This window comes from Poecilia mexicana, unplaced genomic scaffold (genome assembly GCF_051168715.1).
Source record: "Poecilia mexicana isolate PSO_F unplaced genomic scaffold, ASM5116871v1 scaffold_6, whole genome shotgun sequence".
NCBI classification, from domain to species: Eukaryota; Metazoa; Chordata; class Actinopteri; order Cyprinodontiformes; family Poeciliidae; genus Poecilia; species Poecilia mexicana.
Window position 1 is genome coordinate 33,152,261 of NW_028263375.1, and position 144,179 is coordinate 33,296,439.

At 39.3% G+C, this 144,179-nt stretch overlaps 5 protein-coding genes, 1 long non-coding RNA gene and 2 pseudogenes across 9 annotated transcripts; 3 read left to right on the forward strand and 5 right to left on the reverse strand.

Moving 5' to 3' along the window:
• The first annotated feature begins 6,993 nt into the window (after nt 1–6,993).
• On the forward strand, nt 6,994–9,199 carry LOC148159529 (uncharacterized; annotated as a pseudogene).
• A 3,625-nt stretch (nt 9,200–12,824) lies between these two features.
• LOC106931877 (uncharacterized) lies at nt 12,825–15,444 on the reverse strand (annotated as a pseudogene).
• A 12,217-nt stretch (nt 15,445–27,661) lies between these two features.
• On the forward strand, nt 27,662–60,411 carry pard6a (par-6 family cell polarity regulator alpha). 3 transcript variants are annotated; one of them, XM_088006636.1, is made up of 7 exons: nt 27,667–27,895; nt 27,962–28,120; nt 36,511–36,733; nt 45,930–46,219; nt 49,128–49,253; nt 57,403–57,602; nt 58,363–60,411. In XM_088006636.1, the coding sequence occupies exons 2-7, from the start codon at nt 27,998–28,000 to the stop codon at nt 58,658–58,660; spliced, it is 1,260 nt and encodes a 419-aa protein (XP_087862762.1). In that variant the 5' UTR covers nt 27,667–27,895; nt 27,962–27,997; the 3' UTR covers nt 58,661–60,411. The 3 variants fall into 3 exon arrangements, with proteins under 3 accessions (XP_087862763.1, XP_087862762.1, XP_087862761.1); XM_088006637.1 differs by having other exon boundaries at nt 27,662–28,120; nt 58,366–60,411; XM_088006635.1 differs by having other exon boundaries at nt 27,667–28,120.
• Nucleotides 60,412–62,876: 2,465 nt separating this feature from the next.
• On the reverse strand, nt 62,877–82,774 carry LOC148159530 (uncharacterized). The gene is made up of 6 exons (XM_088006759.1): nt 82,688–82,774; nt 79,879–80,010; nt 70,306–70,380; nt 70,176–70,224; nt 69,228–69,305; nt 62,877–62,968 (listed from the first exon to the last, which is right to left on the reverse strand). The coding sequence occupies exons 1-6, from the start codon at nt 82,772–82,774 to the stop codon at nt 62,877–62,879; spliced, it is 513 nt and encodes a 170-aa protein (XP_087862885.1).
• A 7,399-nt stretch (nt 82,775–90,173) lies between these two features.
• On the reverse strand, nt 90,174–109,975 carry tesmin (testis expressed metallothionein like protein). The gene is made up of 12 exons (XM_088006791.1): nt 109,740–109,975; nt 108,565–108,657; nt 108,254–108,335; nt 108,063–108,146; nt 107,308–107,431; nt 106,429–106,457; nt 106,232–106,317; nt 104,836–104,907; nt 101,658–101,760; nt 100,873–101,001; nt 91,237–91,340; nt 90,174–90,453 (listed from the first exon to the last, which is right to left on the reverse strand). Exons 1-12 carry the CDS (start codon nt 109,973–109,975, stop codon nt 90,270–90,272), a joined length of 1,326 nt encoding a protein of 441 aa, XP_087862917.1. The 3' UTR covers nt 90,174–90,269.
• Nucleotides 109,976–110,717: 742 nt separating this feature from the next.
• LOC106909871 (uncharacterized) lies at nt 110,718–127,445 on the forward strand. Its single transcript, XM_088006760.1, is given in 7 exon segments — nt 110,718–110,871; nt 113,334–113,387; nt 122,019–122,206; nt 123,222–123,383; nt 123,561–123,671; nt 125,594–125,670; nt 125,672–127,445. Coding segments are annotated over 7 exon segments (780 nt in total). The 3' UTR covers nt 125,706–127,445.
• On the reverse strand, nt 117,191–119,082 carry LOC148159531 (uncharacterized). Its single transcript, XR_015763155.1, has 2 exons — nt 118,636–119,082; nt 117,191–117,574 (listed from the first exon to the last, which is right to left on the reverse strand). It is a non-coding gene; the product is annotated as an uncharacterized LOC148159531 (long non-coding RNA).
• Nucleotides 127,446–127,639: 194 nt separating the features above from the next.
• gal (galanin/GMAP prepropeptide) lies at nt 127,640–133,699 on the reverse strand. Of its 2 annotated transcripts, none has more exons than XM_014976363.2 (6): nt 133,586–133,699; nt 133,425–133,505; nt 131,794–131,848; nt 128,328–128,414; nt 128,097–128,168; nt 127,640–127,861 (listed from the first exon to the last, which is right to left on the reverse strand). In XM_014976363.2, the coding sequence occupies exons 2-6, from the start codon at nt 133,503–133,505 to the stop codon at nt 127,800–127,802; spliced, it is 357 nt and encodes a 118-aa protein (XP_014831849.1). In that variant the 5' UTR covers nt 133,586–133,699; the 3' UTR covers nt 127,640–127,799. The 2 variants fall into 2 exon arrangements, with proteins under 2 accessions (XP_014831849.1, XP_014831848.1); XM_014976362.2 differs by having other exon boundaries at nt 131,794–131,851; nt 133,586–133,698.
• Between the last annotated feature and the right edge of the window lie 10,480 nt (nt 133,700–144,179).

The following is a 144,179-nucleotide window of genomic DNA, read 5'->3' on the forward strand; positions in this document are numbered from 1 at the left end:
GTGGGTTTGCTTCAGCAGCTTGAAGCTATGCTTAAACACATTGTGGGCCATCTGTTAAAAAGCTGAAATTTAATAACAGGAGCCCTGAAGACACATTATCGACAGCGCTCTGGAAAATTCAGGGAATATTGTCTGAACAAGAAAAGATTAAGGGTTTGGGGACGGCAAAAACAAAGTACCATGATGAATTCAATTCTTTTGTCAGTGACTGTTGAAACAGGATAGTTGAAACTAAGAACTCCTTGACAGATGATGAAGGTCAAAGGGCCGAAGGTTCCAGAGTGAAAGTAGCTCAGTGCTATTCATGTTACCTTACTGATATTATGATAGTGATCCAAAGAAGGTGGTCCTATGAGACGGGAGTTTTTCTAACAGTCTCATGTAATGTACCCTGACTTTAAAGCAGTGTTTCTCAACCTTTTTTGTGCCAGCGCCCCCCCTTAGCCCTTATCCAAGTCCCTCACCGCCCCCCACCAAAGAATTTGCAGGCTACTTTGCACTGACCATTATTTTATCATTAATATTACTATCACTATTGTAGATGTTTTGATTTTTATGCTTGTTTCTGTATTTATCAAAGATAATTTCCCATAGAACAGAAATAGAAATTATTTTCACAGGTGTTTACAAAAAAAAAACCTACAAAAAAAAAACCTACCGATTTTAACATTCAAGTTAAAATCGGTAGGTCTAACAGCAGCCAATCAGAGTGGAAAAAATATTCTTATTTTGTGCCATTTTCTAGTTGTTAAATCTTGCACAAATGATCAGATAAAAGATTAACATGCCAGTTTAAACTTTGAACTATTTGCAAACCGACTGAGCTCTGCAACATTAAAACATGGATAGAACTGTAACTACATTAATCATAGCTCTTCTTCTCCTCAGTGTTTTTGTGAGTTTCTGGTGGTGCAGCTCTGTGCTGCCTTCAGGAGAATGGGACATCAGAGTATCATCTATAAAACTTCACCACATGGCATTTATTGTGCAAACCAGAGCTTTCAGTGGAAAAACAAAAGTTCCTTTTAATGCCATACAAATATGAGACAGAAACATGGATTATAGTATTACTGGACAGAAATTACAAAGAACAAATCTGGTTCTTAATCAAGTCCTAATGAGTCAAATTGAAAGTGTCATGGAGTCATCAGCCTCATGACATTAATACTGACATGGAAAATAATATTGAAGAAATAAATATATCAAATCTAATTAAAAAAGTGATAAGTTATTTACTGTTATGGTCTGTAAGATATATTTATTCTCAGTATCAGATATGGTGTCAACAAACCCATGACACTTCAACAATATTATTTTACCTTTTATCTGGAAATAGTGTCTGTTTATTCTTGCCATACAGTCCTCTGTATTAATTATTGCTCGAAAGGTCTTGCCATACCAGTTTATTCCTCTGTATTTGCTTTAGTTTTTTCTTAGTTTATTCTTGCATTTTGTTCTTCATTTATTTCCATTTTCATCTGATTAGTATTATCCTCTCTTGGTTTATTGCTATGTCCACTTTAGTTTCTTTCCTGTTGCTAGATTTATTTGATCGTTTATTGACCATCGTTAATCTTCACTCATCACCTGCTGCGCCTCCTAATCGTCATGTTTCACATCATGTGTTGATTTTTCACTGTTCACCGTCGGATTCTCTGTTTTTATGCCATAATTCACATCTAGTTCGTCGCTCCGTTTTATGTCCCGCTTCTCCTGTTTCAGAGTTTTGCGCAATGTGTGCGTCTTTTTTTTTAAGCCCTTAAGGTGCAGGGCGGTCGGGAAGCGTATCGATGGGGAAAAGGCAGACTGACATAAACCTTTTAAACAACGGAAACAATTTCTGCATTCTGATTATTGAAATTTAAAAGTGCCGTGTTGTTCTACCCCCGTTTCATACCGGACCACTTACAGCACCGTTGTTAACGCTATAAAATGAACGCTCTCTATCGTGGTATCACTATGGAGGGATTTCTTTATTTGAATGGGTTCATTTTTCAGAGGGATACACAGCGAGGGTATCGTGATTTTAGCTACCAGTAGCAGGAGAACGGAGCTGCGCCAAGAAGCTAACAGAAGCTAACAAACACTGAATAGAAGAAGAGCTGCCATCGATACAGTTGCAGCCAAGCATGGTTTAATGTTACACAATACAGTTTTACCAAGTTGCTCAAAGTCTAAACTGGCGTTGTGCATTTAAGGTGTAAAGTTTACCTTCGACCAAACGCCCCCCAAAGGCATCCCAGCGCCCCCCTTTTGTAAAAATGTCCGCCAGCGCCCCCTGCCGTCCTCTGAACGCTCCCTGGGGGGCGGTACCGCCCACGTTGAGAACAGTTTGTTTAGACAAAATGATACACTTGGTGTGTATTCCAAGCATCATTTCACAATGCAAAGACAAACATTATTTTTGGGAAGTAATGACTTTGATTTTTGGCTGAATCAGAAATCAATGATGTTTGAAAAACGTATTCTCAATTTACTTATTGATCTTTCACTAATAGATCAGTTAATAATTTTGGAAAAGAAAGACATGATGTGGAGATGAGACAAAGCTTTTGCAGAACATTGGGAAGAACAGTTGCTGTTAGCCACTCAGCCAGCAGCTGCAGGAATGTCGACTTGGCTTTGGGTAAATGGGCAGTAGAGTCAGTTCAGTGATGGTATTAGTGACTATCAAACAAAGTCGCTGAGCGGCTGAGTAGGGGAGTGGTTGTTGACGCGCAAGCTAATCAAAACGTAAATCCAAGCTGCAGTTGCAATGATTTTATCATCAATATCCAAAGGCAAACAGTGTTCAAAAGCAGCATAAAAACGGATCCGTAGAATTAAACAGTGATCAAAGACAAAACATAGCGGTCAGCAAAAAGTAGACCTCCCCCATCACCCACTCACTGAAGTCACCAGGTGAGCAACAGGTGATCTACAATCCCTAATAACACCACGTGATCTCACATTACCCCTATCCACAACAGATGGGATCAAAGGCAGTCTAATTATCTACATTCTGCTGAAATTCAATTCAAAACTTAAATTGACAGAAAATATACATTTCAGAGGAGTTTAAATTCACATGACTAATACAGGAGTCTGTAAATCCCCTGGAAGGCTGAGCACCTTCCAGCTTTATGTGTCCTACAGGGTACCTTCACTTCTCTTCCTGGGCTGGTTTCTGGCACAGATTTTATCCTTTCAAACTCTTATATTTTCTGCATCTTGCAGTTAAAACAAGAGCAACATCAACCAGACCTGGAAAAGATTTCTGAAATTTTATCTACACCTTATGATTAGAACATTTTAACCTGCTCTTTTTAGTCTCTGTGACGTCAGAATCTGAATGATAAAGTAAAACTTGTATGGTGTGCTGCTGACCCCTAGTGATTGCCTTCAAACCACAGATGAAGATGGTTTTACAGCAATAAATCAGATGTAAATGAGTAAACTAATACATGCTATCTGTTAGATTCAGGCCATTTCACCTGCCCTAGCCTGTGCCTATTTGGTCTGGGGGGATACACTCACCCACCCACCACCACAAATCAAATACAGACACACACACACACCAACACATATAAGCCAAATGGATGAAAGTCATACAACAATGGAATAAAAAAATAAAAAAAAAAAAATATATATATATATATATATATATATATATATATATATATATATATATATATATATATATATATATATATATCAGTATGTTTTATGATCCATTATCTTTTTCTGGCTCAGTGTTTGGTGTTTTCTGTGTTCTGAAGCCCCCAGACTGTCATGTCATAACCTTCAGTGACACTCCTCTCAAAGAGTTCTACCAATTTCTACTTGTGTCAGTGTACTTCAACAAAGAGCATAAGATGGCCTCCCACTGCATGTGAGGGTTCACTCATTCTGTCTGGTTCCATTTTGAGGGGTGGTAAATAAAAGACATGACTCCTCAACACAAATCAAATGAGGTTCATGAGGCATACATTTTTGACATTGAGTGACACTCACCAGCTCTCACATTACACATATGCAAATCTATGAGTAGTTCCTCGTAGATTTGCATTCCTTATAGATTTGCGTATGTGTAATGTGAGCACAAAGGAGAGATGAGCAGAGAGATAATGAATAGCAGCTGTTTCCAGCAGCATGTTGGCCTTCTCTGTCAATAAGTGATGACCCCGCTGGCTGGCACTTAGCCATTCTGGAGTCACTTAATACTGAGGTTACTGACCCTGCGATTGCATAATGTCTGCTTGCATAATGTGCTTGAATTACAAACTGGGATGTTGGTGGATCTTCTTGCTTTTCTTCCACATCTTTTTGAAAGAGTATTGACCAAGACCTGCAGTGAAAGGAGAAACACTCAGAGGTTGGAGTTTATTACCTGATCTGGCCTGTGAGCTACGTTATTGATTATTGAAGGATAATCAATAGGATTAGGACAGTGTCCTGGACAGTGTCATCTCTCTCTCTCAAACACACACTAATATACATTTATTGGTAAGCAGGTTTTCCAACAAAGTATCTTTTAACCTCCATTCATAAATTATCTGAATTTTTGATGTACAAATTAACAGGATGCTTGTAATGAAAGTGCTATGTGTGCGTGTGTGTGCCTGCACGTGTGTGCGTGCGTGCATGTGTGCGTGTGTGTGCCTGCGTCTGTGTGTGCGTGTGCGTGTGTGTGTGTTCTGGCAGATAAATTTTCATAAAAGTCACAAAAGAGAAATATTTTGGACCATGGTAAAACACCACTCATTGTGGAGACACGGATGACCTGAGTCTCTGTTATATTGGTTGCTTAGCTTGTTTTTTTATAATAACAGAGAGTAGTGAGCACTACAGATGATCTACCTTAGTGGGACTACAACCAGAAAGTGTTTGTCATGGGTTAGCTCATATTTCAGTATGAGAAAAATTTACAACAATAACACAGAGGTTTTTAAAAAAACAAGTTGTGTTTAGAGTTGTCAGTTTAATGTGACATTCATGTAAAGTCATTCAGTTTCTTCTATTTTTATTACACCAATTAATTTCTTTTTTGTTTATCTCAATCACCTGAGCGTTTGAACTCTGTTAGCCCAGAGTTCAAACACTCTTTTATTTGAATTTTAACCTATCTTTAAATTACACTTGCATTTATTAAGGAGTTTTCTTTTGTAGAAAAAATATATAACTGAACTGTGAAATAAAGCAAAGTGTAGTTTATTTTGGCTTGCATGTGAAAACAAAAAGTTCACACTACAATGTTATATCCCGAAAGTAGGGCATTTAAGTAGAATTACAGAGCTGTAATATCCTTATAAAAACAATCTACTGAAAGAAAAGCAAAAGGCAGTGAACATATCAGTGTCTCAATAACGTGCCATGTGCCTTAGCACTGATTACTAATTCTCACTCTTTCTAAGTGAGAACTAAGGGCTTCCCTCAGGAAGCATGATTCATGACAAAATTAAAGTCAGATTTTCAGGGACTGAGAAAATTGTAGACAAAAAGTATCCACCAGAAACCATCTTTTGTTTTGCCTTAAACCCGTTCACTTACTGTTTTTTTCCAGCAGATGTCACAGGAACACAATACATCACATATTGAAGTGTCAGAAAAAAGGTGGTTTTACAGTAAGGTCAGATTCATACCATTTTCCAACTCAAAAAGAACTGAAAATGTTTGGATTTTTACACCATTTATATTTTAAGATAAAAGTGCAACTTTTCTTCTCTTGCTTGAACTTAAACAGATAAGAAAGTATATCTTTCTTGTTATGCTTGGCAAATGTGACAAGAATAAAATATTGCATCTGAGGAGGAAAAAATTCTTGCCATTTCACAAGGACTTCTTTGAAAATAGTTTGGAAATGGCAGGTCAGGACCACACCTATGAATGCATGTGCTTGGTTGGGTTCTAATGAAGCCTCAAACAGCCAAACCATGTAGAACAAATGCTTTCTGCTATTCTTTTGTCTTCATAAAAGCATTTTAAAAAGCCCTCAGTAGCATTTATAGCTGCTTCGCTCTAACACTGGGATGGCCTGAAGTTCATATGTAAATTCATCTTACTGAGAGTAATTAAAGGAAACAGACACATTTCCCCTCACTTTTGTAAGGATGCAGGACAGAAGTCAAAACGGTTTGATACAGCTAAGGTCAGAAGTATTCACAGCTTGTTGACATTCAACAAGCTACAGAGAAAGCTTCATGTTTCTTCAACCTTGTTTCAGACCTCCAGATATATGAGATTCAAAGTAAAAAGGGGAGAAGATGCATGTGTGTGCGTGTGTGTGTTTGCATATCTCATCTACTCCTACAAAATGTGTAATCAAACCAAAATTGTTATTTAAACAGTTTTTTTTCTTTTTTCATAAAATTGTTACTTTTAGCATTTGTGGCTTTACTGTTTCAATCACTGGAATTGCAGTCATTCCTAAAATCACACAATGTTCAAAGCAATAAGGCACAAAGATAAAGGTATAAAAAATAATTTCCATTTAATTTTTTCCAAAAAATAATTTAAAGAATTCCATCCTAAAGCAAATATCTCAAATTGTACTAAAAAGAAACCAAAGGAAAATCTCAGCTAAAGCAAATCTAATTAATATAAACAAAAAACGGATCTCCAACAATGAACACACCGGGGAACTTTACACAAAGGCTAGCTTACAAGGCAAATGTTACAAGGGGAGCAGAGAGCAGGGAAGGGCAAATCCTGAATAGGGAACTGATTCAAGTCAGCAAATGAAAAGTACAACACAAATGTTAAAATAAAACACAAAACGGTTTCCAATCCACAGAATTTAGAAATCCCAATAACTCATAAAAAGTCCCGTCCTCCAGCCATTTCTTTCAGGCTCAGCAAAAAATAAAGACAGTTAATGATCTACAAACAGTTGAGCTGATTATCAAATATGTACAGCCATATTAGCAAACATCAGAAACAAATGAAATCATAAATAAATGTGCTGTTGTGACAGAAAACGTATTACAGTTATAGAATAAATCCTAGCTCTAAGAAATGACTGGAGGAACCTCGACAGTTCTCATTCAGGTTCAAATTGTACATCTAGATTCTAGAAAGAATATTTTGACCTCTTGCAGGGGAAAGATGTCTTTCTGCTTCCATTTTTATCTCTGACAATTAAAATATCTCTGGTTGGGTGTCTGTAATTTTTGAATCTCTTAAGAAAATTAAGGTGTGGGTGTGGATGTGGATGTGCGCATGTGTGTGTCACAGTTATTTGTGACACTGTGTGGTCAGGTCTAAGGCCTTGGCAGTCTGATAATCAGACACGATTGTCAGCATTCCAGACTGCATTGTTTTGACTGCATGGAATGTTGAAGCTGATGTTGCTCCGTTTTCATTGCAAACACAAAACCTGGTTAAGTTTTAATAACTATTTAGTCATGTCTTGATCCTCTACTCATTTTTTTTAAATGATTAAGAAAAAAAAATCATGTGACACAGAAGACGCAGAAGGGTTTGTGAAGTCAACAAGTGGAATATTAACCAAGTCCTTCCAACTTTCAAAAAAGTCTTAAAAATTATATTTGATTTTAGAGAGTATCTTTTGAATAGACATAGACAGACTTTATTGTCATTCAATTGAAATTTCACTCATAGACTCCAATAATAATGAAATAAAAAAGTAGTAATGTACTGAAGGTCTTCATTACTTGGCTGTACAACACTTACAATGTGTGTTAAATGATTAAAGAAATGGATACAAACAGATTGAAGTATTTTATTGATTGTGTGTTTTTATGCAGTGGCATCTCAGCTGGAACTGATGGTTTCCTGTTAAAATACAACAAACACAGGGATAATATAAGTATTGTGATTGTTTGAAATGCACTGAAATGTTTGAAGGCTTTGTGTGGGTGTGGCTTATCTCTGTGTCTTCCTCTGCAGGGTGTTCAGGCTAAAAGATTCCCCAGGGGCCTGATCACCTTTTAAAGGTTCCAGAAGAGACCAAAGCAGATGGAAGAGGGGGAGCAATAGAGCTATGCACTTTATAAATTTAATGTTGGATTTATATTTTTATCGATAGAGATTTGTTTTTAGAGATGCTTAAAATGAATAGCATTTAGTAATGTATGTTATTCTGAAGATTTGGTTACTTTGTCAAAGTTTGTTTGTGTGTATGTATTTTGCTTTAGCCTGTTTCTTGGTGGGTTTGTTAACTGGAACAGCCAGGGACTATAAAAGGCTGCATGTTGGCCACATTGGTTGTTGTTGCTGCTGAGACCCTAGCCTGTTGTGAGCAGGGTTGTTTGTCTGTTAAATGTTGGTGAATAAACACCCAGTGGGATTGCACTGTTTCTATGCCTCAAGTCTCTACTTCCTCCAACTTCTAAGGGCCATTCTAACAAGCGGTGTCAGAAGCTGGGGCCGGAGTCACAAGGTGGAGTTGAGGATGACAAAAGACAGAGAAAAGAGGAAACAAGACCAACAGGTGGATCCTGATGATGGAGCAAAGTCATCTGCTGATCAGGTGGGCGTGGCACCCAGCAACCCTGACAAGATTGAGGAGCTTGCAGATTTGGTGAAATCCCTCATTCAGTCTCAATCAGTGAGAGACCAACAGCTTGCAAATGAAGCTTCCCATCAAGAGCATAGATGGAAGAGTATGCAGCACCTGTTTCACCAAATACAGCAGCAAGTGAATGATCTGACACAAGACTCTGGAGGTGACCAGCTACAGCCTGGAGCAGCACAGCCTCAAGATGACATGGATGATCCAGGAGAAGGGCCAAGTCAACCGTCTTGGTGTGTTGGGTCTCATAGGGATTTCAGCAAGCACAGAGAACCTAAGCTACATCCTCTACTGCCTAATGATGACATTGAACATTTTTTGACCACTTTCGAAAGAATGGCCCAAGTCTGTCGATGGCCAAAAGAGGAATGGGCAATCCAGCTAATTCCCCTACTGACAGGCAAAGCATGAAGTGCTTATGTCTTGATGGATCTTGCAGACTCAGACGACTATGAAAGAGTGAAGGTGGCCATATTGCTAGAGTATGAAATTACAGCTGAAACCTATCGTTGAGGTTTCCGTTCCTTGGACATTCTTCCAGGAGAGACTCCACAAGAGCTGTGTGTGCGCCTGAAAGAAGTGTTTTTCAAGTGGGTTAAACCGGACAAAGCAACAGTAAAAGAAATTTCAGAGACAATGATTCTGGAACAGTTCCTGAGAATGGTTAACTCTGAACTAGAGGTGTGACTTCGTGAGCATGACTCAAAGACAGCAGAGAAAGCAACACAACTGGCTGAGGTCTTCACGGCAGCTAGACGAGGAACAAAGCACAGTACTTTTGGCCGAGACGCCAACTTTGCCCACAAAAGTAAGTCCAATGGGGATGAACAGTGTGGTGGTCAATTAGAGAACAGGACATTTTCTAGTGGTAGGCAACTTTCCTCTAGTAAGTACAAACCTGATTCTGTTAAGAACCCCCCTTTTCGTTCTGTCAAGCGTGATATAAGATGCTATTTATGTAATGGACTGGGCCACACTCAGTACCCCCTTATTCAGGGGGGTGGCTGGGGGTGCTTGAGCACCTGCCATTTTTGCTCCTTGCCCCCAAGTGCCCTTTTGATCAAATTTTTAATTTTTTTTTTGTATTATTTCCTAAGCCCTATTCTGACACATAACATGTACTAAAATTATTTGTAGTTTTTTTTTTTGTTGGGGTTTTTTGTACAACATACTAAGCCCTCTGGTCACCTTGTTACCTTTGACCTTTTGGCATGACGCAGTTGTCTCGTGCAGTGAGATAAGGCGGCTAACTGGAGCTCAACATAGCGAACGTTCCAGATTACAGATCAGTTTTTGAATAAAAAAAAAACGTCTTTGGTGAATAAAGTGGAGTAGACTTGCTTCTTGTCAGATGACGGAAAACGTTGAAGTATCGTTTCTGCTTCAGCACGGAGTAGCGGTTTAAACAGAGAGGTAATGAAATACAACAGACACTGACAGGCCTCTGCGTCTGCCTTTCTCTGAAGAACTACTGAGGGGAGGAGACAGCCAAGTGAGGAAAAACTGTTCTTATCTATCGATTCAGTATTTTTATCATACAGAGGTTAGGCTGTTGTTGTTGTGTTATTAGCTAGCTGCTAGCTAACGACTTTGCTAGCAAAGCTAGATAACTAAAAAGCTTCTTCCCTGTATTGTTAATATCAGTCATTCTTCAGTGTCGCTTATGCAATAGGGGCACATCGCCCGTCCAAAACTGATCATCTCCATAATGGATAAATGTCAGATCTTCTAATTTCCTTTGCTGCATAATGTACATTGCATTTATTCTGGCGTTAGGTAAATGTATCTTGAGGGAGAATAGCACTTAAATAAAAGTCCAACAAGGATATTCATTTAGAATTAAAAATAACTCACCCTGAATTACCATGATAGAGATAATGTATATAAAAGTGTGTCATTAATGAAGGGGAAAAAACTCAATCCAGACTTTAAGTACGTTTAGGGTCTGATTCACAGAGTATTAGGCTAAATCTTTCCCCAATTATTCAATGAAAAAAAAAAGTGACCTCAGTTAAGTAAAATAAAATTGTTAATAAAACCTTTGGAATTGTAATGATTTATTTTTTTAAAAACAAAACGTCTTGTTTAAAAAACTTTTTTTTATTATTGAATAACTCATTTTTGTCTCATGAACTTAAAAAGTTATTTGCCAAACATAAACTTTTATTTGCACACATCAGAAATCTTTTCTTGTGATTTTGGACCCTGCCCACGACGTCATGTGAGAATCACAAGCAAAACTTTGAGTCACAAACCAAAACTTGGAATAGCAAGAAAATATTTATGACATGTGCAAATAAGTTTGTTTTGCAAATAATTTTTTCACTTCATGAGACAAAAATGTGTGATTTTAATAAAAAAAAGTTTTTTTTAAGCAAAACTCAGTAGGCTTTTCTCATGGTGACATGCATTAACAATTCACATTTTGCTTTTTTTTCTTCTTTCTGCAGTTCCACATTAAAGTTTGATGCAGCTCTGCTTTCCTGAATGGACCATCTTCATCTCCACTGCAGTAGGAAACAGGCAGCTCTTTTTTATAGATTACAGTACACTAAAAGGTTGCATTGTGCCCTTGTTTATATTTTTAATAGTGTAATTCTGTAAAGACAATATGTCTGGTGGTCTAGCTCTGATTTACATATCTTGCTAAACTGCGGGTTTGAATATTGCAATACTTTCCTATAACAAAATAGACCTGCAGAAAGAAATTACTAAATAAAATATCTTCCATATGCATAGTTATATGTTCTGTATAGAGATTTTTCTTAGCTTTGATTGCAAAATGACAAAAGTTTGTAATTTATCATTGTTTTATTAAACTCTAAAAACTGTGTGGCTTTAATATTTTGTCCTAAAATGCGGTTAGATGTGCCCTTTTTTTTTTGAGCACCTGCCCCTTTAGTGGTCTCTGCACGGCCCTGCCCTTACTAATCAGTCTAAGCCATCCCTGTTTTGCATCGTCCCCAGACCCACTACATATGCTCGCACTGCACCAGTTCTGATTAATGGGCAGCGTGAAACAGCCTTGCTGAGATACAGGAGGATTTCAGACTGTGGTTTTGTCTTCCTTAATACCTAGAGAAAAGTGGTCTGAGGAGAAATGTCACATAATCTGCATACATGGGGATAAGCATGAATATCCAATGGCTGACGTATATCTGACTGTGGTAGGGCACACATTTTTTATGTCAGTAGCTCTTGCATCAAAGCTGCCTTATGCTGTTTTTCTGGGTAATGATGTCCCCATAATTGCAGATCTCATTCAGCAAACAGAACTACATCCTCCCAAAGTACTGATGCCCACACACCCAGAAAACTTTCACCCCCAGAAAGTGACTGATACTCTTTTAGCCCAAACCATAGAGTTTCCATGTAAAGTAGCAGCTGCAGGGCACAACATGGTCACCACAAGGGCTCAAAGTGCACAAAACGCCTTGAGAGAGTTGCCATTTTTTGAGGAAGTATGGGTCCCATTGGACCAGTTAAGTCTTATAAAACTAAAGCTGAGAAAAGGAGGGACAAGATAAGAGGTTCAGCCAGGCAAACAGCCAATACTTTTAAACCATTCCAGCTTCTAGATGTTAATCTTCCAGCTAATGTGGGTGAGCTTCAGAGACAGGATCCAACTTTAAAATGTTGGTTTGATAAAGTCATAGGGGTGGACAAAAGCACACAGGGCACTGCAGGGTTTCTTGATGAAGCTACTTATGTAGTGAAAAGGGGAATTTTGTATCAGTGTAAAGGGGATGTGGAGCCCTTAGCATTACCACAACAGTTCAGAGAGAGAGGGTAATGGATCTGGGACACACAGTTCCATGGGCTGGACATATGGGATTTCAGAAAATGCTGTGTATGATTGCCAGAAGATTTGTGTGGCCAGGAATGCATACTCAAATATCAGTCTTCTGTAAGTCCTGTGTTAAATGTCAATTCACTTCAGGAAAGAAAATTTCTCAGGCCCATCTTCAGCCCCTACCAATTATTGGTACTCCTTTTGAGAGAATAGGGATGGATGTAGTGGGTCCCTTAGAGAGAAGCTCAGCAGGCAACAAGTACATTCTACCATACCATACCAACTTTATTTATAAAGCACTTTAAAACAACCACAGCTGATACAAAGTGCTGCACATTAAAACACAACATAACAATTTAAATAAATAAATAAAAAACTCTTACAGTTTAAAAACATACAATTTCAAACTCGATCCCGCTGGAGTTGTAAGCCAAGTAAAATAGATGGGTTTTAAGACGAGCTTTAAAAGTGCACAGTGAAGGGGCCTCTCTAATGTGCAAAGGCAAGTCACTCCATAACTTAGGACCCATGACAGAGAAAGCCCTGTCCCCTCTGAGCTTTCTTCTTGGTCTCGGCACCTCCAAGAGCAGCTAATCTGCGGACCTGAGAGACCGATAAGGTATGTAGGGGTGAAGAAGCTCAGAGAGGTAAGCCGGGGCAAGATTATGTAGTGATTTAAAATCAATCATAAGAATTTTAAAATTAATCCTAAAATATACAGGCAGCCAGTGAAGTGAGGCCAGGACAGGGGTCACGTGTTCCCTCTTTCGAGTTCCTGTCAACAGTTGTACAGCAGCATCTGAACCAGCTGCAAAAGTGAGACCAGCGACTGACTGACTCCCAGATAAAGTGAGTTACAGTAATCCAGTCGAGTCGAAATAAAAGCGTGGATCACTGTTTCAAAATGCTGCCTGGAAAGAAAAGATTTCACTGATGCCAATCGCCTTAAATGATAAAAACTGGATTTAACCACGGCTCTGATTTGGCTGTCCAATTTGAAATCACTGTCCACCTTAAAACCAAGGTCTGTAATAACAGGTTTAAAATATACCTCCAAGGGTCCCAGGTCAACAGAGGAGGACTCACAGGAGCCTCTGGGTCCAAACACCATCACCTGTTTTCTTTTCATTAAAATTTAAAAAGTTCAAGGCCAACCAAGCTTTTATATCACCTAGACATGCCAGGAGTTGTTTGATAGAATGTACACCCTTCTGCTTCAGAGGCAAATAAATCTGGCAATCGTCAGCATAACGATGAAATTAAATCCCATGTTTCCTGAGGATAGAACCCAGAGGCAGTAAATAAAGAAAGAAAAGCAGTGGGCCCAGAATATGGCATTGAAGCAGCAGATGATTCAGAGTCTCTAATATTCACTGGAAATGTTCTGTCCTCCAGGTAAGACCTGAACCATTTAAGAACATTGCCACCAATACCTACAATATGCTGTAATCGCGATATTAAAATGTCGTGGTCTACTGTATCAAAGGCAGCAGTTAGGTCAAGTAAAATCAGAACAACATAATTACCAGAATCACATGCAAGAAGGATGTCATTAAAAACTCTTATTAAAGCAGATTCTGTGCTATGAAGAGTTTTAAAACCTGACTGAAAAACCTCCAGAATGCCATTCTCATCTAAAAACTGTTTCAGCTGACAGTACACAATTTTTTCTAAAACCTTAGAAAGAAAAGGCAGCTTCGAAATAGGCCGATAATTAGCCAGAACAGTTTGATCAAGGCCAGGTTTTTTAAGCAGTGGCTGCACTACTGCATGTTTAAAACTAGCAGGGACCACACCTGAGGACAGACTGCTATTTATAATTGCAAGAACATTTTATCTATGCTAGATAAAATATCTTTAAAAAGCTGTGGAGGGACGTGATCACGGGGGGAACCTGATGGTTTAATATGGCCAACCGCGTCCTCTAAAAGTGAGACAGTCACAGGCTCAAACTGAGTGAAAGCAGCAGAGCAAGGGACCGAAACAGAGGGGTCAGGAGCTGTAATACGAGCCCTGGTACTACCAACCTTTTTAATAAAAAAAACACAGAAAATTATCACACATTTCAGGAGAAGCTTCCAAACAGGCATTCTGTGGAATATTAAGCACAGAGTCAGTGGTGTTAAATAAAACACGTGGGTTATGGCTGTTTGAGAAAATGATATTTGCCAAATATTCCCTTTTTGCCTCTTTAACTGTGCTCTGGTAGAGACGCCAACAGTATTTTAAAATTTGAAAAGTAACCTGCAATTTATCCTTTTTCCACCTGCGTTCAACACGGCGACATTCCTTCCTGACAGCACGAGTTCTGTCATTAAACCAGTGTTTCTCAATTCCAGTCCTCATGCCCCCCTGCCCTGCATGTTTTAGATGTTTCCCTTCTGCCACACACCTGGATTCAATATTTTGGTGATTAACAGGCCTCTGCAGTACTTGAAGGTCATGCAATCATTTGAATCAGCTGTTCTGGAGTAGAGGCACATCTAAAACATGCAGAGCAGGGGGGCGTGAGGACTGGAATCGAGAAGCACTGCATTAAACCAAGGCTCAGGTTTAATCTTTGGCTGCCTGGTTTTTAATGGAGCAACCGAGTCCAGGATGGTTTGGGAGGAAGAATAGAACCAGGACCAGAGCTCTTCTGTATCAGAGTAGAGGAAGTCAGATGATCCACAGAGCTGAAGAAAAGCAGTAGAGAACTGAGTGGCAGTGGAAGCATTAATAATCTGACAGCGCCGAACAGCAGCACGAGTTTTAACTGCAGTAGGTGTCAAACTGACACTGAATAAAACAGGCAGGTGATCCAAGAACACAGAGCCACAGCTTTCCAGGTTAGTCACAGGCAGACCTCAGGAAATAACCAGGTCCAGTGTGTGTCTGTGCTCATGTGTAGGGCCGGATGCGGCCTGTACCAGGTTAAAGGAGTCCAGAAGGCTTAAAAAGTCCTTTACCAGAGGTTTATCAGGACAACACACGTGTATATTGAAGTCTCCAACAATAAGAACATGTTCATAGTTAGTTATAATCCCAGATAAAAAGTCAGAGAAGTCGCTTATAAAATCCTTATTATATTTGGGGGGCCGGTAAACGACAGCACAGAAAACTGGGTTTACGTGTCTCATCTCATTCTAGTTGTATGCGATTATGCAACTTGATATCCTGAAGCGTTTCCCCTGAGGTGTGTGAAAGCCAGAAATGTTGCCAACTGTCTGATACAACTGTTCTCCAGAGTAGGGATACCGAAAGAGGTTTTGACTGACTGTGGAACAAACTTCATGTCTAAGCTGTTACAAGTCTACCAGTTGCTAGGAGTGAAGGGAATTAAGACCACCCCCTATCATCCTCAAATGGACGGGCTTGTTGAGAGATACAACCAGACTCTAAAGAACATGCTATGCAAGTTTGTTTCCACTACAGTCATGGCCAAAAGTTTTGAGAATGACACAAATATTATATTTTCACATGATCTGCTGCCTTCTGGTTTTCATGTGTGTATGTCAGATGTCACATACAGAAATACAATTGCAATCATATTATGAATAACAAAAGCTTTTATTGACAGAATGAGTTAATGCAGCAAGTCAATATTTGTAGTGTTGACCCCTCTTCTTCAGGACCTCTGCAATTCTCCCTGGCATGCTCTCAATCAACTTCTGGACCAAATCTTGACTGATAGCAGTCCATTCTTGCACAATCAATGCTTGCATTTTGTCAGAATTCCTAGGTTTTTGTTTGTCCACCCGTCTCTTGATGATTGACCACAAGTTTTCAATGGGATTAAGACCTGGGGAATTTCCAGGCCATGGACCCAAAATCTCTGTTTTGTTCCCTGAGCCAGTTAGTTATCACCTTTGCTTTATGGGAAGGTGCTCCATCATGCTGGAAAAGGCATTGTTCATCACCAACCTGCTCTTGGACGGTTGGGAGAAGTTGCTCAAGGAGGACATTCTGGTTCCATTCTTTATTCATGGTTGTGTTTTTAGGCAAGACTGTGAGGGAGCCAACTCCCTTGGCTGAGAAGCAACCCCACACATGAATGGTTTCAGGATGCTTTACAGTTGGCGTGAGACAAGACTGGTGGTAGCACTCACCTCGTCTTCTCTGAACAAGTTGTTTTCCAGATGTCCCAAACAATCGGAAAGGGGATTCATCAGAGGAAATGACTTTACCCCAGTCCTTAGCAGTCCACTCCCTGTACTTTTTGCAGACTATCAGTCTGTCCCTGATGTTTTTCCTGGAGAGAAGTGGCTTCTTTGCTGCCCTCCTTGAGACCAGGCCTTGCTCCAAGAGTCTCCGCCTCACAGTGCGTGCAGATGCACTCACACCTGCCTGCTGCCATTCCTGAGCAAGCTCTGCACTGCTGGTAGCCGGATCCCGCAGCTGAAACACTTTTAAGAGACGGTCCTGGCGCTTGCTGGTCTTTCTTGGGCGCCATGGAGACTTTTTGGCAACAATGGAACCTCTCTCCTTGAAGTTCTTGATGATGCGATAGATGGTTGACTGAGGTGCAATCTTTCTAGCTGCGATACTCTTCCCTGTTAGGCCATTTTTGTGCAGTGCAATGATGACTGCACGTTTCTTTAGAGATAACCATGGTTCACAGAAGAGAAACAATGATGCCAAGCACCAGCCTCTTTTTAAAGGCTGGTGAATGACAGTGGTGTCATTCTTACTTAATCATGACAGATTGATCCCCAGCCCTGTCCTCATCAACACCCACACCTGTGTTAATGGAGCAATCACTGAAACGATGTTAGCTGGTCCTTTTAAGGCAGGGCTGCAATGAAGTTGAAATGTGTTTTGGGGGATAAAGTTCATTTTCTAGGCAAATATTGACTTTGCAATTAATTGCTGTTAAAGCTGATCACTCTTTATAACATTCTGGAGTATATGCAAATTGCCATTATAAAAACTGAGGCAGTAGATTTTGTAAATATTAACATTTGAATCATTCTCAAAACTTTTGGCCATGACTATACAGGAGCAGATTGGGACCAGTGGTTGCCTTATTTACTGTTTGCCTACAGAGAGGTCCCACCGGCTTCAACTGGATTTTTGCCATTTGAACTGCTCTATGGATGCCAAGTGAGAGGACCATTAGACCTCCTGAAAGACTACTGGGAACATCCTGAATCAGCGGAGGAAAACATTGTGGCTTATGTGGTCAAGATGCGACAGAGGTTGGAGGAGATGACAGCTCTGGCACAGGAGAGCATGAATACAGCACAACAGAACCAGAAAAGATGGTATGACCAGAAATCTATAGAGAGGGTCCTGAAACCAGGCCAGCAGGTCCTATTACTGTTACCAACCTCGGATAACAAGCTGCTTACCAAGTGGCATGGTCCATATGAAGTGACTCGGCAAGTGGGTAAGGTTACATATGAACTGCTTATGCCTGATGGAGTGAAAAAACATCAGACATTTCATGTGAGTTTGCTGAAAGAATTCCAGGTGTGTGCAGCAGCTCTTGATTTGTGATGTTCAAGATGAGGAGGTGAAGGTGAAGTTTCTGCCCTCCAACGAAACGCAGATTGGTGTGGTTGATCTGTCTAATCTGTTAGCAGCCCAGCAGGAGGAGGTTGCATCTCTACTGGATTCTGAACTCTTTTCAGAGGCTCCAGGTTTCACAGACCTGCTGCAACATGACATCTGTCTCAAGAAGGATGCGCCAGCTCGGCAGAAGAGCTATAGGATTCCTGAGCAGTTGGTGCCAGAGCTCAAGAAAGAGATCAACTTTATGTTGGAACTTGGCATCATTTTTTTTTTTATTCCTTTATTTAACCAGGTAAACCCCATTGAGATCTAGGTCTCATTTTCAAGGGGGATCTATAGGGCTGCAACCAGTGAATGGTGCAGCCCTGTGGTTCTTGTACCCAAAAAAGATGGTTCACTGAGATTTTGTATTGACTTTCGTTATCTGAATTCTCTCAGTTTGATCCATATCCTATGCCCAGAATAGATGACCCTGTTGGAAAGAGTGGGAGGAGCAAGGTACATTATTACACTGGACTTAAGTAAAAGATATTGGCAGGTGGCACTAGCACCGGAGGCCCACAAGCTGACTGCATTCAGGACACCATTTGGTATGTATCATTTCAAAGTGATGCCATTTGGTCTACAGGGAGCGCCTGCCACTTTTCAAAGACTTATGGACCATGTTTTGAGAAATGTGTCAGGCTTTTCAGCAGCCTACTTGGATGATGTGGTTGTGTTCAGTCAAACCTGGAAGGACCACATGTTCCATTTACAACAAGTGTTGGGATGCATCAGAGCAGCAGTACTGACCATCAACCCCCAGAAATGTGCCATTGCCCAGAGAGAGGTGGCCTATCTAGGCTACATCATTGGTTTTGGCAAGATTAGACCACAGGTGGGGAAAGTGGATGCTGTTCGTACTTTCCCTGTACCCACAACAAAGAAGAAGGTGAGGAGCTTCTTGGGCCTGGTCGGATGGTACAGGAAGTTTATTCCTCAGTTTGCAGAATGCTCAGTTGCATTAAACAACCTGACAAAGGGTAAGTCCCCAAATAAGATCCAATGGACTGAGGAATTCAGCAAAGCTTTTGAAGATCTTAAAAATGCTATCTGCATTGACTCTGTTTTGCACACCCCTAATTTTGAGAAGTCCTTTACACTGCAAACGGATGCTTTGGGAGTGGGTCTTGGGGCTGTTTTGTTGCAGGAAGTGGATGGAGAGATGAAGCCGGTGGTGTTTCTGAGCCGTAAGCTTCTGGACAGAGAAACCAGATATTCAACAGTGGAAAAAGAATGTCTAGCAATGAAGTGGGCCATTGAATCATTGAGATACTTCCTGCTGGGACGGCATTTCTTTCTGGAGACAGATCACCGGGCCCTCCAGTGGCTGCATCAGATGAAAGATGCAAATGCATGGATTGCTGGATGGTACGTCACTCTGCAACCATATAACTTCTCTGTCCATTACAAGGCTGGAAGAACCAACACTGCAGCTGACTGTTTGTCCAGGATTCCTGAAAGTTAAGGTACTGTGAGCTTATGGAAAGGGGAGAGGAAATGTAATGAAGGTTTTCATTACTTGGCTGTACAACACTTAAAATGTGTGTTAAGTGATAAAAGAAATGCATACCCAGATAGCACACAACGTTAAATCAACGTTGAATTATAGATAGAATCGTTGATTTTTGGTTGAAGTCTACAAATGACGGTGGATCAATCATCAAACAACCATTCAATCAAACCGTTGAAACTGTGTCATTGAATCAACGTTGTTTTGTGGTTGAAATCTGATGACTGAAATGCCGAGGTTTAATTTATGGTTGAAGTCGACAAATGACGGTGGATCAACCATCAAACAATCATCCACCTCTAGCCAATTAACTAACGTTGAAACTGTGTCAATGAATCAGTGTTGTTTGTGGTTGAAATCTAATGAATGAAATGCTGAGGTCTGATCAACGTCTGATCAATCAGAGCTCTGGGTGAGAGCATTTAATTACTGAGCGGGGGTTATCATATTTTTAATAACACTGTAGAGGATAGTGAGTGGTGATTCCTTTCTGTACATTTTTTTACTTGTTAATAAAAATTCTTACTGACTGTCTGTGATATATTGACACAAAAACATCTACAACTTACTACAAGGAGTAGAGCGGTCCACCCCCACCATTTACATGAGTGGGATATCCCAAACACAGCCACTTCGCTGTTGGCTTGTTTGCAAAAGATGTTAATTAAATGTTGAATTATGATCACAAAGGTTGACTTTATGGTTAAGATCAACGACAAAAAAAAGTAAGAAAAATGTACAGAAATGAATCGTCACCCACTATCCTTTACAGTGGTTAATTTAAAATGTGATAACCTCCACTCACTACTAAAATGCTCTGACCCAGAGCACTGATGAGGAGAGGGGAAGGGGTGCGGCAAAACAGCATACATTCATTCAACATTGATCAGACATCAGCATTTCAATCTGGAAAGACTCAGACGAAGAAAAAGGAACAATTAAAAGATTTAATGACAGCAATGAATAACAGTTCTTTGGCGCTCGGGCCCCGGCAGCTGATCTGAGCTGAGATTTGATGTGAACTCGATGAACATCCCGATAACCGATTAGGGATGCTCTCCCCCGGGGCCCGACACTGGTAGTGGAGGTCTGGAAAGGGTGCCATCCTGGAAAGCCGAAGGATGTGGGTGGAGAAGGGGAGGTGGTGGGTTGAACGCAGCTGGGAAGCGGCCGACGACTTGGGTTTGGATCCTTTTATGCTGAGCTTGATTGATGATTGGACACGCCAGGTGAGGTCCAGCGCTGAGGTCGGAGATGAGCATGACGCCGATGAATGAACGGAGGGGATGGAGTCTTCCAGGTTGAATTTTCGTTATTAGCTTCATTTCAATCTGGAAAGACTCAGACGAAGAAAAAGGTACAATTAAAAGATTTAATGACAGCAATGAATAACAGTTCTTTGGTGCTCGGGCCCCGGCAGCTGATCTGAGCTGAGATTTGATGTGAACTCGAACATCCCGATAACCGATTAGGGATGCTCTCCCCCCAAAAAGGGGCTGAGGCCGGGGCCGAGGCCCAAAGAAAAGGGGGACCTAAAACTTGTGAGCTGGCTTGAGGGTGCGGAGAGAAACATCACAGTACTGGTAGTCGCCAAACGAGTGCAGAAGTCTAGAAGGTGAGAAGCTGGTAGGAGGAATCAAATTTGATTGCTAGAGGGGTTTTCATAATATCATGAAGCCCATTCGAAGAATGAAGGCATGCTAAGAGAAAGGCTGAAAAATACCAGGCAAAAGAGTGAAGGATAGTTGAAGGTGCAGAGCCAGGCAGGAGATGGGATCAGTTTCGGGGGGGACACAATCGCCTGGAGACAGGCTGGAGGATATATATATATATATATATAGGATAATAACGGTTCTTAGGAAATGAATGACAGTTCTTTGGCGCTCGAGCCCCGGCGGAAGATTTGAACTGTGATCTTGGGTGAACGCCCCCGACTCTGATTAGGGATGCTCTCCCCCACAAAAGGGGCTGAGGCCCTAAGGTGAGAGGAGGGAAAGGGCAACTGATCCACCTGTACATACTGCTGTAAACACCGTCCTATCTGAGCTCTTCACAAGAAACATGCAAAGGTAATAAAACGAAATAACACAGAGACATGAAGCAACACGGTCCTATTTCAGAAGGACGGAGAAGGACGGAGAATCACGAAGCTGTGGAGAAGATGAGACGTGCTGGCTGAGAAGCTGTGGCAAGCAGATGAACGGATTGAACGCAGCTGGGAAGCGGCCGACGACTTGGGTGTGGATCCTTTTATGCTGAGCTTGATTGATGATTGGACACGCCAGGTGAGGTCCAGCGCTGAGGTCGGAGATGAGCATGACGCCGATGGACGAACGGAGGGGATGGAGTCTTCCAGGTTGAATTTTCGCTATTAGCTTCATTTCATTCATTAGGTTTCGACCACAAAACAACATTGATTCAATGACACAGTTTCAACATTGGTTACTTGGCTAGAGCTGGATGATTGTTTGATGGTTGATCTACCATCATTTGTCGACCCCAACCAAAAATCAACCATTCTGACTATAATTCAACGTTGATTTACCATTGTGCGCAATCTGGGCAGTTTGTTGCATCCCTCATCACCTCCTCATCTCCTCCTAGTCTCTCCCAAACCTCCCCCCCACCCAGCCGCTCCTCCCAACCTTCCCCTCTTTACCCCCTCTCATCCCTTCTTCCCTCCCCCTCCTTGAGCTCTGGGTCAGAACATTTTATTACTAGGTGGGGGTTAATCATGTTTCAAATTAAGCACTACATGTTGAGAACAGTGGGTTGTGATTCCTTTCTCTACATTTTCTTACTTGTATGTAAATATTATTACTGACTGTGCATAATGTGTTGACACAAAAACATCTACAAGTCTCTACTACGAGTTGTACAGTCCACCCCCCCTCCCCCGTTTTTACACTAATGGTTTGTCCCAACCAAACAGCCACTTTGCTGCTGGCTTGTTTGCAACCAGCTTCTGAATTGAATTCTCCTCTGAGCAGTTTTATGGTAAATTTTTCAATATTAATTTGATCTTAAATGTGTTTATTGAAAAAGAAGGGCATTATTTTGTGCCCATAGTAATCCTGGTTATTTTGGGGCAAAACAGATATTTTTAATAATTGAGGTCATGTCCCCTGTTGTATTATTTTCATCCTACTCACCACTCTCCACATGTTGCCAGTCAGAGGTGTTACATACTCCAAACCAGACAGAGATGCTGCAGGTCTGTTTGTTCTCTATTGTCCCTTTGTAGAAAGTGGTGAGGATGGAAAGAGGGAGGTTTGCTCTTATCCAAAATAAAGAGTGTAAGATGTTGCTGAGCTTTCTTCACCAGACCAGAGGTTTGGAGGGACCAGGTCAAAGTGTCAGTGATCTGTATCCCCAGCAATTTAATGTTCCTGACCTGTTCCACTGCAGCATCATTGATGAGGAGGGGTGTGTGATTTGGCTGATTTTTCCTGAAGTCAACAATTTCTTTTGTTGGCATTCAGGATTAGATGGTTTGCATCACACCAGTCCACCAGATGTTTCACCTCCTCTCTGTAGGCTAGAACATTGTTGTCCCTGATGAGACCCACCACTGTCGTATCGTCCACATACTTAATGATGTGATTCGTACTGAACCTGGCTTGACACTAAAGGGTCATCAGAGTGAAGAGCAGTGGGCTCAGTACACAGCCCTGGAGGGAGTCAGTGCTGAGGAAGATGAATGACCCTTGACGTATTTTCACCAACCCTTACAGATTGAGGTCTGTCTGTGAAAATGCAGCAGTTTGACAGACACTGTTTAAAAAAAAAAAACAGACATGCGATGTGAGTATGGATGTAAGTGTAAAAACTCATTCTGAAGCATTTAGCATGGTATACTCTGTGTTCAGAGAATTGTGGAGGCAGTCCTGTCATTCTTCCTAATATTTCCTAATCTTCAGCTTCAACAGGAGCAGCTTTAATGTATCTGGATTTTTTATGCAGACTGTATAAGGATTCATTCTGCTGGGATAATTTCTTCCTAGAATTTAAAAAGTCTGTTTTTGACTGGCCAGATTAAACCTCTTAGCTAAGCTGTGTGGTTTAATGTGTTTATATAATAGAGGCAGGATTGTAACTATTAACTATCTGTAAATAAATTCCCTTAATTAAAAATTCAAATAATCCCTTTAAGTTGGTTTTTACAGGCTTTTGTTCCCTCTTGTGCTTCTAAATACAAATAGGTAAAGTGCAACAGAAAGCCGACCGGATTCAGGTAAAGTTGTGTCAGAGATAAAAACCAGTCCTTCCACAGCTCCACACCCACTCAGATGGGTATGACCTGCCCAGTAGCTGGGACATACCACACATAGTAGATCCACATCGGATGAACCTGATGTCACACACCTCACAGAAAAGGACATGTGGCTTAAAAACTACATTCCTTTTTAATCTTTCAGTCATTTGAACACTTTTTGATGAACGTTCTTCAGCAATTTATGTCATGAAATTTAAAGGAAATTAAAGGGTAAATGACAACAAGACAGAATTATTGGCTCAAAATCATAAGGTTTGTACTAAGCTGGTTTTGACCATGATACCATTTCCTCTTTCAGTTAGTGGAGTTACAAATATTACACTAGCCCCACCCACACCTCCATCATTCAGATGATACTCCTCTGCCCTGTTTCTGCTATGTGACCATTTTGAAAACAGCACTTAGATCACAAGAACCATTTTCAAGTTCTTATTTTTGAGAGACTTGGTTCCCTATATGTATTTTGTTTTAGAGGAACTATGGTTGGCTTTTAAATTCCTGCTTTTGTTGGGTTCCTTAGTTCCTACACAGTTGTTTTCAACTTTCAAATAGAATCCAGCAATTGCAAATGTTGAATGGTCAAGTAGAGGAATATTTGCTCTCTACATAAAACACTGGAAGTCAGTGAGAACTGGCAGAGGAGTGAGTAGATAAGTAATGGACTGGATTTACATAACACTTTTCTAGCTAAACTTGTGATCCAAAGTGCTTTACACGAGAGCCATATTTTTTATTTCACACTCACAAACACAGGGCCACATTGACATTTCTGAGCAGCTGGAATCAAACCCACAACTTTTTGGACTACAAGATGACTACTATTCCTAGGAAGTTCCAGTCACCCCTTGCTCACTCTTAGCTTACCGTGTGATTTTTTTTTTTTTTTTACAATGCAAGGAAGATACTCTCTAAACAAGTCAGAAATTAAAATCTAGACTGGACAGCTGTAATAGCCTATGTTAGGTTTTAAAAAAGGAGCACCACTAACAGATTTCAATTTCTACTTATTGTAAAAAAAAAAAAAAAGAACCAAAAAGAAAAACACTTGGGAAGATGAGTGGGCTGACCATTTATTAAATGGACTAAATAGCAGAATATGTTGTACAGGATCTAAACTTTATCATTTATTAAATAAAGCACACTTCAGATAAAGTCCTGAATTTCTGTTTTTTTATTCAATTATTATTAATCATAAGAACTGAAGATAAGATCAGAAAACAAAACAGGATGGTTTACACAGATGGAAGTGAATTTATTGTGCAGGCCATTACCAGCTGACTTGAGGATAAAAGTGTTAAAGTGGGCTACAACAAAGTAGATGGACTGCAAATGATTGATCGCCCAGGATAGTTTATGGCGAAAACTGAAAATATACATATTCTGAAGCATAATCCTATTAAATTCTTCTGAGAAATGTTTTAGAAAATCTTCAGCAGCAAAATGAAATAGTTAACAAAATGTCTTTTAAATATTTATTATTCAGTTCAATTCGGTTTATTGACATTGAACCATTTCACAACAAATGCCATCTTGAGGCATTTACAAAAAATAAGTTCCTGTTGATCCCAGTTATCAAACAGTACAGTACAATTAGTTACTCAAAGTAGCTTTAAAAGTGTCTATCTAAGTAAACCCATCAGATTGCATTGAGTCATTGACTTGCAGAACTCTGTAACATACGTTTTGGTAAAGCATTTATTAAATAAATGAAAGGTATTTAATGTATCACAAACTACAACTAAGCAGTTGTAATTTATGATACACTGTTCAGTTTTTCTGCTTTGAATGAAGTAAAACCTGTGTCTTAAGCCTGTTGAGCTCCTTTCAAGGTACACACGAGCCCTGGTGCTGACTGGTACTGAGATGATTAGGACCAAGAGCCTGGAGGACAAAGCAAACTGAGTAAAAAGAGAAAAAGAGGGGGGAAAACAGCTTACACACACACACACACACACACACACACACACACACGCACGCACACACACACACACACACACACACACACACACACACACACACACACACACACACACTTCGTGATGTGGTATGCAACCATTTGTGGTAACAACTGTGAACCAGTTGTTACTCCTGTCTTCGTGACAATTAAGTTAATATTTCTTAAGTAACAAAAACTAAAATGTAACTCAGCTTTATTTTGTTGAAAGCTATAGAAATATACAATAAAATCAGATTGCAAATACATGAAAACTAACCATAAAAAGAAATATTCCATCTGTTTAACAGTGGACCATGATTCTTAAGTTTTGTGGGGGATTTTGTTTGTGTAAAATTCCATTAAACTGCTCTGTTACTCAGTTTTCTATGCTAACACCTGGTTGGATCCCCTTTTGGATTCAGAACCACCTTAATTCTTAAATGCATAGAACCAACAAGGTGTTGGAAACATTCCTTAGAGATTTTGGTCCATGTTGACATGACTGTGTCACAAAGTTGGTGCAGATTTTTCAGCTGCACATACATAATGCTACTTTACTGTGCCACCATGTTCCCAAAATTCGTCCAGGGTAAAAAAAAAAACAACCCAAAAAAACAAGTGTGATTGTAGATAATATGAAATGTATTGGTTGTTGACATTGTTTGTCTTTTTATAAACTGCCATACTATTAATACTTGCAAACTAAATATATAGTTGTCTGTTTGGAGTCAGGAATTAGAGGATTTGATTGTTCTGTTGGATTGAACAGTCACACCTGTTCAATCCAGTTTTGACTGTTCAAATCTGTCAGATATTAGCTGCCAAGTTTTTACTGTCCTGCTCAAGAAGCCACTGTTACATTATTATATATTTGTGATGTTTATTATTCTTTTTGAAGTAGCCATTAGAAGATAGGTACACTAAAATCATAAAGACAAGGGCATGGTCAGCAGCAGAAAATATCTCCACAATTATCACACCACCACCAGCCATGCTTTTATGCTCTTCATGCCAAATTCTGATCTTATCTGAATGTTGCAGGTGAAAGCAACTCATTATGTCAGAGAGGACTGCTATAGTCCAATTTTGGAGCCTCTTGGACAGACAGGTCCTTGTTGTTGTTCATAGCTGACAGTTTTTCTGCTGTGACCCATCTGATTTAAGGCAAATGGAGTAAACTCAGTTATACTGACCACACAAAGCAACTTTACACTAGAGCTAGGGTCATAGAACCTAATCATACAGCGACATTGTTAAACAACTTGGGTTAAGTTGTGGCAGGAAATTGGAATCAAACCAACAAATTTCCAATGCAAACTGACTTCCCAATGTGCTCAGAGGTGTTATTCTGCATCCTTCTGTTGTTTCAGCAACTGTTGCCTTCTATCATCTCGAGCCAGTCTGCCCATTCTTCTCTGATCTCTGACATCAACAAGGCATTCTTATCCACAGAACTGTCCCTCCCTGGATATTGTCACTGCATGTTTTCTGTTTTTCCAATCATGCGCTGAAAAACCATTGTAACATCACTCAAATTCTCTTTCCCCTTCTTCCTCCTTATGGCTCAATAAAATGTTTTTTTTTTTTAAAGGTTGAACTTTTCTTCTAAATCTGTATTATTTTGTCTTGTTGCTAGGATTGGCCCAAACAGTTTTGCTCTCAGACATGGCCCTTGTGAAACAGGGTGGAAACTCAGGTTTTTCAGGTATGTTCAGCAACAGGCTCCAGCTGGTTTTAATTCTTGTCATACCTGAGGTGAATGAGCAAACGTCACTGGATAACAAAGAGTGACAACTGTGCAGCTGAACTATCGATCTGACATACTTGTAACTTCACCTTGTATTCACTATGATAGTGGGGTAGAGGGGCTTGTGGGTGGTGGTGGGGTGGCGTGTTTTAGTAATCTGGAAGCCAAGAAATTTAGGCTAAGATTAGTTATGACGTGTGCAGAAATGCAGTCAGTACTGCAGCTGACAGGAGTGGATATCAGTGGGACAGTAGGGCTGGCTGGTGTTGCGTTATTACCCTGATGCCATGTCCCGCCCCCTTTTGCTGCGTCCTTCTGTCTGGCCCTGGGTGGGGGTTGGGGGTGTGGGGCAACTGGCACCTCACGTCCCATACCGGATCTGCTAGACTCCACCTGTCAGGATGGCTGCTCTCTTTCTTTTTTACATGCGCATGCACGTGCGCATGAACGAGTGTGTATGTATGTTGTGGGGGAATAACACTGGCGCGTGCTGACTCAGGACGAAATGCGACGCAGCAGCTAATCGCGACTGATTTGTGCTTCTGATTTTAACCTAGACTAACAGGAACACGGAACACTGCCTCAGGTGAAAGGACTGCTTTTTTCACGGAGTCAACTCTATGCTTAGCATTCTGCTTTCTTCTATTCGCAGTCACACAGGAGGAAACACATACCCCAGCCCTAGTGGATGTTTTTATCTGCAGTGCTTCAGCCGAGCGTAGAACCGAGGAGCAGAATGTCAAGACAGTCACAGCAGCAGCACCGGACCCCCATAAGACACATTGATAACACGGTGGAGGTCAAGAGCAAAGTGAGTGTTGTGTTTCATCGTTTATATTTTACTGTAATGAAATAAGAGGATAGAAGGTGCCGTTCGTGTTGTGGCTCGGGCAGCGACTGAACCCTGTGCTGTAGCTCAGGTGAGATTCGTGATGTCTCCCTGGAGCGTGGGGGTGAAACTGGCTGATTTTTGTTACACGGGGCGGCAGAAATTTTCGGACATTGCAGTTTCCCGAGGTAAACATGTCAAATGTCACGACAGAGTAGTAAATAGATGGCGCATTCAGGCACCAGGCCGACCGGGTAGCCTGTCTTTTTAAAGCTGCATTTACCTCATTGTCGCCGCTTGAAGCACACAATTGTTACTGTCACTCCAGTTTCCCGCTGATCCTCAAAGTATAAACCTGACCTAAAACAACACAATAGTTCTTTGCTCCTTTGAAACTAGCAAATTGCTGAAATGTACCGGAACCTTCACCTCAACTGTAATAGGGTGGGTTGAGATAGGAAATATTTCTGGTTTTTAGTTAAGTTTTCGCTTCTTCTGACTCTAATTAAAGGTGTAGCAATTACTCAGATTATTACTGAACATACAGTCTCACTGTGTGTCACAAAAGCAAACTAAACTATTCCTGTTTTAGGTCTCAAAATTAACCACATAACAGAACAACTATATTTATCCTGATAATTATGATATAATTCCTTTAATTCTGGAGTTTACATAGTCTATGATTATTAGGGCTGTTGTAAACGAATATTTTAGTAATCGAGTAATCTATCGATTATTCTTACGATTAATCGAGTAATCGGATAAAAAAAATTATAAAATGAAATATTGGTAAATCTGGCATAATACTGGTGTTACTATCAGATATCACTATCAGTCCAATTTTTCATATTTGAGCATCCCTAACAGTTGCTTTTTTGTAGTTTAGAAAACTAACCTGTAACAATAATAGCTCACTTTCTAAGTTAACCAGAAGAAAAGTTATAGAAAAATCTGAAATTATATTGAATTTAATAACAAAGAGGCAGGCTCATAAATATGCTTATAAAAAATGTCTACAATCCAGCTTTTAGTTTATGTATTCATCTTCAGTGAGTTTAATAGATTAATTAAACTCACCTTGCCACCTAACCTGTCACGCTTTGGGTTTGAAAATACGGGAAATGCCGCCTGGAGTGGGAGGAGAGGGCGAATGAAGAACGTAAGATGGGGTGGAGGGGAGGAAATAGACCAGCGGACTGACGAACCGTTAGACCGGGGGACGAACACGGGGGGAAGCAATACGGGATATTTACGACACCTTCACTGGTCACACTCAGAAACTCATCTACCAGCCATGTACGATGCGCTCCGCCACCCGTTTCTTCAGACCGGGATATGAAATTTATTGTGCGGTTCGTCGGTAAAGCTACATTTACACGGTAAGCATCAGCTACTCAGCCGCCCGCCCTGTTCAGGCTATCCGCTCACCTCAGCGCTCTTCCCGCCGTTCGCTTTCAACCAGCAGCCCCGGAGGAGAAATGCTGCCGTACTCCAGGCATTCCCCCAGTCATTTTAAGGATGCTTATTGGTTCCCCAAAAACGATAAAAAGTCGGGCATTATCATCAATCAATAAAATCCCTACGGGCCAATCTTGAAGATTGGACTTTATGCCGCTGAGACTTAGCTTTTGTCAACAACTCAGAGGCGGAAGTGAGAGCTCCGCGCAACGCAAATGAAGTCCCGGCCGGAACACGGTGCGCTAACTAATAAAACATAAATTAACGAAGCTTCGAGGCAGGTAAATTTTCCTCGAGGAATTTTAGTAATCGAAGTACTCGAATCATTCGAGGAATCGTTTCAGCCCTAATGATTATTACTGTTTAAATTAATTTCAGTAAGCCGAGATGAGGACATGACATGACCTTGTATGTTTTTCTTGTAGCTTAATTAACAACATATCAACAGGCACCAGATTGGTCTGAATGAAAATGCACCATATTTACCTGAAGCTGTGTGATTTCAGTCTGAACAGTACCTGAGTTAACTGTGAACTCTAGGTGTTAGATTTGGACATCTTTTGGAAAGTAGCACTGTCCTCCAGAAGATTTAGGATAAGGGCGACTCATTCAATGATAACATTCAAACAACCCTAACAAATGTGCTTTCTTGTTTTCGTAATAACAATTTAACAATGTTTATTAGATAAATCAAAAATAGTATTTGTGACATTTTAAGAGCCAGAGCTCACTGATAACATAAGTGTTAAAAAGGCTTTGATTTAACTAGTTTCATAAGGCACTCTTTGCTCTGGTCCAGACACTGACTTGTCTCTGCTTGTTTTACTTAAGTACTTGGTTGAAAAAATATATTGAAAATATAGATTTTATGTTTTGTTATTTTGGCTGAAATCATATGCCATGGGTTTGGCCCAGCATCCTTGGACAGAAAAACAGGTTAAAGTGACTAAGGTCTGATATTAACCAAATACGGTAGTAGGCTGAGTAACCCTCCTCCCTTTTCATCCTGTGGAAGAAGCAGAGCAAAGCTGAGGAGGTTGTTGTAAAATGGTGATCTGTGAGGAACAACAAGGCTCTCTGCAGTCTGTTCTCAAATGCAACTAAATGGATGAAATTGGTCCAATCTTTAGGCAAAACTCTTAACCTCAGGTCCTTACAGATGCTGTTCTGTTTCTCAAGCAGAAATGTTAACACAATTTTTGTCTTTCTCAGTCTACGTATAGCTACTCTGATATCTAAGATTTTGTTTTGTTTTTTCTTGAGCAGGTAATATATGGGTCTATCTCTAAAACATAATGCTCATTTTGCCCACTTTTAGTTCCATGGATATGCTGTAGTAAAGTAATACACCTGCTGTTTACCAGCTGTTTATCATTATAATCACTAAGTTTGCCAAACACCAAATACAGACTGAGGGAAATTCACTTTTGATATCATCAAAGCATCAGCAGTAGCTATCATTTAACTTGGACCAGCTCGTAGTTTTATTTCTGAATCTAGTAATGATGTGAAAACCATATAGAGTAACTGCTAAATATTGAACTGTCTTGGACATTAGAATACAAGCATTTCAGATTTTTTTCAACTGTAAAATAAAATCAGGTTATGTTTATATACTTTTAGTCACAAAATAATTCAACCTCTTGAATGAAATCTTGTTTCAGTTCAAGCACAGTAGATGTTAGAATCAATTAAATATATCTTCTGTTGTCCTCTCAGTTATTTACTTGGAGGATGGATGGAAAGATCTGCAGCCTCAATCTGCTTCCATCCATAACAAAAATAAATATGGCAGCACAAAACTTCTCAGTGTAACCTGATAGATTTAAGTGCTGGAGCTTCAGACTTGAGTTAATATCATTCCATTCTCAAAGGTCATTAAACTTTAAATTCTAATGAACATTTAACACTGGAACTGGAAGACATTTTTAATATCCAGAATAAATAAAACAACTAATGAATTTTGAAATCTTTGTAAACAAAGTTGCTTTTCAAAATAAGGGCTAGTCGAGACCAAAGTACCAAACTGAAGACTTTTATCATCCAGTTTTTTGTAGAAAGAGAGAAAAAAAGAGAAACGATAAATCATGCTGATGGAAATGATTGAGTTTGTTTTAATTTATCATCCAATTAATTAATTTAGTGATTATCATGACAGGCCTATGTGTGAACATTAGACTAAATCCTTAAATATGTCGAGAAGTCAACATAAATGAAGTACCTGTCAGTTTGTTCTGGTGAATAAGGTCTAGCAGCAGACGATGTTCCTGCAGGAGCAGGTCTATCTTCAATACTGTTGAAGCAACAAAATATGGTTTCAGTGATAGTGACCAACATCCATAACTGCCATAATTTCCTGAAGATGCTTGCTGACTTCGGTGACACTAAAAATCCACCCTTAGCTGTGAAGAGCTAAAGTAGCATAGCTGACATAAACATTAGCTCCCGCTAACAGAAACTGAGGAGGCCAGAGTATCAAAATACCAGACATTTAAAATGTAATCTGAAATCATTTATAATTACTAGAGATGTGCCGATCAGGTTTTTTCCTGCCAATACCGATACCGATCACCCATGAGGGCCGATCACCGATACCGATCACCGATACCGATCACATAATTATTATTTATTTTTTATCATAAACCCTAACGGTTACATTATGTGGAAAAAGGAACCATGAATTCACCTTAATTTAGACAAAAACTTGTTTTTAATAACTTTTTTCAAGAAGAAAACTAAACAAAACAGGCATTGTGCAAATTGTACTGCTATTGATAATACTACCTTTAACAGACTGATAACATATAAAGGCTCTGAAGAGGCTAAATAATGCAAAGAGCCTAAATAAAACCTCTCAACATTGCCAAGAAGTTCAAGTATAAAACTTAACATTCAAAGGCAAAAACAGGATCCATTACAATAAACAATCCAGAGTTACTGAATCAAAACTTCCTGTTAGCATGGCGGCTAGCTGATTACTGCTAGCTCTGATTGGCTGTTTCTGACTGAGCGGAGTAATTATGCTGAACAGGGAGGAGATCAATTATTTTTTCAGAGATTATCTGTCTCATGTTAGGGCAGCGAAAGTTTTAATATGTATGTAAAATTTATTTTTTTTAAGTTAGATGTTGCAGCTTTAAACAGAGGTTCGGTGTGAGAGTCGCTACCAGGTGGAGCAGAAGCGAAGCTCCGTCTGTGAAATATTACTACCTGTAGCGTAGCAGCGGTTCAACAGTGAGAGCAGAACCAGCGTCTTACACCGCAGCTCGATGACTTAAATAATTTTGCGGGTTATTTGTTTAGCTTTCTGACCGTCATGCTAATCCGGGTGAGTGTTTGTAGCTGTGCGCTGCTTTACCTGCTATCTGATCGCTCCGTATGTCTTTTTACTGCAGTGAGCCTCGATGTAGCCAAACTCCGTCAAGTATGGCATTGTTTTTATGCCATATTAGATTCGTCTTGTTGATGCATTTTGACGTGCTTCACCCCCGACCTCGAGGTAATTTCCCGCCGCAACACGCAAACTTCCCTATTCACTCAGTGCGTTATAGTTCCACATCGCTTAGGATTTGTTGCTGCGCGTTTGCGCATTGTGAAGGAAAAAGGAGACCAGCTGCACAGGCAGGCTGGAAATGAGAAGCAGGTGATCGGTATCGGCAACAAGAGCCAATGATCGCCGATCACCGATCATGCACTTTTTCACGGAAATCGGCCCGATTATGATCGGTGACCGATCGATCGGGGCACACCTCTAATAATTACTCCATGTCTCATTATAATTGGATAGCAAAGCCTGCAGGTTTAGCTTCTACTTACTTCAGAGGACAGACCACCGGGATGCTTCATCTCGCTTCTGGGTTTGCCTGGCTATTTTTCCGGCAAGTGAACCATTTTATTTTTAAGGTTTACAAATCCAGTATTACACACGCACAGATATTTTTACACACACATAAATCTTTACACAGGCACAAATCTTTTTACATATGCACAAATCTTTTTACACACGGAGAAATCTTTTTACACACAGAAATATTTTTACACACGCACAGATATTTTGAGACTATTTTCACTCCATAGAAGGGTTTTGCAGGGTTTCCCGCAGAAAACTTGCTAAGCCCGGCGGAGGGGGCATCGAGGCGGTCCACAGGCGATCTATCGTGTTTTTGTATTAAAAGATGTTAAGTTGACAGAAAATATTAAAGTATTACTGTGTAATTATATGTTACAGGAAAACATATCCAGTGAAATGCCATTTAAACCTGCAACTAGTCTAAAAACAACAAATTTGCACTTCTGTTTAATCCAAATTAAGTCAGCAGCTCCGTCAGGCCCACAAGAGCTTCAGGGGCCCCATAAACGCTAATATTTTAAAACAGACCACAGATACATAAATGTAACACTTGTTTATTGAGATTATCAATGCTGTTAAACTTGATTCAATTTCAGCATACATACATTAAAAGATTTTAAGTTGTTTAACATTTAATGCAAGATTTTAAGGAGCTGGTAAGATTACTTTGTAAAACTTCGAAGAACAATATTCATAGTTAGATTGTTTTGTTACCATAGCAACAATCTGATGCTGTGAGTTTAATCTTTGAATTTACAAATACAAATTAGTAAACTGCGATTATAACTTATTGCTTTTTAGGCTGGCCAATTAAACTACTCCCTTCTCCCATATTTCACTAACTCTAACACAGAAGCTGTTAGAGGTGCTGATGATTTTAGCAGCTAGATGGCCCCTAAGTTAAAGTCTGCGCAAGGCCTCATGCAGCCTTGGACCGGCCCTGCACAATGAGTGGATTTGCCAGGTGGCAAATCCACCTGGCATCAGAGATGTGCAACAAACGGGAGATTTGGCTTTAGTAGTTGTTCCATTTCGTGTCTGTTGAGTTTTTAATCATCACAGAAACTATTCTGGTTGGTCGACCGTGCCCGACGGTCACGAGTTTCTCAGATCTCCGTGCGGGCGCGCGCATTAACTCTAAGTAGACAACGCATTTGATATGGTTTGATGCATCGTGTAACCGGAAAAATAATACTAAAAATAATAATAAAACAATATAAAATCAGCATGATGCGTGACTCCGAGGAGAGCCCGAAAGCTTCTCACCGGGCTGAACTGCATGATGAGGTTAGCGCTGCTTATCCACAAACAACCGGCCAACCGGGACGACAGACATAAACTTTACAGGAAAGACAGACAGAGCCACACGCTGGGCAGCGCATAGAGATGTAAACGCCGCATATAATTGTTTGTTCACAAAGATAAATCATTCTCACCGCTCCACAACGCGCACCTCTGAATTCGCTACAAGTTATTCCTGCGGTTCACATTGAGGTGCGCAACCAGAGCTAACGCGGCGGGCTTTAAACTCTTCCCTAGAGTTCTCCAAAGGATCATAATTCCTCACAGTAAGTTGATGTAAATATCCATACAGGTCAGCCTGTGTCCAGTTTGAGTGAAAGGAGGCGCGCTGAGGTAAAGCAGCGGCAACGCGCGAGGCAAAGCACAGAGGCACCAGCTGTGTGATTAGTTCGCGCGCTGTCGGCTTTAAATGCATAAACTATAAACCTATCTATTATTAACCTATCCTTAAGGATATATCTGCTCTGCTAGTGAAATGCTCAGAGCAACAGAGACGCTTGCAGCCTGGCTTTTTAAAAAAAAAAAAATTTTTTCCCCTTGAAACGTAAACAAGCAACGCTTAGCCTGGCAGCGAGGCTAGTAAAGCATGGCGTGCCGCCAGGCTTATAATACACTGGGGGAAACCCTGGGTTTTGTTTAGAAATGTGTAGATAAACTCCAGAACAAAAGCCAAAAATCTGGTGTAGATGCTGCTGAAGCTGGTAAGATGGAGTCATTATCCACATTGAAACATGTTGGTACCAACTTGAGCTAAATGGCCGTCAAGTGAGGAATAAGTCTTTAATTGAAAATGTAAAGACAGATTGCAGTTTGCAAAGGCACACAGGGACAAAGATCTTCATTTTTGGGCACATTTTTGAGTTTGAACTGAAGTAACTTAAAGACAGCAAAATCAATGTTGTAATGTGGCCATCACAAAACCCTGATATTAATCCTATGGAGAGTTTGTGGGAGATCTGAAAAGGTGTGTGTGATTGAGGCTGAGTTGACCTGCTAATCTGACTGAGCTACACTTGTTCTGTGAGGAGGAATGGACCAGAACTCCAACAAACTATCATGAGAAGCTTGTGAAAATAAATCCAAAATCTGTCATACATTTTAGAAGACAATTATCCCTTCATGACCAAATGTTTATAAACTTCTGAATGAAACAAAAGTCATAAAAAATGTTCTAGCAAAAATATTCAGACATTTAGCAAATATAAATAATTTTGATAATTTTAGCTATTCTAAAGAGCAGAAGTTTGGTCTGATTTAACTTCTGATGGTGAGAAAAATTTTTTTATTTTTCTTTGGTGTATGTAAACATTTGGTTTCAACTGTACTTAGGTTATTCATCCATGACAAAGGGGTCCAGGGTTTGACTCCCAATCAGGTTTTCCCCCTTTTTCTTCCTGCCCCTCTTTTTAGTGTGAAAAAAAATATCAATAGTAATAATTACAATGAGACTGTTTCAGTGAGTTGTATTAATTCAGTCTAATTAGTCATATTAACCTGTGACAGACTGGCGACCTGTACAGGGTGTACCCTGCCTCTTGCCCAGAACGTTAGCTGGAGATAGGTGCCAGCAACCCTCCTGACCCCACTAGGGACAAGGGTGTATAGAAAATGGATGGATGGATAGTCATATTAACTGTAAGAAGTTAGGGTACATTGCTAAGATATAAACTATGGGGTTTGAAGCTTAAACTAAAATAGAGGTGTATAGTTCGTGAACAGTTTGTAAGAATTATTTCTGATGGTTACTTTTTGACATGTGCAGTTTGAGGCAGAGTACCGTCGCTTTGGTCTGAAGAGGAATGGATTTGGTGGCTTCCAAGAGTTCTACCACCTCCTCCAAAACATCCATCACATCCACGGTGTGGAGGTGCTGCTGGAATATGCTGACATCCATGGAGATCTCCTCCCAATCAACAATGATGAAAACTTCCACAAAGCTGTTTCTTCAGCCAATCCAGTGCTGCGGATTATTATAACAAAGAAAGGTAAGAGTCATAAAGGTGAGATGATTTAGGGTAAATATTTTACTCTCATTTATCTCAGCTGCATTTGGATTCAGTTTTTAAAAGCACTGCAGTGTTTCATTTAACTTCATTTTGCTGCTGTGCCCCTGCCTCTGTCATAATTCATGATGTAATGATGTTAATCTGCTGCTCAGCAGATGGTATTGTTTCAAATTACACTCAGCTGCCAGCTTAATCAGATTTACTCTGAGGTCTGGTAGAGGAAGGATTAAAGGGAAAGTAAAATGGAGGGTCAAGACAAAAAGAACAAGTGAAAACGAAATACACATTTGGCAAACTTTGCTTCAGGATTACCCAGTAAAACATGAGGAAGTGAGTCAGATCTCAGAGTGATCACTCTAGAACTTTCCCTTATTCCACTCCTCATTTAGAAGGTCAGTTTCAAATCAAATTTACTGACCTCATCACTTTATCTTTCAAACTACCGTATTTTCCGGACTATAAGGCGCACCTAAAAGCCTTAAATTTTCTCAAAAATCAGCAGTGCACCTTATAATCTGGTGCGCCTTATGTGTGGACTGAATTCCAAAATCTGTCCCTGACACAGAGACGTAAAGTGTACAGTACGTACGCTGGCAGTGATAAACCAATCAGAGGACATTACGTAATACGTAAAGTACGTACGCCAGCAGCAATAAACCAGTCAGAGAATTGTTGTCCGAGTTCTGCAGCATACGCCTCTGGTAAAAACCAGATAGGTTTTTCCACACATCACCGTCCCTGTTCATCTGCGACTCCATGTGCGCCCATCTCACTGCTACTGTGAAAAAGGAAGTGAACAAACTAATTCAGAGTTTGCTGTCATTCCGGGAGGATTAACAAAAGAACTCCAACCGCTGGACATTGGTGTAAACAGGGCGTTCAAAAAGAAGTTACAAGCGGCGTGGGAGCGATGGATAACAGACAGCGAACACACGTTTACTAAGATGGAGAGGCAGCGCCGGGTGAGTTACGCCACCATGTGTGAATGGATGGTGGATGCCTGGGCTAATGTATCTGCCTTAACGGTTGTCCAAGCTTTCGCGAAAGCCGGCATCATTGCTGAACAGCCACCTGGCAACAAGACTGACTCCGACAATGATGAGAGGGAACCTGGCATGTTTGATGGCAAAATTGCCAAGCTGTTCAATTCAGATACAGAAGAGGAGAACTTTGATGGATTTGTGGAAGAAGAATAAAAAATAACGTGAGTGTATTGTTACATAGTCAAATAAAGTTCAACTAAACTTACTGTTTTGTTTCTGTCACCTTTTTTTTTTTTTGTTGACCGTATGTTTTAGCATGCGTCTCATAATCTGGTTCACCTTATGTATGGGTTAAATGCAGAAATGGACACCATAATTGAGAGTGCGCCTTATAATCCATTGCGCCTTATAGTGTGGAAAATACGGTAACTAAAATCCTTGCTTCACACCAAATCATGGGTGGACCAAAATTTCTTCATCTTAATAAACAAAAACCTCAAGTAATTAAAAAAACTCAAGTAATTTTATTTGGACAGAAGAATTGTCATGCTAGTCCTGAAACAATTCTTGGTACATTATCTCCATTTCCTGTCACTGACTGCCATTTGAAGATGGATAAATAATGAGTCATGTCATTAGATTGAGTTTTATTTATTTACTTCTTTTAGCTAAGATTAAGTCCTGCATCTATTTTAAAATGTTGAGAAATTGTTCGGCTGCACAGTGGCACAGTTGGTAGAGCTGTTGCCTTGCTCTGGGTTCGATTCCCGGCCCCGGTCTTTCTGCATGGAGTTTGCATGTTCTCCCTGTGCATACGTGGGTTTTCTCCTGGTACTCCGGTTTCCTCCCACAGTCCACAAACATGACTGTTGGGTTAATTGGTCTGTCTAAATTGAGCTGTGTGTGTGTGTGGTTGTTTGTCCTGTCTGTCTCTGTGTTGACCTGCGACAGACTGGCGACCTGTCCAGGGTGAACCCCGCCTCTCGCCCGGAATGTTAGCTGGAGATAGGCACCAGCAACCCTCCCGACCCAACAAGGGACAAGGGTGTAAAGAAAATGGATGGAGAAATTGTTCATACTTTTATTACAACCCTTTTTTATTACAACTGTAGCGCTATATATAAGGGTTTAGATAACAATAATTTTCACCGTCTTCAGATTCTTCTAAATGCAGCAGTGAGACTTCTAACCGGGGCTAGGAAACAAGAGCACATATCATCAGTGTTGGCTTCTGAAAGAAGAACATAACATACCAAGGCTGAAAAGAGTTGTAGAAACAGCATTCTAGCATTCTAACAGCTCTGCTAGTAGGTCATAACACCACTGATCTGATTTTATGACATGCTGTGGGGGAAACATTTCATATTTCAGGTTAATGCCTTTTACATATTAAGCTCTTTCACTCAATAAATACAATCCTGTAACAGCTGATTACACACTGACATCTGAACCTTCTACAAATGTACAGTACAGACCAAAAGTTTGGACACACCTTTTCATTCAAAGAGTTTTCTTCATTTTCATGACTATGAAAATTGTAGATTCACACTGAAGGCATCAAAACTATGAATTAACACATGTGGAATTATATACTTAACAAAAATGTGTAAAACAACTGAAAATACGCCTTACATTCTAGGTTCTTCAAAGTAGCCACCTTTTACTTTGATTACTGCTTCGCACACTCTTGGCATTCTCTTGATGAGCTTCAAGAGGTAGTCACCTGAAATGGTCTTCCAACAGTCTTGAAGCACTTGTTGGGCCTTTTGCCTTCACTCTGCGGTCCAGCTCACCCCAAACCATCTCGATTGGGTTCAGGTCCGGTGACTGTGGAGGCCAGGTCATCTGGCGCAGCACCCCATCACTCTCCTTCTTGGTCAAATAGCCCTTACACAGCCTGGAGGTGTGTTTGGGGTCATTGTACTGTTGAAAAATAAATGACGGTCCAACTAAACGCAAACCGGATGGACTGCAAGATGCTGTGGTGGCCATGCTGGATCAGTATGCCTTCAATTTTGAATAAATCCCCAACAGTGTCACCAGCAAAGCATCCCCACACCATCACACCTCCTCCTCCATGCTTCACGTTGGGAACCAGGCATGTAGAGTTCATCCGTTCACCTTTTCTGCATCGCACAAAGACACGGTGGTTGGAACCAAAGGTCACAAATTTGGACTCATCAGACCAAAGCACAGATTTCCACTGGTCTAATGTCCATTCCTTGTGTTCTTTAGCCCAAACAAGTCTCTTCTGCTTGTTGCCTGTTCTTAGCAGTGGTTTCCTAGCAGCTATTCTACCATGAAGGCCTGATTCACATAGTCTCCTCTTAACAGTTGTTGCAGAAATGTGTCTGCTGCTAGAACTCTGTGTGGCATTGACCTGGTCTCTAACCTGAACAGCTGTTAACCTACAATTTCTGAGGCTGGTGACTCGGATAGACTTATCCTCCGCAGCAGAGGTGACTCCTGGTCTTCCTTTCCTGGGGTGGTCCTCATGTGAGCCAGTTTCTTTGTAGCGCTTGATGGTTTTTGCGACTGCACTTGGGGACACTTTCAAAGTTTTCCCAATTTTTCGGACTGACTGACCTTCATTTCTTAAAGTAATGATGGCCACTCGTTTTTCTTTACTTAGCTGCTTTTGTCTTGCCATAATACAAATTCTAACACTATTCAGTAGGACTAACAGCTGTGTGTCCACCTGACTTCTGCACAACACAACTGATGGTCCCGACCCCATTTATAAGGCAAGAAATCCCATGTATTAACCTGACAGGGCACACCTGTGAAGTGAAAGCCATTTCAGGTGACTACCTCTTGAAACTCATCAAGAGAATGCAGTGTGTGCAAAGCAGTAATCACAGCAAAAGGTTGCTACTTTGAAGAAACTAGAATATAAGGCATATTTTCAGTTGTTTTACACTTTTTTGTTTAGTACATTTTTCCACGTGTTAATTCATGTGTTAATGCCTTCAGTGTGAATCTACGATGTCAATAGTCATGGAAATAAAGGAAACTCATTGAATGAGTAGGTGTGTCCAAACTTTTTGTTTGTGCTGTATGAAAGAGCTAAAAGTAAAACTGATGGCATGACTTACTGTCTGACTAATTTGGCTAATGATTATATGACCGCTGTCGGGCCTCTATTGGGCATGGAAATGTCATTATAGGTTATCTTTGCCTTTGGAAAAAGAAATAGAGTCTGTATTTGAAAAATTAAAATTCCTGTCTGAGGAATGCAGCATGTCAAATATTTTTCTCCAGTAGTGGAGCTGTCTAATATTTCACTGATAGTTTTCAGTGATTTCATGAATCACTGAAGTATCTTCAGTGTGAAGATACTTCACACTGAAGTATCTTCAGTGTGAAGATACTTTCACACTGAAGTATCTTCAGTGTGAAAACGCACTGAAGATACTTTTAAAGAAAAACCTACAAGTTTAGGTGATGTGTTTGTGTTTTAAGCATATCTGAGTCACTTTTCTTATGGTGGCTACAGCTTTTGCTCCTGTCTGTGCATCCTTATCCATAGAAGCTAGAACAGGTTATCTGTTATTAACATCTAAATCAGTGTTTCTCAAACCTGGTCCTCACCGCCCCACTGTCTTGCATGCTTTAGGTATTTCCCTTCTGCCACACACCTGAATTGTATGTCTGGGTGATTAACAGGCTTCTGCAGCACTTGATGGTCATGCAGTCATTTGAATCTGTCAGGATCGTGTTTCTGTGTATTTATTTTTAGAGTTTTTTGTCTTCAGTTTGCTCCCTGTGAGTCTCTGTCTCTGCGTCTTCCCCGTTGATTGTTCCCAGGTGTTTAACGTTCCCTTGATTACCCCTGTGTGTATTTAGTCCCACCTGTTGTCTGTGTTCTTTGTCGGGTCCTTGTCTTTGTTTGTCTATTGTGTCTACGTAGGTCACACGCTGTCTTGCTCTCTGGTCGTACTGAAAAGTCCTGGATTGTGTTTTGCTCGCATGTTTGTTCCGTTAATCTGTTGCTACCGGCATTTTAGCTGTGCGCTAGTCTGTCTGCCGTGCTGCCTGTACCTGGACTACTCTGAGCGTTATCTTAATTAAAACCATCTCATTCATCTACATCCTGGGTCCACCTGCGTCTTCCTCACCACCACCAACTACACCAACTATGACAGAATCAGCTGTTCTGGAATAGAGGCACATCTAAAACATGCAGAGCAGGGGGACGGTGAGGACCAGGGTTGAGAAACACTGATCTAAATCTATTTGAGCTGATTCAGGACAGTTCCAGGGGGCAATAATAAAGACCTGAAGTGGTGGTCTTCATGTATCATTTTGAGTGTGAATCTTATATAGTCTCTGTTATTTTAACTGGCATATGGTCATAGAGAAAACGCACTGAATGATGGTGTGGATTATTTTTTCTTTCTAAATTGCTCTTGATAGTTGTGTGATCTAGTGACAACATATGTAGGGTTTACCCTCCCTATAAACTCCCCAGGACCCTGCCAGGATTAAGTGGATGAATGGGTTGATAGATGGAAATGGGTAAACAATAATAACATTGTCAGGAATGTTATAGAACATAGATCACATCTGGTATTAACTTTGGAGATTTATTGGAGGGCAGCAATCATGTGCTTCTGACTGGGCTACACAGCCGCCTGCTCAGTAAGACTTTCACATTTTGTGTTGCAGGTCCATTGTTCAGAGAAATATAAATATCTAAATGTCAATAATATAATATAGATATCTTCTATCTATATATTAGTAATATAGATATTTCTCTGAAAACTGGAATTGCAACACAGCACATTTGACAACTATTGCTTTCTGAGGAAGTATTACTATTCTGATATTCTTGCCCTTCTGTGCTAGATTTGTGACTAAGATATGTGAGAACAGAAAGGTTTCTGGTTTTGTTAAGTGCCAGAGGCCACAGTTGCCTGTCACAGATTAGCATGTACAACTGTACATGCCATTCATCACTATCGCTAAATCTCAAGGGTGAAATTTAGCGTTAGCTTAGCCAGAGTTAGTCCTTGTTACCTTTCTAGAATAAAGATAGAAATGAACAGCTAGGTGCTATTTATCAAATGATCTTCACTAACTGACCGTCAACAACACTCTAAAAAGAAATTAGTTGAACCAATTTAATTGAATTGCTTCAATTGGTAACAAGCAATTCAATGAAGTTTATCCAACTTAATTTATTAAGTTTAACCAATTCAATATATTATAATCATCCAACTCAATTTGTTAATTTTCTTTTTTAACAAATTTATTAGGTATGTTTAAGATGACAAATCTAAGTCGGTCTTACTCAAATCATTTAGTTTACTTCAAATAAAGAAGTAAATTAATAAAGGATATCTTTTTTCAAAGGGTTTTTGGCTGAGGCAGCCTTTATTTGAGCGTAGTTATTCAGGAAAGTGGTCATTGACAGAGAGGAAGATCTGCAGCTAAGGTCATCAAGTTGGGCATCAAACCTTCGAAGGCTGTTTGGACTTGCACATAAGGAGGACTTACACATAAGTCCTCCTTATGTGGATTGTGCTCTACCCTTGCGTCACCACAGCACCCTGGTTGGTACAGAATCTGTCCCTGGTAAGCTTGAGTCATGGTGTCAGACATAGGATACAAATATGGTATTGAACGTAATTCTTTCAAGTAAAGTCAAAGTAAAAAGATCCTTTAAAGAAAAGAGTTGTAACTTTTAAATTAGAGTGTATTTAGAGGACACTGTAAAAATAGTATTAGGCTGTAAACTAAGAAGTTATAAAATATTTAGTTTGGAACTACTTAAAGGTTTGAGTTATCTTTTTGTAGAATTAAGTCAAAGAGATTTTAAATGTTTATAGGAACAAAAATGATATGAGTAAGAGTGACTTAAATTTGTCATGTTAAACCCCCTTATGAATTAAGTTATAAAAACTTAGCAAATCGAGATGGAAGGACTTAATGAATTGAGTTGGATAATTATAATAAATTGAGTTGGTCAGACATAGGATACGAAACTGGCATTGAACTCAATTGTTTTAATAAAGTCAAAGTGAAAAGTTCCTTTAGGTTAAAGATTTGCAAGTTTTGAGTTAATTGAACACACAAAAATAAGTTGTCGTAGCAAAAGCAAAAGAATTAAGTGAAATTAATGTAAATAAGTCTATAAGAAGAATTGCAGCCCAAATACACTTTTTAGAGTGAAGTATAACCACTTCTGAAGAACCTGCTGGTCTCCTGAGCAGACAGGTGTCACAAAACAATTCAAATTACAAAATACTTTAGCAAGGATGATAGAGAAACTCTTTAAAACAATTTGATGACCAATAAGAAAAAAGTATTTTCTTATTGGTAAAGTAAGTCAAATTATCTATTTTCACCTGATCTATGGAAATAGATCAGGGGAGACTGAAGTTCCAACTGTCAGGATAATTGTAAAACAAACAAGATTCTCAGACTCTTCAAGCCTCAATTATCATTTTAATTGTTACACTACTTCACTGTATAATTGTTACAGTACAGTTTAGAAAAAAAAAACCCTGATGAAAGTGTGGTTTGTAAGAAGAGTTGCCAAAGAATGGATCTTCTTCAAAAAAAAAAAACAGATATGATTACATCTCAGATAACCAAGTGATTCAACACAGATGAGAGCTGTGCCATTTTGGAGAAATCTAAACACGGTATAGAAGTAATGTCTCAAAGCAGCTGCCAAACACAGAGGTGGAGGTGTAGTGATTTAGGGTTGGTTCTACAGCCTCTGGCTAGTGATGCCTTGCAGTTCACTGTCATCTGGGGTGTATGCGCACATACTCTGTAGCAGAATGTGAGATCAACTGCGTGACAGATGGTCTCACATGGAACTGGGTCATAAACAGGACAATGATTCCAAACAGCAGCAAATCTGCAACAGAATGGCTGAAAAACCTGATTGAAATGTTGTGTTGGGGCCTTAAGAAAACAGTACAGAAACGAAGACCTGCTCAGCTTAACAGATTAAAACAGCATTGTTCAGAAAAGTGGGCCAAGATTCCTCTAATGACAACACATTAGAGGAATATATACAGAATATATATTTTCTGTGTAGGACTGATAAACCTATACAGAAAAAACAACACTTAGAGCTTCTGAAGTTTGTACAAGTTGTTTTATCATGGGGTGTTTTTTTTCTATGACTGCAGCGAGTACATCGTTTTTTTCTCCATTACTGTACATGAAGACTTAATTTGAGAATGACATAATTTGGGGTTAGCACTATCTTTCTCTGTAAACTGATGATTCAGAACACCATTCTTTAACTGTGGTTAGTGAAGTCACAGACCATTACTTTCAAACCAGCTGATATTATATTGGAATACTAAAAAGATATGATACTCAAATTCTGCAGTTATTTTTGTTTCAATTAAAGTGTTGATTTCTTACAAAACCTCAAAACAGAAACTAACAACAAACAGATATGTCCATTCACACTAAAAAGAAGACAAAGAATAATCTGGTTCCACTGAACAAATACAAACAGATTATAGACTGATTAAATCTGTCTGTGTTTAATCTCTGCCAAAGCTTAATTTTTCCATTCCATGGATTCAGATGTGTCCAGATCTAAAGCTTTATTAAAATACCCCGCAAGTCATTGCCTTTACACATTGTTTTTTTTATTGCTGGTTCTGTAGTAATGAAAATGTGTGTTAGCTTGACCTAATTGTGAGGAATTGAAAGAGATTTTTTTTGGAACATCAAACTTCACATCTTTGATGTGTGCTTTGTGTGCTGGTTCTGAATAGGGCCTGTGTGTTGGGATCAAGGTTGTGAAATTTCAAAAGGTTCTGTTGCAGCAGGACAGGGTAGGTTTTTTTTTTTTGACATCAAAGTTCCAGTTTATTGATTTGTTATCATATCTAAGTATCAACCTGAACTCAGCTTTTTTAAAATGTGGCTTCTCACAGTTTGTGATTCAACAAGGTTTTTCCAGTAGTGACAGGTTGAATATGATAGCTTCCTCTCTTTAATAAATTAAGCAATTAGAAAATTATTTATTTTTTTATTTGCTCAGATAATTTTGGTCCTAACCCAATGTTTGCTTGATGATCTTATGCATTCCAGTGGGACAAAAGACAAATCAGATGAAAGCTGTAAAGGAGCAAATATATTTTCAAGGCCCTTTTAAAACATGTAGTTGTCATCTAATCCCAGCTCTCCCCTTTCTTCTTCATGTTTTCATACAGAGGGTGACTCCATTGTTTACACCACCAACTCTCTCCAGAGACGCCGGAAAGGACTGGGCTTAACAGGCCTGCGCCCAGCTGGCTCCAGCTCCATCCACTCAAAGAACAAATCGGGCCTCATGATTGGCCCACCACAGGACTTCAGACAGATCTCATCCATTATTGACGTGGACATTTTACCTGAGTCATATAGGCGAGTTCGACTGCACAAGTACGGCTCCAAAAAGCCTCTGGGATTCTACATCCGGGACGGGGTGAGCGTGCGGGTGACACCGCAGGGTGTAGAGAAGGTGAGGTTCAATTTTCTTTGAGCATAATGACTGAGCATCCTGTTGAAATGAGTCCAGTTCAGGAGTAATGGCTGTACTTTGTGTTTGTTCTGGTTTTTACTGCCTAAATACTAACAGCAAGGATGACGTTAGTATTTTACCAATGGAATTTTTCCTAAACTGATAATTATTTTCTTTGTTTAAAAGTGGGAGTTCCTTATAATAATTGAATATGAGACTAAAGAGAGTGTCAGAATATTTGTAGCTTGTTTTTTATTTCCTCACAGACGTTAACCCACAACAGACTGGAAACATTTGTAGGATGCATGCAGTGGGGTTCTGTACATTAGTGTTGATTTATCAAACTGACATTCAGCAAAACAGTTTTTAAAAAAATCTCCACTTTGAAAAGAAAAAGCTTTTTTTTCTCATTAGAAACCAATGCGCAGGAAACAGTCTGCTCACTGACCAGAGTTACTACTTAAACAACACAAGACAATAACACTGTATTCCTCAGGATTGTAATGGTCACTTATTGATGTGTATGACTGTGGTTCAAAGGGAAGAGTAGTTGTCCTTCTGTCACATTTTGATGTTCCTTTGGGCAAGGCACGCAAGCAAATCTAAGCAAATCTACTGATCATAGATGTTTGTATATATTAATGAGACTGGGTGAATGTGACTCCAGTGAAAAGTGCCTTAAGAAGTCAGAAGGAGAAGAAAAGATCCACATCCAAAAGTCCACATTTAATGAGTTACAAACTGACAGAAGTGCATTACCAGTTGTCACTACTCAATGTTTTTATCAGGTTTGAGGCTTCAGAAAGAGTAATTCTAGAGAAAACTCCTTAAACATTGATTCTGTATGTACAGGTGCTGGTCATAAAATTAGAATATTGTGATAAAGTTCATTATTTTCCATAATGTCATGATAAAAATTAAATTGTCATATATTTTAGATTCATTGCACACCAACTGAAATATTTCAGGTCTTTTATTGTTTTAATTTTGATGATTTTGGCAAACAGCTCTTGAAAACCCAAAATCCCTGTCTCAAAAAATTAGAATATTATGAAAAGGTTCTCTGAACGAGCAATAAAAATAATCATCTGAATCAACAAAGTAACTCTAAACACCTGAAAAAGATTCCTGAGGCCTTTAAAAACTCCCAGCCTGGTTCATTACTCAAAACCACAATCATGGGTCAGATTGCTGACCTGACTGCTGTCCAGAAGGCCATCACTGACATCCTCAAGCAAGAGGGTGAGAAACGGAAAGAAATTTCTGAACGAATCGGCTGTTTGCAGAGTGTTATATCAAGGCACCTCAGTGGGAAGTCAGTAGGAAGGAAAAAGTGTGGCAGAAAACGCTGCACAACGAGAAGAGGTGACCGGACCCTGAGGAAGATTGTGGAGAAGGGCCGATTCCAGACCTTGGGGGACCTACGGAAGCAGTGGACTGAGTCTGGAGTAGAAACATCCAGAGCCACTGTGCACAGGCGTGTGCAGGAAATGGGCTACAGGTGCCGCATTCCCCAGGTCAAAGGTCAAGCCACTTTTGAACCAGAAACAGCGGCAGAAGCGCCTGACCTGGGCTACAGAGAAGCAGTACTTTGGACCACTGTTGTTCAGTGGTCCAAAGTACTTTTTTCGGATGAAAGCAAACTTTGCATGTCATTCGGAAATCAAAGTGCCAGACTCTGGAGGAAGACTGGGGAGAAGGAAATGCCAAAATGCCAGAAGTCCAGTGTCAAGTACCCACAGTCAGTGATGGTCTGGGTGCCATGTCAGCTGCTGGTGTTGGTCCACTGGGTTTTATCAAGGGCAGGATCAATGCAGCAGCTATCAGGAGATGTTGGAGCACTTCATGCTTCCATCTGCTGAAAAGTTTTATGGAGATGAAAATTTAATTTGGTCTGGAATCGGCCCTTCTCCACAATCTTCCTCAGGGTCCGGTCACCTCTTCTTGTTGTGTAGCGTTTTCTGCCACACTTTTTCCTTCCTACTGACTTCCCACTGAGGTGCCTTGATATAACACTCTGCAAACAGCCGATTCGTTCAGAAATTTCTTTCCGTTTCTCACCCTCTTGCTTGAGGATGTCAGTGATGGCCTTCTGGACAGCAGTCAGGTCAGCAGTCTGACCCATGATTGCGGTTTTGAGTAATGAACCAGGCTGGGAGTTTTTAAAGGCCTCAGGAATCTTTTTCAGGTGTTTAGAGTTACTTTGTTGATTCAGATAATTATTTTTATTGCTCGTTCAGAGAACCTTTTCATAATATTCTAATTTTTTGAGACAGGGATTTTGGGTTTTCATGAGCTGTTTGCCAAAATCATCAAAATTAAAACAATAAAAGACCTGAAATATTTCAGTTGGTGTGCAATGAATCTAAAATATATGACAATTTAATTTTTATCATGACATTATGGAAAATAATGAACTTTATCACAATATTCTAATTTTATGACCAGCACCTGTAAAGGCTCATCAGCATATGCACATTTATCACAAGGATATCAGGGATATTCACATCTTTTATAATTTGTGTCTTTTTTTACAGGCTCTGGGCAGTTTTTGCTGAACACAAAACACATATGAAGGGCATTGTGAGCTCAATGAAGAGAGCACTCACTACTGTACTCAGGCCATAAATAAAAACATCTCTTCTGTAATGGAAGAAAATGGTTAAAAAAAGACTTATGCTCTTTACGGCATCTAATATTGCATATCAAATTTTATGGTGTCACTGTTGGTTGCAATAACACTGCCCACCTATGGAAGCAAAGATATGTTGAGCATAAGATTGTTTTTTAAAATCAACCAAAACTGGCAGTTTCATACAGCAGATATTTTGTTGTTGATGATGTATTAAAAACTTAGGACATATCTTATCTGTTCTGTTTGTTGACACTTTTTTCTGTCTTCTTGTAGGTTCCAGGGGTCTTCATATCTCGCTTGGTGCGGGGTGGGCTCGCAGAGAGCACAGGACTACTGGCTGTTAATGATGAAATCCTCGAAGTCAATGGCATTGATTTAGCGGGAAAATCTTTAGATCAGGTAAGCTCAGTGAAAATTAAAGTTTTAAAACTCATACTTAAAAACAATTGCATGAGATGCTAACATGTTCCCAAAAAGACTGAGTGTATGAGATGTGAATAAAAAGGTGTATGGTTTAAATGTTCTACACTCTATTTCTATTTTATTGTAGAAAAGTAGAAAATGTGCAAATATAATATTGACAGCATAGCTCAGTGTAAAGGTGCCCCACAGAGTTCAGGCAGAGCAACATAATAAGAACTACCTTCCTGTTTCTGGGTTTAGGAGTTTATTGAAGAAAAAAGTCAGTAGTTTTTGTTCAGTTTTGGTTGAACAAAAACTACAGACTGTCTTGGAAAATGCAACATGAGAATTTAAAACACATGTAAAGGTCCTCTTTTTGTTTTGCGTAGTAAGATAATGTTGATCCACCATAATTTTATGACCACTTTAAGTGAGTTCTTACTTTGTTGAAAATGAAAAACTGTAGTGTAGAAAACCTGCATCCTGGTATTAACACAGATGTTGCTTAGACAGTTGCCACCAATTAGTCTGCTGGACTGATGTGAGCCGAGCCAAATCCACAGAGACAATCAGACTGCTCAAATGTTTTCAGAAAATTCTTTTTCAAAAATTCAGTGCAGATGAAAACAAGTTAACTTTACCTCAGTTCATCTCCTCATAGAACATAGAGTGGCAAAGTGAGCTAAATAAAGTCCATAATTTTTGTGTAAAATCTCTCTTCTTGAAAAGCATCAAAAATAGTTTGTAGCATAATATGCATAAACTACTGACCTCTAAAATCCATTTTTGTATTATAGAGAACATAGCAAAATGTTTTCACATTTTTTAAACTGCAGCTTTTAAGAACTATTGCTATAACTTAATGCTGTTAACCAGCCCATGCTTGATCTGGTAAGAACCAGACCTTGTTTTACGCTATTTGTTTCATCCAGAGGGTCTGGGCTCTCAGCTGCTGAGAAATGATTGATGGGTGGGCCATCACCCAATCGCTAACATTTGCGATTGGGGTTAGTGATAGGGTTAACCCCAGGGATGAAAGTAGGCAGGTACAGTAGGGCAGTGGTCCCTACTGTACCACGGTCTTGACCGCGGACGGGTCAAGACTTAGCAATTTTGCTGCGGGGGGAGCGGGGGGATGTTTTAACTTTCAGATAAGGCTTCTGCATGTTGGTGTTCCCGCTAAAACCTGAATATGCCCAATTTGGGTTGTCTTGACCCTTTTCTCGCAGCCTGTGGGGTTTACCCTGACTGGGGACGAGAATGCAACCTGTTGAATGTGACAGGTAGCCAATCAGAAAGCACGGTGACTTAAGAACAGAGGGGAATATCGGAGATGATATGTGGAAATGTTTATTATTATATGTAAAGGTCATTATTATATATGTTTATGTTTATTGAGTTAAAAATGTTAACTATGAAAAACATAGCTCACCTCCAAATCATAGTGCAGCAAATAGAGCAGCTGCTCCCATCGTCTTTTATCCACCACCTTTTCTTTTTGTTACGTGTTTTATCTCTTAAAATGAGTCCACAGACTATCACTATTGCTTCTACATCGTCATCTGTGTTTGGTTATTCTAAATTCCCGTATACTATGTTGGGGGTTTTACTGGAATATCCTCTGGAATTGGGATGTTCGTGTGTGGTGTGTTGCTCTTGCCTTGGACACACAAACCGATCAAACCTGTTGTACTTTTATCAGCTTTGTGATCACAGAGGTTTAGAGAATCGGCCAACAATTCTTAAATCTTGCCGTCTAAACCAGACTTAAGACTCACAAGCTCTACTCATCTCCTCTCGACCACTGCCCAAACGCTCTCTGACTCTGGTCAGTATGGGAACGTTTACATATCCCTTCAAAATAAGATACAGATGCGACACACAGGGTTTTCCCCAGTGTATTATAAGCCTGGCGGCACGCCATGCTTTACTAGCCTCGCTGCCAGGCTAAGCGTTGCTTGTTTACGTTTCAAGGAAAAAAAGAAAATCGCCTTTAAAAAAAAAAAAAAAAAGACAGTCTGCAAGCGTCTCTGTTGCTCTGAGCATTTCACTAGCAGAGCAGATATATCCTTAAGGATAGGTTAATAATAGATAGGTTTATAGTTTTGCATTTAAAGCCGACAGCGCGCGAACTAATCACACAGCTGGTGCCTCTGTGCTTTGCCTCGCGCGTTGCCGCTGCTTTACCTCAGCGCGCCTCCTTTCACTCAAACTGGACACAGGCTGACCTGTATGGATATTTACATTAACTTACTGTGAGGAATTATGATCCTTTGGAGAACTCTAGGGAAGAGTTTAAAGCCCGCCGCGTTAGCTCTGGTTGCGCACCTCAATGTGAACCGCAGGAATAACTTGTAGCGAATTCAGAGGTGCGCGTTGTGGAGCGGTGAGAATGATTTATCTTTGTGAACAAACAATTATATGCGGCGTTTACATCTCTACGCGCTGCCCAGCGTGTGGCTCTGTGTCTGTCTTCCCTGTAAAGTTTATGTCTGTCGTCCCGGTTGGCCGGAGCGTTTGTGGATAAGCAGCGCTAACCTCATCATGCAGTTCAGCCCGGTGAGGAGCTTTCGGGCTCTCCTCGGAGTCACGCATCATGCTGATTTTATATTGTTTTATTATTATTTTTAGTATTATTTTTCCGGTTACACGATGCATCAAACCATATCAAATGCGTTGTCTACTTAGAGTTAATGCGCGCGCCCGCACGGAGATCTGAGAAACTCGTGACCGTCGGGCACAGTCGAGTCCCATAAACTCGACCAACCAGAATAGTTTCTGTGATGATTAAAAACTCAACAGACATGAAATGGAACAACTACTAAAGCCAAATCTCCCGTTTGTTGCACATCTCTGATGCCAGGTGGATTTGCCACCTGGCAAATCCACTCATTGTGCAGGGCCGGTCCAAGGCTGCATGAGGCCTTGCGCAGACTTTAACTTAGGGGCCATCTAGCTGCTAAAATCATCAGCACCTCTAACAGCTTCTGTGTTAGAGTTAGTGAAATATGGGAGAAGGGAGTAGTTTAATTGGCCAGCCTAAAAAGCAATAAGTTATAATCGCAGTTTACTAATTTGTATTTGTAAATTCAAAGATTAAACTCACAGCATCAGATTGTTGCTATGGTAACAAAACAATCTAACTATGAATATTGTTCTTCGAAGTTTTACAAAGTAATCTTACCAGCTCCTTAAAATCTTGCATTAAATGTTAAACAACTTAAAATCTTTTAATGTATGTATGCTGAAATTGAATCAAGTTTAACAGCATTGATAATCTCAATAAACAAGTGTTACATTTATGTATCTGTGGTCTGTTTTAAAATATTAGCGTTTATGGGGCCCCTGAAGCTCTTGTGGGCCTGACGGAGCTGCTGACTTAATTTGGATTAAACAGAAGTGCAAATTTGTTGTTTTTAGACTAGTTGCAGGTTTAAATGGCATTTCACTGGAGATGTTTTCCTGTAACATATAATTACACAGTAATACTTTAATATTTTCTGTCAACTTAACATCTTTTAATACAAAAACATGATAGATCGCCTGTGGACCGCCTCGATGCCCCCTCCGCCGGGCTTAGCAAGTTTTCTGGGGGAAACCCTGGACACAAATACGAACATTTTACTTTCTTGAAAATTTTAACTCACGATAATGACTAACGGGAGCCCTGAGCTTGTTTCTCTGGAACGAGATGGTCCCATCTGGTAGTGATGAGAGACAATGACATCCGAAGTGTTGCTTATATCCACTTAGTGCTTGGTCTCTACGTGGCGAAGCAGTTTGAAGCTTCATTGCCTCATTAGCAGCCGGTCGCCGCATGTTACACGGAGCGGCTTGTAATGTGGGACTCACCTACCGGTCAGGGATAAATCCATTCTCCTGTCTCCTCTCTGGGCCTTTTCCCCTTTGCAAAGAAACTTTCCAAAGACATCTGATCTGTTTCTTACTCATTTTGCTGCTTGTGGGCTCAGTGGTGGTGCGCAAGTAACCGAGAGAATCCGGTTAAAGGATTTTCAAAATAATAGATCCTCCAGACTTAAATAATACATAAAACGTGAATATTTAATTATTTGTTTCGCGGCCCGGTAACAATTGGTCCGCGGACCGATACTGGTCCGTGGACCGGGGGTTGGGGATGACTGCAGTAGGGTACTGCGTACCCCTAAAGGATTTAGCGGGGGTACGCAGTACCTGCAAGAGAGGGGAGAGGCTGTCTGCTGTAAAAAATCAACTGGTTCACTGTGCAGCCGTGACTGATTAGTTTTTCAAGAACAATCTAAAACACGACTTAATCAGTTAATAAATAACTTTTTTCCCATTTCATATTGTTTCTGAACTGTTCGTGCTTTGCTAGAGCAGCGGTGCAATACATGGATTGCGGAAGGTTTTGAGTTGATCTCAGCATTTGGTGACAAACTGAACGCCGCCAGGAAGCTGAGACCAGCACGTCCTCCTCTGACTTATCAAAACGTTCGTAACTTTATTAAAGAAGAACAACAACAGCAGCAACAACAAAAAATCAACAAAACGTGTTCAAATTGACACAACAAAAATAATAATCTCAGTGATTATTGTTTCAACAAGGTGTTGCGCAATTCTGTGCGTTTCGCTTCCATTACCTAAATAACTAGCAGAGCAGGAGTTTAAAATGAACTAATCAACCACCGCTGTGTTCAGGGAGCACTTATTAATAATCGCAAAATAAATATCAAGCCTTAAAACCTAATATTATAACAGACTGAAGTGATGTTTTTAAAGTAATCTCTGCTCTTCTTGTGGAGCGCAGGTGGTTGCCATGGCAACGGGTGTGCTTAAATGACAGAAAGACGCAGAATAAAAAGGTGCGAGTGGTTTTGAGTTCATCACCTGTACAGGTTGTTTTACCTTTGTTTACCTTTGCTGTGGCGCTTTACAGCCGCTGTAGTTTCTGAACGTTCAATAAACGACAAACTTGGACTAATTATCTCGTTCATCTGTGAGTATTAAGTCATTCACAACAAGCATCAAATACGGTAAATATGTTTCATTAAGTATTTAACAAACAAATTAAATTTATTGTCTAATATTTAAAAATATATAGTTTGGGCATCTTGCTTTGAGCTCAGAGTCTGAGAGGCTTTTCCTCTATCAAATTTTTTGCCTCTTATTTAGTGGAAATGTTGATGTTGATGAGACTTTATCCAAAATTATAACCTTTTTCAACCTTTATAGCTCCACTGTTGAAAATGAGGCTCTAACATTCACAAATAACATTGAAATAAAATCCAGTCCAACATCTGGTTTGAGGTGATTCCTCTGGAACCTGTTGGAGGAAAAATATACCAACTTCAGAAGATGAGCTTTAACCTAACAGAGCTCTGTGGTTCCTCCTATCAGTATGAGAGTCAGGGTGAGGAGGCGCCATGTTAGGAAGATGAAGCTGCAGGATCTTCAGAACAAACAGGTCATGATGCTGGGCTGCTGATTATCCCTCTGTCTGGACACAGGATCAATATAACCAGTTTAAAAGGTAAAATGAATGGTTATATGCCAGACATGGAAAACTGGGATGCACTCCATGCCATGATGTTCAGAATTTAGGTCTCATGGCATCTCAAGGTGTCAACATTGCAGCCAGTGGGCTGAAGGAAATACAGCTCTATTTTGTAGCAATGCAACAGCTACACAGCTTTTATCACTTCGCAGAAAAGTTAATCATCACAGAAACTCCAAAGCACACAAAGAAGCAATTTTATATATATATATATATATATATATATATATATATATATATAAATTCCCTTCTCACCCACCGCGGGTGGTCTCTTTCATCCTCTGAGCTCGGGTCCTCTACCAGAGGCCTGAGAGCTTGAGGGTTCTCCTCCAGTATCTTGGCTGTGCCTAGAACTGCACATTTCTGGACTGAGATGTCTGATGTTGTTCCTGGATCTGTCTTAGCCACTGCTCCAGTTTGGGGGTGACTGCCCCGAGGGCCCCGATGACCACAGGCACCAATGTGGTCTTCACCTTCCAGGCCTTCTCCAGTTCCTCTCTGAGGCCCTGGTATTTCTCCAGTTTCTCGTGCTCCTTTTTCCTGATGTTGTGGTCACTTGGTATTGCTACATCCACCACAACGGCTTTCCTCTGTTCTTTATCCACCACCACAATGTCCGGTTTGTTCGCCATTACCGTCTTGTCTGTCTGGATCTGGAAGTCCCACAGGATCTTAGCTCAGTCATTCTCCACCACCTTTGGGGGTGTTCCCCACTTTGATCTCAGGGCTTCCAGTCCATATTCTGCACAGACGTTTCTGTACACTATACCTGCCACTTGGTTATGTCGTTCCATGTACGCTTTCCCTGCCAGCATCTTGCACGCTGCTGTTATGTGCTGAACTATCTCAGGGGCCTCCTTGCACAACCTACACCTTGGGTCTTGTCTGGTGTGGTAGATCTGAGCCTCTATTGCTCTGGTCTACCTGTGCAGCCAGGATGAGTGCCTCTGTGCTGTCCTTGAGTCCAGCTTTCTCCAGCCATTGGTAGGATTTCCTGATATCAGCCACTTCAGTTATTTGTCGGTGGTACATCCCATGTAGGGGCTTGTCCTCCCATGATGGTACGTCCAGCACCTCATCCTCTGTTCCCCATTGTCTGAGACATTCGCTGAGCACATCGTCCGTTGAGGCTTTGTCCTTGATGTATTTATGGATCTTGGATAAAAACCAACACCATATTTTATATATATATATATATATATATATATATATATATATATATATATATATATATATATATATATATAAACACCAGAGCAATAGAGGCTCAGATCTACCACACCAGACAAGACCCAAGGTGTAGGTTGTGCAAGGAGGCCTCTGAGACAGTCCAGCACATAACAGCAGGGTGCAAGATGCTGGCAGGGAAAGCGTACATGGAACAACATAACCAAGTGGCGGGCATAGTGTACAGAAACATCTGTGCAGAATATGGACTGAAAGCCCCGAGATCAAAGTGGGGAACACCCCCAAAGGTGGTGGAGAATGACCGAGCTAAGATCCTGTCGGACTTCCAGATCCAAACAGACAAGATGGTAATGGCGAACCAACCGGACATTGTGGTGGTGGATAAAGAACAGAGGAAAGCCGTTGTGGTGGATGTAGCAATACCAAGTGACCACAACATCAGGAAAAAGGAGCACGAGAAACTGGAGAAATACCAGGGCCTCAGAGAGGAACTGGAGAAGGCCTGGAAGGTGAAGACCACAGTGGTGCCTGTGGTCATCGGGCCCTCGGGCAGTCACCCCCAAACTGGAGCAGTGGCTAAAACAGATCCCAGGAACAACATCAGACATCTCAGTCCAGAAATGTGCAGTTCTAGGCACAGCCAAGATACTGGAGGAGAACCCTCAAGCTCACAGGCCTCTGGTAGAGGACCCAAGCTCAGAGGATGAAAGAGAGAGACCACCCACGGTGGGTGAGAAGGGAATTTTATATATATATATATATATATATATATATATATATATATATATATATATATATATATACATACATATATATTTATACTTTTGTCATAGTACCCCCCAAAATTTAAAACTACTTTCACCCCTATTCCCAAATCAATACTATGAAGCTTACAGGATATTACATGCGCTGTAAACCACCATTGTCCACTGTGAAGAGAGAAGCACCGAGCTGAATAAGGCAGCTGTTAATGTTAATTGGAAGCGTGACCAATACGGACTGAACGGCTTCCTTCACTTCCTCCTCTTCCATCACTAAAACTACAGACAGACTACAGTTCTGAAACAGCGCACAAAATCAGCATCATCGTTCACAACTTCTCCTTCTGTTCACTGATTGGCAAACAGAAGGAGAATTGGAAGGAATCCAGCCGAAGGAGAGAAAGCCCAGACTTTTAGCATAGTTGTACAGGAAGGTAATAGCCAGGCTAGCTCATGCCTAGTATGAGATGGTTTGTGTACAAGTCCTTGGGTAGAAGACAGACAGGGGAACAGATTGGCATCTAAACTGATTCAGTTCAGTTAGTTTAGAAGAGCTTGTTTTGGTGTTGCTTGTCAGTAAACACAAAGGAAATTCTTAGTCTTCACAGATCCTTTCACTGTTGTAGTGTATTTGTACTTTTTGAGCAGCTTTCTGTCATTTCAGGTCACAGACATGATGGTAGCTAACAGTCACAACTTGATTGTGACTGTGAAACCAGCTAACCAGAGAAACAATGTTGCACCTCGTGGGAGTAAAAACTCGATGGGTCACTCTGGTTCTGTGGGCTCGGGTGGATCCATAGGCTCTGCACTGTCACATGACTCCCCAAGTCCTGCCTCTCAGAGCAACCCTATCACTGCAAGGTAGGACTTCACCACCATCTATACATCTGAGATTAGATACTTAACTATACTGTTTGTTTACTGGAGCCATTAAGTAAGTCTTCCAGCTGCATCCACACTAAGGCCACACAATATACAGTAGATATATTGTTACAAGTGTGTGCGCAGGACTAGTTGGAGTGCAATAATTGTTGACTAACATATTCTAAATGTCATGAACTTTTCATGTTTCATGCTAATTTAATATTTAAACAGTTCAATAGTCTCGGTCGATACTTACATGTGAAGCCAATGTTATCCACCACTCTTTTCTATTGTAGCAAAGGTCTAAAAATCAATCTCTGTCCTCTGTGGCTCTGAAGTGAGGTTTGACTGACAGACAGGCCCACCAGGTCATGTCTGCATGTATTTTGTTAATAATAATCACCTAATTTTTGCCAACTTGGCTACTTTCTTGCTATATTTAGCAACATTTCAGACAAAAAAAAAATTGGTATCAACCAAACTCTGAATCAACAAGTCAGGCTTTTTAAAGATCGGTGATCAGCGATCGGCCAAAAACTGCAATCAGTGCAGAGGGTGCTAGATTTTTCTTTATGAAGTAGAGTTTTTCCCAATATTTTTATATCATAACATCGAACACTCTTACCATGTAGAAAGAAATGTGTAAAATAATAAAGTGAAACATTTGAGGAAACGAAAGATGAGATTTAATTTTTTTCTTCTTTTTAATTACATATTGTTTCTCAGTATTTTCCCACGTTGTGTGTTCTTACCACAGCAGCAGCATCGCCGAGGGAGACAGTTACGAGGAAGATGATGACGGTGATGTCATTCTGGAGAATGACTGCCTGTCGCCCAATAAATACTTCCCAATCACTAACAGCAGCACTCTGAACAGGGACTCTCCCCATAAAGGGCAACACAGCACGATCCCACAGAGTGTGTCCATGCCAAACAGTCTCGGCGCCTCGCTGAGCCACAGCTCCACCATGATGTCCCATCACAACGGCGGCTCCGCACACTCAGTCAGCAGCCAGGAGAGCATGAAAGAAGATGGCAACGTAATAACACTGTGACGCATGTAACCATGGCAACAACTTCTGACTGTGGAACAATTAAGACATGATTTTGTAAACTTGACATCTGATAAGCAGATCATTTACACTGTTACTTTTAAAGGTTCTCCTTTTCGACCACAGACATTGTTGAGAACAGCGCCAGCGTTCTGGACTCTCCATCGCTTTCCAGAGAGCAGAACTAGAATGACGGGTTACATGGAGCTGGGCTTCTATAGGAAGCTTCATTATCAGGTTCTGTAAGCAGAGAGTAATTATGTATTCTTTTATTATAGTGAAGTAATTATGGAAATTATTTTATTGATATTTTGAACTGCTGACTATGAGTGAGAACAGAAGAACTGCCAACAATAAACCAGTTTAGCACCTACTATGCGATCTCTAAGGGAGTCGGTGACCTTTGTAACACTCTGTTTTCACCATTTTTATGGTAATAACTTAATAACTTAGTTCTGGACAAATCAGAGTCATTTTCATAGTTATATAACTCAATGCTTTCAATGTTGTCTTGACATTTTATGTTTTGTTTTCATTTTTGATGCCTAAATTTTATGGATTCTACAGCACACATGACAGAAGTGCCCAGTTCTGCTGTATTAATGTTTGACCAGAAGCTTGTCATTCTCAATGCTCAAATACATCTGTTACTGACCCAGTGACTTGATTGATCAGCTGAGATTTTTTTAAAAGTGGGTTTCTTTGTAGAGGTTATGAGTAGTCAGTATCTAACTTGCATTTGTTAACTCGTTAAACAGCCTCCATCTGGACAACCAGAAGGTTCAGTGGTGAAAATGAGAGTGGTTTAAAGTATGGCTGTCATTACTCAGTGAATGTGTTTATAATGGTATTTATTCAAACAGCTTTGTCATTTTAATCATTATTTTACCTCCAAATGCCATGCTTAATATGCGTTAGGTAACATATCCAGTTTGACAAAAATAAATTAAATGAAGTCATTATTTATGAAAACTATTTAAAAAAAAGTGGCCAGAAATAATGCCCAGTGGTTTGAATGCCAAATAAGAGGAGAAAGTTAGGCCTATATTCAGTCATAAGTGCAACTCTTAATGTTCACACATTCTAAAGGAAATGTGTGAACATTAAACAGGGAAACAGACAGACTGGAACCAAGTTTGGCTGACATACACAGACTGAACACACACACATACACGCACACACACATGTGCACACACACACACTGCAGACTTGGTACACCAAGCCTGCAGTGTGTAATATGAAAAAAATAGTTGTGTTGCCCTCCCTCCTGACATCAAGATCACTGAAAACTCATCTGTTCAGACCAGCATTGATTGATCAACATGTCACATCATTATGCATTCCAGAGTGCTGCTCAGGAAGACCTAGCACCAGCCAAGCACTGGAAGTGGTTTGATTGAAAAGACCTTTGAGAGTTACCAACTGCAAGTAAGATATTGACAGCTCAACATAAGAAAAAACTATTCTGAACATCTAAATATTAACTATAAGTGATGGTTAGTAGAAGGAAGCAGATGTAACACAGTACATTAAGACACTGCTCTCACCATGTCATGTTCAATAGACAGGTTTTTTTTGTTTTGTGAAAACTGTCCCAAAATATTTGATTGTTTGACTTACAACTCAAAATGCACAGCGGCTGTGAGCTTTGCTTGTCTGAGCCTTGAGTGATGCCAGTCTTGCCAAAACTACAACTAGTGTGTTTGCTGCTTTACTAATTTTCATACATCAAAAAATAAAAATTTCAAATTCAATTCAGAATACAACACAGAGTGATTATACATAGGTGGTATATTTCAAGCTTTTGTTTTTGTTGGTTATTATGGGTTACAGTAAAATGGTATAGTTAAAAAAGCTGGTTGTTCAAAGGTTGCTCAGTCAAAAAGTTAGATGAAAGAGAAAAGTACATCCATTATGTGGCTTAAACCAAGCACCCAGTATGCTGCACCATGCTGTGTGGTTTATGATGAGCCTTCTGTCGCTTCAATTACATCTTGAAGAAATAAATTCTTTGAGAAATAAATAACACACAAAACACTGAACTCGCTATAAATAGCACCATTGAGGCCAAAATTATTCTGGTTAGGGTTCCTAGCCCTAACTACATTGTGTGTACAATTATTTGAAAAGTGAGTATGCTAACCACATTCTAATTTCTAGTAGGTCAGCCGTTACTTATATGTGAAAAACAACCTTATCCACTGTCCAGTTCTGCTCTGCTGTGATAAAGACCCACCAGGTCATATCTCTGTGTGCGTGGCTAGTAATAGTCACCCCACTGTTGCCAACATTTTATAATTTTTTTTTTTCTTCTTCTTTCTGTGTCTTTGTAGATGTTGGCAACAGTATGAGCCACAAAATTAGCAGACTGGGATTTTTAGAGATGGGTGATCAGAAAACTGCAATTGTTGCACACCAACCTTTAGGTATATTTTATGACTCCAATCTGGATAAACTTGAATCTTTATGGACTTAGGCACAGCAGGTGATGTGTGTAATGAAAAAGAGTGATCTAGGTATGACAGCTCCTGCTATTAAAGTGAGGATAATTACTAGGCAGCTACCTGTATTACATTTATTCAACATGGGATAAAAATTAGATTTAACTGACTGAAAAAAGTAAAAAAAAAAATACTAAAAGTCTCTCAGAAGGATGCAACACTCCAACTTTCTGAGATATTGAGATACTGTTTTGCTGCAGTCAACAGGGTCGCAGGAAATGTTGAGAAAAAAAAAAAGCAAGCAACGTAACCTCTGGGATGTAAGAACCAAGAAGCTACCAGGAACCCGTTATCTTCTAGTTCTGTTATAGTTCATAACTGCAACCTACCAGGACTGTCTAGAAGTACCTGATGTATAGAGCTGAGAGGCATGGCCGAGGTTAGGAAGGATGAGACCAGAGACCCACTGGACTGAGCCAAGAGACACCTGCTGACAGATCCTTCAGAGGTTTTCTGGACTGATGAACTGAGTGACTCTGGGTGGACCAGGTGGATGGTCCTGTGGTGGATCAGTAAGAGGCACAGAGCTCCACCTTGAGTCTGATGCCAGCAAGGTGGAGGTGAGTATACTAGTATACTAGTAGGGCTGGTGTTACGAATGATAAGCTGGTTGGACCTTTTAAGGTTGAAGATGGATTTATAATCCACTGAACTCCTTCTGGACTTTAGAAGACAGGAAGATGTCTGCATCTTTCAAAAATTATTTTATGCTCCATCACTTGCATCCAAATACCCCTCTGTGTAGTAAAGGCATTAAAGATGAAAAACCTATGGCATGGCCCTTCTTACTTCTTACATATAAAAATAAAAAAGTGAGAATGGGAAAATGTATGTTTGGTAACACTTTATTTGAAGGGGGTTGAATAAGACTGACATGACACTGTCATAAACACCTGTCATGAACATGAATAAGTCTTCATGAATATTTATGACTTTTGTCATAAAGCGTCATTCGGTAAATTATGACACTCTTAATACAAAGTTGACATTATTTAAAATGTCTTTGTTATGACAACTTGACATTAATCAAGAAATCATTACTGATATAATTTTTATATAAAAGTATTGCTGATTGCACTTTAAAAATGAGGTAACTTTATGTTATTAAAGGTAAAGTTTAAACAGTAATGATTTCCAGGGTAATGTCAAGTTGTCATAACAAAGACATTTTGAATAATGTCAACTTTGTATTATAAGTGTCATAATTTACCGAATGACGCTTTATGACAACAGTCATAAATATTCATGAAGGCTTATTCATGTTCATGACAGCTGTTATGTCATGTTTATGACAGTGTCATGTCAGTCTTATTCAACCCCCTTCAAATAAAGTGTTACCGTATGTTTTTCATATATTTGCAAACTAATTCTGCAACAAATAATTCAATAGTAATTTTGTTAATAATTGTTATATATAATAATTATTCATTCATAGCCAAACCAAACAGATTGTTTCAAGATTGTTTCACCACAGCAGACAATAAAGCAGATGGAAAAAGAAATATCAATACCATTCTCTAATTTTAATTAACAGGGTTTTTCATTTTACAACAAGATAAAATTAAATCTGATACATGAAAAACAACAAGAATCACACAACCGGTTACTGACAAACCCAAAGCTTTCATTTAAGAAGGCTGATGAAGAACCTCTTTATTATAAGGTTTAGTGCTGGGATGTAAAGTTGGTGATATTCACTGAGAAGTAGGCAGAGTGACTCATCTCTCCTGGAGATTCTGGATGAAAATTTTCTCCAAAATCAGAATTTTTGGGTTTTCTTTCAGTTCCAATGACTGGAGCATCTGGATACCTGCAAAATACAACACACATCTGATATGGACAATGTTCTAGTATAGCTGTGACTAGAAACATAGCTTAAAAGGATATGACACTCAAGTTTACCTGAGACGTTTAATGTGTTGTCATCCTGGATAAGATTTTTAAAAAGTTTGATGCCTTTCATACACTTTTACAAAACCAAAGAACAGAATAAAAACCAAACCAGCTAACCTATGGTTTAAATAACCCCCCAAAACACTACAGGCACTCTTTAATGCTGCAACTATCAAATGATGGAAGCAGGGGTCTAATGAGTGCATTTCTAAAAACAGTTCATAAAAGCAGTAAAATAGCCTGGATTACCTGCAAAATCCAGGTTCTTTCTCAAAATCTATCAAAAGTAAAAATCTGTCAGTGAACATGTCTCAGAATGACAAGTCATTGTTTCACTGTGATCAAATTGATTAGTCATGTCATATAACAGTGTGCTTTGGAGGGATGTTCTGTTGTAAACCATGGCTAATGTTTTGATGACAGGTACTGGAGATAGTGGGAGAGCAATAGTAAGAGACTCGACAAGATTTACATTAATGCTGTTACTGTGAATTGTTGACAGACCATGTCATTGTGATACAGAAAAGAAATAAAAGCACCGCAGAGCACAAAGAAAAAAAGGTATCTTCCCAATTTTTCCCAGTTTACCCCATGTATTCCCCATGTCTCCTTTCTGGTTCTTTCTCTGTTGATTATGGTTTTTGTTCTCCTCTGGCTCTCTGTGGTTTTTGTAAGTTTGTATTTTCATCATTTTCATTAAAATCTTCTAATTCACTTGATGCCTCAGCCTCCCTGCATGTGGATCCACTACAACCCTCACACATCATGACAAAATGAAAACATAGAAAATGTGGTCTTTAAGAAAAACAACAGATGCTGTGCAGTCTTCATTTACTTTCCATCTCCGTGCTGAGAAAAATGTCTCAACAGGGTTCAGGAATGAGAAGTAGGGTGAGAGGAACTTCATCTGCATCTTGTTGTGGGTCACAAACTCTTGTCTGATGATGTAGGAGTGATGAAAACTGACATTATGTCTTCATCTTCACTCCTCTTCCTCTTCTTCTCTCTGGCTGTTGACCCCGTCCTGATCCTTGTCCTTCCACTGTCAGAAATGTAACATATTGTTGTGCTCTGGCTATATGCACTATGTATGTGCCAGTTGATGGGAAGCACATTTGAGTTATTTCATAAAATTGGATGATCATTGGTTGATACGGTGGCCGACAGGTGCACAGCAACAGAGAAAACATGCAAACAAAAAAGAACACACGTGCACAAATGAAATGCAGCAAACAAAAAAGAGATGCAAACAAAAAAGAATACAACCACAAATGAAATGCAGCAAACAAAAACAGAGACGCAAACAAATGAAATGCAGCAAACAAAAGAAAAGATGCAAACAAAAAGTCTGAAAACGGAAGTGCTCCAGACCACTAGAGGGAGTCAAACAAAAAAAAAACAGCTGTGTCCAAATTTAGGGTCTGCATCCTTTAAAAGCAGCAATGGCGGCAAAATTATTTTTGCTGTTTTACACATAGACATAATATAAGCATTATATAATAAAAGAATTAATACCTAAATAAATAAAATATTAAAGTATTAAAATATTTACTCCTAAATAAAATAATTTATACCTTATATTATGTCTATGGTATTACACTTAAAATTACACAAAATTATTTTTTACAATGTTTTTAGGCGAGAATGTAGATGTATAGATCTCAAATATCTGTTCGGTTCATCAATAAATCACTTAATTACAATATTGCTCCGACGTTTTCGGAGATCTGCTCCCGCTGCATTAACAGCCAGTTCCCCTCGCCAGCTGTCAGCTGGCCGGGCGCTCCAGGTTCGGCACACCGAGAGAAGAACCCATGTCTCCCGGCAAATCGTTTTAAAAGCTCCCGCTAGTTTTCCCCTATGAGTGGAGGTGAAACGCAGATATTAAGCCAGGTAATAGCTGTACAATTTTTTGGTTCACTAAAGTATTTAATTTATTCCTGAGCAAATGGGTTTGACTGATTAAAGCTAAGCCTTGATGCTTTTCATTTGTTTGCATCTCTTTTTTTGTTTGCTGCATTTCATTTGTGCTCGTGTCTTTTTTTGTTTGCATGTTTTCTCTATGAGGGGCCGTTTAGGACAAAATTTACGTTCTGTCTCTCACACACTACCAAAAAGTCCCGCATACTCCAAAAAAGTTGCCTCGCATACTCAAAAAAATTACGTTTTGTCTCTCACACACTACCAAAAAGTCTCGCATACTCCAAAAAAGTAGCCTCGCATACTCAAAAAAATTACGTTTTGTCTCTCACACACTACCAGAAACTCTCGCACACTCCAAAAAAATAGCCACGCACACTAAAAAAATACTAAAATGTCACACACACACAAACGTTAACTTTCTCGCACACATACACTACTAACAGCTCGCACATTCACAAACGTTAACTGTCTCGCTCACATACACTGCTACCAGCTCGCACACACACACACACACACACAGACGTTTATCTCTCACATACACAAGACTAAAGTTGAACACACACACACAGTACTAAGACTCGTTTTTTGAATGTGTGAGAGCGAAACTCTTTTTGAATGTGTGAGAGCGAGACTTTTTTGAATGTGTGAGAGTTGTCACGGAAGAGGCGGGGCATAATTTTTGGATCAAACTGCGCATGCGTAGATCCTAAACCTTAAGTTTCGATTGTTGACTCACTGTATGTTCTATTACTTAGTATATTTGTGCTATATATATTTTAAATATATATAGAACGTTTAATTTTCTTGTAGATTAAATGTGCTATAGAAATAAATGAATTTGATTGATTGATTAAAAATAGCAAAATTGCTGTAGTACAATCTGTCCACTGGGTGCCAGCATTACAGGAATTATTAAGAGGTCTTGTGAGAAATTCTGTTCCCCCGTGAAAATCTGTTCCCCCTGTGACGGGAGCGCGCATTGCAGCCAGAGACGTGGATCCGGTGAATCTGACCATTTTCACGGCGCTTCTGATCGATTTCTCGGTAAAAACTACTCATATGATCATATCAATGTGTAACTTTCAGTTTAATCGGCAGCTATCAAAATAAAAATACATACATAAATAAACGAGGTCCGGTGTGGAGGTCTTTTTTCGCTGTTTTGTGTTATTTTGAAAGCGAAGAAAATCGATCTTTTTTCAGCTTTTGTCTCGTAAGCCTGACAAATAAAAGTCAGTCAACAAACACAGGTTCCCAACACATAGTGTGCATTTATAATTTTTCATTTCTGATGAAGGAGGAAGGAGATTAATATACCTGCAAGATCTTTTATTTTGTTTTCAAAATATTTGCATTATGTTTGACATTTGTCCTTAACATAGTTTAATATAAGGTAGCTATTGAAAGATAGTTTCAATATATTTATATATATTTAAAAACACAAATATACTAAGTAATACAACATACAGTGAGTCAAAAATGGAAAATTATAGTTTAGGATCTACGCATGCGCAGTTTGATCCAAAAATTATGCCCCGCCTCTTCCGTGACAACTCTCACACATTCAAAAAAAGTCTCGCTCTCACACATTCAAAAAACGAGTCTTAGTACTGTAAGATAAACGTCTGTGTGTGTGCGAGCTGTTAGTAGTGTATGTGAGCGAGAAAGTTAACGTTTGTGAATGTGCGAGCTGTTAGTGTATGTGTGCGAGACAGTGAACGTTTGTGAATGTGCGAGCTGTTAGTAGTGTAGTGTGCGAGAAAGTTAAGTTTGTGTGTATGTGCGCGAGCTGGTAGTGTATGTGAGCGAGCTGGTACTGGTGTATGTGAGCGAGAAAGTTAACGTTTGTGTGTATGTGCGCGAGCTGGTAGTGTATGTGAGCGAGCTGGTACTGGTGTATGTGTGCGAGACAGTTAACGTTTGTGAATGTGCGAGCTGGTAGTGTATGTGTGCGAGACAGTTAACGTTTGTGAATGTGCGAGCTGTTAGTAGTGTATGTGAGCGAGACAGTTAACGTTTGTGAATGTGCGAGCTGTTAGTAGTGTATGTGTGCGAGACAGTGAACGTTTGTGAATGTGCGAGCTGTTAGTAGTGTAGTGTGCGAGAAAGTTAACGTTTGTGTGTATGTGCGCGAGCTGGTAGTGTATGTGAGCGAGCTGGTAGCAGTGTATGTGTGCGAGAAAGTTAACGTTTGTGAATGTGCGAGCTGTTAGTAGTGTATGTGAGCGAGAAAGTTAACGTTTGTGTGTATGTGCGCGAGCTGGTAGTGTATGTGAGCGAGCTGGTACTGGTGTATGTGTGCGAGACAGTTAACGTTTGTGAATGTGCGAGCTGGTAGTGTATGTGTGCGAGACAGTTAACGTTTGTGAATGTGCGAGCTGTTAGTAGTGTATGTGAGCGAGACAGTTAACGTTTGTGAATGTGCGAGCTGTTAGTAGTGTATGTGTGCGAGACAGTGAACGTTTGTGAATGTGCGAGCTGTTAGTAGTGTAGTGTGCGAGAAAGTTAACGTTTGTGTGTATGTGCGCGAGCTGGTAGTGTATGTGAGCGAGCTGGTAGCAGTGTATGTGTGCGAGAAAGTTAACGTTTGTGAATGTGCGAGCTGTTAGTAGTGTATGTGAGCGAGAAAGTTAACGTTTGTGTGTATGTGCGCGAGCTGGTAGTGTATGTGAGCGAGCTGGTAGTGGTGTATGTGAGCGAGAAAGTTAACGTTTGTGTGTGCGTGGCTATTTTTTTGGAGTATGCGAGAGTTTTTGGTAGTGTGTGAGAGACAAAACGTAATTTTTTTGAGTGTGCGAGAGTTTTTGGTAGTGTGTGAGAGACGAAACGTAATTTTTTTGAGTGTGCGTGGCTACTTTTTTGGAGTATGCGAGAGTTTTTGGTAGTGTGTGAGAGACAAAACGTAATTTTTTTGAGTGTGCGAGAGTTTTTGGTAGTGTGTGAGAGACAAAACGTAAATTTTGTCCTAAACGGCCCCTCATATTTCTCTGTTGCTGTGCATTTACACCTGTCGGCCACCGTAGGTTGATCTAATGCTTCACACATTTACCTTCGTTAGAGAAATTCAGGATTCATCTGGGAGAAAGTTACCAGTTCAGAACAGATTCAGAGTCTAGAAATTCATAGAATCACAACTTATTCAAGCATTTTGCATGTTAAGACTTAAAAATTTAATTTATGTTTAGATGTTGTGGAGGTTGAGACTATTCAACAAAGACCTGTATAATATTTTGATCAGCATGATAATGGCAATTGAAAAAGCAGGAAAGAGCAGAGAAGACAGCTTCCTCCTGATGAAGAAGACGCTTTTCTTCTTCATTACTTTGAGAATTTGCAACTTGCTCAAAGGAACAGGGAACTGCTTTTTGATGTGCAGAATGAGACAATGATTTGAAACAGTAACATCATTTGGTCTGTTGGAATTAATAAACATATAACACTTCAGTATTACTTCAGTTTATCTTCAAATAATTTTTCAATCTGAAATGAATTGGATACTAAATATAATAATCTACAACATTTATTAATAAACATAATCATGTGGTGTCTGAATCTATACAGTTATACAATTCAAACTATTCCTTTTAGTTTGTATTGATACTGATGATTATTAGTCAATTATTAGACATAGATTACTTTAGGCTGGACATAGTTATTGTCTGAATCAAATGGAACATTCCATAACCTGGAGCAGAGAAATATTTAAATTATGGTAGTTTGAACAACTTTAAAGAAGTTTCCTAGCGTACAAATAGTCAGAATGAAGACAAAGGAGAATCTCCTAATCTTTGGACTGCATGATCATATTTGCATTATTTGTTTTCTGACTGTCTGGAGGGGAAGAGTAGTTTCTCTTGGTCTCTCCTGTTAGTTTTTGCCTTAGATTGTTGTTGGCTTGCTGTAGTTGTTTTAATATTCTATGTTCTTGAATACAATATGACTGTATTTTAAAAAAAAAAAACAATCTTCTCACTGTAAAACTTGCTACAAGTAAGCTTAGATTAGATCTGCCCGCAGCTTGGATCATTTTAAATTGCTTCTGAAAACTCATTTTTATTCTTTGAAGTAGTGTTTTGATACTCTGTTTTTATCAATTTGTGTTATTGTATTCTTGTACAGCACTTTGGTGCAGTTTATACATACTTTTAAAGTGCTATATAAGTACATTTGACATTGACATTGACTAATAACTATGAGCTGTCTATTCATAATACAAGAAGTAACCAAATGAGGCAGTGGAGGTGTTACTGTACCTTGGAGCAGTCCACCGAAACCCTGAAGCCTCTGCTTCAACACACTGGTTCTGTCCTCCAAAGCAAACCTTTTCCCATCTAAGAACGAAAATAATATATATTACATTAGATTTAGCAGACTTTCTCTTATAATAGATGTTAAAACAGACAAGAAATTGTCAAGCAAGTTCCTTTTTAATGCTGTTTCATGCTTACTCAGTCTGAGGAATTGCTGCTGAGACATTAACTAAATGCAATCAAATGGGGCTTCCAGTGACAACTTTAGAAACTGAGAATATAAACTGAATTTGCACTATATGCTAGCTACGATCAAATAGGAATGTTTGTACTTCGGATGAATGGATTGAGTTAATTATATACATCTTTGAAAAAACTAGATATTTGTCTTGTGAAGTGCCTTTTGGTGATAAGAAGTTGCCTTAAAATTTGCTACATTACTAAATGGACCTAAATTGACCTTCAGGAACCAATGCTCCAGTAAGTTCACACAAGAACACAGCAATGATCCAAAGGGCGAAGTACCAAATGAAAGATACCTTTCTCTAGTTAGAAAATGCCTAACTAGTATGTAGTTTGCTCTGCATAAAAAGCAGTAATGGTAATATGAATGAGGGTATTTAATTTGAAGTCCCTTTTACATGGATTTAGGACCAGAGAGGCTAAAAGTTGTGCAGCCAAAGAGGTGAGTGAAGATCAGCAGAGAAACAGAATGTTTTGAAGACACAGCAGCATGTCTGAGCAGAACTTGATGGTGGTCACATGGTTGGTATGTGTGATGCTGGATGGTGGCATGGGAGACAGAACATGAAGATGTTATGCTGTCCTAAACGTTTAACATTAAACATTCAAAACACATTTGTTCTGTGTTGTTAGGACAACCATACTTAATTTAACATAATTATGCCTGTGGTATTAGTGTGTAAGGAATGTTAGTTTATCTGCACTCACACTTGCCCTTCAAGTACATCATGGACTGAGGACCCCAGTGAATACTGAGCTGAAACGATAATATTTTACTGGTAAGAGAGGATGGTGTTACAGAAACCTGCCAGTAGGTGTCAAAGCTGGAGAGTTTTACCTTCTGAGCATGGTAGGACTCTACAATCAGACAGATCAGCAAGCTGCATGTCCAGATAACTGTGGCTTTTGTCTTCTGAAACAAGAGTAAGCAAAAGCAAAAAAGCTAGTTTGGATAGTACATGTGCCAATTCAATCTTTTCAATAAAAGATTTAATTGTTTCAGATATAAAGTAAATGAGGAGGTCCTTGATTCCTCTTGCAAGACTCTACACTCAACTTGTCTGCTGGTGGTGGTGCCATCCACTGGCCACGTGGTGCCAGTGCATAGCAGGCTCTCTTCTGTCACTCTGCCCCAGGGCAGCTGTGGCTACAATGCAGTAACTCAAAACATTGGCATGTGAATGTGTGTTTGAATGGGTGAATGGAGTGTGAAGCACTTTGTGACCTGTTTAAGTACAGCCCATTTACCATTTTACCATTCTTCTCACACCATATCTCTGTCCTCACCGTATCTATAATCCTCCTTGGTCTTTGATTTGAACTGTACAAAAATTCCCAGGAAACATCACCACAAACTGCCACCAAACTGGGTAGGGTTTAGTTTTGTGGTATTTTATATTGTACAATTCCATATCATAACAAAATGTTTCTGTTTGGCAGATCTGATCAGAAACACTGTTATATTAAACATTATGACAAAAAACCTTTTTTGTTGCAAAATCAGTCTCATGAAGTTCTACTCAGTTGTATCTAGCATGAGTTTGTCTGGTGAAATTAAAACTGGACATGGCCACTCCACTTTTCTATTGTGTGGCAACAGTTTTGGTACCTAGCATGAAATTAAAGGGATTAGTTATAATAATAGACCTTATTTGAGAAATATTAATTTTACATGTAAAACCAATACAGTGATAATACTGTAGGCTATGTGGTTTTTATACATTTAAATAAAATGTAGTCACACAGACGTCAATGTTATTAAAGTTGCAATGCATTATGGCTAAATTACGTATGGTTGGTCTGATTGCACTGCCTCCATCCAGTTAATGAGGTAAGCCTTTTTAATTTGACGTCATTCATGTCTGACATGATCTACGATCAGTGCCATTGAGACTAGGTTATTTGCTAGATTATGGGTCTGGAACCTGGAAGTTCTTGAATGGGTTGTTTCATTCTTTTGTTACTTTATTTTATGTTATTTTATTTAAGTCTAAGTCTAAACTATACCTCCATTAAAAAAAACACTGACCCCACTCTGATCCCTCTGGTAAATTTGGTTTAAAAGCACTGCAAGAAATATATATTGTGAATAGCTCTGTAGAGCAGTGGTCCCCAAACTACGGCCCGCAGGCCGGATCTGGCCCGCCTCCACATTTGGTCCGGCCCCCTGAACAATACCAGAAAGCATTTAGATTTTTTTTTCATATACATATAAGCCACTACTTTTTTCCTAAACTTTGAACCATTTGGCTTATAGTCCGGTACGGCTTATATGTGGATTTTTCTTCAACCACCAGGGGGCTCTTTAGCAGGAAGTGAATCATTGGAAGTCAAAATTGGAAATAAAAGAAGAAATTGCCCATTGAAACGGAATTAGGTTTTAATAGGAAATTGAAATTTGAAAATGTTGTTGATCAGTTAAAAGAAGATTTTTCGTTTTTTTAAATAATACTGGGATTATTATGAGAATTTGAGGCATAAATATTAGGATCCAATAGATGGCAGTAGTGCAACAATAATGGATGCAAGCTGCCATTGAAATCTAAATAATAATAATAAGAAGAAGTAGAAGTGGAAGAAGGCGCCCATTTTCATTTAGCACATGCTAGTAGCAGACACGAAGGATCAGCACTTTTACTGTTACAGTTACCGTTTGGAAACTACCGTAATCAGTTCAGTTAAATCTAAACTTGGCAACTTTTTCTTTTTCAACCGTAATAAATGTGATATTTATTTGACCTGTTGTGACTCAAATGTTGGGTGTCCGCCCCCCTCTGCTGCTGCTGCATCTTTGTGGAAAACCTGGAGCGGAAGCGATATCTGCGGCTTATAGTCCGGTAAAATACGGTATTTATTTTATAAATTGTGTTATTTCCTGGATTTTTTTCTGTGAAGAACCCAGAGAGGGTTATTTGATTGTGCTTTCTGGAAGACAATACATTTTTACATTTAGGCACTCCTGCAATCGTCACACTTTTTCTGTTACAAACTGACTCCGGCCCCCCACCAGAGAAGGGAAAAGTTATGTGGCCCTCATAGGAAAAAGTTTGGGGACCCCTGCTGTAGAGGAACAAGAATTCATCACAAGAGTATAAAAACAGGGAATTAACAGATGATGCACCAAATTCACTTGGTTCTGAAAAGAAAGCACTATGAAGATCTTGCTAAATAAGTGACTCGGTACAGAAGAAAATTACAATACAAATATAAACTTTGTATGTAAAATATGTCCAGATGACTGATGGGTGGAATTCGAGGTAATCTCCCAAACATTTCATTGTTCTATTTAATTCGACCACATAACATCTTTCACTTTTTCTACTGAAAAATTTGAATTGGCATATTACCACAATCAAAGTGCAAAAATGTTTATATTAAAAACATGCTTCTGCATGTTTTTAAAATGAGGAAAAAATGGTAATTGTAAAAACATATAATGGATTCTTTGGGGAGAAAACATTTGATGGATTTTTGAAACTTTTATTCTGCTTTTGTATTCACAAATAAATGTCTCCTTCATGATGGTCTTATTAGCCTAAGAATCCATATTGATTTGAGGATCTGTAAAATACAGTTAGTTATCACCACCTAGTCAATAAACAGTTTCTAGTTGGTGCACTAATTATCATAGCCTTTCACCATTTCACACACTTGCATTGATGATATTAGAGTAGCACACCAACGATACAGTCCATAAATATTTTTTCTTATCATACCACTGATATGACTTTCATCCTTGTCAAAGCACAGCAAATTGTAGACATTTTAGTTTTCATTTTTTAAAAGTGTTTTAAAAGTATGAGAGTTTAAATAAATAAAAAAAATTTCAACAAATCTATAGTCAAATTACAAAAAAATACTTTATTTTTTAATTAATATTGAAGAATGAAGATTACTTTATTTATAAGAGAGTACAAAGTCAACCTTAACACAGTTTCTTTGATTACATTGTTTTACATACTCTGAAATAAAGTCACCTGCAGACACTTAAAATATTCAGATTTAGATATTTTTACTTTTAGAAAAAGCTTTGCAATAAAGAAACACTAAACAGCACTCACCATATCTGCTGTAGCGAGAACAAGTGGCCAAGTCACAGCATGTGTTTGTGGATCAGAGCAATGTTCCAGGCCGCTTATAACCTCCATAAGGAGCGCTGGAAGCAGGAACGGATTCGATCTTGCTCCCCATGGGACCTGGCAGGACTCCTGTTTACTCAAAGGTAAAAAAGCAGCACAAAAACAAGCTGACGTCATGGCAATAATCTGCACATCGATAGTCTTCCTCTGTTTGAGTTCTGCAAGTGTAAGTGATATCGTCCTATGAAGATAATAGGTTTTTAGTTAGCACTCTTTTTATTATTGTTTGTGTTCATATTTACATAACTATTTGATCCCACAGACTTCAGTCACTTTTAAATTATATTTTACATTGGTTTATCAAGGTGAGTCAGAACCATTAAGAGCCAGTTCTCATTTTAGAGGACCAGGTCAGACACAAAATTTTACTGTTGTCATAGCAACATTTACATGGGAAATTGAAATTGGCTTAGCTTTGAAATTTTTCAAAGATACAACAGTTTTACACAAAGAAATATTTTTCCCTTGAATGTGGGGTACCCCAAGGTTCAATACTAGGACCCCTCCTATTTAATATTTATATGCTCCCACTGGTTCAGATCATAACAGGAAATAAGATCAGCTACCATAACTACACAGCGCTACATTACGATGTCACCAGGTGACTCTGAACCCATCCAATCACTGAACAGATGCTTAGAACAGATAAATGTGTGGTTGTGCCAAAACTTTCTCAGCTGAACAGAAACAAAACTGAAGTTATTATCTTTGGACCTAAAGAGGAGCGATCTAGAATCAATGCACAGCTTCAGTTATAACTAAAACCAGCGATCAGCCCGAAACCTGGGAGTAGTGATGGACTCTGACCTGAACCTTCAGAGCCACATTAAGATAGTCACAAAGTCGGCCTTCTACCATCTGAAGAACATCTCCAGGATTAGAGGACTGATGTCTCAACGAGATCTAGAGAAACTCATCCATGTGTTTATCTTTACTCGCATTGATTACTGCAACAGTATCTTCACAGGTCTGACTAACAAAATCAAACAGCTGCAGCTGATCCAGAACTCTGCTGCTCGCGTTCTCACTAAAACCAGGAAGATAGAGCACATAACACTAGTTTTAAAGCCCCTACACTGGTTCCCTGTAGCTCAGAGAATAGACTTTAAAATACTGTTGTTTGTTTATAAATCACTGAACGGTTTAGCACCACAATACATTAAAGATATGCTGTTGTTCTACCAACCGTCTAGACCCCTCAGATCTTCTGGTTCTGGTTCTGCTCTGCATGCCCAGAACCAGAAGCAAACAAGGAGAGGCAGCATTCAGCTTCTATGCATCATATATTTGGAACAAACTTCCAGAAAACTGCAAAACAGCTGAAACACTGAGTGCCTTCAAATCTCGACTAAAAACTCATCTGTTTAGAGCTGTATTTGACGTTGTCATGTTCTGGTTTAGCTTTCTGACCCACATGCAAGAATTCTGTGCAGAGAACAGATATCAGTAAAATATATTTATTACAATGAACAGACAATAATCAAGACTCCTGAACTCCTGGTTCAGGAGTCTTCAGGGGATCGGCAACCAGGGGACTGGACTGGAAGGGAATAGGTTGATGGTGAGTTCAAAGTCAGTGGGAAAATTCCAACTTACTGTCTGGACTGAAAAGTTCTTACTTGGGTGGATCTCAATCTGAATGGTGGAGAGATCTGAAGGTTCCTGAATTGAGGTCTTGATGGAGGGAGTTGCTGTGGGCCAACTGAAGGAGCTGTTGAAGTGGATGGTGTCATATGTTGGGTTTTTTGTGTGGATTTTTCTGTGTTCTCCGTTTAGTTTGAGTTGATTTCGAGATTTCTAGTGTCTACTTTTGAGCATTACCAGTTTTTCTTTTGTCCACTAATTAGTAATTTGATTCACCTGTTTGGTTAGCCATTTAGGTTTGACGCGCCCCAGGTTTGTTGCGGCAGTTCCTGGTCTGAGTATCCTCGACGCTCTGTGTGAGTTTGTACGGTGAGATCTGACCTGTATATCTTAACTGTGGTGAAAAGTAAAAGTCTAACTATGACAAGACGAAGAAGGCCTCGTGGTTCCTGTCGACACCCAACAACATCATTCCTGACAGATGGTGTGGGAGAGCGGACAGGTAAGTTCTTCTTTTCACCAAGGATCCCAGGCAAGGGAATCAGTCAACATCGAGTTCCAGAGGAGTGTGAGAAGGCAATGAGGATGTAAGTGAAGCTTGGGCAACCGGTGGATAACTTCAGCCAGCGTCACAAGGAGAGGGTTCAGAGAGAAAACGCCAGGAGCTTGAGAGCTTTGTGTGGATGGATCCAAATACGTCACGAGGAAGCTCCTAAAAAGGTACAGAACAATTGCTAAGGGTTCACAAGAAAACGGGTTGTCACAAGGAAAACACTGGTGGCCTGCAGTACCATTACTGGTTAACAATCTGGTGTTGAAGTCTTCTTTAGGTTTTAACGGCAGCTTGCATCCATTAATGTTGCACTACTATGCCTCAAGTTCCCTTAAAGATCCCAGTATGTTTTTAAGAACGAAAATCTTCTTTTTCCCCTCAATACTATTTAACAGATCGATCACATTCTCAAATTACCTAATTCCGTTTTAAATACCCTTCTTTGATTTGCATATTTTCTACAACTAATAAAAACATGTTCCATCGTTTCTACAGTATCACACCAACTACATAAACCAGTAAGATGTTTCCCCATCTTAAAAAGAGTTCCATTTAAAAAACTGCCCGATTTTTATTAGGCCTGAGCAGCTAAGTGCTGCGAAGGCCTATTGTTTTTGTAGTGTTTATTAGGCCCGAGCAGCTAAGCGCTGCGAGAGCCTATTGTTTTCGTGCTGTAGCCTATTGTTTTCGTGCTGTTTATTATTACGATTCTGCCACCCTTTTTAGGGGGCTTTTTGGGGGCTTTATCATATTCAAAAACTCACCAAACTTGGCGGGGGCATAGAGCCCGGTGAAAAATTACGTATTTTATGGTCGCTGCAAAAATCGCAAAAGAAACGGCTCAAGGGCGCCACCTAGCAGCTTTCAAAAGACCCTTTCCTATTCCCTTGCTTCATCGTAGAGACTTGAAATTTGGCACACTTGTAGAGCTCCCCAAGACACTCAGAATTTACAATTAATGTCATAGTGCAAGTATCACTTCCGATTTTGACCCGATTTTGGACGTTTACAGGGTTCGCATTTTTTCGAACTTGTCCTAGGGATTTCGATCGATCGGCTTCAAACTCGGTCAGATCGTTCATAAGGCATGGCCGATCCAAAGTTATCAAAGGTTTGCGTTTTCGACCTTCCTGAAGGGGGGTTACCTGGGGTCAAAGTTCATGGATTCGCCATGAAACACAAAACGGTTATAACTTTTACAAAAAAACTCACAGCGGCACCAAACTTTCAGTGATTGATCATCATCGGGTCCCCTACAATACCCAATGGTCAAATGATGACATCACTTAGGCCACGCCCCCTGAGAACAGGAAGTGTCATGTTTTACTGTGAACGGTCGCTATATGACCCCTTTGACCTAATCAACATTAAACTATGTCCAGAGACAGAAGACATGTGGGTGTGTATTGGATTCCAACCCCATCTGGCTGGGATGTAGCAGGTGGGCGTGGCAGCGTGGCAAAGTGACCTTTAAGAACGTGCCCATACTTTTGGCTCTGAATTCAACAATTTTGGGTGCAGCTGCACCAAACTCACTAGGATGGATCTTTGTCCAACCCCGAACAGGAATCCAGTGCAATATTTGGTGGGCGTGGCCTAATGTCTCAACAGCGCCCTCTAGCGTGTTTTAAATGATCAGCCCCAAGCCATGCTTTATCTCAGAATTATGAAACTTGGTACACATCTGTATCTTGTCAGGATGTACAAAAAAGTCTCTTGGAGCCATGGTCCAAACCCAATAGGAAGTCGGCCATTTTGGATCAAAGCAGCAATTTCCTCTATTTCATAGATGTCACATCTGATTTAACTAGTCCCACACCTTTTGAGATACAGACTTCAAACTCACTCAGCAGAGACTTGAGACATTAAAGTTGAAAAGTTATCAACAGAATTCTCGTAGATCAAAGCATGTGGGCGTGGCTAAGTGTTAAACTTTGGCTTTGTGAAATGACACTTCTCACCAAACATGATCAGCCCCAAGCCATGCTTTAACCTAGAGTTATGAAACTTGGTACACATGTGTAACTCATCAGGATGTACAAAAAAGTCTCTTGGAGCCATGGTCCAAACCCAACAGGAAGTCGGCCATTTTGGATGAAAGCCGCAATTTCCTCTATTTCATAGATGTCACATCTGATTTAACTAGTCCCACACCTTTTGAGATACAGACTTCAAACTCACTCAGCAGAGACTTGAGACATTAAAGTTGAAAGGTTATCAACAGAATTCTCGTAGATCAAAGCATGTGGGCGTGGCTAAGCGTCAAACTTTGGCTTTGTGAAATGACACTTCTCACCAAAAACATTATCAGCCCCAAGCCATGCTTTAACCTAGAGTTATGAAACTTGGTACACATGTGTAACTCATCAGGATGTACAAAAAAGTCTCTTAGAGCCATGGTCCAAACCCAACAGGAAGTCGGCCATTTTGGATCAAAGCCGTAATTTCCTCTATTTCATAGACGTCACATCTTATTTATCTCCTCCCACACCTTTTGAGATACAGACTTCAAACTCACTCAGCAGACACTTGAGACATTAAAGTTGAAAAGTTATAAAAAGAATTCTCGTACATCAAAGCATGTGGCCATGGCTAAGCATCAAACTTTGGCTTTGTGCCATGAAACATTAGAATGCAATTGTCGTATGGTGGGGGTGTTGGTGGTGAGGAGATGACGCAGGTAGACCCAGGATGTAGATGAATAAGATGAATTTAATGATGAGGATGATGCTCAGACAGTCCAAGACAGGCAGCACGGCAGAGAAACTAGCGCACAGCTAAATGCCGGTAGCAACTGATACAAGACTGACTAAACGAGCAGATGCCGACACAGGACTTAACAGTACGACTGTGCCGGCAGACGAACTAACAGACAGAACAAACTAAGCCCGAACTGACTGACACGTATGTTAGACATAGACAAGGACCCGACGAGGAACACAGACAACAGGTGGGTATAAATACACACGGGGTAATTAAGGGAATGAGACACACCTGGGGAGCAATCAACGGGGAGGACAGGACAAAGACTCACAGGGAAACAGGACTGAACACAGAAAACTCAAAAATAAACACACAAAAACACGGAACATGACAGTACCCCCCCCTCAAGGGCGGATACCAGACGCCCACAAAAACAGTTCAACAAAAAACAACCCAACTGGGTGGGCGGAGGGGCGATGGAAGGAGGGCCAGAGTCCAGAACAAAAAAAAACAACCCATCAGGGTGGGCGGAGACCCAGGAGGCAGACCCCTCGAAAGAGGTCCGGCGGGCGTCGCCGGCGCAGGAAGCGGAGTCCCGGAGACGGGTCCGGCGGGCGTCGCCGGCGCAGGAAGCGGACCCTCGGAGGCTCTGGAGGGCCGGGAGCAGACTCTGGAAACTCGGGGGGAGCAGACTCTGGAAACTCGGGGGGAGCAGACTCTGGAAACTCGGGGGGAGCAGACTCTGGAAACTCGGGGGGAGCAGACTCTGGAAACTCGGGGGGAGCAGACTCTGGAAACTCGGGGGGAGCAGACTCTGGAAACTCGGGGGGAGCAGACTCTGGAAACTCGGGGGGAGCAGACTCTGGAAACTCGGGCGGAGCAGACTCTGGAAACTCGGGCGGAGCAGACTCTGGAAACTCGGGCGGAGCAGACTCTGGAAACTCGGGCGGAGCAGACTCTGGAAACTCGGGCGGAGCAGACTCTGGAAACTCGGGCGGAGCAGACTCTGGAAACTCGGGCGGAGCAGACTCTGGAAACTCGGGCGGAGCAGACTCTGGAAACTCGGGGGAAGGCTGCGCTCCGGCAGCAGGCTCGGGGAGCTCTGGCTCGGGGGAAGGCTGCGCTCCGGCAGCAGGCTCGGGGAGCTCTGGCTCGGGGGAAGGCTGCGCTCCGGCAGCAGGCTCGGGGAGCTCTGGCTCGGGGGAAGGCTGCGCTCCGGCAGCAGGCTCGGGGAGCTCTGGCTCAGGGAAAAACTGCGCTCCGGCAGCGGGCTCGGGGAGCTCGGGCTCGTCCGCAAACTCGGGGGGCGGAGCCACAAGGAACTCGGGAAGCTCGGGGTGCTCCAGGAGCGGGGAAGACCGACGCCGCCTCGGCGCGGGGACCGGAGGCGGGGGCCGCCTCGGCGCGGGGACCGGAGGCGGAGGCGACCGACGCCGCCTCGGCGCGGGGACCGGAGGCGGGGGAGACCGACGCCCAGGGGCCGGGATCTCCGGCGGCGCAGGGCGGTGGTGACGTCGGAGCCCAGGGGCCGGGACCTCAGGCGGCGCAGGGCGGACGGAGGCGGCTGGAGACGGGCGGACGGAGGCGGCTGGAGACGGGCGGACGGAGGCGGCTGGAGACGGGCGGACGGAGGTGGCTGGAGACGGGCGGACGGAGGTGGCTGGAGCGGACTCTGGAAACTCGGGGGACTTTGGAAGCTGCTCCAGGTAAATCTCATAAAGTCCCAATACTAAATCAAACAAAGTGGGATGACCTTTGTATTGGTTGAGGAGGTTGAGATAGTCCGCATCCTTATAATCACTCCAGTTCTCTGGGCCCATGATGTTCTGCGATCCTCACCGGTTGTGGTCGGGTCCTTCTGTCGTATGGTGGGGGTGTTGGTGGTGAGGAGATGACGCAGGTAGACCCAGGATGTAGATGAATAAGATGAATTTAATGATGAGGATGATGCTCAGACAGTCCAAGACAGGCAGCACGGCAGAGAAACTAGCGCACAGCTAAATGCCGGTAGCAACTGATACAAGACTGACTAAACGAGCAGATGCCGACACAGGACTTAACAGTACGACTGTGCCGGCAGACGAACTAACAGACAGAACAAACTAAGCCCGAACTGACTGACACGTATGTTAGACATAGACAAGGACCCGACGAGGAACACAGACAACAGGTGGGTATAAATACACACGGGGTAATTAAGGGAATGAGACACACCTGGGGAGCAATCAACGGGGAGGACAGGACAAAGACTCACAGGGAAACAGGACTGAACACAGAAAACTCAAAAATAAACACACAAAAACACGGAACATGACAGCAATAACTTCTCCAGGACAGGTCAGAGCTGAATCAGACTTTCCATGTCTCATTATAGACAAGCCTTTATCACATTCTCATGGTCAATTGATGACATCACCTAAACCACGCCCCCCTCCAAAAGGAAGTCACCTGTTTTTCTCTGCTGGATGTCTTACTTTTACTCTGATTCAAATGGATTAAATCCTGTGCCAACTGATATAAAATTACATTACAACCCCTGGCAAAAAGTATGGAATCACCAGTGTTGGATGAGCAGTCATTCAGACATTTCATGCTGTAAAACAAACTCGGATCAAAAACATGATACAATATTAAGGTCATTCCAAAGTGCAACTTGTTGGCTTTCAGGAACACTCAAAGAAATGAAGAGAAAACATTGTGGAAGTCAGTGAATGATACTTTTATTGACCAAACACAGGGAAATAAATATGGAATCACTCAATTCTGAGGAAAAAAGTATGGAATCACTCAAATTGGAGGTAGAAAAAAGGACACACCCAGTCTATTTCCTTTCCCTAAATGGACACCTGCCCCAGATTAGATGTGCCCGTTAGTGTGCAGTTCAAAACACCTGCAGTCATGACACCTTGGAGGGCTGCTGGACGAAGTGGAGTGGCGAGAACCATGACTCCAACAAGAGAAATGTCCCTTGAAACAAAAGAGAGGATTGTGAAACTTCTTGAAGAAGGTAACCCTTCACGCATGGTTGCTAAAGATGTGGGCTGTTCACAGTCAGCTGTATCCAAGATATGGTCCAAACACAAACAGCATGGAATGGTTGTTAAAGCCAAGCGTACTGGTAGACCAAAAAAGACATTAAAGCGTCAAGACAAACAACTAAAGGTCATTTGTCTTGAAAACCAAAAAAGTACAACTAAACAGATGAAGCATAAATGGGAGGAAGCTGGAGTCAATGTATGTGACCGAACCGTAAGAAATCGCCTAAAGGAGGTGGGATTTCAATACAGGAAAGCTAAATGAAAACCAGCATTGACACCTAACCATAAAAGAACAAGATTCTGATGGGCTAAGGAGAGGCAATCATGGACTGTGGATGACTGGATGAAAGTTGTCTTCAGTGATGAGTCAAGAATCTGCAATGGATAAGGTGATGATGCTGGAACTTTTGTTTGGTGCCGTTCCAGTGAGATTTATGAAGAGGCCTGCCTGAAGAAAACAATCAAATTTCCACAGTCCTTGATGATATGGGGCTGCATGTCAGGCAAAGGCACTGGGGAGATGACTGTGGTTAATTCTTCTATCAATGCACAAGTTTACATTGACATTTTGGACAGTTTTCTCATCCCTTCAATTGAACAGATGTTTGGAGATGATGAAATAATTTTCCAAGATGACAATGCATCGTGCCATAGGGCAAAAACAGTGAAGGCATTCCTTGAAGAAAGACACATTCAGTCGATGTCATGGCCTGCAAATAGTCCAGATCTCAACCCAATAGAAAACCTGTGGTGGAGATTGAAAAAAATGTTCCACAAGAAGGCTCCAACCTGCAAAGCTGATCTGGCAACTGCTATCAAAGAGAGTAGGCACCAAATACTGTTTGTCCCTCATCAAGTCCATGCCTCAGAGACTAAAAGCTGTTATAAAAGCCAAAGATGGTGCAACTAAATACTAGTGATGTATTTTGAATGGTCTTTTGTTTATGTGTTTTTCATGATTCCATACTTTTTTCCTCAGAATTAAGTGATTCCATATTTATTTCCCTGTGTTTGGTCAATAAAAGTATCATTCACTGACTTCCACAATGTTTTCTCTTCATTTCTTTGAGTGTTCCTGAAAGCCAACAAGTTGCACTTTGGAATGACCTTAATATTGTGTCATGTTTTTGATCCGAGTTTGTTTTACAGCATGAAATGTCTGAATGACTGCTCATCCAACACTGGTGATTCCATACTTTTTGCCAGGGGTTGTATGATGCCCTCTGTGAATGTTGGCTGCTGGCTGAACCATGTGGGGGTGGCTAAATAGCGAGTAGCAATGCTCGCCATGTCTGCGATCATCTCTAAATCAAAGATGCTTCATCCGATTTGCACCAGACTTTATGTGATCAACTCTGCTGAACCTCTAAAGAGCCCAAAATCATTACATTTTATCTTCACTCCACTGTGCCCAATAGCTTGATCAAACAGCTTCATCTCCTTGCTACCTCACCCGATCTCCATGAGTTATTGCGTGCTTCACAAGGGAGCGGTGCTGAAAACACTAAGCAGCTAATGTTACCAGATAAAGCATCGATCCAGCTGTTCAGATACACATATATTCTCCCAAATCCTTAAACATAAAAGCTTTGTGCCAACATTTGAAAGATGCCGGCTTTTTTTCTTTGCTTCGGATTTCAATATTCAGCTGCAGCTTGATGGAGCCCTGAAGAATGAGTCGTTTTTGTCACCATAGTGGAGAGAATGGAAAACCTCGTTAGCCGCTTCAGAGCCGAGGCAGCACAACGGTAAACACCTACTCAGATGCAGCTAACGCCGCTGCTGCTCCCAGCCAGGTGAGTAGCTTGGAGATGTATCTGTTTTTTTTTTTTTTTACTACATTTAAAGTTTCACACATACAGCCATGGAAGACATTTGAAACACAAAGTCAAATTCATATGGGTTTCATCCTTTGCAGACTGACATAAAATGACATGATGATGAACTCTGTCAATGCCTACTGACCCGTGGAGGCGTGGCCAAATGGCAGTCCCTCGCCATATGCAAACGATCATCTCTTATTCACACACGCATCATCCCATTTGCTCCAGACTTTTTATGAGTGACATTTGACTCCACTGCGCCCCCTAGGTTAATAAAACAGCTGTATCTCCTTGCTACATGGCCCAATCTGCTCCAGATTTTGGGTGCATCGCCAGGGAACGCTGCCGACGGCATCGAAGCGGATCGCGTGGAGGACGGCGCGCGAGCGTCGGCGGTGGCCGGCGGGAGGCGGTGCTGGAACATCCGCGGTGGCTGTAGGCCTGAGCGGCGCTTGGCTGCGAGGGCCGCTTGAGGCTCCGCGGAGCTTTAATTTTTTATTCTTCTGCTAAATGAATCAGCTTTTTGGGGCCTTTATCATATTCAAAAACTCACCAAACTTGGTGGTCCCATAGATCCTGTTTAAAAATTACGTATTTTTCGGTCTATGCAGAAATCGCAAAAAAAATGGCTCAACGGCACCCCCTAGAATTTTTCAAAAGACCCTTTCCTATTCACTTAGTTCATCGTAGAGACATGAAATTTGGTACACGGGTAGAGCTCACCTAGATGCTCAGAATTTACAATTAATGTCATAGTGCAAGTATGACAGGAAGTTGGCCATTTTGGATTGAAGTTGCAAATTTGACCTCATTTTGGTTGTTTACAGCCTTCGCATTTGATCGAACTTGTCCTAGGGATTTTGATGGATCGGCTTCAAACTTGGTCTGTTGGTTCATAAGGCATGTGGGATTCAGTTATCAAAACAATCCAAATTCATGCATGCTGAAGGGGTGAAACCAGGGGTCAAAGTTCACCGACTCACCAAGAAATTTTAAACTGTGATATCTCCTACACATTAAGTCAGAGAGACACCAACCTTTCAGTCATTGATCATCTTTGAGTGCTCTACAAGATGGTATAGTGAAATTCTGACATCTCTTAAGCCACGCCCCCTTAGAACAGGAAGTGTCATGTTTTACTGTGAATGGTCGCTATCTGACCCCTTTGACCTAATCAACATGAAACTGTGCCAACAGACAGAAGACATGTTGGTGTGTATTGGATTCTAACCCCATCTGGCTTAGATGTAGCAGGTGGGCGTGGCAGCGTGGCGAAGTGACCTGTCAGAACGTGCCCATACTTTTGGCTCTGAATTCCACAATTTTGGGTCCAGCTGCACCAAACTCACTAGGTTGGATCTTTGTCCAACCCCGGACAGGAATCCAGTGCAATATTTGGTGGGCGTGGCCTAATGTCTCAACAGCGCCCCCTAGCATATTTTAAATGATCAGCCCCAAGCCATGCTTTAACCTAGAATTATGAAACTTGGTACACATGTGTTCGTGTCAGGATGTACAAAAAAGTCTCTTGGAGCCATGGTCCAAACCCAACAGGAAGTCGGCCATTTTGGATCAAAGCAGTAATTTCCCCTATTTCATAGATGTCACATCTGATTTATCTCCTCCCACACCTTTTGAGATACAGACTTCAAATTCACTGAGCATAGAGTTGAAACATTACAGGTGAAATGTTATCAAAATAATCCTCGTACATCAAAGCATGTGGGCGTGGCTAAGCGTCAAACTTTGGCTTTGTGAAATGACACTTCTCACCCAAAACTTGATCAGCCCCAAGCCATGCTTTAACCTAGAATTATGAAACTTGGTACACATGTGTAGCTTGTCAGGATGTACAAAAAAGTCTCTTGGAGCCATGGTCCAAACCCAACAGGAAGTCGGCCATTTTGGATCAAAGCCGTAATTTCCCCTATTTCATAGATGTCGCATCTGATTTATCTCCTCCCACACCTTTTGAGATACAGACTTCAAACTCACTGAGCATAGAGTTGAAACATTAAAGGTGGAAAGTTATCAAAAGAATTCTAGAATTCTCGTACATCAAAGCATGTGGGGGTGGCTAAGCGTCAAACTTTGGCTTTGTGCCATGAAACATTAGAATGCAATAACTTCTCCAGGACAGGTCAGTGCTGAATCAGACTTTCCATGTCTCATTATAGACCAGTCATGATCACATTCACATGGTCAATTCATTAATTGACCTTGTGAATGTGATCAAGGGTGGTCACCTAAACCACACCCCCCTCCAAAAGGAAGTGACTTCCTGTTTTTTTTCTGCTGGATGTCTTACTATTACTCTATGATTCAAATGGGTTAAATCCTGTGCCAACTGATAGAAAATGACATGTGAAGCCCTCTGTGAATGTTGGCTGCTGGTTGAACCATGTGGGGGTGGCTAAATAGCGAGTAGCAATGTTCGCCATGTCTACGATCATCTCTAAATCAAACGTGCTTCATCCGATTTGCATCAGACTTTATGTGATCAACTCTGGTGAACCTCTAAAGAGCCCAATAGCATTACATTATTACTTGACTCTCCTGCGCCCCCTAGGTTGATCAAAGAGCTGTATCTCCTTGCTATATTGCCCAATCTGCACAAGATATTGCGTGTTTCACAAAGGAGCGCTGCTGAAAAGACAATTCAGATAATGTCAAGATAAGTCACGTCCAGCTGTCCATATACACACATATACTCCCAAAACTTTAAACATAAACAGTCCATGCAATACAGAACATTTTATCCATCCATTATTATGCTAAGAAAATAATTATTTAAATATAAATTATGTTTCCTGTTTTTTACAAATGGTATTTTTTTGAGTTACAGTACAAAGATTCACTAATTTTGGTTAAAAATAAGATTAAGTCATTAATAAAAAGTCAACTGTTTAGAAGTTTTTTCACTAATTCACCAGAAGGGGGCAGTGTTGCTCCACCAATGACAAAGAGACTGAGGGAGAAGCTTAGTTTTCAGAGAAATAAATTGCATCAGAAAGATAAATGACTGTAATATCAAACTGACAAAGGTCAAGTGATGACATCAACTCCACCCCACCTCCCTCCAAGAGAAAGTCACCTGATTTTTCTGCCGGAGGTCTTGCTTTAACTCTATGATTCAAATGGGTTCAATGCTGTTCCAACTGATATAAAATGACATGATGATGAAATCTGTGAATGTTGACTCCCAGCTTAAGTGTGTCCATATGTCTACGTTTGTCTCTTATTCTTACATGCATCATCCGATTTGCACCAGACATTTTATGATTGACTCTGGAGAACCTCTACAGAGCCCAATAGCATGACATTGTAATTTGACTCTCCTGCGGCCCCTAGGTTAATCAAATAGCTGTATCTCGCTATATCAGCCGATCTGCACAAGATTTTTGTGCATTGTCTGGGAGCAATGCCGTACATGACATGGTGACTATCTTCTGGGTGGGTTGGGCTGCTCCGTGAGAGCGTGAGCGGTGGGTTGGGGGAGGCGGGGGCAGGGAGAGGTGTTGCTGAGGGGAGGCGGTGCTGGTTCTGTTTATAATTATCTCCTCCCTCCTGTTTATTCCTCTGATCCTTACATCAACTGTATTTTGTATCCTATATAAATGTCTTCCACTTATTTCATTATCCCATCTAATTTTCCATATCTTCTTGCTTTCTCTCCAAACTATACTTTTGCCTTCAGACAGGGTCGCAACTACATATTATTCAGGTGGATGCGAAAACATAAATCGGCGCCATCTATTGTATTTCTTTTCTTAATATTTGATAGTGATCTGTCTACATTGTAGGTCTCAAAGGCCACAATACTGTTGGACTAAATTCTTTATAATATACAATAAATATTTTTGCTCCGTTATCCCCAACCCACCCAAAACTGTTAATTTGTTTCTTTCTTCTTTCCCAACAATTTTCTAATACTTTCTTAACTGGGTGATCTTCATTATGTCCTTTTGAATTCATCCAATAATTAACCATTAGCTGCTGTCTTCTGATACATAATGGCATCTCTCCTGCTTCTACTTGTAAATCACACTGGAGTTGCTTTAACTGCCCCTAAACAAATTCTCAGTGCTCTGGCTTGAATAACATCTAATTATTATTTTTTTTTTAGCTGCTGAACCATACACCACACTCCCTCTGGGGTTGAAGTGTTGACTGCTCTCTCCTTTTAAAGCTCCTCTGATGAAGTAATGAGATGCACGTGAACAGGTATCCAACGGCAGACAGCCCACGCCCTCCCAGCGGCCTCTGGTGGACAAAGGAAGAAAAACAGCAATCCTCCAGGATCCCAACAAACGTAATCAATTACGAATTTAATGATGGCACTTGACTTAATGTAATGTTTTAATTGTTGATTTTATGTTGCATGACTTTGTGTTTTTGTTATGACGTAAAGCACTTTGAAAAGCCTTGCTGTTGAAATGTGCTATACAAATAAAATTTGATTTGAATGTGGTTGGCACATTCCTGCAGATGTGTCAACCAAAGTTTTGCCACCAATGGGTCTGCATATGGAAGGTATTTCTAGATCTCTGTATGTGTAGGCGGAACCCTGTACAACCCCACTTGGAAAAGAAGTCTTTCTTACGGCACAGTCTGGGCTTTCTCCACTTCACTCTGATTCTCTTTAGATTTCCTACCAGGCCAATCAGCAGATAGAACGAGAAGTTGTGAACGATGACGTCGACTTTCTGTGCTGTTTTAGTCTGCCTGTAGTTTTATCAATGGCAGCAAAGTCATTCAGCCTGTGTATTCGTCACGCTTCAAAATATTCAATTAACATCAACAGCTGCCTCATTTAGAGCTGCACTTTTCAGTGGAGGTTGTTTGTTTACAGCGCAAGCAATTTTCAGTGTGATTCCTAGTGTTGAAATGGTGCACTACATACGTCACGAGCAAATGTTAGAAATTGGGTAAAATTTAAAACCTCAACACAATCCACACCTCCATGAAGCAATCATTTCTCAACAGCCGAGAACCCAGACCCTCTGGATGAAACAAATAACGTAGGACAAGGTCTGGTTTTGATAATGGCAGTTATATGAGATGGGTGCAAGTCAAAAGAAAACCTAGAGAAATGACCTCAGGGCTGTTTCACAAAAGTAGGATTATGAAATCCAGGATCAGAGATAAAGCCAGGCTGACATAGAGATAAAGCCATCAGTTCATCCTGGCTTTATCCGTTTCACCAAGAACAAAACCAGGCTCAGGTGCAGCTATGTCAAGCCAGGCTAAAGTAATCCAGTGTTCGTTATTACGCAATAGTCAGCCACACCCTTATCTCACCACCGACTGACTACTGGCCAGTTCTCTGTCTAACAGGTCCGGAAAATCCCTGAAACCCGGGTCTTACCTTGGAATAAGTTTATTAGAGATATTCTATTTAAACTGGCGGCGGAGAAAACTCGTGTAGCTCTAACTACCTTCAATTCCTCTTTCCCCCTGACCCTTCACCTACCATCTACCTCCAACACAACATCAGTGACCTTTGATTACAGTTACACATTTTACACCATTTCAAGTTCAATGTCAAAATCACATTTATAACCTTAGCTTCTCTGATTTAGCATTCACTTATAATATTATAATAACCATATATTATTAGTTACTCTTATTATAATCATGATGTGAGTTATTACAGACATTTCTGAAAAGAAACCAAGAATAATCCATTATTCTAATTATTTGACACCATGTTACAGTTACTTCTTTCACCTTTACTTCCATAAGTATAAGAGTAAGTGTAAATATTCTTATAATCAAACCAACATCAACCACTGGTTAAACCAATATTAATTATTGGCTTAATCATAAGTTATCATTATTAATTCAAGTATTTTACTCTGGGTTTTATCCAATTACTCAAAATGTTTAGATTTTATTCCTTAAACCTTTAAAGCTCAAAATGAGCAGTCTGAACTATTTTTAAACACTGCAGGCTGGAAACTTCCTCTTTTTCCAGGAAACCTGCTCTTCCTGTTACATGACTCTCTTTCTGTCTGACTATGATTTTTTATGATTAAATAGAAAAAAGTAGAATTAAAGCAGGACACAATAACAACACACACAACCAGATTAATTTTATTACTGTCTGACTCTACTGTTGGGTCTTGATGTCACCTGTGTAATCAGTTTTAAAGATAACTTTATTTATTATTATTATTAAACTAAAATCTCCAGCATGGGGAAGTGGGCTGAGCTCGACTTTTTCTCGACACCAGGTAAATAAGCATCCACAGATTTCTTCAGCAGACCATGAGATCTATTGAAGACAGATCTCATGGTCCATCCTCATGTTCAATGCCCTTAGGAGCAGCTTTGACTCTCACAGCACCACTGGCCTGGAGTTTGTCTGGTAGGTGAAGTGTTAAGACTGTGACTATACATCTCTATATAGAAATTGTGTTTTATATGAATGTATACAATTGTTTTAAAAATAGAAGTCCCAAAGACTTTTTAGAAAATACTCAATTGATTTCAAATGGTCGAAAAGCAATGTGTATTATTTTATTTAATTTGCCTGATATTTGTCAATTATCAAGACAAACCTAAAAACAGAATTTAAAAATTCAAAAAGTTGCAATGTTTACATGACAAATGTGAGCAGAACAATTAAGATTAGTACAATGCTACATTGGTTAACTGTGTTATGCTAATGAATGCTAAGTGCTGCTCCATTAAATGGAACCATATATCTTACATATTGTTTTTGTTATAAATACAACTACAACAAATTACAAATAAATGGGAAAGAAACTTTATATTGGGTTATGTAACAAACTAAAGAATTCATAAAAGTTTCACAAAATGCCAGGAAACATTTTAAAACAACAGAACAGCCTGTAGAACATTCAAACATGCTAATTGTGTAGCTAGTGCAGATGTTGTTCAGCTTTTCAGTTCACCACAGAGCTCCAGAGTTTTTCTGGTCCTTCATGGGGAAAGTGTTACTGTGGGCAGTAGTTGAACATGGCTTTGACAATTTCTGAGAGATGATGTCCGAACTCCGCCAGGACCAAATGCTGAGCCATGGTGTGTGACTTGTTCTCCATTTCAGCCTCCCTTGCCTTAGTCAGCAAACATCCACATACAGTCTCCACCCGTTCAGAGGTCAACACCAACTGAGAACATCTGAGAACACAGAACACATACAGACGAGGGGCTATACCAGAGGTGGGTAACTCCAGGCCTCGAGGGCCGGTTTCCTACAACTTTTAGCTGCATCTCTACTTCAACACACCCGAGTCAAATAATGAGGTCATTAGTAGGACTCTGGAGAATTTGACTGCACTGTTGGATTCAAGTGTGTTGGACCAGGGAGACATCTAAGAGTTGCAGGACACCAGCCCTCGAGGACCAGGATTGCCCACCCCTGGGCTATACACATCAGTTAAAATAAAGATTTACTTTTACGTTTTATTTATTGGTATTAGACATAGGTAACTATCACCAATATCATAAAGAAGTGGTACATTTTTCATTCATTTGTTTAAATGCAGTGTGTTCCTGATGGGCTGTCAAACAACAAATATACACAACATACATCATGTAGATTATTTGTTTGTGAAAAACAAAATAAAATCAGTATGAAAGAATCATTTCTACTTAATTATTTGACCAAAAAATAAGTCATTTATTTTTGTAAACTTGAGTGTGATTGGTTAATAGAGGAAACATCCCATGACATAATGTGCATGTTTCCATTGTTGTATTGGAGAAAGCTGTTTATCCAATCAGAATGACCAAACATTATTAAAGTCCTATTGTAAAGTGCTCCAAAATTACTCTTAAATTTCAAACAGGAGTTAAATTAGGTGATTTCTGTCACCTAATACACAAAAATACGTAGGAAATTTCAACCTTTGAGATTAAAACCTGCCACAAAATGTTCCAAGTTAAACTTGACAGACTCACTTGTTCCTCACTTTGCCCCCGGCCCCCTTGGCACCCACTTGAGAGTTGTTTGTATGGTTCAAACAGCCAATACATTTGCAGCTGGAAGTACACTGGATATTAGCCTGCAAATGAAATAAGAATGTGATACATCAGTTTCACTCCACAATTAGCATGCTTAAATATATCATGCTTTTCAGTGTTATCAAGGTTTGTTAAAACTGTGGAAAATAAGCAGATCCATAGATCCAACAGAAATTGTTCATCAAGGTTAAATGTTGAAAACCACAAACTAAAAGGACATGCTTTTCTTTCTAGCAACAACTTTTCCTACAGAAATACTTAGAATGAAACATATTTTCATTAAAATCTCTTAAACCAGATTCTCACGATTGCCTGCTTTTTCAACTGTCTTGATTTTTGTTGATTTGAAATGGCATCATTTAAATGTTGGCCAAAACATGGAAATCACACAGCTCACATGTCATCAAGTAATTTAATCATTTCTGTAGATACCCCAGTACTCCAGCATGTTTTCAGAAGGCTCTGATGTTTAGAGCAGAGTAATCTTTACAGCAGAAATCACAAAATGACTCTAGTTACCAGTTAGGGATGACATGATGAAGAGTGAAACTGGTGTAGGAAGGACAAGTCAGTAGTTGCAGCAAATAAACTTTGATAAATAATGTTCAACAGGTTTAAACAGTCCTCATTTATTTTGAAATGGAAGAATGTCTCTTCATATTAAGTAAGTGATGACTGTGCTTTGGTTCCTGAGAATCTTTGGTCTGTCTCTTAGTCTGTTACTGCTGAAGAGAAACAGGAGCCGACAGCACACCTACAATTCCCCTTGGAATGTAAACCAGGAAATCTGGAATGTGCAATAACTGATAATAATCATAATCAGAATATTACTTAAAGATGAAGGAGTAGTCCTTAAGTAATATTGCTCTATTTAGTCAGTTTTCAATCTCATATAATTATTAATTATAATAATTATCATTATTATGTTGTTATAGTTAAATAACAATATTATTATACAATAACAATAATAATGATGACAACAACTTTTAAAAATGTTATAAGAACTACAGTCAGCTTTTTGAGAACTATGGAATTACTTTTTGGTTTACAAAATATACTGAAACAAGTTTTTTGTTTTTTTTAATGTACACAACTGGTGTAATTCATGGTGTAAGGCCTTACATTATTCCACCTGATTGCAGGAGAGAAGATGGTTCATTTATTAAAAGATGCAATTCTTTAAAGCACTCATTGGAAATGGTGCATAAAAGAATTTAACTATACACAATGTTTTTATCCTGAAAACTGGTAACCATTCCATGCCTACAAAAAATGCTATTACACTCTACAAAAAATATTCATCATACATGTTCATCAGGCCAGCATGGTGTAGCAATACCATGTTTATTGACTAATATTCCTGAACAATCACCTTACTGAGTGATATGCTGCTTGATTTCAGAACTTAGGGTCAGAGTCTACTTTTAGGTTAATTTGGCATAGAATTCTAACATTTTTGGATTATTTTGAAGCAGCACTTTGAACAAAGTGTTGCACCCTTAAAAAGAACTTAAAAGAAACTCAAATTAGCTTTTGTGCAAGTTTTTTAAACAAAATCCACGGTTCGAGCATACAGTGTGGTGCATAAAAGAATTTAACTACAAAAGTTTTCTCATCTTTTTTTAATAATCTCAGGTCATGAACTTTCAACTCCCATCATGCATTGCGACACTCTTAAAGGGGTATTATCATGACAGAAATTTATGAAATAAAAAAATAAAACAGTTGGAGCACATATTTAGCTATCAACCAATTGAATTATTCCAACTAAACACTAAATCAAATAAATGCTTGCCCAATATGATCAATATACCTATTAAACAATATCACGTCCGCAACATGTTTTCAGGGCTCTACACCCTCCTCTACTAAAATATTAAAATGTTTTCCAAACATTTTACACTTTAAAACTTAAAGAACGTATCCTTACTACTGGCTTCTAACATTGAACTCATCCAGGTACCATTTAGTTACACGTTGTTCTTCAAAAACAATATCCAATACTACACATCAAATGACTACAAATGCATGTATACAGGATAGGTAAATTTACTTATATTCCTGTCTCAGTGTATTAACTTAAATAATTGGTACATTGGTAGGCCTCCCAAGTCCATTAAGTCACATATGGCTAAATCTACCATTCCACCTTATTAAATGTATCCACATTAAACATGCTTTACATGTAGTACGACCTCTTACAGACTACTTTTGTGTCATCTTATAAAACACTCACTTCCTTCTGTAAATGCATCAATAACTTATAAGTGTAGCTTTAGTCACTAGAAATACATTTCTGCAAAATGACTCTTACTTGTAACGGAATATTTTGTACCAAATGGATAATCAAACATTTTCAATTAACTTTAACTGGAACTGGAACTAGATATGGTTCAAAATACTATTCCTATTTCTTCCAAGATCCGAAACTAGGTTTCCCTAACTCATCATATGTAAAGATGGATTTTGGTTGTCGTGTTCTTGAAGACTGTCGCTCCTGCTCCACCTCCACCTCCTGATCACCCTCTGAAGAAGCATTGATGTCTTCCTCAGGCATTTCAAGTTCAAGTGCTTGATCTTCAGGATCCATGTCTGGATTTTGACTGGTGTCTTGGTTCTGCATGTCTTCTTCCTCATGTCTCTTGTCCACTTGATTACTGGCGTCAGCAGAATCATTCTCATCCTGAAACTGGTTTTGTCTTTGTACAAGTCTCCTAGTTTGTGTTTCTTCTGCAGGTTGACTTGATCTGGATTGAAAGACTGGGGCATGTGGATTGAGGCTGGTAGTCTGGCTTTGACGGGCAATCCACACAGAATACTCGTCCTCACTACAGCTGTCAGAGTCCTCATGAACTTGGTCTTTGGTTTGGCGTGTTTGTCTGTTTACTTGTCTCTTTTGGTTGTGTTTTTCTTTTGGTTCTTTGGTGTCTTGTCCATCAATAAGATAAGGACAGGGTAGTAAGACATTCCTATGAAGGATTCTTTCCCTCCCTTCACCATCTAATGGTGTCACCACATAAACTGGACTGTCGTGCCCTCTTCTTTCTTTTATAATATGCGTTTTGTTTTCCCAGTAAGCACGTATTTTTCCAGGTCCTCCTCTTTCAGATAGGTTTTGGACAAGAACGTGGTCTCCAGGTTGAAGTTCTGAACTCCAGGCTTTTCTATTGTAATACTTTTGTCCTCTTTTACTTGCTTTTCTCATGTTTTCTTGTGCAATGCTGTAAGCTTCCTGCATTGACCTTTGCCATTTGTCTGCATAGTCTTAATGAGACTGTGACTGCTTTTGCTCTTTTGGAAACAATAGGTCAATAGGTAGGATTGGCTCTTTTCCAAATAACAGGAAAAAAGGGGAAAAGCCAGTTGATTCATGCACCGTTGAGTTGTATGCATGAACTACTTTGTTCAAATAGTCTTTCCAGTTAGGTTTTTGTGTCTCTTCCAGTGTTCTGAGCATGCTTAGTAAGGTTCTGTTAAAACGTTCAGCTGCATTAGACTGGGGTTGGTAAGGTGTTGTCCTTGAATGTTGTATCCCACTGTAACTCTGCAACTTTCTGAACAACTCATTCTCGAATTCCCTTCCTTGATCATGATGAATTCGAGCAGGGTATCCGAATCGCAGAATAAAGTCGTCAAAGATTTTGCGTGCAGCTGTCTTTCCAGACTTGTTAGATGTTGCATAAGCCTGCGCAAACTTAGTAAAATGATCTACTATTGCAAGAATATACTCTACTCCACCTTTACTTCTCTTTAGATGCAGATAATCAATCGAGATTAGTTCTGTTACGACGGCCACGGATGGATTGTAAAGGTGCGGGATAATAACTACTCCAGGAGGGATTAATGTCGATCTTCTTTTAATGAAGATAACGGAACCGGAGTACAACTGGATAGTTAAAATGCTCTAACGCCGATGGAGACGAACTTTACGCGTCCACACCAGAGTCAGCGAGCATCAAGAACTGAAACAAAACATTCCTCCCAGAACACACAACCGCTGCATGCAGAATTCTGCATGCAACAAAGTAACAATGAACAGTAACGCACTTAAGCTCAGATCAGCCTAGTCAGTATGGGAAATAATGCAGAGATAAGCAGATGCATACAAGTACTACAGTTCAAAAGGTGCAGAGGTTGTAATAGTTTGTAGTGGGGTTTTAGTTTTTCGGTTGGGTTTCTTTTGTTTCAAGCAGCGGCAGACTCTCGTAACATAATGTTCGATCTCTTCTCGCATTTTTGGCCAAAAGAACCTCTCTCTAGCCAATGAGATCATTCTGTTCGCTCCTAAATGACCCATTTCTTCATGGAGTTGCTGATAAATCAATGTCTTGAGCTTAGCAGGAACTACGAGTTGATTTCTAGTTTTTGTCTTTTGACGTAAAACGCCATCTTTGTCCAGGTAAAGATGAGGCCATTCTCTCAGAAGTCGTTTTACTTCAGTTGGCTCTTTCATCTTATCCCTGTATTTAAGTCTCTCATTTTTCTGCTTTAATGTGATTACTCGTTGTGTCACTTAATCTTCTTGTTGAGCAATTTGAATGTCCTTCACTGCTATTGGCTCAACTGGAGTTGTACATGGAACAGTTAGTTGTGATAGTACATCAAAATTGCATGTAACGGCTGAAATCCAGTCAGTATCACCACTGTGATCCGTTTTGAGTCCTTGCTGTAGTGCCGTTATGTCATCAGCTTTACATTCCTCTGTACATGCTGACATTATTTTGTCCATTTTTGCAGGTTTGCGAGATAGAAAATCAGCATCTCGGTTCACTTTACCAGGTCTGTACTTCAGAGTAAAACGGAAATCAGCTAATTCTGAGACCCAGCGATGTCCTACCGCATTCAGTTTAGCACGTTTCATCACATATGTCAAGGGACTGTTATCACTGTACACTGTAAAGTGTGGGGCATGGAAGAGGTAATCTCGAAATTGCTCAGTGACAGCCCACTTCAGAGCTAAAAATTCAAGCTTCCCTGAGTGAAGTTTGTAGTTTTTCTCAGTTGGAGTGAGTGTACGTGAACCATAACCTATTACTCTTAATGCTCCCTCCTGCCTTTGATACAGGACAGCCCCAAGACCTTCCTCTGAGGCGTCCACCTGTAACACAAATGGTTTCTCAAGGTCTGGGTAGGCCATTATTGGTGGATCTGATAAAGCGTCTACAAGCCTTTCAAGTGCCTCCTGCTGTAACGTTGTCCATTCCACAGACTGAGATGGTGGCAACTGTGAAGAACTTTTCTTTGAGTATTTGTTCTTTGTCTTTGGCTGTGACAACAGATCATAAAGTGGTTTTGCTAGCCTTGAGAAGTCAGCTATGAATGATCGGTAGTAGCCTAGAAAGCCTACAAGGGACCTTACTTCTCTGACTGTTTTAGGATTTGACTTTTTCAAAGCTTGCACAGCTTCTACTTCTTTTGGATTCATCCGGTATCCATCTTCTGAAATGACACGGCCAACATAACACACTTCCCTCTTAAAGAAATCACATTTCTTCGCTCTGAGTTTGATTCCACATTCTTTTTGTCTTCGTAAAACGTTTCTCACATTTTCCACATGTTGGTCAAAATCTTTGCTAAAAACTAAAACATCATCGAGATAGGGCACACATATCTCATCTCTGAGGTCTCCAAGACAACCTTCCATATACCTCTGAAAAGCAGCTGGGGCATTTGTTAGTCCGAAGGGTATCCTCAGCCATTCATAAAGTCCCCATGGCGAGATGAAGGCAGTGCATGCTCGGCTTTCTGGACTAACAAAGCCTTGATGGTAGGCTTTTCCTTGGTCTAGCACAGTAAACCAGGAATTTCTGCCAAGATTTTCCAAAATTTCCTGAATTCTTGGAATGGGATGTCTGTCGGGGTGTGTCTTTTCGTTTAATTGCCTATAATCCACACAAAGTCGGATGGTAGAGTCTTTTTTTCTCACAATTACTATTGGTGATGAGTAAGAAGAAGTTGACTCCTGTATCCACCCTCTACTGAGTAGATCTTGAATGTGCTTTTTCACTTCCTGATACAAATGATGAGGGATTGAATTGTATGTTTTTGTCACTGGAATGCTGTCTTTGAGATGTATTTTCATCTGCAGTTCAGGTATGCATCCTGTATCCCACTCATTTTGTGCAAAAACTTCACTTTCCTCTCATAGCATTTTTCTCACTTTGTCTTGTTGTTCTGCTGTTAAATGTGAAACATCAACTGGTGGATCCCATGTTTGTTTGTCAGTTTTTCCTTCATTTTCTGGTGTCACTTTCATGTCTTTGGATTGTGCATGTCCACTTTCACTTTGTGAATTCTTTGTGACTTCTCTTACATCTTGTATGTTATCCACTGTGGATAATGAACCAATTATTGTCCTGTTTTGTAGTCTGATATCATTGTCTGTGTTATTTTCGACTACAACTGAAATCATAGCTCCCTCATTAGTTGGTATATGTATTAGTTGCTGTTGTATTTGTAATCCTTCTGGCCATGGTGTGCTTTCATTTGGTTCCAAAACTGCATGTTGTCCCTTTAGCACATTTTTCTTGAATTTTCCACAGATTACTTTGAACATTTGATGTTTTGGGATAATAATATCTTGTCTCCCTAGTCTTACTATTTGATTCTCTGACAAAGATTTGTCTTTACTTAACACAGAGAATACTGCTTTTGCCTTTTTGTGTCCTACGTCTAACGCTGACCCAAGACTGTGCAAAAACTTGTTGGGAAGAGTTCTGTCTGATGATATGTTGGACTTTGCAAGTTCTTCTATGACATTGAAACCCACTATTGGTTTGGTGATTGGCTGAGAGCTTACCAGAAATGGTACTAACGGTTCATCGTCTCTGTTCTCTGTAAGACTGAACTCAACTCCTACCCAACCCTCATAAGGTATCTCAGTCCCATTTGCTGCAGAAAGGTCTAACATACCTTCCTCAAGAAGCTCTTTCACTGATCGAACCTCGGCGTCTGGTAGATGTTCTCTTTTCCAGTCTAGGTCCACAATTGAAACTTGTGATCCCGTGTCCCAAAGAGCTGTGACTGGAACACCTCCAATGTTGCACTGGACAAGGTTCTTGCGTCCTATTAGTTTCGCTGTCTTTTCCTGTTTTTTTTGACAAAGGCACATCTTTCTGTGGAACAACACTGTCAATAAAATTTGCAGTATGTACTTCAATTTTGTTGACATTAACTGTTGAGTCTTTCTCTTTCCGACAACCAATAGCCCAATGTTCACTGCTTCCACATTTAAAGCAGTGTGTACATTTTCCTTCTGGGTTTGATTGTTCACATTGACGACATTTTCTGGGACTCTTTCTGGTAGTACTTGCATAGCCTTAGTTTTTATGTTTTTGTCTTCAGTTTTCACTTTTGCCTGAGTCAAGCTAGTAAATTGGGTTGAAAGATTTTGGATAGCTTCACAAATAATTTTGTTATTGGCTTCCAGCTTTTCCACGATGGGGTTTGGCTTTTCTATCTGGCGTTTGCTTTTCTTTGAGCTTCCAACATTTTCATTTTTGCAGTTATCTTCTTCCTGAACTGAGGCCACTTTGATGCTCTTTTGTCTTGTTGACAGTTTATTCCTTCTTTCGAGTTCAACACTGTAGGCTACACTCATTTTTTCAAGAAGCACTTCATCACTCACAGTTGCATTCTGCAAGTAATGTCTAATTTCCACTCTTACAGCATCATCTTGTAATCCAGTCAGAATAGTTTGCAAAAACTGTGTCTGCACAAGCTCAGGATTGTATTTTAGTCCAGCTTTGGCTCTATCAGAAGCAGTCAATACTTTTTGTCTAAGGTCCATTGTGCGTATAAGAAACTGAACAGAAGTTTCTTTGGGATCTTGTACTTGTTAAAGCGTGATAGAGTTCTGTTGCATCTTTCTCTATGAAGTGTGTCCTAAGCACTTGCCTGAGAGAGTTCAATGATAATTCTGACCTACTCTCTAGATAACTTTTTAATTTCACATCAGGTGCAATGGCTTGGATCACTGCTTCAACGATCTCTCCCTCATTGTTTCCTTTTTTCAGTCCTCGTTCCATTTGTCTTTCAAGACTAGTAAAGTTCAGTTTATCCTTCTGTCCCACGTCACCGATTTGTCCAATAATCCGAAAATCCTTTCTGTATATTGGATGCAAGTTTACTTGGTCTTTGACTTGCGATGACTCTCTTTCAGAACTCGCTGAGCTGCTTGATATTTGCGGTGGTAAAACTGAAGGGGTAGTACCGATTTGTACCAGCAGAGGTTGCTCAACGACCACTTGTTGCTCAGCAGCGGTGCGCTCTGACGCAGCACCTGACAAAATACTCGTATCGGTTTTCTTATTCATGTCATCTATTAAATCATTCGTGGTCAACAACACTGATAATCCACTGTCCTCTAAAGAAGTGACATCTTCGCTTTCCAAGTGAATAAGCATTTTTCTTCTTATTAACCGACATGACGACTTCACCTCTTCACTCAGCTGCAGGCCTAGCGCTTCACTTAAGGCATTTAGCTCGTCCAGTGACAAGAGTAATCAGCTTCTTCTCAATATCGGCAAATAGGGATTCCCACTCACTGTCCATGATGCTTTGTCTTTGGTTGATTCACCACTTGTAAATGTTCATGTCAGTTTCTTTATCGGTTGCTTTTCCTTTTACAGTAGATGTCGTCTGGCTAGCCGCATTGCCACTTAGCGTAGCCACTAGCACGCTCGTGTTGCTCCGCAGAGACGTTGTTCCTCTTCATAAAAAAAAATCACTTCTCCTCGCAGAAAACATTTGCTGAACCGGGTGGAAACACCAAAATTTATGTTGCACCCTTAAAAAGAACTTAAAAGAAACTCAAATTAGCTTTTGTGCAACTTTATTAAACAAAATCCACGGTTCGAGCATACAGAGTGTGTAGTTTTCTCATCTTTTTTAAAATAATCTCAGGTCATGAACTTTCAACTCCCATCATGCATTGCGACACTCTTAAAGGGGTATTATCATGACAGAAATTTATGAAATAAAAAAATAAAACAGTTGGAGCACATATTTAACTATCAACCAATTGAATTATTCCAACTAAACACTAAATCAAATAAATGCTTGCCCAATATGATCAATATTAAACAATATCACGTTCGCAACATTTTTTCAGGGCTCTACAAAAGCCATTTAACAAACTAAAGCTATTATCAAAAATGTGTGTTTATTTGAATATAAGCACATTTTTTTCTTCAGTTTGCCTTTGCTTATCATATATTATTAAATTGTATTCTGTTGAATTGCACTTTGATTTTCTCCCCCCCACTATCAAGTTGTGGAATTTCTGGTACCTTATGCGAGTCGACTACTTGTGACAAAGCAGTTTGTCTCCAAGAAAAGAGGCGTTTGTGATATAATTGCTTAGTTAATCAAAGTAGACAAGACTTTGTGAGAAAATGTGAACTAGCCAAATACAAATAGAAAAGCAACACAAGAAGGTGGACAAAAAAAGTTATTAATGGAGTTATATCACCAAAACATAGACTGGTTTGACCTTGGGATGTGTTGTGTGTGTGCGCGTGTGTGTGCACGTGCGTGTGTGTATGCGTGCGTGCATGTGTGTGCTGGAGTTACCTCATAGCATTCACAGTAGTTCTTCAGGCACCCTGAGCGTTTACAGTTGCAGCCTTTGTTGTTCCAACTTTTGGCCTTCCCTGTCTTCCAGTCAACAAGCTTAGACTTGAAGGCATTGGGGTTACGTAACTACAAAACCAGAAAACAAGACAAGATTCAAGAGAGAAATTTTTAAGTTTCAAACAGTTCCAATCAGAATGTCCAGTGGTTGCCTCCCAACATCAACCACTTGGGAGGCAACCACTTGCCTCCCATAGCAGCTCATCTCAGGCCAGTCTGCTGCTTTTTCTCTGACCTTTGACATAAACAAGACATTGTTGTCCAGACAGCTGCTGCTTACTGGAATTTTCTCTTTGTCTAACCATCTTGTATAAATTTCAGAGATTGTTCTTCACAATTCAGGTTGATCATCTGCTAGTCTGTTAGAACAGTAATTGTATTCAAAACTTAGATCAGTGCATCAGCAATCATCTCAGAGTCAGAGTTATGTAAACCTTGTTTCTTCCCCAGCTTGATGCTCATTTTGAAATTCAGCAAGACATCTTTACGCCAACTAGATGTTTAAATGTATTGAGCAGTTGCCATAGTATTGGCTGATTAACTAATTGGGTTAACAAGCCATAACCAATAACTAGGATGATATATGATATTTTACATCGCCAGCAATCTGCAATTATTTAAACACACATAGGTGTTTAAATACTTTGACACTACTGATGTAGCATACGCTAGTTACTCTAGTCTTACAAATAAATGCATGATCCAGAGAACTTGGTTTGTCAAACCTTGATTGCTTCACGGCGCTTCAGTTCATGCTCTTCATTGTTGTGGCAGTTAGAGCAGTCACAGTTGCTGCACATCACTCCATTGGCGAAACACTCGCAGTAGCTGAAAGAGAAAAACATCAAATAAATAACACCAAATCCCTTTATGCTCTACATATGTGTGTGTGGCCTTGTATTTGATACACTGTAAGGATAATTTTTCTGCTCCTTATGTGCCCTGGCTCCAAGAACTGCTGTATACAGGTTAGGGGTTAGGTTTAGGACTAAAGTGTGAACTGAGTTTAAGTTTAAGTTAGGCTAGGGCAGTGGTTCCCAAACATTTTCTCCTGGGCCCCCCCAGTGGTTTCCAAACACTTTCTGGGCCCCCCCTGTGGATTACAATAGGGGGAGTTAGACTTCGGTGTTCTTATTGAAATGATGTATGTGACCGGTCAAACATTGAGAGATTGAGAGAGACTCCATGTTTGACCCTTTGTCGAGAAAAGTCGAGCTCATCCCACTTCCCCATGCTGGAGATTTTAGTTTAATAATAACAATAAATAAAGTTATCTTTAAAACTAATTATACAGGTGACATCAAGACCCAACAGTAGAGTCAGACGGTAATAAAATTAATCTGGTTGTGTGTGTTGTTATTGTGTCCTGCAAACTTTGCTTTAATTCTACTTTTTCTATTTAATCATAAAAAATTATAGTTAGGCAGAAAGAGAGTCATGAAACAGGAAGAGCAGGTTTCCTGAAAAAAGGGGAAGTTTCCAGCCTGCATGTGTTTAAAAATAGTTCAGAGTGCTCATTTCAAAGCATTAAAGGTTTAAAGAATAAAATCTAAACATTTTGAGTAATTGGATAAAACCCAGAGTAAAATACTTAAATTAATAATGATAACTTATAATTAAGCCAATAATTAATATTGGTTTAACCAATGGTTGATATTGGTTTGATTATAAGAATATTTACACTTACTCTTATACTTATGGAAGTACTTACAGGTGGAAGAAGTAACTGTAACTTGGTATTAAATAATTAGAATAATGGATTATTTTTGGTTTCTTTTCAGAAATGTCTGTAATAACACATTATGATTATAATAAGAGTAACTAATAAGTTATGGTTATTATAAAATTATAAATGAATGCTAAATCAGAGAAACTAAAGGTTATAAATGTGATTTTGACATTGAACTTGAAATGGTGTAAAATGTGTAACTGTAATTAAAGGTCACTGATGATGTGTTGGAGGTAGATGGTAGGTGAAAGGTCAGGGAAAAAGAGGAACTGATAGGAGAGCAGAGGTAACCAAGGACTTATTGCTAAACTTCAATTTTCCTAAGAAAAGGTTAGACACAAGAGGACTGCTGAGCAACCCTGGGTCATTAGAACAGACATCATGTCTCCAAAACAGTGATGGATATGAGATCATCAGTCCAAGTAGTCGGCCAATGAGACAGGCACAGCAACAAAGCTAGCCAATGCAAACACACCAAAAGGGTGGATAAACCCTTTATAAGGTTGGTGCAAAAGAGGAATCTTTGGTTGGATCCTTCAGGCAGCTTCGAGCCAAGATCGAGATGGACAAAGAACTCTGCAGCTGAAGAAGAGCCAGGGCCACAGAGCCAAAGACTGTTCTGCACATGGGGACCAACCCGTTAGCCCCGCAACATATGGCTTCAAATTGCACTTTTCTCACCAGCTGGGTTCGAGACCCCAAAGACAAAGACCAAGGCCAAGATGAAGGTAAAGACAAAGATAAAGAACAAAGGCAAAGATGAAGAACTGGTGTGTTCCTTCCATGAGACCAGCTCGTCTACAGCTCGATGGACCAGAAAGATCGTGAGACGAGGAGAAAGGAGCTACAGAGCTGCAAGACAAGAAGCTAAGGACCGCTACACGCATGAGGAAGTCACCCTGAGGCCTGAAACCAGCCGCTCTAAGTCAGTACTCTTCCTGTACTGGGAGCCTCTTGCTGCTGCTTTTTCATCATCAGGCCAGTTCTGGGGGCCAAACTCCGTTCGTTTCTCTCAAAGTTTTCCTTTTTTAGTTCACAGTGTCAGCATTAGGGAAAGATAGGCTAGATTATTGATTTTACTTATTTGATTATTTCTGCTACTGATTTAAGTTGTACTGACCCTTGCAAAACTGCCTTACAAATAAAATAATTAGCATTAAGAAAACCTAAAAGATGTTGTGGACATTCAATTAATGAGTCACCTTAAAGTTATTTGATGGTTGTTAAATAGCTATGAAGTTTGATTCTGGGAGGAAAAAGTGGAAAATGTTTTATAGGTTGCTTTTAGCCAAAACAACACCCTTGGGACTCGCTCGAGTCACTAAAACCTACCTGGTTCAGTAACAAGTGCAAGTTGTAATAAGAGAAAGAGCGACCGTTAACAGGTGTGCTCTGTGAAACTAGCTGATTCCGGGCTGCTCGATCTGGCTAGTTCACAGGGTGAAAAAGGGTGGGACATCTGGAGGCAGAGGTCGTTAGAAACCAGGCTAGTCTTTCTCGCGCCCAGCTTAAACAGAATGTCCTCTATATTCTCATCTGTAGTAATACTCAGGAGTTAGAGGCATCTCGGACCCGTTAGACAGAGAGCTGTGAAGCACATCTCCCTCCTCTCAGAAGGGGAAGTAGAGAGAGAGAGAGAAGAGGGGAGGGGGATGTTGCGCAACAACACCTTGTTATACTACATGTGTCCGGAGGAGGGGGGGAGGGTAAAGAGACTCTTACAGACTCCCTGTTATACTCTTCCATCCACCCCCAGCACATACAGCGTTCATCATTGTTTTTTTTTTGTTTTTGTTTTTTTTATTTATCCATCCTGCGCCCCCACGGCAATGGCACGGCGCCCCTACCCCCCTAGGGGGCACGCTCCACAGTTTTTGAACCTTTGGGCTAGGGTTAAGTATGTACTGGTAATGGTAAAACTTAGGGTTAGGGTAAGGGTTTAAGTATAATACTAGCGTAAATTACCGATATAGCCTGACACAACAAGGAGAAAATATTTGTCACACCTGAATAATAATTAAGAATAATTGTTTAAGACATGCATCACAAACAACATCTTCAGCTCAAACAAAGAGTGTTAGAGTGGGGGTAAGTGATTAGGTAAAAGCTAGCTTTTAGCTATTTTAGAGGTGAACACAATTAAAAGCAAGCTAGATGTGAAATGGTTGACTCACAGTTTGAGGCACCTTGATCTGGTACAGTGGCAGGGCTTCTTGGATCTCAACTCCATCAAAGCTCCAACAGGTCTACAGGGGTAAAGGATGAAAGTCAACTTAAGTCACTTTTAAATCGGCATCAATGTAAATACAGGCCAGACTCAGTCCTCTGATGAAAATGGACGTTTGTGTTTTTTAAAGCACAAAGTCTCTTTTCAATGTAGTTGAGATTCAAATCTATCTACCTGTAACTACAAATGTCAGCCAGTTTGCTGTTCATACATGATTGTCTTAGGGATGTACAGGCATGGCTGAAAGCAAATTTATTTAAAACCTAAATAAGGAAAAAACTGAGATTCTGGTGTTCGGTCAATGCAATCCCGTGGTTGGACATGACAGTGAAAAAGCTGGGTGTGATGGTTGATTGCATGTTTAAATTTGATAAGCATATTAGCATTATTATCAAACCCAGTGTCTTTCAGAAACTGGCTTTAATCTTGCTAAGATAAGATCTTATCTTCCTCTGCCTGATTTTGAGAGGGCATTTATGCATTCCATGTATTTATTACATCATGTTTAGATTAATGTAACTCCTTGTATTTATTGTTGGACCAGAGCTCCCTGCAGCAATCGTAGAGCATACAAAATGCTGCAGCCCATCTGCTGACGAAAACAAGGAGGCATAAACCCTCTCTTGACTCCCTATTGCTTTTCAGGTATAATTTAAGGTTTTATTGATTGTTTAACATGTCTAAACTCTATGGGCCTATCTTAAATGAGCTCCTGTAGTACTACAGTCCACCCAGAACCCTGAGATCAACCGATCAGCTTTTATTGCCTATCCCTAAAGCTCAGCAAAGACTAGAAGGGACAGAGTCTTCTCTGTGGCGGCACCCAGCCTGTGGAACAGTCTCCCTTTTTCTGTTAACATCTCAGTCAGTTGATCAGTTTCAGTCCAGACTGAAAATGCAATTACTGTCCCTGGCCTTCAACACCAGTTAAACAAACAAACAAACAAACAAAAAAAGTACTTCACTGATTCAAGTTTTTTGAGAAATTAAGTATGCATTGGTTTTTATTCATATTTTCATTTTTTACATTTTTTAATTTTCTTTTCTTACCAAATTTAATAAAATTGTTTTGTTTTATCACTTTGGTCAACTGAGGTTGTTGTAAATGTGCTACATAAATAAACTTTGATTTGAGGCATGCATGAAAAATGCATACTTTTTTTTATAAGAATTTCTATATGTCCATCCATCCATTTTCCTTACACCCTTGTCCCTTAGTGGGGTCAGGAGGGGTATTTCTATATATAATATAGCAAAAATAGTTATAGAAAAACAGTAATTTTATTGTCATTTTCATGATTATTATTTTTTAAAAAAAAAGCTTTAACATCCATAAATCGTACCTCTGCAGAGAGGCCTGAGGCTGGATATTGGTTGTCCGAACTCTGCACTCATACAGAGAACAATCTGTCTGATGGCTTTCAGGATGCTGAGGATAAATACATCACTGAATAAATGGATATGATAAATAACTAACTATTAAAGACTAACAAGTTTAAAATGGCACAGTTGTAGATGCAGTACATAAATCTTCTCTTACTTGTTTGGGAGTCTCCAACACACTGGCAACTGTTAAAAACAATTAAGAGTTATGAGACTCTATCTGTCTCCTTCAAAATTCATAAGACATTTTTTTAGTTAACACTTTTAATCAAATTAAGAATTTAAGAGATTAAAGGTCCCCCTTTGTAGGTACACCTGCCAAAGTTTCACCTTATGCACCTTTGAAATGACTGAGTCTGGCCCTATTTCTCTGCCTCACCCAAACTACAATCCTGACTTGCAATCCAAATCCAAAGGAACAGAGTTCCTTCATCTGTAGTGAAGAACTCTTCTTCCTTCATCTCTGAAGGAAGAAGAGTTCCTTCATCTCTGGTTACCTTATGATCCTCCATTCAGAACCAATACTGGCACTAATATGATTCTTTTCTTCTACAGGTTGCTCTTTGATATATTATAAATTATATTATTTATAATTTATAAATAATAAATAATACATTATTTAAAATATATTATAAATAATATATTTATATTATATTGTAAATATATTATAATATAATAATATAAATATATTATAGTCAGATAGTACAAGTCAGATAGTATTAATTATCAGATAGTATAATTAATACTATCTGACTTGGATTGTTCCAGCCTGTTTGTTTTGCAGTAAAAACCTTATCACAAAAGAAACATGAAGGAAGCTAAGTGAAGGAAAGCAAATCAAGAACAGTTGCTAGAAATGATGTTTTATTATGCTTAACTGCATGATGATTGGTGTGGCAGCATTAGTCCATAACTTTAGGCCAGTTCTAGCATGTTAAAAAGGTCTGAGTGTTGTAGTACTGCTGGTGTATGTAAGAGCTTCTGGGAAGAAGCCTGAAACAGTTTTATAATCTATGTTGTTTCAGTTCATCCTAACCTTCACCTGGGGCCATTTTATTGTGTTGTTGTGTTTCTGCAGAATCCAGGGACAGATATGTGGGTCCTGCCTCGGGGGGAGTAACTAGCACTACTTGTCCACCTCCAACGACGTCATACATCACCTGGCAATTAAAAAGAGGTTATCTTTACTACTTTAATCCTGGCCTCTGGCTTTTACATGTGGGAATATTGTACAGTCTAAAAATTCTATTTGGGCTGTAGTTCATGTTACGGACTTATTTACATTAATCTCACTTAATCCTTTTGGTTTAGTAATGACAACTTACATTTTTGTGTTGAATTCATTTAAAAGTTAAAAATTTTTAACTTAAAGGAACTTTTTACTTTGACTTTGACATTGAGATAAGACTGCGGGAGGGTTAAGTTTATATATATTTTAAATGAATCTGAAAATAAAAGTATCATGACCTTAGTAAACCCATGGCTGAGCTCTACATGACACCATTCACAGCTGTGGAAACACTGGTACATATGTCTGTTATTACCTTTTCTGGCATTTTATATTAAATTTGATCTAATCTTTAGATGACAGCAGATGTCAATTTATTTGGTTGTTTATTTTGTTCTTTTTGTTTTAGTTTGACCTGGAGTCTGAAATAAAGTTTTTATCTGTCTGTCATAATTTTAAATTGTACACATATACTCTTAGACACAGAACTCTACTGATGTGTGTGCGATAATGTTTGCAGATGCACTTTTACCCACAGAATTGAAAAACTTAGCTGCACTTACAGTCTGAGTGATGTGAGATGCAACTTCAGTAGGTTGCTGCTGAAACTGCAGATTTTCCATGGGTACAGGATTGTATAAGTCCACCTGAATAAGCACAGGGAAACCTCACACTCTTGGAAATATAAAAACAGATGTATGCAATCTGCTTAAATCTGTTAAGCCATTACTTGATTCTGAATGTTTGAACTAACCCTTACATTGGAGAAAACTGGTTCCTTATTCGACCAAATGGCAGAGGCTGAGTCGAGGTGGCTGCTATAGGAAGGACTAGGACTAGAGAGATCAGAGTAACTTAAGTCACCAACCACAGCACTACACAACCTTTTAACTATGGTGTATTAAGGTTGCGGAGCCCCACATCACAATAGTATATTGTTCGAATGCCCACAACCAGGTTTGTTAAATATACACTAAAAATAAACTGTAGCTCAAGTTGGACAGTTGTAGGACTGCATGTCTTTAGAGAAGCTGTGTTTGTAGTGAGGGGTGAATGAAGACATACTCAGCAGTGAGTTGGTTCTGGTTCATCTGGGTTTCCATGTGGTAGTTTTGGTAGGTCAGCTGACAGGGCATGGCCTGATATGGGTACTCAAATCTGAAATGAATACAACTTGGGCAGTTTAGAAGTATATTCAGAGATTCTTATACAGTAGATCTTAAAACCAAACACACCCATGGTAAAAAGCAAAGTCCTTGTAAAGTAAAATATTAGACCATAAGGAATAATCTCCCATTTTTTTTACCCATCTGTAATATGATGTGTATACTGTCACTGAAAAACAAAACAGTAAGCATCAGTTTTTACAAAATGTGGCCACCCTTAATTAATACTTGGTTTGAGCAACTTTGATTGAACTTCAGCATTTAATTTCCTCTGGTGTATATTATTTGTACAATAAATCTCATAGAAGTTCTCCAAATCTGCTACATGGCATGACATATATCATCTAAAGTCTTCTCCAAGTGACCTAACTTATTAGTGACCTAATTTATTTGCCTTTTGGTCCTTCCAAAACTTTAATTTTCTTCTGATGAAGCAATGTCTATTTATTTTTGATATTAGACTCATTGCAAGACTTTCTAGTTGACACCTGAAAGTTTAATTTCAAAACTGATTTTGAAATGTTCATTATTTCATCTACCTTAAAAAAATACAGTTTCAATTAAACCCCCCCGCCCCCACAACCTTATCATGTTGCTGCCACCAGTATCATTATGCTCATGTAAATAATCAATGGACAGACATTTTTTCCTTGATGGTTGTTCTGCCACAAAGGCCATGGTGGCCTGGGCAGAGTGCCATATTGCCCATAACAAGAACCACCACTGACCCTGACCATTATGGCTCTAAAAGCCAGAACTTAACTTGGACTAATTTGCTTTTGACTTGTTTGTATGTCTGCATGACTTCAATTGCTGCCAAGATTTGGTATAACATTTATGTCAATGACTCCATTGGAAATCAATACGTTTTCTACTCACTGTATCACACTGAAGGTCGAAAATGCTTTCAAATGATCTTGACAGTGGTCTAATTTGTTTACAGTGTAATACTATGTAAAAAAAAAAAAAAAAAGTAAAAATAAATGGTGTGAATATTTTTTAAATCCACTGTATTGGTACAACAGTGCAGCAAAATCACTTTATCAGGAGATAAAACATAATATGTCACATTACCTAAAGCTGAATGGGTCCAGAATCTCTGGTGAGATGATTTGTTGATAAGTATGGGGAATGATCCATGATAAACTGCTATCACCCCAAGTTCCTGCTCCAACAGGAATCACAGTGGAACAGGTTTCATGGACATTCTCTTTTTCAGAGCAGGGATCTTTCTGAGGAGGCTTGTCATCTTCAGTATAGACCTGTGTGGACTGTCCAGCATTCGGCTCAGTCAAAGCCTGGTTCATCATGCCTACACAGAAACCTGTTTCGTCCTGAAATCAGAAGAATGATTCTTTAGCTGATTCTGGTTTCTGTCTTTTGTAAAGTGTGCTTTTATCAGCTCATTTTAACGGAGTCTCTGTAGTGATATAAAAACTCACATAACCTTTGGTGACATGACACATGACTTGTATTGAGAACCACTGCAATAAATCAATATTTATGAGGAATTTTATTAAGTGGAGTTACTTATTAAAGAGCTTTAAGTCTTTGTAAAGGTGTAGCAGAGATTAGATCTGTGACTCTGAACCAAACTCATATCTAAGCAACATTTGAGTCTTAGTTTGACTTCTATGGGTCTCAGCAGGTTGTTTACTGAGAAAATTGATTGGTACTTGCTAGTCATTTTTGATGGTGCAGCTTGAACCAAAAAATGTAAACCACATTTTACTGTAATTTTGTCGACCCCCCCAAAATTGCTCTTAAAACATTTCCCTGTTTATGGTCCCCCCCAATAATGAGATGGGATCTACGCCCTTGGGAACACATACAACACAGAGCTTTAAATCTGTCTCAATAACGTAAAGCTAGTTATTTAAAAGCGAGTCTGCTACATGCGGCTGACCTCGTCTGAAATGTAGTTATTTCCCACAATAGCCACCTCTCTCCAGGTGGTGGCAGTATAATGTGCGCACAAAGTTATAACATTATGTCAAAGAAGAAAAGGCTGGATAACTGTTACAGAAGAACTTTCAGGGGGACGAAGTAAACATGAGTCAGACTGTGTGAAAATCCGTGGTGATAACCGCTTCCAGCAGAGCCAGAGGGATAGGACTGCAGCTGGTTAAAGAGCTGGCTAACAGCAGCAACAGACCCGTTGCTGCTGTTGCCATCATAGCGACAGCCCGCAACCCTGCTGCTTCCACGATAACGACCCGAGGTGCTAATTTAGTTTCACTGTCTTTTTTATGTTGTCACTGATAACACTGACTGAATTCATAGTCTGGACCCAACGGCTCAAATACGGTCCGTAAGCAATAAAGTCTGGTTGTTTCCTATCTATACTGTACACAAAGGTCCTGTAACAAGCTATGGCTCGTTAAGTTATGCTTACCTTATTTATTTCTTGAGCCAATCTTAAACCAATGTCAGATAGTCTAATTTCAGAAGGATAAGAGAGTAAAATATAGTTCTGAGTGTCACAAAGCTGATTCCTTTTTTTTAATTCGTGTTATTACCATGGCAACTGATAATACTGGTACCCTAACTGACGGATGGAATGTGATAGCAAGAACACATCCGGGAACTTTGGCCAGCACCACGTCCCACTTTGGTGGAATAATTGGTTTAGTTGGTTTTAATTGCATGAATATGATGGCAGACAATTTGAATGATAGAATTATGTTGCGTTTATTGAGTTGGAAATAAATTCTGTCACTTAAGTCTGCCTCCACTGGACAAACAACCCCAGCAAGACGACCAAACCATATAATATGTGAAACCCTATTTGAAATAAATACTATATGTTATTTTTTCTTCAGTATGCACAGAACTTGGGAAAAGTGCAGCAGTTTTCCAACATATTTCCCATAGTATGGCTATGGATAAATTATTCTGTGTTTTTTCTCCATCTTTTTTAGCTGCTGCACGCTCACATGCACACACACATGCACACACATACACACATAAGGTTAAAGAAATGACTTCAAAGGGAAACGCTATTTAGGGCATAGCATAGGGAGAGGCATAGAAAAGGAACCAGAAACTTTTGTTCAGGGCCATTTCAGTGTTTCCCATAAGGAGGCATGGTGATGGACCAGAGCTGAAACAATACATTTCTCTGTTGTTCCAAACAATGTTATCACTTATTATCATTATCATTAATTATCATCATTATCATGGGCGTTATCATCAATCAATAAAATCCCCACAGCCGATCTTGAAAATTGGACGTTAAGATCATAACACTTAGCTTTCGTCAACAACTCAGGCGGAAGTGAGAGCTCCACGCGACGCAATTAATGTTCCGGCTGGAACATGGTGCGCCAAATAATAAAACATAAATTAACGAAGCTTCGAGGCAGATCAATTTTCCTCGAATAATTTTAATAATTGAGGTACTCGAATCATTTGAGGAATCGTTTCAGCCCTAATACTGACAAGAACTAAACTGCCAAAAAGAAGTTAATCTGCAGAAAGTCTTGCTGTACCCCTGAGACTCCTGAACTAGAGGCCTCGCTGTCCTATATTGCGCCTTGAGATCCAGTTCATAAACGGACAGAATAAATAGACAGAATTGGGGACAAAGGGTTCTGGTGTTGTCTAATTTAGATTTGGAACAAGGCTGGCTTTGTTCTGAGAATGCAAAGACAGTGCTAGCTTGTTGCTGATATTGTCATCAGCAGAAATGCACTGCTCCTGGTGAGAAACATCCAATCAGAGCCAGGAGGAAGGTCTTAACACTGCTGTCACCTGTTTTTATCTGGTGCATATCAACAGATAAAACAAGTGTAGTTTCCGTTTACTGGGTGTTAAGTTGATACATTAGAATTTGGTGAAGATCAGCTCATTTCTTTTATGTCCTGATTCACAAAACCCTACATTTGAAAAACAGTTTTTCTTTTTATCATGACCTTATGTATAGCTATGTGAAAAGAGCTGGTTGTTAATGTGGTTATGGAGACACATTTTCTGTAGTTTACCCATGTGACTTACCAAGTCATGGGTTGTGCTACAGAAGTAAATAGTTTATCCAAAGCGATGCTAGCTTCTTGTCACAACAATCCCGTCCAAGATTAGCTACACATAAAATGCCAAACATTAGTCTGTATAAATAGGCATGTTCACATTAACTTTCCTCACAGCTTTATTGAACATTTCCTCAGGTGGTGGAAAGTTCAAGATGTTGAACACTTTGTTTAGTGCCTTATCACTCTGATTACTTCAGTCCAAATATAACTGCTCTATATGTCAAAGCTTGTTGATCATGGTTGTTGTATTGAAGAGTTTGTACTGGCTTCAAGGGTTTTATTGCATTTTGTAGCAACATGGAGGGTCGCTATGCAGGACAGCCAGCTTTGTTACCTTCATAAAAAGTGGCAGATGATGCTGCAAATGTTAAAAAATTGAGAGATTTTTTTCCTTCATATAAAAGCAGACTTTGTCCTTGCAGTTATAGAGTTCTACAAACCACGTACTCAGTGGTGTGAAAATGTTTTTACTTGTCAGGGCTAAATGTTTTTTATGCCATACAAAAATGAATTTTTTTGTATGGCATAATTTTGTACAATTTTATGCCATACAAAAATGACTGTGTTGTGAGTGTAACTTACTTACAATACATGCAGTATATACAATACACACTAAATGCTAAACTTGACTTTCTTTAGGCTTTACAGGACCTGTCAAAAACACACTCAGATCTTCACATTGTTACACTTGGTAAGTCTGTCTGTACTTTGTCCGTCCCTTATATTTCATCAACAACATTGAAATCCCTGTCTTGTTAGAACCCACCAGTTAGAATAACATAATTTTTTGTTTCATTGGAGATGGCTTAATGTTATATCCTTCATGAAGTCCTCTGTGCAGTGCTTATATGAATGTGAACAAACAAGTTTCAGTGTGAAAACACAAAGCAAATGAATAAATAAATAATAATTATAAAATAATGATATAATCCCAGTGCCCAACCCCACATGAACCCACATTTCTTTTATGATTGTGGGTCAAAGTTGATTGAATAGAACAGATTGAGGGGTTTGCTTTAAATACTGAGGCTAATTGGTATGTATAATGGACACATTGTATAATAATATCTAAGACTTCTAGCTGGTGAAAAATTAGTTTAAAAAATGAGAGAGCCAGAGAGTTCTCTGCAGTAAATGTGGAAATAAACATGATGTTGAAAGTTATTCCACAGTAAGCAGTCGTGTGTTGAGCCAGACCAGCATGCCACTTTTTGTTAGGCAGTTGCACAAGGACATTGTGTACACACCTTGTCCTCCTTAAGGTTAATCAAACCTGACCTGTTTGGTCAGGTTTGATGAACCTGATGGTTTGATGTGCTGATCCGACTCCGTTTTCTTTTTCAGTGAGAATGAAAGTGCCCTCAGATAACATGCATTTGATGCTCGTTGGTGCCCAAACTGATGGACATTTACATTTACATGAGACAAACACTGAGAAAATATTCTGTTTACTTCGTAATCATTTATTGAGGGTTTCTCATAAATGTTGTGTGTTACATTATTATATGTAGCTAAATGGGGTCAGTTTCGTAATTTAGTTTTAAATAATAAAATATTAAAATGGTGAAAAATATTGGTTCCAATGCCCCTTGAATAAATAACACTGAATGCAGTCACATTTCACTGTATTATAGGTTAAGGTAAGTTTTGGTTTTTGTATTTTGTAACTGACAGTACGTTTGTTTGACTGCCACACATTTTCAGGTAAAAAGTTTATGTATTTACACAAACTTTCATGTAACATTCATTTTTTTACTCATTTGTGCATCAAACACTGTGCTGCAACAGTTTTTGAGTTATGAACGCTGTATACCCGAGGCCCCAGGTCATCCAGGGTGAACCCAACACATGGGACTCGATACCAACAGCACTGACGACTAGTTGACATTTTTCAGCTTTCTTGTCTCGCAGAGCTTGCACATCTGTGTGTACAAGCTCAAAATTTCACAAGCACAAATTTTATAGGAGGAGGGCAAGTGATTGTTGCCTCATCACTCACATTTCATAGGAAATTAATGGACAAGGAGCGATTTTGCCTGCTGTGTGTCAAACAGTCAGTTAGGGTTTCCCCCAGAAAACTTGCTAAGCCCGGCGGAGGGGGCATCGAGGCGGTCCACAGGCGATCTATCGTGTTTTTGTATTAAAAGATGTTAAGTTGACAGAAAATATTAAAGTATTACTGTGTAATTATATGTTACAGGAAAACATATCCAGTGAAATGCTATTTAAACCTGCAACTAGTCTAAAAACAACAAATTTGCACTTCTGTTTAATCCAAATTAAGTCAGCAGCTCCGTCAGGCCCCCAAGAGCTTCAGGGGCCCCATAAACGCTAATATTTTAAAACAGACCACAGATACATAAATGTAACACTTGTTTATTGAGATTATCAATGCTGTTAAACTTGATTCAATTTCAGCATACATACATTAAAAGATTTTAAGTTGTTTAACATTTAAATGCAAGATTTTAAGGAGCTGGTAAGATTACTTTGTAAAACTTCGAAGAACAATATTCATAGCTAGATTGTTTTGTTACCATAGCAACAATCCGATGCTGTGAGTTTAATCTTTGAATTTACAAATACAAATTAGTAAACTGCGATTATAACTTATTGCTTTTTAGGCTGGCCAATTAAACTACTCCCTTCTCCCATATTTCACTAACTCTAACACAGAAGCTGTTAGAGGTGCTGATGATTTTAGCAGCTAGATGGCCCCTAAGTTAAAGTCTGCGCAAGGCCTCATGCAGCCTTGGACCGGCCCTGCACAATGAGTAAATCCGCTGCACTGCGCAGAGATGTGCAACAAACGGGAAATTTGGCTTTAGTAGTTGTTCCATTTCGTGTCTGTTGAGTTTTTAATCATCACAGAAACTATTCTGGTTGGCAGGCACGTGCAGAGGGTGGGGGCTGGGGGTGCTTGAGCACCTGCCCTTTTTGCTCCTTGCCCCAAAGTGCCCTTTTGGTCAATTTTTTTTTTTTTTTTTTTTTTTTTGTTGGTATTATTTTCAAAGCCCTCTTATGACACATAATCACATGTACTAAAATTATTTTATTTATTTATTTATTTATTTATTTATTTGTACAACATAATAAGCCTTCCGGTCACCTTGTTACCTTTGACCTTTTGCCGGTGTCGCATGACGCAGTTGCCTCTCGCGCAGTGAGATAAGGCGGCTAACTGGAGCTCAGCATAGCGAACGTTCCAGATTACACAACAGTTTTTGGTGAATTTTTATATATATATATTGTGCAAGGAGGCCTCTGAGACAGTCCAGCACATAACAGCAGGGTGCAAGATGCTGGCAGGGAAAGCGTACATGGAACGACATAACCAAGTGGCGGGCATAGTGCACAGGAACATCTGTGCAGAATATGGACTGGAAGCCCCAAGATCAAAGTGGGGAACACCCCCAAAGGTGGTGGAGAATGACCGAGCTAAGATCCTGTGGGACTTCCAGATCCAGACAGACAAGATGGTAATGGCGAACCAACCGGACATTGTGGTGGTGGATAAAGAACAGAGGAAAGCCGTTGTGGTGGATGTAGCAATACCAAGTGACCACAACATCAGGAAAAAGGAGCACGAGAAACTGGAGAAATACCAGGGCCTCAGAGAGGAACTGGAAGGTGAAGACCACAGTGGTGCCTGTGACCATCAGGGCCCTCGGGGCAGTCACCCCCAAACTGGAGCAGTGGCTCAAACAGATCCCAGGAACAACATCAGACATCTCAGTCCAGAAATGTGCAGTTCTAGGCACAGCCAAGATACTGGAGGAGAACCCTCAAGCTCCCAGGCCTATGGTAGAGGACCCAAGCTCAGAGAATGAAAGAGAGAGACCACCCGTGGAGGGTGAGAAGGGAATTTTATATATATATATATATATATATATATATATATATATATATATATATATATATATATATACACTGAAAAAAATAACTCTTTGGATTAACATAAAAAAATCATGGAAAGATTTTCCACCTGATTACTTTGCTTTATTTCAGCACTATGTAATTTTGTTACTCCAATTTAAAGGAAATGTGTTGGTTCAACTTAATTTATTAAGGTTATTCCAATTTAAAGGAAATGTGTTGGTTCAACTTAATTTATTAAGGTTATTCCAATTTAAAGGAAATGTGTTGGTTCAACTTAAATTATTATGGTTATTCCAATTTAAAGCAAATGTGTTGGTTCAACTTAATTTTTGTGGTTGATTCAACTTATTTACTTTAGTTGGACCCAATGTAATTTAATAGAACCAGACCAACTAATTTTACAGTGATACCTTCACACTACTTAATTAAGTTGATCCAACTCATGAAAATTAAGTTAGCTGAACAAACATGCTTCATGCTGAAAGAAAGCTATTTAATCGTGTGGAAAATCTTTCCATGATTGAATTATGTTAAATCAAAGACATTTTCTTAAGTGCTATTAAATGAAGTGTTTTAAGACCACACTGAAAGAAGAAAGAACACTCAACAATGAGAAAAAGTACAACATGAACTGTATTTTCAAAATTGTTATCCATTTTCTTTTTACACAGCACAAAAAACAGCTGAGTTGAAAGTTGAAATAAACAACAAAAGGTCAGTTTTGTTTTTCCAGAAAAAAACTGGGCTGTGTTTAGCATAGATCAAATTCTTAACAACATAAAAAGTGTCAGTAAATTCGCTCAACTTTACGAACTGTAACAGTTAAAATTTAGTTTTCGACTGCGGTCTTTGGAAAAACATGTAAAGATAGATTGCCCAAGTTGTTCATCACTTCCACCCCGTCCAGGAGAATCCCAACATCCTCAATGGCATCGCCAGGCTCTGCACTCTCCGGTCGAATAACGAAGATTCCACAGACGGTCTCGGCCATTTGTGCACCTTGATGATGGGAACATGGGTGGGGTATTGCGGGGGAGAGATTTCACATCTCATTAAATAAAAAAATAACTTTACACTTATTTGGCTGACTCACCAACAGCTAAGGTCCATCAAAGATCTGTCTGTGTTAATTGTGAGTCCAGTGGTAAGATTTCCCATTTAGAAAAGGTACCATATTTTCTACATTTTCACAAAAATCGTCTTATAATGCGGTGCACCTTGTGGTGCGGAAAATACGGTATATTGTCTCATATGGAAAAACATGAAGAGAAGGGATGAATCCCAAATAGGCCCCATATTCCATGGCCTGTTCTCCTCAATTGAAATGATAGTCTGAGGATCCACCACACAGACTGTCATTCCAAACCAGTCCTACTTATGTGCAAACAAAGCCCTGACTCTGTACACAAACCAAACATCTTATCCATGAAGAACCTGTCTTGTTTCCTGGATGGAGGAAATGTCATGACTATGTGTGGTAGTTATTTCCAAATAGATCAGTACTAACATCTTAGGTAAAGTTACTTAATATTTTTGTCTGCATATGAAACAATGCTGTTAGAAAAAAAGGTTCCTCTGACTCAAATTTAATACTTTTTATTATTAATAAATTAAGAATCTGTGTTACGATAGAAAGCCACAAAAGTGTGTGTGCATCCAATGTCCACTCTGCATTTACCTACATAATAACATAAAAAAACATTTAAATAGACTTATGTTTGGCCCCAGTGTTTAAAATCCACTAAACCTCAGACTTCAGAGTTTGTATGGCACCAGATGCTGAATTTACATCAGTCCAACTTTTTTCCAGGGAGTTTTAACAACCTGAGGAGGAGCAAAACTGTGACATTTATGGGGTCCGTTTTTTGTCTTGACAGCAGCTTTGTGACCCTTACACTGCTTCATGTGATGTTAGCATGATTTGAGTACATCAATTACATAGAAACGTGACCGAACATAGAAAAAAATGTTTTTTTTTAAAAGTCTGATGATATTAATTTGCATCTTTTTATTTCGATTTTTATTTTGATTTAGACGGATGAAAATAGACTGAATCTTACCTTTTTCAAATTAAGCAGATCCAAATCAGGAATCTTCCCGCTTCTCTTGAAAGAACAGTTTGAAGTTTTCCCAGACACAAGATCTCGCGTGATCTCGCTAGCATCTCGCGTGATCTTCCATAATTTCGCTAGCATCTCGCGTGATCTTCCATAATTTCGCTAGCATCTCGCGTGATCTTCCGTAATCTCGCCAGTGTCTCGCGTGATCTCCGGGTCTCGCTAGACCCTCTTCGGCGGGAGATTAGTCTGACTACATTGAATCACGTTGTCTCAACTTGAATACATTTTATTAACGCTAGGTTGTTGAATTTTATGTTTATTTGACGTGATTTTGTCATATTTGCCTTTGAAATATAAAATAATTCTGTTAAACATGTTATTTTTTATAAATGCAATAACCACTTCAATTCAGTTGTGCTTTGACACAAGCATGGAGCAAGCAGGCAATAAATGTTAGAACGCTGAATTAAACGGTAATTAAACGCTGATTAATTACCAGCTAACCATCACTTCATGTGATGTTAACACATGTTAGCCATTGACATGAGTACATCAATTACATAGTGTGAAGGTATCACTGTTAAATAAGTTGGTTTCAACTAAATTTGCATTCATCTTAATCAAGTAAAGTCAATTATTTGGTCCAAAACATTGCAAATTAGTTGGTCTGGTTCTATTAAATTACATTGGGTCCAACTAAAGTAAATAAGTTGAATCAACCACAAAAGTTAAGTTGAGCCAACACATTTGCTTTAAATTGGAGTAACAGAATTACATAGTGCTGAAATAAAGCAAAGTAATCAAGTGGAAAATCTTTCCATGATTTTTTTTATGTTAATCCAAAGAGTTATTTCTTTCAGTGTACATAGCAACACTGATATGTGCACAATCCTGCCAGGAAAATTTAGTATTCTCTAAACTGCAGCTGGCGTTTTCCTGGCACGAAAAACAATCATCTCGCAGGGCCTCGTGTGATTTCACATGATCTCGCGGGATCTGCCGTGATCTCGCTCGTCGCCTCCGGCACAAGATCAGTCTGACTATAATGAATCGTGTTATCTCAACATGATTCAATTTCATAAACGTTAAGTTGATGAATTTCTTGTTTGTTCAACATGATTTTATCACGTTTTTGTTTAAAACATGAAATTATTGTGTTAAAAGTACATGATATTCTTTTATTAATCTAATAACCCCCTAAGTTCATTTTTTTGAGTGTATATAAACTTTTTTGGTGAATAAAGTGGAGTAGACTTGCTACTTGTCAGATGACGGAAAACGTTGAAAGTATCGTTTCTGCTTCAGCACGGAGTCGCGGTTTAAGCAGAGAGGTAAAGAAATACAACAGACACTGACAGGCCTCTGTGTCTGGTTTACTCTGAAGAACTACTGAGTGGGAGGAGACAGCCAAGTGAGGAAAAACTGTTCTCATCTATCGATTCAGTATTTTTATCATACAGACATTAGGCTGTTGTTGTTGTGCTATTAGCTAGCTGCTAGCTAACGACTTTGCTAATAAAGCTAGATAAATAAAAAGCTTCTTCCCTGTGTACGAGGCACATCGCCCGTCCAAAACTTATCATCTCCATAATGAATATATGTCCGATCTTCTAATTTCCTTTGCTGCATAATGTACATTGCATTTATTCTGGCGTTAGGTAAATGTGTCTTGAAAGAGAATAGCACTTAAATAAAAGTCCAACAAGGATATTCATTTAGAATTAAAAATAACTCACCCTGAATTACCTTGATAGATAAAATGTATGTCATTAATGAAGGGGAAAAAACTCAATGGGAAAAAATAAACTAACATCAGTTAAGTAAAATAAATTTGTAATCAAAACTTTTGGAATTGTAATGATTTCTTTTTTTAAAAAACAAATTATTTTGTTTAAAAAACTTTTTTTTTGTCTTGTGAACTTAAAAAGTTATTTGCCAAACATAAACTTTTATTTGCACACATCAGAAATCTTTTATTGCGATTTTGGGTCTTGCCCATGATGTCATGTGAGAATCACAAGCAAAACTTTGAGTCAAACAAAAACTTAGAATATCAAGAAAATATTTCTGACATGCACAAATAAGTTTGTTTTGCAAAAAAAAAATTCACTTCATGAGTCCCACAGTGACATGCATTAACAATTCAATTTTTGCTTTTGTTTTTTTTCTTTTTTTCTGCAGTTCCACCTTAAAGTTTGATGCAGCTCTGCTTTCCTGAATGGACCATCTTCATCTCCACTGCAGCAAACAGGCAGCTCTGTTTTATAGATTACAGTACACTAAAAGGTTGCATTGTGCCCTTGTTTATATTTTTAATAGTGTAATTCTGTAAAGACAAAATATGTAAATCAGAGCTAAACCACCAGCTCTGATTTACATATCTTGCTAAATTGCGGGTTTGAATATTACAATACTTTCCTTTAACAAAATAGACCTGCAGAAAGAAATTACTAATAAAATATCTTACATATGCATAGCTATATGCTCTGTATAGAGATTTACCTTAGCTTTGATTGTATATTTCACAATTTTGTAATTTATCATTGTTTATTAAACTCTGAAAGCTGAGTGGCTTTGTTAATATTCTGTCCTAGAATGCGGTAAGATGTGCCCTTTTTTTTTTTTGAGCACCTGCCCCTTTAGTGGTCTCTGCACGGCCCTGCTCACCGCTCCACAACGCGCACCTCTGAATTCGCTACAAGTTAATCCTGCGGTTCACATTGAGCTGCGCAACCAGAGCTAACGCGGCGGGCTTTAAACTCTTCCCTAGAGTTCTCCAAAGGATCATAATTCCTCACAGTAATTTTATCTAAATATCCATACAGGTCAGCCTGTGTCCAGTTTGAGTGAAAGGAGGCGCGCGCGGTCCGCGCTGAGGTAAAGCAGCGGCAACGCGCGAGGCAAAGCACAGAGGCGCCAGCTGTGTGATTAGTTCGCGCACTGTTGGCTTTAAATGCATAAACTATAAACCTATCTATTATTAACATATCCTTAAGGATATATCTGCTCTGCTAGTGAAATGCTCAGAGCAACAGAGACGCTTGCAGCCTGGCTTTTTTTTTTTTTTTTTTTAAAGGCGATTTTTTTCCCCCTTGAAACGTAAACAAGCAACGCTTAGCCTGGCAGCGAGGCTAGTAAAGCATGGCCGGCCGCCAGGCTTATAATACACTGAGGGAAACCCTGAGTCAGTCATGGATGTATATTTAAACACATTACAGACTGTGAATTATATTGACACTGGGTGGCCACACACGTGTAAACACTAAAGTCTTTGACATGGTTGTCCTTCTTCAGACTCCTCTCTCTCTAACCTTCTTTCCTGTCAGTTCAATACAGGCTACTAGTGATTGTAAATTGCACATTCATGTTTCTGTTCATTCCAGATGTGAGCAGTGAGCAGAGCACAAGTTCAGCCTCTGAACAGGTTCAGTCTATTTTGGGAAATTCAGGACTCAACTGCTTGATTAATAATGCTGCCATTGGATTCTCCACCAACATCAGCACTGTGACCCCAGAGGCAATGATGACGATGTTCCAGGTCTACACTGTTGCACCACTCTTTGTAACAAAGGTATGGAAGATCCAAATGCTTTTTCTCTCATGCCAACATAGGATTAGTGTTATAGTATGTATGTTATGTATTTGAATGCAATAAAATGCATGGATTTCATTTAAAAAAAAAAAAAAAAAACGTCCTTTCTTATATGCAGTCCTTTTTATATCATATTTAACTTTTAGGGAAATATTTTGTGCCACTACAGTTTGTCCTCTTATTTCAGACGTTGAGGCCCATTTATACGTGCTATAACATCTTCAAGTTGACAAATAATCATAAATGTGCAGATGTTGCACTGTGTATGAAACCAACAAATACATAAACTCTACATTATATTTTCCCCTCTGACTTGTACAATTCACTTTATAAGGAGAACTAGAGAATTTGGTGGGTCAACTCAACATTAAAATGTATGCTTAACAAGACCACATTGTCTGACAGAGAAAAGTGCCACAAAAAGGCATAATGACCTGAGAAAAGCAATGTCTGAGGAAAACATTAACAGTCTGAAAGCTGATTTACTCTTTTGCCAGACCATAATGTTCCTGTATGCTTTAAAACCAATCCAGCTCTTCTTATTCTGACCTGTTATCCACTGTTGCTCCCTGTTTATTTTGTGTGATAGTGTGGACTAAAATGCAGTACTGGTTTTGTAAATGAGTCAACCTTTTACTCACCAAGTTAGTGTGTTTTAACGGGACAGAAAACATTTCATGGATGGAATATGAGGTGCCTTGGTGACGTTTTCTTGTTTCACTGTAAGTGAGACGAGCAAAATACGAGCTGTTTGTATTCTGTTGTTAAACTCAAGCTTCATCCTAGTGAGAGCTGGACTCTGCCAGGGTTTCTCCTTGCCACTGAACCTGTATATGATGTTCATGTACAATCTATATAATCATGGAAAAATTAGTGTGTGGCCTGGGCACCTCAGGCACTCATCTTTCAATTTTACAGATGATGCTGTTCTGTCAGCATGTTTTGACCTTTCCGGTGTTCTGGAGCACTGATACTGATTATTGGTTTTGCTCAGGCCTTCTTGCCTCTGCTACAGACTGCTGCTGCCAAGTCAGGAGATCCTGGAATGGGGATCCACAGGGCAGCTGTCATCAATATGTCCTCTGTTCTTGGTTCCATCACACTGAACTGTAGGGATACTGCCAAATTCAGGAGCTATGCCTATTGTACCTCTAAGGTCAGAACATGCACAAGAAATAGTTACAAAATTCAGATGGTAGATTTGGTTTATATGAGGAAGTAATACCCATAAGAAGTACTTGCAGTCACTGTGAAATGATGCAGTAAAACAGTTTTATATATTTTGTGAGTCACAACAACAGAATAAAATAATATTTTTGTTTATTTTCCACAGGCAGCCCTAAACATGTTAACAAGGTGTCTAGCTGCTGATTTGGAGCCCAGTAAAATTCTCTGCATGTCTCTGCACCCTGGCTGGGTGAGGACGGACATGGAAGGACCTCATGTAAGCACTCCTTAGATTAAAATCAATCTCTCTGGGCTTCTTTCAACAATACTTAAAAAAGGTTCACAGGAACATCCTATATGGTGTTGTACTGATACACTTTGGGACTCAGACAGCAAAATATGAGTGAATCAATACTAGTGATGGGTAGATGAGGCGTCATGTATCGTTTCGACACATAGCAAAACTGTGTCGATTCTGTGTCACTGAATACTCACATCTGCTGGACATTAAAAATTCCTACAGGCAATGTAGTGATTTGGCGACCTAGTCTATACAATAAGATTTAAGTCTTTGTATTTTATTGAATATTATATTGCATTATGTCATATATTCAGTTAAATTTAAAATATATTTGATATACAGTCAATAAAAAATCTGAACATGAACCATAAAGTGAAAATTTAAGTGAATGCGTTTGGAATGAGGATCCTTGTGGACTGTTTTTTTCCCATAAATTTTCATTTAAAAAAAAGTTTTTACAACATTTTGAAATTTAGCCTGTTACGCTTTTTTGACAAAACTTCTCCTGCTGTAGAAAAATTGAGGTAAATACTACATTTACAGCAAACCCTAGATTTTCTTAGGGGTTTCATTCCGAAAATAACCTGTGATATGCGAAATCCGTGAAGTAGATACCTTTATTTCTTACAGTTATTACACAGCATAAATAAATACTCTACATTGAAACCAAATAAAATCTGTTTTCAGGTCTGCGGATGTGCGTGTTCATCAATCGGGCCTCAATGTGATCCGGAGTCACGTCATTAAAGCGTCTCCTCCAAGCTGCCCCGGGAGATTCACAGCTGTATCTACGGCAGAGCAATGGACCTCATCAAGCGAGCCTCCGGTCGGGTGTTGCGCTGCCTCTGACCACAGTTTTTTTCCAGCTGGCATTCTAAGTTTCAGTTTCCATCTCCTGAATGGCCAATCTGTATTAAATACCATAACTTTATTGGCACTCAGGTAGAGAAGAAGCGCGGAGACTGTTTTTACCAATCATACGGTCAATCAGGACGCAGAACACTGTGGAAAAAAAACTGCACAAAAAAATCTGTGAAGCAGCGAAACCGTGAAAGGTGAACCGCGTTATAGCGAAGGTTCACTGTATATGAAATAATTTATAAAGAGCACCTCAGTAATTTGTAGAATGGCTGCATATCTGAGTTTATCCTAGGTGTGTCTGGGACTTCATTCTCATGCCTGGCCTCATAATGCCTCAGCACTGAAAAGGTGGATTTATTTAAATAAGACAGTTTAGTCAAACATACAACACTTAACCTGTAGAACATAATATGAAAGTAAACTAAGAGTCAATTTCAGCTGAATTTGGATTCAGATAGATCAAGTAGAAACTGACAAGAACCGGATGAAACAACAAAAATGAAAACATTTATTTTCCAACATAAGACCAAAATGGTTCCACACTGTGGAAACCTTTCATTTGAGGCTGCTTCCATAGTTGACGCTGTACCATAAATTACTCAGCTGCTGTGCCAAACGAATCAATCTGCTTTTGACAGATTGACAGATTCGCTTCCTTATAAACACAGTTTGGCACATTAATGTCATTTCGAAACAGTTCCTGTATTGGTCACATTACTTGCTGAAACCAGTACACGCACTGACACGGGTTTTGGTCTATGGGCTTGACACATGCGCCGACACATCGGTATTGCCGGACCCATCACTAATCAACACTTAAATATGGTTAGGTAGAAATATTGAATCCATGTTGAAGTCTGACATTGAAGTTATACAAAAAATGGCCGGTGACATAAATTGAATCAATGCTAGGGTTTCAACCATAGCTGGTATTATATCAATGTTGATTCAACCATCACCTAAATGTGGGTTTATATCAGAGGAATTTGTGTATATCAGAGGAAATCCTGCACTGACAATCTACTTCTGTGTTACAGGCTGACTTAACAGTAGAGCAGAGTGTTTCTGGAATCCTGTCTGTCCTCTTTGGACTTAGCGAGAGGGACAATGGTAGTCCTTGACTACCATGGACAGAAGCTGCAGTGGTAAAGCGTATTTGCTGCACTGAGTATTTCACCGACAATGCAGACTCATTTCTGAAAAAGCGGTTGATAGCTGATGCATTGAACATGGCATGAAGCTGGGAGCATACCAATCACACCACTGGTGCTGCTGCGCATTAGCACATGCAGTTATCGTGGTGTAGGTTTTGGATGGAGGTGCCAAATGCCACACGGTGGGGACAGCAAGTAGTTTCAAAGTTTAAATAATTATTTATTCAATTTGCCTTTGGGATTAAAAAAGTATTTTTGAATTTGAATAAATAAATAAATCTAACACTAAAGAATAACTAAACCTCAGAAACATAATAAAACCAGAGTAACAAGCAATAACTAGAGACAAGAAATAAAAGGACTGAAGTAGTAAAACAGAAACAAGACTGATCTAATCAAAGAAAGAGTAAGGAACAGAATAATCAAGCCTCAAAGGCAACTCAAAACAACCCTTTTTGTTCTCGACCTTTAAATAATGAGCTTATCACTTATTTTGGACCAATATCTAAGTCACTAAGGTGATAAATAGGAGGGAAATGCAAACATTTAAAAAAAACACAAGTCACTAGAAAGATTATTTTGCCTACCACTGCTATAGCAAAATCAGTTTCTTTCTACTTTAAATTCTGATGGTTTTTTTCTTGACATTATTGACATCTAGTGATGCAAAAACGGTATTACAGTTTTTGAAGGCTTAACGTGAGGCATCATGAACATGTCGTGCCCCTGACATGCACTCTATCACAAAATGTGTCAAGTAGTTTCAGTTTTCTTTTCTTTTTTATTCTTTTCTTTCTGGATTCACTGTTTATGAGTTGAACAAATAAAAAAAACCTTGAAGGAAGATGACTGTGTGGTTTAATAAATGTTAACAGATTAACAAAACTTTTCACTTTGTACTAAATTATTTCATTTTCATCAAATAAAGTTCCAGTATGTAAAATACGGTTGTATTTGCTCACCAGGTGTGCGCTGCCTTACCTGGGGAGAAACTCAACCACTCACTACTTTTTGCTTTTTAAAATAAGAGCTGTGTCGTTTTTAGGATTAATTGATGTTTGAAATGGTTGTTATGTGCGTCGGGCACATTATGATGATTCTATTTTTTCTTTGTTTTCTTATAGACTTTAGTTGAATGACCTTTTCAATTTTGGAGTTTGGATAATTTCCTATTTTTGGTCATTTGATTACCTTAATTTGTGGCGCTGTTGGTCCACCTATAAATAGGCTGGGTTTCGGCATGTTGGGGATCTCCGCCCTTCCACTCGCTTCCGCTCGCGCCACCAACACCAGGCGCGGTGCGCGCTCGTCCAGCCGCTGTGGGCCGCAGCTGAGGTTTCCAGCCTGCTATGTGGTATTTCTGTTAGCCTTTGTTTGTTTGCTTTTTCGTTGTGATTTTGGCCTGGTGGGACCGGTTGTCCTGGTTTCGATCTTTCTTTTGCATTAGGTTCTTTTTGCTTTAGTCCGGTACTAGTAGGGGCTTCGACGGCCTTGTATAGGGTTGGCCCCCTGCTGTACCGTTTTGTTCTGTTTGATCGGCTCACCAGGTCCAACTTTCTGTTAATACTTTTGGGGTTTTGTTTTTCTTTTCTTTTCTTTTTTTCTTTTTTTTTTGGGGGGGGGCACGGGAAACTGGGGGCATTTAACTCTTTTTCTTCACAGAAAATAGGAAGCAGCTGAACAAAAAAACAAAGTTCAAGAGAGTTTAAGAATAAAATATTTTGTTGAACCCTCATTCTTGTCTCATGTCCTCAAATATGTTGTGCCCTTGGTGGACGTAACAATGGTAAAGACAAGGATATAAAATAAGGCATATCATGAATCTATTTTAATTTGCTCATTTCACTGTATTCTTGCAGTCCTCTGACAGAACGGTAAGTAGACATAATTAATATTTGCACCCATCTACAGCCGACAAACAAAGTGAGCTTCAGTAGATAAAAGATTTATTTACACAGGAACAGAAATAGCCAAGATGTATAGTTGGGGAATATAAGTTTGCCCATGGAGTTAAGATAATTGGACATTTAAAGAACTGGGAGGTCAAATATCTGAAACACTGTAGGAGGACACAGATGGAGGAGAGATGTTAGGGATTGGCCAGTTCATCTGATGACACAGGAGAAGACATGCTGTCCAGGGCTCCCATCTCTGAAATCACACACAAGACAAACATGAACAGCATTCAGAAAAACTTGTCCTGCTTCTTCTAGAGCCACATGTTAATCAGCACCTTTGAGATGTTTGGACAGGGTGTGTAACAGTAAGAACCCTAACCTTTTTGCATAGATTTGATATGTGGGAAAAATATTTACATGCTTAAGCACTTTCATATTCCTTCATATTTCAAAATTATGCCATCGGTTTTACTTTAACTCAAAAATACCTTTAAGTTTGAGGTACGACAGGAAATCGATGACAGTGTGGATGACATCTTCATCTCCTATTCGCAAGGAACCTACAGAGGCACAGAAGCAAAATGCAATAAACCTTAGAGTTGACTTTTTTTTTCTTCTTACAAATGATCAAATGCAGTTTTTCTGACTCCCAGGTTTTTCTTCAAGCAACTTTCAGCAACATCTATTCCAGAATATGGTATAAAATCTGAGTGACAGACCTGTTCTGAAGTCTTCATCCTGGCCCATGTCTCTCTTGCCAGCCAGACCCGCTTTGTCTCCTAGTGTCCTGTGTCCATCTATTCCGTCTGGAGAGTGAGGAGTGACCACAGTCAAATGTAATCATACAAGCAGAGAAGCGGTCAAATTAGATTTTAACCAGTGCAGCGTTAACTCTGATAATACATTTGTTTTCTACAACTTAATGGAAGAATGATTTCCAAACTAGCTTAGCTAAAAATGTCATTTGACAGTTAAAAGCTTGACTATTTTGAGGATAAACACCCCACTGTTTCAGAGGCATCATGCAGACACACATACATACATACATGCTCTCTAAAGAGTTCAAGGACAGTATTAACAGTTGGATAACTCAGCACTGCATTTGGTTTGTTAATGTTTTCTTCAGTTTTAGAACTTGTACAGACCAGCTGCAGGGCTTGGCTCATGGAATTGCAATGAAGCTGAAAACAGAAAGGACATTCAAAATATGACTTTTAATGCAAACACACAAAATATCCTATAGAAATTAAAAAATAGAAACAGAAAAGCAAAGTGGTTTTCTAGGTGGTAGCAGTTGTCATTAACACTGACTAACAGAGCTTTAGGTTGTATTGAAAAGGCAACAGATTCTCATGCCTTATCCTAGAAGCTTTTTGATTTATTTTTATGTGTTTTTCTTTTATGGATTCAGTAACTGGGGCTGTTTGTCTTTAGTTATTTATGATATTTATGTACAGGGTTCAGGGTTTCCCCCAGAAAACCTGCTATACCTGGTGGTCAGTCTACCATGTTTTTATATTAAAACATGTTAAGTTGACAGGAGATGTAAAATATTACTGGGTAATTATGTTACTGGAAGACATTGCCAACACACAACTATATAGGTGCAAAACGACAAACCAAAAAAAAATACAATTTAAATGAAATGATTTTCACTTCTGTTAAATCGAAATTAAGTTATTAGTTAGTGGAAAGCACTTTTAATGCATTTAGAGTCGGCCCATGGCATAAATTAACTAAGCATCTCCAGAGGCATCTCAATGGCCCCATAAATGCAAACATTTTAACACAGACGACAGATACAGAAATTTAACATTTGTTTACTGAGAATGTCAGTTCTGTTAAATCAAATGCTTTCAAACAAATTAAAAGATTTTAAATTGTTTAACACTGACTTTGTAAAAGTTCAAAGAGCAATCTTCATAGTTAAGATTGAGAGTACTTCAGCTACAATCTGAAGTATTCTCCAAAGAAACACGACTCCTCAGGGAGTTGATCTAATTGCAGGTGAAGCTTCTCTAAAAGAACACCTGCCAAATCGTCTAGTTTGAGTGAGAGGTGGCGCCCCAGCTGCACTGGGATAAACTTGAGAAATGCAGCTGCGGTGATGCGCTTGGCGCCAACACGTAGAGATGCCAGCTGATCGCTATGCTCCCAGCTTCATGCTATGTTCAATACATTAAATATAAACCCCTTTTCTCAGGAATGAGTTTGCTCTGCCGGTTCAATAATCAGCGCAGCAAAGACGCTTGCAGTTCCAGGTTACTGGTGAAGCCCTGTACATCTAACAGCGAGTAGAAATGGCACCAGTGAGGTCCATAAAGACATGAGTGATTAAGTTTGGTGTGAAAGAACTTTAGTCCGGTTCCAAATCCTGACTTCAACCACCAGAACACATTTGGAGACTGTGAGCCAAAAACAGACAGCAGCAATACCCTTTTTATAGAGTGGTGCCATAAATAAAGTCATAAAGCTTCTGGAAGTGGGACGATATCCCATAATAGTTTAAGTTGTTATAGCTACAAAAGGTGGGCAGAAATCATATAAAACCAGATGGATTAAGAATAAGATTTAACTTGAGTTAATTTGAGTGTACAGTTAGATGAGTGAATACTTTTGGCAGGACAGCGTTTCCTGGTCTACGTGTGGGTCAAGTTACAACCAAATCAGGTCATTCTTTATAGATGCTTAAATTCATGTTTAAATTAGTTTTGTCTGTGGATGAATTTACTTAGTTTAACTAAAAAATACATATTTATGTGTGTTAATAAAAATATGCAAGAAGCCACAATGAGAAAAGATTTGCATTAGGAGACAGACTGCTGTTTGGTATCTTAAAATGTCAGTTACTACAAAAAATACTGATAAACATAAATGTAAAAAAAGAAAAACACAATAACAAAAAAACAAGCATAATGTAAGGTATGTATTTATGGTTACTGAGATTTTATATCTGGGTATAGAATATTTTGCAGAATTTTGCAGAAAATATACAACCCAGATATAAGGACAATCAGAAGACAGTGGTGTCATGATTTTTGTGTGTTGGGTTTTGCTGGGAGTCAGATGATGATTTATTACTATTATTATTTCCGTGGGAATGGTGATATTGCACTTCCATCCTTCCTGTTTATAAATGATGTGTATTTATTTAATCCAGGTCTCTTTTTTAAATATTCTTCAATTCCCATTTTCTGCAGTATTTTTCAGGATGTTTCCAACATTACTGGTCTGGGTCTTAATCAGTTTTGCTGTAAGCGACATGAGCCCCAATCTGAAGTGATATCAATGGAAAATATTGACTGCCATTCAAATTTACCTGCTTCGTCCTCTCCAAAATGATGCTATTACTTAATTATTGCTTTTTTCAAATCTGAAGCCACTTGTTATAACAGTCTAGAAGAACATATAATCAGACTATAAGATTTACAGGAGGTTTTACAGATTTTTTTTTTGTGATTCAATCTTATTCATGTTCCACTCAATTCCTTCTGTTTAACGCATCTACAAAAATGCACCATTGGAATGGAGAAGAATGGCGGCACGAGAGAAAGGCATGAGGATGTGTCCTCTGATGGACAACAGAAGCAGCTTAAAAAAAAGATGTTAACAAAGAGCAATTCCTGTCCTGGTGCCAAGGCCCTGCAGCGGCCGTATGTTTCTATCTTACATTGAGTGACCAGCTCGTCTCTGCCTCTGGCACTGGGGGAATCCTTTATCTGAATTAGGTGATCAATACGACCTGAAACACAGGATGAGGCAGGAGCAACCTTTACCTGGGCTCCACACACACACACACCCACACACACCCACACACACACACACACACACACACACACACACACACACACACACACACACACACACACACACACACACACACACACACACGCACACACACACACACGCACGCACGCACGCACACAGATCTGGACACCCATTGTTAACTTAATGTGTCCTCTGAAGCTAATGAAGTCATCTTCGAATTACACTGCATTAGCTGATACACAGAGAAGACGGACACAGACAAAGAAACACATCAACACAAAGATGAGCTCCATCAGCTCTTTTGTGCACTTTGTTAAATCAGCAACATTTTCAGGGAGAACAAAGAATAGCGGATGGGCGTGAGGTGGTGTGTGTGTGTGTCTGTCTGTCTCATGGGGTGTGTGCAGTCTTACTTACGAGGACCTAACAGGTAGCCAGCACTGTTCAGAGTCCAGCCACGCTTCTCCTTCGCCTGCTGGTTCCAAAGACACAGCAGGACAAACTCATTCAGACGTTTTCTTGTCGTTTTATTTCTCTAACAATAGCAGATGACATGATTCTGATTTGATCTCTAGACCCCAGATATCAGAAGGAATGGAATACTTCCAAAAGTAAAACAACAATATGGATATTAGTATCTGTTGTATAGCATATACCCTTATTGTTATTAGGGTTGTGACACCATGTTAATAATAAGAAAGGAAAATTTACCACTTTTTTAATAATATACTGTACATAAGCTGAACAAGTTTTTGTTTTTGTTTTTTTGTTACACCTCAGTCTGCATGACAATGGCTGAAATATGAGCATTTTAGATCTGTGGATATTGGTAATTATTGATTGTATTTTTGTTTTAAATATTGGTATTACTATCAGACTGGTGGAGTGACCTTTTCTGTTTGATCCACAGTTTTCACTCTTCCCCAGCGTTTATTTAAAAGTAGTTAAGAAGCATGAGGGTGAAACCTTCAACTGCTGCTGCGCAACTTACAGGTTTCAACCACAGCATATGGTGAACAATATTCACCATATGCTTAGCTATATGTTGAATATTGAATATTGTATCAGACATATTATTATTGATTTATTGTCCAGCCAAATATTATTGTGCTAAATGTCACCTTTGCTAAGTGAGTCCTAAATTTTCACAGCTGTATTTTAACATTGCTGTGTTTCACAGTTTTATCTTCATTTGTAAGTTCTGGAAATTTGTTTCTTTCACGGCTTTTAAGGAATCTAAAAAACACTTTACAATGTATTAAATATTACATTGAAAAACAACAGTTTTTCTTTTCTGTGTTAAGACACAGATTAGAAAAAATTAGATCTGGTTTGATTTTCTTTTAATGTTTAAAATAATGTAAAAAAAAAAAATAACATCCTCCAAATATCAATTTATGCAAAGTTTAATGTTTACTTCATAATTCACATAATATCAGTCATTTAAACATGCAACTATGAGGTTATGGAGCTACAGCTTTGATTCAATTCAGGTTTTTACTAACAGAAGCCTTAACCATCTTGTAATGTTTGTTAAAAGCTGAGTTGGAATTGGCTGTCTTGAATGTCACACATGAACAAATAAATTTGAGAAATGGGTGGAAAAAATAAGACGTTATTATGCAGCCATTTGTAAGTGTATAATAGGTAAATGATTAAAGCTATATAATTCGTCAACTTCACCTTCTACTAATACAATGAAATTAACAAATATTTTGCAAAAATTATCAGTGGTTTAGTTGTGTATTTAAATACTCAAATGTTCTTCTAAATTCATTGATGCCTGTATGAAAAGAAAAAGGTTACAATTAAATATATTTGTTGTGAGAATCCCAAAGGAAAAAATGAAAGAAAAAAAAACAGTCACAGAGCATCCATGAGTGGTTTTAACAAACAGAGGTGAGCTGTGATATGTCTATGTTCAAATATTTAATCCAGATTTGATTAGTTTAAAATGTCTAGACTTTGAACTAAAGCTTAACATAAACTGGTAACGTGAAGCTATTGTGTCAAATGGACAAAGTTGCGTTAGAGGCACAGAAACTTACCGCAATAACCAGGCCGATGGTCTCAGAGAGGGTTGCGCAAAAGATGAGCGTCACGCAAAAAACGCCGAAGCACCTCTGCATCTGAGTCAGAAACAGAATAAAGACTGAATAAAAGCTCCGCTTCATCAGAAACAGTGTTGGCAAAAAAAAAGCGCGCCTACCTTTCTTTGATCGGTCTGTCCTCCAGGTGGCGCTGTCCGAGTTGAAGTTGCCGCTGAGTCTCTGATCTGTTTGGGATGAAGTGAGGACTCCAGCCTCCTTTTATTGGCCTCAGCAGCCCGATCCTAGGGCCGCCTGCTGCCGTCAGCAGCCCCTCCTGCTCCTGCACACAGGATGGGGAGGTTAGGCAGAATTCAATAGCAGGCCTGGCTCATAATGCCATCATCAGATTTTTCCTTGTCGCCCTCGGAGACCTGAGATTGAATTTTACGGAGAAAACACGCCTGTCTTATATTTTTCCCTTCTAATCTGATCAAGAGTTCATTTCTTGAGTTCCCTCCATCACCGAGAGTCCTATTGGTCAATAAAGCATCTTCTTGTCAGTGATCATAACCACTTAGGCGTTTTATAGCGTATATGAATATAGATACTTTTATTTTTAGTTGTTGTGATGCTGCTTGTGTGGAGCATTTAGTTCTGAAACAACGGACCGCCGTTTTATTCAGCTGTCTAAACCAGATTCATTAATAAGAATGCTAACCTATGATTCAAACATACTTTTTACATTGAATAAACCTGGAGACTTGGAGTGTTGGTAACACTTTATTTGAAGGGGGGTGAATAAGACTGTCATGACACTTTCATAAACATGACATAACACCTGTCATGAACATAAATAAGCCTGCATGAATATTTATGACTGTTGTCATAAAGCGTCATTCGGTAAATGATGACACTTTTAATACAAAGTTGACATTATTCAAAATGTCTTTGTTATGACAACTTGACATTAACTAAAAAATCATTACTGATATAAATTTGTTATAAAAGTATTACTGATTGCACTTTAAAAATTAGGTAACTTTATGTTATTAAAGGTAAAGTTTAAACAGTAATGATTTATATGATTTAATAAATATTTAATGATGAAGATTTATGATTTATTAGAATGCGCCCGTCTCTGATGAAGACAAGAGGACAGATAAAAGTGAAAAAATGATCTAATGATTTATGTATCAGCATAAATTCTTAATGCTGGTACAGAAAAATATCATAATATGAAATCTGCAAGAAAAGAGTTTAAAAAAACAAAAGGAATATATTTGTAGGATATAACTTCTTCCCACCACAAACTTGCCAGTTTTGACTTTACAAGGGAGAGTAAAACATGGAACAATAAAAGATAAGAGAAAGTTTTATTCTCTGTTGAGAATAAAACTATAAGAACTCAGTATGAGTTCTTATAGGAGGCCCTTCCTGCATCTAAATCCTCCAATTGAACTCCACTGAGACTGTTTGGAATGGATTTCAGGAGAGATTTACAATAATGGAGCTGGAACAGATTTTCTTTGTGATGTCATCTTCACCACATGGAGCAACTTTTCAATCAGCCAGATGGAAATATTTTTAACTCACTTTTAATTATGTGTTATAGTCTTAAAGTTTTGATCAGTTGAAGAACAGTCTGTAAAAGTTTATCCTGTTTCTTCTTATTGCATTTTAAGCTCAATATACAATGCAGTAGGACTTTGTTTCAGCAAAAACCTCCTGGTGTCTTCCTGAAACCTGCGACTTCAAAGGCCTTTCAATCATCAGCCTCACTGACGACTGAAGAGCGTCTATGAATCTATGAAGTGAAAGCTTGGTGCTTTGGGAAAAAAAACAAACTATTTTGTGTACATAAGGGTGAGTTGTAACATGGTGTTGCAACTCTGACCTTATGTATTAAAAAATGCAAAAAGTATTTTACTTTTCATTTTATTAATTAAAAAATATGACATTAGTCAAGAGAGATCGGTTGACCTTTATCTATAATTTGTTATTCACAACAAGATCATTTCCACATAAAATTTTTGGCATCAAATTGCCAAAGTCACTCCAATGTTTAAAGCTGGGGACTTTGCAAATTCTGAAATTCTGAAAAACTGTTGGGAAAGACTCAGATTCTTGAGAATAGGGACAAAACAGGTCCTATGGATAAAGCACAAAATTTGAATAAAATATACACAAAATATAATTTTTTCAAATATCTAACTAAACTAACCTGGGTCATGAGAGCACAACAATGTATATTTTCCTTGTCTTTGCTGAATGTTTTTTTATTTTAAAGATTGTAGTAGGTGGCTGGTGTCTTTAAAATCTCTTGTCCAGGAGCAGAACTCAATACATTATAATAGTTTAAAACAATACTAAATATACTAAAATTATATATTATGACAATTAAGTATAAGTAGTCATATAACTAATTATAAAAGTATCAATAAATTTAATTAAAAATCATTTTTATATATTTTCCAACTCCATTGAAATTTGTCCCTAGTTTTTGTCAACACCGTCAGACATAAAAAGAATGTAACAAAATCAGGTATTATTGGGGGGCACCAGAACTTCTGAGGACCCCATGACCACTTCCTTTCTCTTCCTTTGCTAAGATGGCTAGTTAGCTCTGGTTAGCTTAAGTAATTCTTTAGTTTTTTCTTCTGTTTTATTCCTAAGTTGTTTGTCACAACCATGATGTGTCAACACCATAACTGACAATTTTCAAAACTTTGATGAAATTTTGTGAACTAAAAGCTTAATTCTGGTATAATGTAAAGATTTCATGGACCTGACGAGCTACAATATGACCTCCTTCAGAATAACATCATATAAATTGAGGTAGTTTGGTATTTTGTCAGCTCTGTCAGATGTCAACTCCATCAGAGTTTTTGTGACTCTTTCAGTGAAATTGTTGACAAATCTCACTTAAATGTGCAATTAATTCATTTTAATGTATTTTACATAAACTGCATTACTTCACATGTATCAAGTTTTTCTTTTTACTCACTAGTTTATCACCACCTTCAGTTCTGTGTCAACTCCGTCATGCACTGTCAACTCCGTCAGATGGACTTTTTCTTGTTTTTTGTTTTAAATAATTTTTTTTGTTTGTTTCTTGAGAAGCATTTGTCTGTAAAACTGAGTAAAAATATCACTAATAGGATATTTTAAAAATAATTTTATATTTATTTTTTGTCAGATGGTGATGACAAAGTTCTGGGTCAGGTCAATTAAAAATGTAATTTTTTAAAAAAGTTCCAACTGGGAGCCTGTACCTTAGCATCTTTACTTTTCCAAAACATTATTAGTCATATTTGCATACATAAGGTTGAGAAATAATAAAAAAACAAAATTGGGGAAAATTAAAACCCATTTTGTCCATATTCTCAAGAATCACTGAAACAACAATTAACAATATATTGTCAGACTGTCGGTATGGCGTTAGAAATTACTGTTCCACATCAACGGCACATAACTAACAAGATTGTAAACAACATGGACAACAAAAGCTTTGTCACTGATTTTGTTTTATATTTAATTATGTTTGTTGTTTTTATGGAGAAAATGCATAGACAGCTGAACATCAGTGGCATAAATGTTGGACTGTACACTATTTCGTTTTTGACTGCAAATGCAGAGGAGTACATTATCATTAGTTTATATTTCTAGTAAGAATTAGTGTTCTATGTAACCGCCATTGGTTTCATGAATTAATCTTTAAAAGTCACTAATCCCAACCTGCCAGTTGTTTTACCACCACAGAGTCAGCAAGCAGCACCGTTCTGAACAATGGGCCAACCCATCCAGAGGTTCAGTGAAAGATAATAGAAGACAAATTGAAAATTCAATTGGGCTACATGAAACTGCTCTCATTTTCATAATGATTATGCCTGTGTTTGTATGTGTGAACAAACAATAAATAAATAAACACTGCAGTGGTTATTAGAAATGTTATTAGGTTTACCTTGATTACGTTCAATCATTGAGATAACATTCTCCAGTTTGTCCCTGAACTCCCTGAACATTTGCTATTCTCCATTTAATCATCTCATTCATCTGCAAGGGTTGCTTCAGGGCTGTATAGTTCCCTAATTAACATTTACACAAATCATTTTACCTTTGCAAAAGCAATAGCATTGTTATTGCTAAACCTGATTATGCAATCTCTTTGAAGGTTTATTTGAAGAGGAAGTTGTTTGGTTGGCTTCCAATGGGAGATCAATGGTTCGATCCTCAGCCCCACTTTGTGATGAAGTGTTTGAAGGTGTTCAACACTGAGCCACCACGTGTCTCCTCATAAGCCTGTTACTTCTATGTCTGGATAGATGTATGAGAGAAGGGCTACACAGATAAAGTGAAATCATTTGAACTTTTTCACATTTTATCACATTACAACCACAGTTTTCAGTTTGACTTGAATTTTGTGTGACAGACAAACAAAAAAAACAGAACATAACTCTGACGGGAAAGAAAAATATAAATTATTTTCCTTTTTACATTTCATAAAAACCTTTAAAGTCTGCTATGGATTTGAATTTAGCCCTTTTACTCTGATACCCCAAAAACAAATTAAGTGCGTCCAAGATCCTTCAGAAGTCCTTTATCTATAGTCACTTAGTCATTTTTCACCAAATCACCTCCCCAACACTTCCTTCACTTATCCTCAGATCCTCACCATGTTCAATTGTCCAGACTTTGTCCTCATCAGAGTTCTTCTTTTTTTCTCATTCATCTGTCTGCACCTGGATCCTAATCCATTGTAACAAACATTAACAGCCAAAGCTAAACCACAGTGTCTTAGATCAATGGTTCACAACCCTTGTCCTCAAATCCCTCTGTCCCACATCTTTTCAATGTGTCTCTGTTCCAGCATACCTGATTCAAATGACTGAATGACCTCCTCTGCATGCCATCTAGTTCTGCTAAAGCCTGTTAATCACCCAGTTATTTATGTCAGGAGTATGACAGAAAGGAAGCATCTGAAACATGCAGGGCAGGGCCCTTGAGGACAAGGATTGGGAAATACTGGATATTCATGTGTTAGAATGGCTAAGTAAAGTCCAGATTTTAATCCCACTAAGGATGAGAAATTTGCTGTTCACTAACATTCTCAATTCAGTTTGGTGGAGCTTGAGGTATTTTTTATTAGAGTGTCTGTAGAGAAATACCTCCAAATACTGTCAGCTCTCACTGAGGAGGTTCTACAAATACTGACTGCAACATACTGAATATGACCACATGCCACGCTTTTTAGGTTTCACTGTGAAATATATTGAAAACTGTGTCATTTTCTTTTCACTTTAGAATCATAATTAACTTTGTGTTGGCTTAAATAAAACACTAATAAAATATGTTAAAGTTTGTTGCGGGTGACGGTGGTTAGGGAAAATGTCTGGGTTGGTTATAAATGCTGTTAATGAAATGAATGGAAACCAATATAAAGCAAAGTTCAAGGATGTGTGTGTGTGTGTGTGTGTGTGTGTGTGTGTGTGTGTGTGTGTGTGTGTGTGTGTGTGTGTGTGTGTGTGTGTGTGTGTGTGTATGCGTGTGTGTGTATGTGTGTGTGTGTGCGTGTATGTGTGTTGGCCTGAATACTAGGAGGATCCCATCTTCTCTAAATGCTAATAAGGTTTAGAAAAGGAACACAGTTAGCTCTGTGCTTTTGCTCCAGACCAGCAGGGGTGCACATGTAATATGATTGACCCACAGCTTCAGAAGCTTTTTTCTTTCACTCTAAGCTTGATGCAGTTATAGAAGTCTAGGATATTAGAAGTAAGCATGATGCATGACGTAAGTATGACGCTAAATAGGCATGGAAAAGAGAATATTACTGCTCGGGGTGAAATAAGGCTGAAGCATTTTTCAGGCAGTTGAAGGTCATGAGGCAGAACAGACTCATGACAGTTTACCTGTCCAGGTCTAACACAGAGACACAAATTGACCAGTTTGTTTTTAAAATTTGAAGACCATCAGTCACTTTATAGACAGCAATTCACACACCTCACCACTTGGTGCAGACAGGCAGATATTTACAACTTTTCACAGAGTACATCACAAGGATAACTAAATCAATACAAAAATATAAATATCACCAGAGCATCATCTTTGACTCAGGCACCATACTCGAATGCTTCTCAGTATCCGGGAGCTGACAGCATGTTGAAGAGACACAGACGAGTGCTGCTGAATTTTCTTTCTAATGAAGAAAGGCTTTGGGGATCAAGAAACCTCTTATTCAGAGTGTTCCCGATTTTTGATCACTTCACTTAAAGAAAGGTTTCCTGATTTTAAAACTTTGGCTGAAGAGGCAGAGTGCTGATTCAGCCTCCAGAACAACTTGATGACCCAGATGGCCCAGATACTCCAAGGGCCTGTCATGATCCGTGTTTTTCTGTATTATTGTTTTGAGATTTTCTGTGTTTAGTCCTGTTTCCCTGAGTCTCTGTGTTGTCCTGTTAGCCCTTGATTGTTCCCAGGTGTGTTTCGTTCCCTTGATTACCCCCTGTGTATTTAGTCCCACCTGTTGTCTGTGTTCTTCGTCGGATCCTGGTCGTGTGTTCGTGCTTTGTTGGTTCCTTGTGCCGTTCCCTGTTGTTCTGTTCCTTGGTTTTCATCATTAAATTCATCATTATCATCTTCATCTGGGTCTGCCTGCGTCCTCTCTTCACCACCACCAAACCACCCCATGACAGGGCCAGGAGAGAATCAATGTTTCGATTGTGTTGACAGCTGAAAGGGAACTGAATGAGAAAATCAGTTTCCATGCATAAACATATGAGCTTTTCTTCTATACTATGTTTCTAAATGACACTTCCAATTGCATCAAGGTGTATGATCTCTTCCTTGGATCTTTTACAAAATATGGCAAGTGTTTTATGAGACCATGGCATTATTCCCTTCACTCTTTGGATGACATTGTGTGTTGTTTTGTGGTGCCTCCATCTTCTGAAGACACTGGAGCTCATCAGAATGTCTCTGAGTTGTTACCTTTGACTGCATGATATATTTTTAACACCTCTCTTGTAGGAACATCATCCCTAGAAGATTTGTTTTCATCTTCTTCAATATTCATTAGCAACTCCAAAAAAGCACCTAAAGTCAATTTGTTTTTAAGAATTTCTCCAGTTTTCTGGCATGAATCCCTCACCAGCCTTCTTTGGAGTTCATTTTTATCGTGGCAAACATTCCCTCCAGCAAATTGAGGAGGGAAAAAAAGGCACCTTGTTTTACTGATGAGGGGTATAATACCCCTCAACAGTAAAACAAGGTGCCTTTTTTTCAATTAAACACTAAACTGTGTGCCTAATTAAACACCAACTCTCAAGCCTCAACACACAAGTCAGTAAGGAAGGACCCACCTCACCTGCTAACTGTTTGGCAGGAGGCTGTGCTGTAAGAAAGCTGTGCAGAGTACTTTAACCCCATGTTGCCAGTTTCAACACTGACAGACTCTGTAGTGCATGTCTTTGTGGCCTGCTGTGGCTTTCTTTTTGTGGCTGTAACTCCATCTACCTTTTCCTGGACCTGTTAATGCTACCATAATAGCTCAGTAGTCATATCCTCTTTCCTTTCTTTGTGTTCTCAGAAAATAGGGGTCTGTCCTGCCCTGTCCTCCTCTTGTCTGCTTTGAGCTTGACAGCAACACGTACAATGCTGTCCCATCCCCAGCTCTTAAAGCATCATAACTGGAAATTCTTCGAGAATAAAAAGAAAAAAGCCCATTACAATTCACATTCCAGTTTCTTCATTTCATTTGTTTAACAATGATATTTTGATGTTTTTATCTTGTACATGGTGATCTTACTTGGTCCACACTGACATCATTATCTAGCCTTCTATGGCATCACTTTTGATTTTTTAGGGGGAAAATATTTTCTCCGTTCTTTGGGAGCTTGGTAGTCCCTGACTATCTATCAATCATAAGGTTATGAAAATAATGTCACAGGGGAAAGCCATCTTTAGGGTGTAGTTTAGGTAGATTAGTAAAAGGAGTGGAATTTTACTGTCTGGGCCACTCTGCAATTTTTCCCTTAAGGTCTCATGATAGCACTGAAAAGATAAACTATTTTTCTGTTGTTTCTATGCATTATTTTTGCTTTAATAAATTGGATTGATGACTTTAACTCCGTTTTCTTGGTTATTCAAGACGATTCGTCCCACCAACTCCCTCTTAAGATAGTGTCAGAGGTATTTAAATTGTAACATAAAACTCTGATAAAGATGATCATTTTAAATCATTACTTCAAAGTCAGCTTTATTTAGAGCTGTGGAACTAAATAAGTCAACAGTTTACATTGAAGAGATCTTTTCATAACTGCCACTATAACTCAATTGACAGCTTCACACGGGTCATTACTGACAGTAGTGAGAAAAACCAGAACAGGAGATCAACCAGATCTAACAAAATCAGCATAAATCCATATTGATCTCCCTAAAGACATGGCTTTTAAATCTCCTCAACTCAATACGTTCGTGCCAGCCTAATAACTCTGGGCTAAGGTCCAAATCAAGGACGGAAAAGGATTAAAGAAAAATTCATGATTATTATGACTAACGACTCAGAGGGCAGTAAAGAGGTGAAAAGTGATAACAATTCTAGGGGCCCTGACCAGCAGGGGGTCCTCCACAATTTAATTATTTATATTTTGTTCATAGAAATAAAATTAAAAAAAATCGGGGTTGTGATGGTCCGACCAGTCAAGGACAAGGACAAAGGCATATATAAAAAAAATATCTCCTATTTATTTTTTCCAAAAAATTCTTAACAAAAGGTTTCAACAACAAATCTAAAAAAGTATAACAAAATGGGCCCAAAAGAAATCAACTAAGGCAAACATAACTCAAGATAACAAACCAAAAACTGACCTCACACAATGAACACACAGGGGAATTTATACAAAAGGCTAGCCTACACAAACGAGGAGGGGTAGGGAAGGAGACAAAGACAAATAATGTATAAACATAAATGATTAATTTAAACTAAAACATTTTGACTTAAACACCACTATAAAAACCAAAATAACCTAACACCAAAAAGGTTTTAGCAATTATGCCATTAGTGGAGAGAGGCAGATTTTTTTCACATCAAGTCCCCTGCTTCCAGCAGCCTGATGGACCGTTCCACTTCCTGGTTTTCCTTTCAGCCAACCCCCTTCTGTCAGCCAGTCCTTAAAACTGAAGAAAAGGTGGAGGAACCTCCACAGGGGTCCTGTCAAATACAAAATTAATCATATTGTATTTTCAAAGATTGTTTTTTAGCCATAGACATAATACAAGAATAGACGCCTCATGGACCGCTCTCGCCTATTGTCGCTGACGAGATTTAGGGCGGCCATCTTGGAAGGGTCGACCACTCCACTCAGCGTTATATGTCCAGCAGGCACAATGACATATCAGTGCATTTAATCGATCATAACACGCTTTTTTGTTACTGGAAACCATATTCAAACATCTGTCAAAGCTACATTTATAAACAATTGTATTTTTAAAGTATGTTTTAATTGCATTGATACATAGTTCAGCATATTTAAATACGCTTAGTGGGGAAAACCATAGAATAGGAATAGAATATTCTGATACTGATGTATGATGAGCATTTTACAAACCACACAGCCGTTCATAATTTATTTAATAAATTATTTAGTAATATCAATATATTTTTATATAAATATACAAACAAATAAATAATGATTAATGATGACAGATTAATAATGATTAATACTGAATAATATATATTAGATACATGTTTATATGTATATATGCATATAAACATGTACAGCCTAATATATATTATCTGTCGGCTGTTTTCCAGCTGAGGATTTCTAGCTTCAGAGTGATTCAGCAGCTGAGATTGAGTCCGATGCGAGATTCATTCGTGCTGCAGTGAATCCGTCTCTCTTTAAAGATATCTTCCTCACATCGTGTCTTTAGGAAACCTTCAAAACAAAAACGGAAGATTTGGGATGTATCTTACTCTTGACAGAGTGAAAGAATTACACATAAATAATACCCAGATAGCACACAATGTTAAATCAATGTTGAATTATAGTTAGAATCGTTGATTTTTGGTTGAAGTCGACAAATGATGGTGGATCAACCATCAAACAACCATCCAATCAAACCGTTGAAACTGTGTCATTGAATCAATGTTGTTTTGTGGTGGAAATCTAATGACTGAAATGCTGATGTCTGATTAATGTTGAATCAATGTCAGTTGTTTTGCCGCACCCCTTCCCTTCTTCTCCTCCTCATCAGAGCTCTGGGTCAGAGGATTTTATTAGTGAGTGGGGGTTATGTTTTAAATTAAGCACTGCAGAGGATACTCGCTGCTGATTTCTTTCTGTACATTTTCTTACTTGTTCATAAAAAGTCTTACTGACTGTTTGTGTGTGATATTTTGACACAAAAACATCTACAACTTACTAAGAGGAGTAGAGCGGTCCACCCCCACCATTTACATGAGTGCGATGGCCCAACCACACAGCTGCTTCGCTGTTGGCTTGTTCGCAAAAGATGTTAATTCAATGTTGAATTATTATCATAAAGGTTGCATGTATGGTTGAGGTCGACAACTGACGGTGGATCAACCATAAAACAACCATCCCACTCTAGCCAATTGACTATCGTTGAAACTGTGTCATTGAATTAATGTTGTTTTGTGGTCAAATTTTAATAGTTGAAACACCAACATTGAATCCAGTGTTTTTCAGCACTGGTTTTCAGGGCACACTGCCTTGCAAGTATTAGGCATTTAAATAACTAGGCATACATGATTTT

Excerpts from the sequence above, each read along its gene's own strand:
- pard6a (XM_088006635.1), top strand. The coding sequence starts at position 27,998 with ATGTTTTTATCTGCAGTGCTTCAGCCGAGCGTAGAACCGAGGAGCAGA. Across the intron at positions 36,734-45,929 it reads GATTATTATAACAAAGAAAG|AGGGTGACTCCATTGTTTAC; the intron begins GTAAGAGTCATA and ends GTTTTCATACAG. Across the intron at positions 57,603-58,362 it reads AGCAACCCTATCACTGCAAG|CAGCAGCATCGCCGAGGGAG; the intron begins GTAGGACTTCAC and ends TTCTTACCACAG.
- LOC148159530 (XM_088006759.1), bottom strand. The coding sequence starts at position 82,774 with ATGGCGAGCATTGCTACTCGCTATTTAGCCACCCCCACATGGTTCAGC. Across the intron at positions 70,381-79,878 it reads GGTCCCCGCGCCGAGGCGGC|AAGACAAAAGCCACAGTTAT; the intron begins GTCGGTCGCCTC and ends CTCTTGTTTCAG. Across the intron at positions 62,969-69,227 it reads TTTCGGTGGACTGCTCCAAG|GTATCCAGATGCTCCAGTCA; the intron begins GTACAGTAACAC and ends TGTATTTTGCAG.
- tesmin (XM_088006791.1), bottom strand. The coding sequence starts at position 109,975 with ATGATGAACCAGGCTTTGACTGAGCCGAATGCTGGACAGTCCACACAG. Across the intron at positions 107,432-108,062 it reads CATCTCACATCACTCAGACT|GTGATGTATGACGTCGTTGG; the intron begins GTAAGTGCAGCT and ends TTTAATTGCCAG. Across the intron at positions 106,458-107,307 it reads TAAAATGGCCCCAGGTGAAG|TTGCCAGTGTGTTGGAGACT; the intron begins GTTAGGATGAAC and ends TGTTTTTAACAG.
- gal (XM_014976362.2), bottom strand. The coding sequence starts at position 133,505 with ATGCAGAGGTGCTTCGGCGTTTTTTGCGTGACGCTCATCTTTTGCGCA. Across the intron at positions 131,852-133,424 it reads CCATCGGCCTGGTTATTGCG|CAGGCGAAGGAGAAGCGTGG; the intron begins GTAAGTTTCTGT and ends CTTTGGAACCAG. Across the intron at positions 128,169-128,327 it reads GGATGAAGACTTCAGAACAG|GTTCCTTGCGAATAGGAGAT; the intron begins GTCTGTCACTCA and ends GTGCCTCTGTAG.